The sequence below is a fragment of the Taudactylus pleione genome, unplaced genomic scaffold (genome assembly GCF_031769625.1).
Source record: "Taudactylus pleione unplaced genomic scaffold, aTauple2 ptg001745l, whole genome shotgun sequence".
Lineage (NCBI taxonomy): Eukaryota > Metazoa > Chordata > Amphibia > Anura > Myobatrachidae > Taudactylus > Taudactylus pleione.
The window spans coordinates 90,999-220,000 of record NW_028286142.1 but is presented as its reverse complement, the minus strand read 5'-3'; the positions used below and the strand labels follow the sequence as shown (position 1 = coordinate 220,000).

The 129,002-nt window shown below is 44.1% G+C and overlaps 1 protein-coding gene across 1 annotated transcript; it reads left to right on the top strand.

Annotated features, from left to right (window-relative positions):
* Positions 1–12,013: 12,013 nt before the first annotated feature.
* On the top strand, positions 12,014–125,056 carry ASAH2 (N-acylsphingosine amidohydrolase 2). Its single transcript, XM_088464661.1, has 20 exons — positions 12,014–12,143; positions 24,881–25,038; positions 26,584–26,733; positions 30,549–30,725; positions 31,671–31,798; positions 39,184–39,261; positions 45,255–45,375; positions 50,228–50,353; positions 80,322–80,408; positions 81,663–81,767; positions 87,429–87,510; positions 89,881–89,996; positions 92,144–92,238; positions 96,295–96,334; positions 97,122–97,217; positions 103,304–103,399; positions 117,546–117,698; positions 119,922–119,981; positions 123,700–123,788; positions 124,876–125,056. The coding sequence occupies exons 1-20, from the start codon at positions 12,014–12,016 to the stop codon at positions 125,054–125,056; spliced, it is 2,268 nt and encodes a 755-aa protein (XP_088320787.1).
* Positions 125,057–129,002: the final 3,946 nt, after the last annotated feature.

The window sequence follows — 129,002 nt, the reverse complement described above, 5'->3', positions numbered from 1 at the left end:
ACATCACTCGGAGCGAACGAGCGTCCGCTTATGAGCGGCTCTGAATCAGGCCCTATATCCGATAGAAACATTAAGCAGATGCCCTTCACTCCAGGAAACCCATGAACCAGGGATTTAGGTGTTTATGACCATGCAAGGCGGCACACATTGCAAAAAAGTATAAACAGGAGACAAATTTACCGACGTTTCAATGTTTATAAGAAAACATCTCACGTTTCTACTTTTTTGCAATGAGTGCCGCCTTGCATGGTTTGTATTTATATAAATAAATATACAGTATATATATATATGTGCATATATAGAGCATGTATGATTTTTCATATATGTGTGTGTATATTATAAATATATATCTGTATATTTTAATAAATATAGGCCACAATTCAATTGAAAGCGAAGCTGAATAGCCCTGGAAGGGAGCTCCCGCTTTGTCAGATAAGAATCCTAGGTATTATATTTGTTTATAGCTTTTTGACAGAATAATAAGTCATTGCCTACTTAACCACAACCACATTAGATAAACCACACCTACAGGGTTTTTGCCACACCCATTTTTTATATTGCAATGCGCCAGGGCCACTTACTTGTGTTTGCCCCCCAGACTGAAAGTTGCCAGCCAGCCCCTGCGTGTGGGTGAGGTGGAAATGCGCACTTCTACGTTGGAGGACACAGTGTCCACTCTAAAAGTGAGAGTGAATACATTAGATTCTCAGATGGCTGCGGTGCACAGGAAACTGATATGGAAGGGCATCTTCAGTGCAATAATGTCAGATTTGTAGTCTTACTGGAAAAGCAGGAAGACGCCAACCCTGAGGAATTTCGAGAAAAGTGGCTTCTGGAGGCGTATGGCAGAGAGGCCTTTTCATCTCATTTTGATGTGGAGCGGGCTCATTGTGGTCCCACCAGAGCGTTGCCTACAGGGGCACTGCCACGTACCTTCATAGCTAAGTTTTTGCAGTATATGGAATGTGATGCTGTGCTGCGTCTGGCTCATACTAAAGGTCATCTGGAACGTAATGGCTCCCGGATTTCGGCATTTCCTGACTTCTCCATAGAGGTCCAGAAGAAGAAGGCTCAATTTCTTCCGATAAAGACAAGACTCCGGGAGGTTAATCTCCCCTACGCTATGCTGTTTCCCTCATGGCTGCGAGTTGTTGCGGATGGAGAGATTAAGGGGGTCATTCAGAGTCAGTCGCAAGCGCTGAGCGCTCGTAACCGACTTGATGTTGCCCCACTGGGCATGCGCACGACGGAGCCGGCTCCGTCGCTAGCGACAGACGCTCCGTCGCTAGGGGTCTCAAAGCAGACAGGGTGAGCTGTCGATGGTAGTATTACTGTATGTTTTATGTATATTTCTTGTGCATGCTGTTGCCTTTATCATGCAACATGATTTTATTGTTATTGGTTAATGAGAATGTGATACGGAAATGGGTTGCAAGGTCTCTATATTCTCTGTGGGTTTCCCTTTTTCTCAATTGATAACTCTGTGCCTTTCTTTGTATATACTGTTTTTCTGTTTTGCCCTGGGGGTACATGGTACTGGAGGGCCTCTTGTGTTTAGGGGTCATTGCATACTCCCCCCCCCCGTGTAGGTAGGTAGTTAAATAGAAGGGTGGACACTTTGTGTTATTAATGTAATTTTTTTTTTTTATTTAGTCTGTGGGTTGGTTCGGGTCTAGGTATGCCAAGGTTGGGGTTAGGTATACAGGGTGGAGAGTTTTTTTTTTTGGGGGGGGGTACAGGTGTTATGTGTTCTGGTCTTATTTCACAATTTCTGGAATACATGTGCATTGATGGATGTCAATATATTTCCTTATATTATTATGTAATGGTAACAGCTCAAATTAATATACTTACTTAGAATGTGAGATTTATTAATGATAAAATTAAGTGTCCTTTTGTTCTTAAATCAACAAACAAAAGAAAAAAAGTGTGAGACTTTCAGGGTGCACTCCAGGGTCTTTTAGGTAGTCAATTTCTGCTTGAATAATGATTATAAAACATAACCTTTATTAATAATTTTATTTAAGGTCACATACAAAACAATTAAAATATAGATAGTAAGAATATGTGCTGAAAGACAAGAAATAATTTGTTTTATTTAAAAATAAAATAAATGGATCCGCTGAATCACAGTTATACTGTGAGTATATATATATATATATATATATATATATATATATATATATATTTACTGCTCTTGTATATTCTCTGATGCTCTGTGTCTCTTTATTGCGACAATCTGCAGAATCAGTTAGTATTTTATTTTACATATTCATACATTCACATGGAGTATGTTTGTGTATTATTAATGTAGCTAATTGAGGTGATTATGCCGTTTTGTCTCCTCAGAACATAGCGTCATCTGTTCTCATTCAGTGAAAGAGCATCTGTAACATTGTAAGCTTATTTATTGCTTCAATGTTACTCTAGTCCACAATCAGGGTTATTGTTACTTTTTCCATTCTGGCTGTTTTCTTATGGAAGAGGGGAGCAATATGTTTGTATTATTTCTCTCTATATAAAAATTATATTAAATCATTTCTATTCTCCTGGCTATTCCCTTTAGGGTGTTATTCCCCTATGTAGTCGTTGTTGTTTAGTGGGGTCTCTGCTCTGTATATAGTTACTCCCGTCTCAGTTAGTATTAATAGATGCGGTTATTCGCATATAAAATCCCCTCTCCGTAGCTGTTTCTCTTTCCTATCCTCAAACAGCCATCACAGTGTACATGTGCAGCCTCGTGGACCTATGCTACGGGTCTGACACTGCCTGTTCCTGCCTGTCCGGAGTCCCGTGTGATCAAGACTCACGCGCTGGTACATACAAATACACTGTGCTTGTGGACCACTTATGCTGGGATTCAGCGGTCTGAATTAACTAGATGCCAAAACTCTTTTGTTCTTAGGCAGCTTAAAAAATATGATTTGGATATAACCTGTCTCCTGGAAATGCATTTAGTGGGAGAAAAGTTACTTTTCTCTGGGCTTACCACACGTCATACACGACAGCTTCTAGGGGCCCATTTATTAATGATCGCATTTTGCAATGCGATCAGGGCATGCAGTACCGCCCATGATCGCATTGCAAAATGCTATCCTATCTGCCGGATGTATTATCAGGGACATGCAGGGAGACGGGCTCCGAAATGAGCCCGTCCCTGCGATGTCTCCGGAGGGCAGTCGGGGCTTCTGCGCATGCGCAGTCCCGCGGACTGCACATGAGCGTCGCCCATTGCCAGTGGAGGGATCTGGTAGATCCCTCCGCTGGCTGATATGCGGTGAGTCCACATAGACTACAGCGGCTAACGCTATCTTTAGATAGCGTTAGCTGCTGGGGCCAAATTCAGGAATGCGGCTGCGGCGGCAATGGAGGGATCGCAGCAGGTATCAGAGATAGCTGCTGCGGTCCCTCCTTCATACATCCGGGGGATACTAAGATGGGTATTCAATATGAAACGTTAACTTCACTGCCGAAGTTAACGTTTCATATCAGAGTTTTTTTCTGCGTTAAGTCTGGTGTGCGCTCCGCTTATCCCTGTATTCAATATCAAATTAACGAAAACGGGAAACTCCGAAGTTGGATTTGCGTAAAGTTACGAATTTTTCCTTAAAATAATTATAAGACCCTCCTAAAGTTGTAAAAACATGGGGGAACACTATGGGTACCCCCATTTTAGCCTTTAATTGAAAGTCAGGGATTTAAATAGCCGTAGCAGGTGTTTTTTCCAACATTGAAGAAGTGATGCAGAAGAGCACTTAGGTTATTTTTTTCGTTTTTTTAAGTGGTCCCATCAAATTTGGGGTACATGAAAATGGGTACTAGCATATTTTGGTGTCCCTAAAGTAATTTTTTAAAAATTCTGCATTTGTGCACCTGCCGCTATAATTCTATTCTAGAAAACACCTGCCGCATACTTGCAGAATAGCCCTGAACCTATTTCCCTATTGTTTAACAATTTTTTTCCCCTTTTTTTCTTTTGCACCGCAATTTTTTAATTAATTTTTTGGGGTGTCCCTATTTTTTTTTTTTTACTTTTTTTGATACAGTTCTTTTTTAAACGTCAATCTCAGGGGTGCAGGCTATTTTTTTTAAGCCTGCACCCCTAATCCCCAATTCTGCACTTTTTTTTTCGACACTTATTCAATGGTGAAAAGTTATCACCGTTTTTTATCAAAGACTTTTCAAAACTGCGATAAGTCTTTGAAATTAAATACGGTGTAAAACGAAAACAAGTGATATTAACGCAAAAACGTTAAAAAGTGCGATATTAACGCAAAAAACGATGTTATCGCACCCATATTGAATACCCCTATAAGTATTTGAGGTAAACCCCCGAAAACATGTGTTTTCGGGAAATTTACCTCAAATTCACTTTGATAAATGGGCCCTGATAAATGGGTCTGTTCTGTTTGCCCTAGAGCAGGTACAAAGTGATGCAATAGGAAGATATGTGTTTTTGAAATGTAGGATCAATTCTGTGCCACTTTTATTGTTGGCAGTATATATACCACCTCCTTATTCACACGATGTATTAAAGAAGGTAGCTGAGCCACCTGGGACGTCTGCAATATGTGTTGGGGATTTAAACAATGTCTTAGACTTGGTAATGTATAGGCAGGGCACATCAAGCACTAATACTTAGGCGAGGGGTGGTAGATTCTCAGAATATGTGGCTGAGCTGGGCTTGGTTGATGCCTGGGGGATGAGGTACCCGATTACAAAACAGTTCTCCTGTTTTTCCTATACACATCTCTCGTTCTCTTGGATTGATATGGCGCTGCTTACCTGTGACTTGTTACCTAGAGTCCACTTGGTGCAATATGAAATTAGGGGCATCTCGGATCACTCACCATTAACAATTAGCCTGGATTTTAGTTATCAACGTGGTCAACCATTCTGGAAACTGAACCCATTCTGGTTGACACTTATGAGTGCGGGATCAGATCTGGAAGCGCCATGGGCGGAATACTTTGATATTAATAGCGTTTCTGCTCGAGTTCCGGTAGTCTGGGATGCCTTTAAGACAATTCTTAGGGGACTGTAATTAAGCGTGTTGCAGATTTAAAGGCTTTTTATAAAAAGCAGGAGCTGGAATTAGAGGCATCCTGTAGATCAGGGGTTCCCAACCACGGTCCTCAAGGCACACTAACAGTCCAGGTTTTAAGGATAGCCATACTTGAGCACAGGTGTCCCAATTAGTACCTCAGTTCTTTTGATTTAACCATCTCTGCTTAAGCATGGATATCACAAAAACCTGGACTGTTAGTGTGCCTTGAGGAGCGGGGTTGGGAAATGCTGCTGTAGATCCTTAGAATTTAATTACTTAGCTGATGGGCTGGAGTCCTCCAATACTGTATGGCTATCTGCCTAGAAGGCATGGAAAGATTGTTTGCTGGATAAAACCCACTACAAATTATTGTTTACGGCACATTCTCATTATGCAACAGGTGACAGGCCAGGGAGCTATTTAGTCAGTTTAGCAAGGACAGAGCACACCTCAAAAACAATAGTGGAAATTACAGGGTTGGGTGATGTAACCTACATCCAGACTCCGGACATTGCAATGGAGTTTGTTCGTTATTATCAACAGTTATATAGTTCCCGGTTGATGTATAGTGTACAGGAGACCTTCCCACTTTGTCTTCTGAGGCAAAGAAATATTTAGACTCCCCACTGACTATGGAAGAAATAGATGCAGCTATAAGATCTTTTCCAGGTGGAAAGGCCCCAGGGTTGGATGGGATTCCCCTTGACTAATATAAGAAGCATAATAAATTTATGTACCCCGTTTGCTTGAGCTTTTTAACCAATTGTATGAGTGCAATTCTTTCCTTCATTCCATGTCTGAGGCATTAATAATTGTCTTACCCAAACCAGGTAAAGATCCCAAACAGACAGATTCATATTGACTCATATCTCTCCTTGCTACAGATATTAAAATACTTGCTAAAGTGTTGGCCACTAGGCTAGGGCAGGTGATTACCTACAGTGGCAAACGCAGGATTTTGAAAGGGGGGTTTCCAATACTTGGTTACAAAACCAATGGCAAAAATCTAAACACATACAGGCAGCACTCCTCCTCCTCCTCCTCCTCAATAATCCAAGCTTGTTAATTCATTACTGTGCAACCTTTCAGATGCCGTGACAAAATATGTAATAAATGCATCTGAAAAGTGGCACAGAAATGGATTAATAAGCTTGGATTACTGAGTACCCGAGGAGAGCACTGCCTGTATCTGATTGTATGAGACTGAGCTATGCTTAGAGCTTATTGTATGCATTCAGGATATGCCCACCACGGGCCTAGTGTCCAACATCCCCGGTGGTCTAGGGAGGATTAAATAAGTGGGCGAAGCCGCCTACCATGGCGCTGAGAGAGGCTGCAGTGGGGAGATTCGTTTAGGTCTTTTCCTTTCCACCACTGCAGCACTCTCCGGTCCCCAGCTTCTTGATCCTCAGCTTCTTGCTGTAGGTCCATCCTGGCCACACTTCCCCTCCCCACAGTACTCACCTCTCCTCACACCTCCCCTTCCCATAGCACTCACTTCTCCTCACACCTCCCCTCACCACAGCACTCACCTCTCCTCACATCACCTCCCCACAGCACTCACTTCTCCTTACACCTCCCCTCCCCAGAGCACTCACCTCTCCTCACACCTCCCCTCACCACAGCACTCACCTCTCCTCACACCTCCCCTCCCCACAGCACTCACCTCTCCTCACACCTCCCCTCCACACAGCACTCACCTCTCCTCACACCTCCCCTCACCACAGCACTCACCTCTCCTCACACCTCCCCTCCCCACAGCACTCACCTCTCCTCACACCTCCCCTCCACACAGCACTCACTTCTCCTCACACCTCCCCTCCCCACAGCACTCACCTCTCCTCACACCTCCCCTCCCCACAGCACTCACCTCTCCTCACACCTCCCCTCCACACAGCACTCACTTCTCCTCACACCTCCCCTCCCCATAGCACTCACCTCTCCTCACACCTCCCCTCCCCACAGCACTCACCTCTCCTCACACCTCCCCTCCCCACAGCACTCACCTCTCCTCACACCTCCCCTCCACACAGCACTCACTTCTCCTCACACCTCCCCTCCCCATAGCACTCACCTCTCCTCACACCTCCCCTCCCCACAGCACTCACCTCTCCTCACACCTCCCCTCCCCACAGCACTCACCTCTCCTCACACCTCCCCTCCACACAGCACTCACTTCTCCTCACACCTCCCCTCCCCATAGCACTCACCTCTCCTCACACCTCCCCTCCCCACAGCACTCACCTCTCCTCACACCTCCCCTCCCCACAGCACTCACCTCTCCTCACACCTCCCCTCCACACAGCACTCACCTCTCCTCACACCTCCCCTCACCACAGCACTCACCTCTCCTCACACCTCCCCTCCCCACAGCACTCACCTCTCCTCACACCTACCTTCTCCTCACAGCAGCACACCCCTCCTCACATGACCACTCACCTCTCCTCACCTCACTGCAGCACTCACTTCTCCCCTCACCACTCACCTCACGCCACCCCTCCCCTCAGCAATCGCCACAGCACTCTGTTCCCCTTACCTATACACACAGCCCCTCAACATTTGTACACAGCCCCTCACTATTTGTACACACAGACCCTCACCATCTGCCTACACAGTGCACACAGCCCCTCACTAAATGATCTGCATACACACAGCACCTTACATCTGCTCTGTGTGTATGCAGATCAGATAGTGAGGTTCTGTGTGTACTGTGTATGCAGATGATGAAAAGGCTGTGTGTACAATGTATATGCAGAGCAGATGTAAGGTGCTGTGTGTATGCAGATCAGATAGTGAGGGGCTGTGTATACTGTGTATGCAGATGGTAAAGGGGCTGTGTAATACAGCCCCTACACCATCTGCTTACACAGTACACACAGCCCCTTCATCATCGGCATACACACAGTACACACAGCCACCTCACCGGCATTTCTGCACATAGCCCCGCTCTCTCAGGACTCGCTTCACCGCAGTGGTGTGCACCCTTCCCTTCAGGATCCCCGGTGGCACATTAGAATAGTGCGCCGGCCGCACTGACTGACAGCCAATTAGGAGCGGCTACGTGGCCGCTATTGATTGGTTGCCGGCCGTGTGGACCAACAGCCAATTAGAAGCGGCCACGTGGCCGCTCCTGATTGGCTGCCGGTCCGCGAGCCATGATTGGCTCGCGCGACTGGCGTTAGTGGACAAATTTGCCGCCGGGTCCCTTATTAAGCTGCGTGGCGATGGATCGGCGGGCAGGGGGGGTTTCTAGGTACTCGGAAACCCCCCCTGAATGCGGGCCTGACCCAGCTGATCCACCTGATCAAGCTGGATTTATGCCGGGCAAGTCAACATCCGTTAATCTTAGACGCCTCTTTACACAGTTACAGGTCTCTCATGATGATACTTCCACATCCATTATCGTATCGTTAGATGCTGCTAAGGCATTTGATTCAGTAGAGAGGTTATATTTGTGGGAGACTATGGGCTGTTTTGGGATAGGCTCTGGATTTATCAAATGGGTCAAATTGCTTTACTTGGCGCCTGTCACTAGGGTATCAGTGAATGGATATATCTCCTCTCCATTCCCCCTCTCAGAGAGGTACGCGTCAAGGCTGCCCCCTATCAGCAATTCTCTTCGCCATGGCTATAGAGCCTTTACAACTCGCACTGCAGTTAAAGGATTCCACCTGGGACTTAGACAGGATAAAATAGCACTGTATGCGGACGATATTTTGCTTTTTGTTTCAGACTATGACACCTCTATGCCTAGATCCCTTGACATCATTAACTCTTTTGGGAAATACTCTGTCTTACTGATCAACCGGGATAAATCCTGTGTACTCCCTCTTAGAGGTGCTTCCCCTAATAATCCGCTTATATCGCTCCCGCTGAGATGTGTGGATTCATTTAAATACTTAGGTGTGTGGGTCACTAACGATCCCCCAGCTATGTGACATTACATAGTAAACCACAGATAGACTATTTAAGGTCCAGGGTGACAGTGTGGGGGAAATTTCCATTAATAATTACCGGCAGAGTGAATCTAATTAAAATGGTGCTACAACCTAAACTGTTGTATGTAATTCAGCATTCCCCAATTTATATTCCACAAAAATCATTCAGGCAATTAGATGGCCTAATATCCTCCCTTATTTGGGCTAATCATATAGCCCGCATTCGGCTGGATACTCTTACCAGGTCACGGGACTCCGGTGGGCTTGCGCTACCTCATTTTAAGTTCTATTACTATGCATCACAATTAGCACATTTGTGGTTATGGCTACAGGACTCGGGCGCAGATGCTTTACCTGCCCTTATGGTGATGCAGGTGTCCCGGGCACACCCCTCTTCAAATGCTTTTAAGTGACACTGTCAGGGGAATGGGGACTCCACTAGTTAAACAAGCTGTCCACATTTGGAAGCTGACTTCCCAGATATTTCAGGGACAGGGATGGGATTCTGATACTCCTTTGTATGGTACCCGAGGGCTTACTGAGCTATCCTCGCTCCAAGTTAGAGAGGTCTGGGGAAAATGGGAGGTATTGTCTGTTGTACACTTCTGGGATGTTTAAGTAATTCCATCAGTTGCAACAAGAGTTTGGCATACCCAAAAATTACTTTAATAGATATCTTCAGCGTTGTCATGCCATAAATGCTCAGTTTGTGGATGCCCCCTCAGTGAGCTAGGATTCCCCTGTTAAACAACTACTGCGGTCTGTTGGTCCTCGGCATTTGGTCTCTATATTATATTCAGGTATGTTAAGAGAGCATCAAAATATATATCTGTATAGTGGCTATGCACCTATTATAGATACGTCCCTGGGGAAGAGTGCTGGATTGATCCTCGGCAGGATGGACCTAATTTTTTCTCCGGAGTTCCCCACTTTTCGAGGATTGCCAGCCCTGGACTGACCAGTTTGGGGTTGGAGAATAGGTATGCTGTGTGTCTCACTGCTGTGGCATTAATAACCTGGCTGGTTCAGTCCGGTGCTGGTTATAGGAGGGGGAAGGCCACATAATATTTTCCTGTACCAGAACGGGCTCAGAGTTTTTTTTTTTAAGCAAAAGTGGGAGGTAGACCTGGGCGTACTGTCCGATGAAATATGGGTAGACAGAGAACAGACGTGCTCTGTCTGTGCTGCTGTTGTTCAAGGGTGCAGTGTTGTCGGGCTGGGGCTGCAGTACATAAAGGGGGGCTGCAGTACATAAAGGGGTGCTGCTGTGTTGTCCTGTCCATCAAGAGGCTAGGGCTGCTGTACATAAAGGGGTGCTGTGTCGTCCAGCGGTGCTCTGTCAATCCAGGGGTGCTCTTCCCCAGTGTAAAAACAATAAAAGTTAAATAAAATTATCATTCCACAAAAACAAAAAAAAAAAGATCTGTTTGATTTTTTTTTTGTGTGCTAGTAGCTACGCTATTATTGTTCGGTGACACTGCCGGCCAGACCAGAGTTTATCATCCATGTATTTGTGACTCTGCAGGTGGTCCGTCCGCACTCCACAGGGGTGCTTTGTTGTCCATAAAGGGGTGCTGTGTTGTTCATCAAGGGGCTGCTGCCAGGTTGGGAATTGCTTTTCTAGTGAAGTGGTATCTAGATGGGATTTGGTAGCGGGGACACAGAACCTCAATTAACTGTCCAAAACCCACTGCATTATTGCCAGATATTGGACACACATCTAAAACCAGCATAGATGTTATGGTGTCAGTGATCCGCTGCGCAACTGGGTGACTGCTGTCATACTTGCTCCCCCTTGCAAAGGATTGTTTAACAGTCAATTGTTTTTTAAAGTGCTACTAGTAGTTTTCCTGGTCCCCTTCTGGGATGAAAATCCACTCCCAGCAGCAGCAGGCATAGCGCTCAAGGATTCTTCTGGGGCAAGGACTGATGTGAATGATTTAAATATTGTTTGTAAATATTGTTTGTAAATGCCTCCCTTCCTCCCCTCCCCTCCTCCCTCATAAATTTGCTTTGGAATGAAAAAATGAAATTGAATTTACTACTAATCAAATCTTCCTTTCCCTGCCTTCAACTACATACATACTCCAACTCCCTGAGGCCTCTTGAATAATAAAAACATTTGTCTCCTGATGTGCCATGTTGGAAGTTGAACTGCCTCAGCTGCTGCAATCTTTGACATGCGGTTGCTGAATGCCAAAAATGTCTAGAAATGTTTATAGCCACAGACAGCATCTCCTGCATGCCCCTTTAACTTTAAAAAATATTCTGAACCACCAAGTTGATTTTGTGGGAAAAACATGGGACATATTGTTCACTCATGCTCTCCCCTCTTCCCTCATAAATTTGCTTCGGAATAAAAAAATTTAATTACATTTACTACCAATCAACCCTTCCTGTCCCTGCCTTCAACTACATACATACTCCATCTTCCTCAGGCCTCTTTATTAATGAAAACATATGTTTCCTTATGCCATGTTGGAAGTTGAACTGCCACGTGTTTGTGCCACCCACTGCTGCCACTTAGCTTAGTCAGCCAGCTAGCTTGGTGCAAATTTTGAGCCTAAATCGGATGAAAACAATATTGTGAGCTATGAGGTGGTTAAAATTTACTGGAAACGAGTGTTATTGAGGATAATAATACTGTAGGAACAAAAAACAAGCAAACAAATGATGTGATATTAGCGGTTTTTATCAATTTTTGAAAAAAAAATACAGATCCAAAACCTAAACCAAAAACACAAGGGCAGTTTTGGCAAAACCAAATCTAGATCCAAAACACGAAGGAGATACAGATCCAAAACTAAAACACGGGTGTCGGCGCACATCCTTAAGAAGTACACGTCGACTTTAACGCTTGCTCATAGGTGGTGCTTTCACAATCTCCCTCAAATGCATTTTCAAAAGTAGGCAAGTATGGCACAAATGTGCCCTTCCCCAATTATGGAAAAATGTGCCATTGTCTAATATGCTCTTTGTCTCTTTACTTTGTAGATTTGTACTGACTGACCTGTGACATCAAAAGAAAATGGGAAAAAAGAAAAGTATTTTCAGCCGGCTGGAAGTGGCCTTCATTGTGCTAATTGTGTTACTTATTGGCATTTCAGCAGGGTTTATTGCTATAATATTTGTCCTGGAAAATATGGAGCGTAACCCTAGTAAGTTCAACCATCCTAACACATTGTATTGTGGCTTCGTATGATGCTGGGAAATAATTCCTGGGTGAAAACAATAGGAGACATTTTAAAATATGTCATCATAATTAATGTTGTTGTTTTTTTTGCCACAATTGTGCCGCTTCTTGCAATAATAATCCATATCTGATTTCTATTCTTATTATAGCTAAGCTGTTTTCTTTAAAAAATCTACAGCAATATTCATTCTTGTCTCCCTGGGTTATCAATGATACAGCTTTGCTTTGCTCTGTGCAGTAGATATTATTTTATCCAGGGAGTAGCTTTATTTCATATACCAGTGCATATAAAATCACTGCAGGGTTAGGTGGGATCGAAAAGTTCATAATAACAAATACACATTTCACATGCACGGCAACAAAAATGGCAGACTTTTATCTAACTTACTTTGTGGAGAGAGAATTAGTTCTGCCATTTTGGCCCTAACTGATGACAAGGGCTGCTTGCACACTGAGGGCCTGATTCAGAGCCGGACGCTCTGACCAGAGCGCTCGCTCTGAATCAGGGTCCTCCTCTATGAAAATGGAGCGGCCTCCTGGCCGCTCGTATAGCTGTGGGTGACCACCCACAGCATATGCGAGCGGCCAAAAAGATGGTCGCGATGGTCTTGACCATCGCGACCATCGGACTTGCGACGGAGACCCTGCGGTAGGGTCTCCCTGCCACAAGCCCTGGAGTGATTTTGGCTCTATCAGAGCCAAAATCACCCCCACTGACATCACTAGTGATGTCAGTGGGGCCGGCTTCAGACGGTAGGCGTTCCCATGGTAACGCCTCCGCCTGGCAGGTACGCCCCCGGCACGCCCACCAAAGGGGGCGTGCTGTCAATCAACATCGACAGCACGCCCCTTTGGTGTGAGACCCGGAGCGATGGAAAGCCCGTCACTCCCCGGGTCTCGCGCATGCGCACGACGGAGCTCCCTCCGTCGTGCGTATGCGCAGTGGGGAACATTGACCCGCTTGCGAGCGTACTGCTGCTCGCGAGTGGGTCTGAATGACCCCCTGAGGGTCCAGCCATTTTGGACATACTTCACACTTTTTACTCTAAGCTATATACTCAGGAGCATATTGATATGGCAAATAAACAGGCTTTTTGGGACAAAATTGTCCTTCCACAACTGACAGACGATCATCGATTAATCCTAACCCAACCCATAACTGAATTGGAAGTAACTACAGCCATTAAGGATCTTAAACCATGTAAATCTCAGGGCCCTGATGGCTATTCTGGAGAATTTTACAAAATTCTCCAATCTTCGGTAATCACCCCCTTAACAAATCTCTACAACTCCATTCTCTCTGGCAATCCCCAGCCTGCCTATTTCAAGGATGCTATCATAAAAGTACTACCTAAACCGGATAGAGATCCAACCTTGCCTGCTTCTTATATCGCTATTGAACGTAGACTACAAACTATTTACAAAAATAATAGCAGAACGGTTTAAGTTGCTGGTGCCCTCCTTGGTACATCCAGACCAAACTGGATTCATATGGGGACGTAGTGCAGTCTCCAATATTCGCAAGGTTCTTGCTATATTACAACATTTAGAGGAGATACATGAGGGTGCTCTTCATATCCTTCTCTCACTTGACGCAGAGAAGGCTTTTGACCTCATAGTGTGGGACCACCTGTATGAATCTTTGCACAGATTTGGTTTTCCCTGTCAAATTATAACCCTTATCCAATTATTGAATTCGTCTTCCTCTTCCCGTATCATGGCTAACAATTTCTTATCAGCTCCATTTCTAATCCAAAGAGGTACCAGACAAGGCTGTCCCCTACCTCCGTTACTATTCGCTCTTGTCTTAGAACCCCTGGCTATTGCCCTTAGGACCAACTCGTCATTTCATGGGATACAGGTGGGTAGAATGGAGTTGAAGCTCTCTTTGTATGCTGACGATATGCTCCTGTTTATCTCACAACCTACACTATCTGTACCCGCAATACTGGAAGAAATTTCCTGTTTCAGCTCCTTTGCAGGATATAAAATTAATATTGAAAACTATGAGGTTTTACCACTGACGCGACCCGAACTGTTGCATCCATCAGTGTTCTACTATTTGTACTATCTTTCAGGTTACTAATTCCAGATTAAAATATCTGGGTATCTGTATCACGCCTTCTATAAATCATATATATGCGGCCAGTTTCCTAGGACTACCAGATATTCAGACCTATTCATATGCAGCAGCGTTCAGATACATCTCCGACTGGTTCTTGACCCAATCCCATTTTACTAATCTTCAACTAGAAGAGGCATTGTTCTTTCCCTTTTCTCCAGTGGCCCTTTTGCATATTCCTCGCGCAAAGCTTCCTATAGGAATCACCCACAACATTTTCTTTATGGATACCTATAAAGCCTGGTCTGCAATAAATAAACGTCTGGGCTCACACCCACATCTTACTAAATACATACCTCTCTGGGGTAACCCAGATTTTCCACCGTTCCTTACAATATCCCATTACAAGTCGTGGAACCAAAAAGGGATTGCGGCTATCAGAAACATTTTGACCCTGGAGGCAATCTTTATTCCTGCCAACAAATGAAGGATATTTATGATATTCCTAACTCACAATTTTTTTAATACCTACAAACCAGACATTATATCAACAGCAAAATACCTTCTGGTTCGTATGTATCACTACTAGCTCCAACTATCCCTTCCCCTCTATATTCTGTTTTCACTTTGGTCTCTAGCAACAAGTACAAACTTAAATACTTATACAATAATTTGCTATCTAATAATGTACTGGGTTCATGGAAACGAGTCTGGTCGTCTTGGCATCAGGATTTTCCAGATTTCAACTTTCCAGAACAAGTTATGACTTTATTCCCGTCCACTATGAAATGGCTCAGCCCGGCTAGACTGCAGGAAACTCATATTAAGTTTTTGAATAGAGCGTATATTTCCCAAGCACAGCAAAGTCATATGCTCCCAAGTGAACCGAGCAATTGCCCAAAATGTCATGCAACCTCAGCAAATTTTTGACATAATATTTGGCAGTGTCCTAAAATAAAGAAGTTTTGGTATAAAATACACACTTTTATTACTCAGATTGCTAGAGTTAGATTGCCATGTTCTTGGGAAGCTTTCCTTTTTGCTGATTTCACCTCTTGGTCGCCAACACTTATTTCCCCTTCAATGTTACCCTTTCTCACTGTAATGGTTACTCTAGCAAAGAAACTAATTCTGCAGAAATGGATCTCTAAGGTAGCTCCTTTTTTAGAAATGCTTAAATTGGAATTGCTTAACATAATCTATTATGACAGACGTATGGCGATGTATGATATTGAAAAAGGTGTTATTAGACTCTATAACAAATGGGAAACTTACCTCAACTATCTACCCACTCAGACTTATGAGCAGATTATAAAGGTGTTTGAAGACACCACATGGATATATAAATCCATGAATGCACTATAAATGTGGATGACTCCCCAACCTTCCCTTCTCCTTCTTTTTCTCTCTTTTCCTTTAACCAATTTCTTTAATTGGACTCAGTTACATTGTCTTTAGTTAAACTATATAAATTTTGAATAAAATAAAATTAGAATTTATGAGGAACATGGCAAATATACAATCTTGACTGTATAACCCACTTGTATTGTATTAACCAAGCATAATTCTTGCCGTGAATTTGTAATGTAATACTATATATTATTGTCCTTGTCTTGACCTCTTTGAATTCAATAAAAATTGTTTTTCAAAATAAAAATAAAAAATTGCAGGATGATATAAAAAAACATGACGGAATACAAAGATGAGTACAGCTATAATAATGTCCGGACATTATTAGAGCTGTACTCATCTTTGTATTCCGTCAATGGAAAAAAATAGAGGCCTAGAATATATATTTTTTTGTTGGCTGGATGTTTGCATAAGAGACCCACCAGTATACCCTAGGTGGTTGGATACTTGCATAAAAGACCTGCCAGTATACCCTAGCTGGTTGGATACTTGTATAAGAGACCCACCAGTATACCCTAGCTGGTTGGATACTTGTATAAGAGACCCACCAGTATACCCTAGCTGGTTGGATACTTGTATAAGAGACCCACCAGTATACCCTAGCTGGTTGGATACTTGCATAAGAGACCCGCCAGTATACCCTAGTTGGTTGGATACTTGCATAAGAGACCCGCCAGCATACCTGAGTTGGTTGGATACTTGCATAGAAGACCCACCAGTATTCCTTAGTTGGATTGATATTTGCATAAGAGTCTGCCAGTATACTTTAGTGGGCCAGATACTTGCATAAGAGACCCATCTGTATACTGTAGTTGGTTGGATACTTGCACAAGAGCCCCACCAGTATACAGTATACCTTAGTTGGTTGGATACTTGCATAAGAGACCCCCCAGTATACCTTAATTGGTCAGATACTTGCATAAGAGACCCCCCAGTATACCTTAATTGGTCAGATACTTGCATAAGAGACCCGCCTGTATACTTTAGTTCAGGCATGTCAAACTCAAAATCCCAACCGGTCAAAATATTCAAGGTCTAAGAGTGTGTGGGCCGCAAGAAAAAAAAAGTCATATGCAATTTTGATCTAGGGCGCAATAAGATATAGCAATATATAGTTTGCAGTGTAAGTTCCACAAAACAATTAATATAACATTATAAAAATTGCAGGCAAAGTTAGGTTGCAATGTAAGTGCATATAACTATCACATCACATCACATCACATAATAATATAATAATATGCTCCAGACCCCATCCCCACATGACATAATAATATAATAATATGCTCCAGACCCCATCCCCACGGGACTTAATAATATAATAATATGCTCCAGACCCCATCCCCACATGACATAACAATATAATAATATGCTCCAGACCCCATCCCCACATGCAGAGCCGTAACTAGACTTTTTGGTGCCCTGTAGAGCATTGGCGCCCCCCCATTTTATAAATAGGGACATAAGATAGTGCACCTGAAAAAGAGCCAAGACCTCATGGGGAAGGGCCAGGGAAGAGATAGGAGAGACCAGGAGATGCTGGGGATAAAAGAACAGGAAGCTACAAGTGAGAATGATAATAAACCGGAAAATTGACAGGCCCAAACAGCGCCCCCTGTCCACCATAGTTACGGCCCTGCCCACATGACAGTATAATAATATGCTTCAAACCCCCCTTGTAATAATATGCTCCACAAACACCAGCCCCACAAAATTATATATATGCTCCAGTCGCCCCCCCCCTCATCTCCTCACGCACATGTGCACTGAACAAGACTGTGCCCCCCCCCCATTGGTCCGCCATAATAATATACCACAGTTGCTTTCACACAGAGAATAAAAGATAGACAATACCTGTGCGATACACTGCAATGACTGCATCCATTATCCGGCCACGGCACCCCTATCCTACAACGCATGTGAGGGGAGGGCCCCCGGAGAGAAGTTGGCAGCCAGGCAGCCCAGCAACAGTAGCAAATATGAGTGAGTGACGTGACTGTCATCGCTGGATGCACACTGGCACACTGAGAGTGTAAATAAGTGGGTGGGGATCCCGGCTGGGCCGCATAATATATGTATTTGGGCCCACACTGTCGGGCCGCAGAAAATGTTTGACATGTCTGCCTTAATTGGTCAGATGCTTGCATAAGAGGCTCACCTGTATATCTTAGTTGGTTGAATGCTTGCATAAGAGGCCCGCCAGTATACGTTAGTCGGTCGGATAATTGCATAAGAGACTCGCCAGTATACCTTAGTTAGTCGGATACTTGCATAAGAGACCCGGCTGTATAGCTTAGTTGGTCAGATACTTGTATAAGATACCCGCCTGTATAGCTTAGTTGGTCAGATACCTGTATAAGAGACCCGCCTGTATACCTTGGTCAGATTCTTGCATAAGAGACCCGTCTGTATACCTTAGTTAGTTGGATACTTGCATAAGAGACCCACCTGTATAGCTTAGTTGGTCAGATACTTGTATAAGACACCCGCCTGTATAGCTTAGTTGGTCAGATACTTGTATAAGAGACCCGCCTGTATACCTTGGTCAGATGCTTGCATAAGAGACCCGTCTGTATAGCTTAGTTGGTCAGATACTTGCATATGAGACCCGTCAATATACATTAGTTGGCCTGTATACTTGCACAAGAGACCCATCTGTATACATTAGTTGGCCTGTATACTTGCATAAGAGACCCATCTGTATACATTAGTTGGCCTGTATACTTGCATAAGAGATCCATCTGTATACATTAGCTGGCCTCCCGAAAATCGGGCGCCACTCCAGGCACCCCGCAAGAGTAGGCAAGTCCCCCTCATTGTCCGCCGAACCCCTCGCCCGCACATGAAAGTGGGCAGTTCGGGGACAATGATGCGGTTCGCGCTGAATTGCGTCATCATATCCCCGCCCCCTGCTTTGTAATGCTGGTAATATCAGCATTATAAAGCGGGGGTGGGTCAACGATGATGCGATCATGCGGACACGCCTCCTCTCCACTCACTTCAGATGCCACCCTCCCTGCTGGACCGACCTGGCCGCCCCCTCCCGAAGTATGAAATGGGATCATCAGTGCCATTTCCCTGCATTGGTTATAAGGTACAATGATGGATCAGTGTGTTTTCATCAACAAGTAGATCTTACTGAGCTACAACTGCTGCTTTGGGGCTCGTTTAAATTTAGGCCGGGATGCGGTAAAACTGCGGTAAAACCCCCAAAAATGCAATTTTCCGCAAATGTACTAAGCATCAGATTGCCACATTCAGGTGGTGTTATCAAATAGAAGCCTATGAGCTCTTCTTGGGATGCTCCAGGCTCTGAGGGATCAGATCCCTCCTATCACCCCCCGCGGCCCAGAGTGACTTCTGGGTTTTAAACCCAGAAGTCTCTCTGTCCGGCAACATCACAAAGAACAGCTCTTATTGGGGGGAGCTCTCCTCTGCGATATTCTTGGTACATACTGCGATTATTTATTTATGTTTATTACCAGTTATTTATATAGTGCACACAAATTCCGCAGCGCTTTATAGAGAATATTTGCCCATTCACATCAGTCCCTGCCCCAGTGGAGCTTACAATCTATGGGCCTGATTCAGAGCCGCTTGTAAGCGGCCGCTCGTTCGCTCCGAGCGACGTTCGCACAACTGCGCATGTGCATGGGTCGTAATGCGCATGCGCCAACCAGTCAGTGCGATCGGAAATCGAGCGCTTGCAAAATAGCGAGTGCCTGCTAATTTGAGTGACAGGATGAGGCATTTGTGGGTGGTAACAGGGGAAGGTGCTTGAAAACGGGGAGTGGAGATCCGAACGCAGGTCAAAACGGGCGTTTTAAGGGTGTGCATAATTAACAAAGCAGCGTCATTGACCACGTCACTTGGTTGTCTCTTAGCCTGAACTGTTCGCATGATTGCGGTAGGATAAACCTACCACAAGCACTGCGAGCAGTTCAGATGCCTTTCGATGTACTCGATTAATCTAATAAATAGCGGAGATGACGTAGGATGCGAGCGGCCAGGGGGCGTCTTTACAAAACAGCGAGCGCATGTTTCTATTCGCTCGCTCAGACATAGAGACGTCAACAGAACGCAAAGAGCGAGCGCTCAATTTAAATAGCCGGCCCCTTTTTATGACCGAGCGAGCGCAAATAGCGCCCGGCTCTGAATCAGGCCCTATGTTCCCTACCACATCCACACACATATACACACGAGGGTTAATTTTTGTTGGGAGCCAATTAACCTACCAGTATATTTTTGGAGTGTGGGAGGAAACCGGAGGAAACCCACGCAAGCACAGGGAGAATATACAAACTCCACACAGTTATGGTCATAGTGGGAATCGAACCCGTGACCTATTGGGCAGTAATGCTAACCATTACACCGTCTGTGCTGCCCGTAATGAACCGCGATATGTACCCAAAGTCATGGGGGATGTACTGCTCCACGGATGCGACGCTTAGTACATCCCACCCTTAGATGTAAGTCAGCTTTATGATATGCCTCCCAGGCGGAACAGTACATGTCCATTATAATGCTGTGCTCATAAGTGTTACTTTCACAAACTTCCTTGAATGCTTTTTCAAAAGTAGGCAAGTATGATGCAGGGTGTCCCAGGGGAAATTTACACTGATGTCTGAAAAGGTGTAACCCGGCTTAATGGACATTCTCATGTAGGCAAGGTTCCGTGAGGGGTTGGGTATGGATTGCCGGTGGTCGGGATTCCGCTGGTCAGAATATCGACAGCGGCATCCCGACAGTCAGAATCCGACACCCACAGGTAAGTATGCTAGCACTAACCCTAACCCCTACCCTAATCCTCCCTCCCTGGTGCCTAAGCGTAACTTCCCCCCCTGCACCCACGATACTTACCTTCATGATACCAGCGGTTGGGACTGGTGATGGGATCCCGATGCTGTTGGGATTTTTGTACCGGTAATTAGACCATCAGCATCCTGCACACTAGCTACATCCCTTCCGTGAGGACATGTAAATGGAACTGCATGCTATGCAGTGTTGGAGTTAAGTGTAGACATGCTTGTTTTCAGATGTATCTATTGCACATAGTATAGGGCAGGTGCACACTGACGGTGCTGACTAGTAGGAAACCAATTGTACACATAGGTGGCGGAATACAGCTCTGCATATGGAGAAATAGACGCACAAATTCCCAATTCCCGTACAACTCTGCATCAGGCCACTTGTACCCAACCAAAAGATCTTTCTGATTAATAACATTACAGTCAGATCATATTTAGCAGGATTTAAAACACATTTAAGTGTGGGCGGAAAAAATTGACAATCAAATCAATTTCATTGTGTAGTATAACATGGTCTAAATAAAGGGCATAATTACCAAAGATATTTTGTGGTAAATCCCCCTAAAACAGCTGTTTTCAGAGGATTCCCACTAATGGAGGGACCACATCAGATATCACCGATATTCGCCATTTTCCCTCCATTTCCAACCGCAAAACCAGACCCCATAGAAACATTTTAAAATTTACCAAGCAGCTTGGCCCGGTGGCTAACACTATCCTGAGAAAGCATTAGCCCATAGTAGTCAATGGGCTACTACTCTATGTCATATTTTCCCAGAGACTGACCCTCTGGATCTCTCCATTCAGCTCTCTGTACCGGGCACGCCAACTGTAATAAATGCGAGCAGTCATTTTCATCACTGCTTTGTGAGTTGGGGTGAAATATTGCACCACTGCTGCATTTTAAATACAGTGAAATATTATTATTATTATTATTATTATTATTATTATTATCGTTTATTTATATGGTGCCACAAGTGTTCCGCAGCGCCTTACAAAGTACATAAACAAATGATTGATTTACAGTGACTTACAGTACAGTACAATACATTACATGGATAATATACATTGCTACATTCACGACCATAACACCCAGATAAGCAACAATGCAAAGCAATCAAGTGTTAGATGCCCTGGTAGAGAGTAAGAAGCAGATGAAGGTATAGTAAGGAGATGGACAAGAGGGTGGTGGGCCCTGCTCATAGGAGCTTACATTCTAAGGGGGAGGGACAGACAGACAGGGGTGAAACAGATGGGGTAGGCAGGGAGAGAGGAGTATGTAGCAGCAAGTTAAGATGAGAGCTGGAAGGCTTTGATGAAATAGTGGGTCTTGAGAGCACGTTTGAAGGATTGTAGAGAGGTGGAGAGTCTGATGGGAAGCGGGAGAGAATTCCAAAGGTGGGGAGCAGCGCGGGCAAAATCTTGTAGGCGGGAGTGGGAGGAAGTAATCAATTGGCATGAGAGGCGGCGTGCATTTGTTGAACGAAAAAGGCGGACAGGAGAGTGAAGGGAGATGAGATCAGAGATGTAAATAGAAGAGGAATGGCTGAGGGCTTTGTAAGTGAGTGTGAGAACCTTAAATTGCGTTCTAAAGGGGAAGGGGAGCCAGTGGAGGGCTTGTAGGAGAGGGGAGGCAGATGCAGAGGGTTTTGAGAGGAAGATGAGCCGAGCAGCAGCATTGAGGACAGACTGGAGAGGGGAGAGAAGGGATTTGGGGAGGCCAGATAGGAGAAGGTTACAGTAGTCCAATCTGCAGATGACCAAAGTGTATGAGGGTTTTAGTGGCATCCTGGGTGAGAAAGGGTCTAATCTTGGAAATATTTTTAAGATGAAAGCGACAGGACTGTGAGAGATTCTGGATATGTGGTTTGAAGGAGAGGGAGGAGTCCAGGATAACTCCAAGACAGCGCACTTTGGGGCTAGAGGAGATAGTTGTGCCATCAATAGATAAAGAAATGGTGGGAAGTGTGGTTATGTAGGGGGGAGGGAAGATGATACGCTCAGTCTTAGACATATTAAGTTTAAGAAATCGCTGGGACATCCAGGAAGAAATGGCAGAGAGACAGTTGGAGACACGAGTGAGGAGAGAGGGAGAGAGGTCAGGGGAGGAAAGGTAGATCTGAGTATCATCAGCATAGAGATGATATTGGAGGTCAAAAGAGCTGATTAGTTCACCTACTGAGGATGTATAGAGTGAGAAAAGGAGAGGTCCAAGAACAGAACCTTGGGGAACACCCACTGCAAGAGGCTGTGGGGGAGAAGAGGAGTCATGAGAGGAGACAGAGAAGGATCGGTCAGAGAGGTAGGAGGCTAGCCAGGAGAGGGCAGTGTCACGCAGACCAAGGGAGTGAAGGATTTGCAGAAGGAGAGGGTGGTCCACAGTGTCAAAAGCAGCAGAAAGGTCAAGGAGAATGAGCAGAGAGTAGTGGCCCTTGGATTTAGCAGCAAGGAGGTCATTGCTGACTTTTGTGAGGGCAGTTTCAGTGGAGTGGAGAGAGCGGAAGCCAGAATGAAAAGGGTCAAGGAGGGAATGAGAGGAAAGAAAGGTGGTAAGGCGCTTGAAAACAACACGCTCAAGGAGCTTGGAAGCAAAAGGGAGGAGAGAGATGGGACGGTAGTTGGAGAGAGTGTTAGAATCAAGGGTTGTTTTTTTTAGTATGGGGGAGACAAGGGCATGTTTGAATGCAGACAGGACAGTGCCTGATGATAGGGAGAGATTAAAGAGGTGGGCAAGATGGAGAGAGGTAGCAGAGGAGACGTGAAGGGATAGGGTCAAGGGGGGAGGTGGAAGGGGGGGAGGACTGGATGAGGGACATGACTTCCTCTCCAGATACAGGGGAGAAGAAAGTTAGAGTCGGTAAAATTGAAGGAGAGGGGTGATCTGGGAAGAGAGGCTGAAGTGGATAGCAGGAGGACTGGTAGGATATGATGTCCTGACGTATGGAGTTAATTTTAGATGTAAAGTAGGTAGCAAAATGAAGGGCAGAGAGCGAGGAGGTGGTGGGCGGAGGAGGGAGTCGAAGGTGGTGAAGAGACGTTGGGGATTTGAGGAATGAGAGGAGATGAGATTCTTGAAATATGACTGTTTAGAGAGGGAAAGGGCAGCACTGTATGATGAGAGCATAAATTTGAAATGGAGAAAATCAGCCTTAGAGCGTGATCTTCTCCACAGTCGTTCGGCAGTTCGCGAACACTTTTGCAGTTATCTGGTGCATTTGGAATGCCAGGGTTGAGGTGTAAATCTGCAAGGGTGAATAGTGATCGCCGGAGCAACAGACTCCAGAGCAGAAGTAAGGGAGGTATTGTATAGAGAAATGGCTTTTTCAGGGCAGGAGAGAGAGAGGATAGGGGAGAGAAGTGAGTCAAGCTGGGAAGAAAAAGAAACGGTGTCAATAGCGTCAATGTTACGCTTAGTGATTGTGGCCTTAGGAGGTAGAGGAAGGGAAGGAGAGAGGGATAGGTTAAAAGAGGGAAGGTGATGGTCTGAGAGGGGGAATGGGGAATTGGAGTAATCAGAAATATCACAACGGTGAGTAAAGACCAGGTCAAGCGAATGCCCACTCACATGGGAGGGTGAGGAGGTCCATTGGGAGAGACCAAATGAAGACATGAGGGTGAGGAGTTTGGAGGCAGAGGCTTCTGTGGGGATATCAATAGGAATATTGAAGTCACCTAGGATAATAGAGGGAAGGTCAGAGGAGAGAAAGTGAGGAAGCCAGGAAGCGAAGTTGTCAATGAATTTGGAAGGAGGGCCAGGGGGACGGTAAATGACAGCTACTCTCAGGTGAACTGGTTAGAAGAGGCGTATAGCATGAACCTCAAATGTAGAGAAAGTAAGAGATGGTTCAGAGGTTAGGAGTTGGTAGAAGTAACCTGTTAAAGAGCATTAAAAAGCAAATGGAATACTTTAAAGGGAATATTTACTAACAACTGCATATAAAATGAGGTTGTGGTATTAAAAGTTCACCACAAATCATCATGAAAATGATGGCTTGCATTTAACAAAGTTGGGGTGCCAAGACAGAGCTCCCAAAAAAACCCTCTGTCCCAGTGAATGCCTAGAAGCAAAATGATAAATACTGCTATCACTTTGCTTCCAGGTTCGGCATCAGCATGTGCACTGTGCATGCACGGCGGTGGTCTGCGCATGCGTTAGTGGTGCTGATGGAAGGGTTGAATATTGTGTAAGAGTAGCCCATAGCCTACTATTGGCTAACGCCATCAGATGCCTACTGACAGCATAGTAGCCCCCATTTCACCACAGGTGGCTTCAATCATAAATTAAGAGAGAAATCCAGGAGCAGAGCCTTTTGTACCAGGTGGAAGGGGTCATATTGGAGGGTCTGATATTCTCATATTTTATCATTGACTTGAGACTTTTTGGCATATTTAAAAGTATGTTTTAAATAGTGATTTTTTTTTCAGGTTCAACAACTTCATCACCACAACAAACAACAACAAAAACAACAACAACAACCACCACAACAAAATCATCCCAAACCACATCTGATTCTTACCCTAATGCCTATCTCCTTGGTGCTGGACGAGCAGACTGTACTGGATTATTGGCAGATGTTCCTCTGGTATATGACCCTTTTACATAAAACACGTGTTCTATTATTGTATATGTATTGTAATAGCAATAGCTAGTATTTTTTGTTTGCCATCCTTAGCTTGCAGAAAAGTATTAGTGAGGTTGGTATAGGTGGCAGCACGATAAGATCTTCAATAGCATCTACAGCAGTGGTTCTCAAACTCGGTCCTCAGTACCCCAAACACAGTGCTGTAGCTACCGCTCCCGGCACCCGGGGCAGACCACGCCCCTATTGTATGATGTCATGTAGAGTGGGCGTGGCCTGCACCCGGCTCCGGGATTACAGCAATATGGATGCTCCGGGCTGTTGTTAGGGCAGCATTGTGATCGTCTGTAGCGTCCTAAGGACGCCCCAGGCGTTTACTGCTGCAGAGATTTTGGCAGCAGGGTCTTGTTACAGGTTAGATGCCGTAGCTGTGGAAGATCAGCGGAGCCGCCCACAGAGTGCTGCGCAGTACGGTCGCACCACTCGCACACCCCTAGTTACGGCCCTGCCCAAACAGGTCACGTTTTCCAGGTCACCCAGCACGTGCACAGGTGCAGTCATTACTCACTGACACATTTTAAAAGATTCACAGGTGGAGCTAATTATCTCACTTGTGATTCTCTGCAGAGACCTGGAAAACATGCACTGCTTGGGGTCCTGATGACCAAATTTGAGAATTTGTGCTGTATAGAGGGCCTGATTCAGAGCCGGACGCTCTTGAAGAGTGCTCGCTCTGAATCAGGGCGTTTTTTATTTTTATTTTGTTGCTGCTCGCTAAGCTGTGGGTGACCACCCACAGCTTTTGCGAGCGGCCAGGTGATGGTCGCGATGGCCGCGACCATCGCGGCTTGCGACGAGACCCTTGTGGTAGGGTCTTGTCTGTTGCAAGCCCCAGAGAGCTTCCTGCTCTAACAGAGCAGGAATCTCTCCACTGACATCACTGGTGATGTCAGTGGTGCCTCCCACAAACGGCAGGCGTTCCTTTTGTGTAGTCACCCCCCCTCCCCGCCTACAAAACGAGGCGAGCTGTCGACCAACATCAAGTGAGTCCCGGAGCGAGATAATTTCTCTCTCGCTCCGGGACTAGCACATGCGCGCGCCACCCCACCATCGACCCGCTTGCGAGCGCTATGCGCTCGCGAACGGGTCTGAATCAGGCCCAGAGATGGGTTATTAAAGAGTTTGAGAGGGTCTAATTGGGGGTGCTAGGGAATCCATAAGTGGTCAGCGATGGAGGAGATGTCCTGTAGGCGAGAGGTGTATACCAGATACTAGACAAGTGCTCTTGCCAAAAGTATAGCAAAGCCTGTAAGGAATCATGGTTTGTAATGTTGAAAGGAATTATGTTATACACATTCAAATTAATAGATTAGTATTTACTTTTACCAGTGTTTCTCTATTTTTGTTTTCGTTAGGTATTTCTGTTTTCAGCCTAGTCCCAATAAAATAATGAAACTATTATATGTCACTAGTTTTGTGCATCACCTGTACTCAGGTAATTATCCTGATACTTCATTAATAACTGTTATTTTGCCTGTTGCTTCCCAGATGGGATATGCTAGTAGTGAACAAGTGGCCAAAGGACTTCACACGCGGCAGTACAGTCGAGCGTTTATTGTAGCAGAGCCAGATAATTCCAAACGGGTGGTGTTTGTCAGTGCTGACATCGGGATGGTGTCTCAAAGAGTCAGACTTGAGGTATGTTTAGCTAATTATGTCTCCTTCAGCTGAGATAACCATTACACTTCATTTTTAAAGATTTGATATCTATAACATAATTTATTATGTTTGGCTCATAAGCATAATGTCAAACAAGTCCCACCTGGGCATGTGTAACATGGTGTGAAAGGCTTAATTGAAACTAAACCACTTCATCTGTCTAGAATGATTACAATTTCTCAAGATTATGGGGTACGTGTACTAAAGGTCCCCATACATAAGCAATTGATAGCAGCAATCGTGCAATTTGCAATCGATTGTATATAAAAATCTTTCCCTTTTTCAATCGATTGTGGCAATTCTGCAATCTGCAATCGATTGAAATAGGGAAATATTTTTATACACAATCAATTGCAAATTGCACAATTGTTGCAATCAATTGCTGATGTATGGGGGCCTTAAGCCTTGGAGAGAGATAAAGTACCAACCAATCAGCTCCTAACTGTAACTTTTTCAAACAAATCCTGTAAGATGGCAGCTAGGAGCTGATTGGTTAGTACTTTGGGGCAGATGTACTAAGCTCTGGAAAGTGATAAATTGGGGAGTGATAAACTACCAACCAATCAGATCCTAACTGTCATTTTTCAAACACAGCCTGTTAGTTGGTACTTTATCTCTCCCCACTTTTTCTCTCTCCAAGACTTAATACATTTACCCCATAGTCTCACATTCAATTGAAACACCTAGGGCCCGATTCTAAGTCACATGCTGTGGCATCCATGTCTGTGTCTTTTGCCGGTTGCATGTCTGCGACTTTATGCAAATACAGCTACAAGCCCCTCCCTGGTGTATAGCCGTGCGTCTTTAGACTAAACCATTGGTTGCACCATCGAAAGTTGCACCAGCCCCATGCTAGGTGCAGATTGTCTGTCAGAGTATGGCCTCCAATGTGAACGATTATGTGCGTTTGCAGCTACTTCAGTGATACCCCTTTTACACCTGAAAACCTGGGTTATTGCAGGGTTAACCTGGGCAGCTCCTTGGTGTAAAAGGGGTGAGGTAAATAGCAGGGTTTAACACGGGAGTAACCCGTGAAACCCTGCTGTGTGTACTGCGCACTTCGGGTCTTGATGACCTGCAGTGCGCTGCAAGCCGGCCGATTGGTCCGGCTCCAGTGTCGCTTGGAGATTACGTCATCTCCAAGCGTCCACTTTCACGCCGGAAAAGCCGGATCTATGCAGAACCGACTGCGGTGTGAGCGGTGCCGACTCGGGAATATCCCGAGTTGGCGCTGGCTAAATTCCGGGTCTGATCTGGATAGGAACCCTGTTCCAACTCCAGGTCAGACCCGGAATTTTGGTGGAAAAGGAGTATTACTCTCCCATGAGACGGTACATCTCCATATGTCCACATAGCCACCTCTCTCTCACCTCCCAGTCACTGCCCAGGTATGCCCAATGCATCTTAAAGACATTTCTGAGACCGTGCACCGCTATACACAAAGACTGTGGACGAATGCACAGTGCAACTTAAATGCATGCACAGAAGAAGAAAAATCACTCAACAATTTACATTTATCAGTTACAGTAAGTCAAAGAAATCTCTGTCTAAATGTAGGGTTATATATAACCAAGCCTATCTAACATCTGAATTCTTAAAGAACACAAAGATATTTCTGCAGAAATAATGAGACAATGATCAGCTCCATAAGCTGCTGTGTCAGCCTGGACTGAGATTTCCATAGGTGTAAATATCATTTCCTTACTTGGGCAAACTATGAGCCACTATATCAACTTGCTGCCTTCTGGTTCCCTCCTGCGTCATAGTTCCCCTGTCTGGGGAGATAGGTATCAAACGAATGTAGTCTGGATTTACGGTAATTGTTTTAATTTCACATCAACTAAATATTAGACTTTTTTGCAAGGGCTTGCCAGAGACAGTCACTGTAATTAATTGGAGTGTAAAAAATCTTAGTATCAGAAACTGCTTTCCTCATATAATACCTAATGTTATTTTCCTCCCAGGTGGTTATGCTGCATAGACTTTATAGCGCCAACAGGGTTGTAACTAGCTATGGGAGATCAGGGCATTTACGCAGAGTGCAGAGGCTCTGTGGGCGGCAACAACGCTGCTATGAGAGTGCCTGGAACGGCACCCTGCAGCCAAGATTGCTGCTGCAGCACCCGCGGAGCATCCTGTGGATGCAATTAGACGGGCACCCTGCACAGTATATACAGCCAACTGGTGTCCTGTGGAGGTGAGGTCAATGGCTGGGGAGGCACACATGTATAAAATTAAAAACACAGTTTTTATAACAAAATACTGGAGCATGACAGGGAGTATGATAGGGGAGGCTCTACATGACCCTGGTCAGCCTGACTGCACATCCCTGGTCAGCACTGCGCTTACTAGAGCAGCCGGTCATATCGCCTTCTGTGCAACATAATAATGTAATGTTTGCAACGTCATGACGTTGTTCGCTCAGTGGGCAGGGCTGGTTGCGCCCTGTTATGGCTCTGACCACCATTTTTCCCGATTCATCAAGGAAGCGGCTGTGCAATACCATCCAACAAAAATGCTAATGCAGCAGGAGGGGTCTGTAGGAAATAGACACCTCCTCTATGCATCTGTGATCTGAGTGCAGCGTCCATAGGCGCTGCCTCAGATCACCATCTTGACCATTGGTCGTGACGGGTTCTGCTTTGACCAGGCTGCGTAAGCTAAAGCTTACGCCGCCTGGCCGGCTCCTGGCAGTTTGCAAGGCCATGAAATCTGCGTCCTATCTATGAGGTCTTTTTACTAAGCAGTGTTAGGAGACAGAGTGAAAAGGTGCCAGCCAATCAGCTCCTAACTGTCATCTCACAGGCTGTGTTTGAAAAATGACAGTTGGGAGCTGATTGGCTGGCACCTTATCATTTTCTTATCACTTTTCACTCTGTCTCCTAACACTGCTTAGTAAATAGACCCCTTAGTAAATTGACCCCTATGACTCAGACTCTGGCCTCGGCACTCCCAGGAAATGGGGGCGACACTCACCCTGGCGCAACCCCCTCCCCGCCCCCAAATGACCACAGTCTCTCAATTAGGTTGTGGTTCAGGGGGCTCTGTGACCGTGATCGCAAGACCCTTCTGCACATGTGCAGAATGGGTCCTGTGTATGCACAGATGCCCCACCAGCGAATATGTACTGTATGTAAGCCATCGGGCATACATATCTGAATCAGGCCCCATATACATGCCATTAGGACCGACTGTCCCTAATTTCCATGGACAGTCCTGGGTTTTAAACACTTACCCATACCTCCCAACATGACCCTCTCCAGGAGGGACACAGTGCTCTGGTCCTGGACTTCCCTGGTAAGTTATGATTGGTGGCGGCTCCAGAGGTGGGGCTGCAGCACAGTCCAAAATTCAAATAGGGGAGTCACACCAACTGCTAGTGAGTCCCAGCCAGTGATGTTTGGCAGCGTGTGAAATGACAGTTGGTGTGACTCCCCTATTTGACTTTTGAACTGGGCTGCAGCCCCACCTCTTACCAGGGAAGACCAGAACCAGAGCATTGTGTCCCTCCTGGAGAGGGTCATGTTGGGAGGTATGCTTTCCACTTAAACTTTATTGTCTGTGTAAATGTGGATGTTTTTCATTAGTGACCATCTACATTCTTGACATTTATTATTCTTATTATAAGATCTATAAGGTCAGATTTGTTAGACAGCAGTATCTGATACATATACTTAATAGAGGCTGGATATTGAAAATGAAAGACGCTATGTAAGAGTTCTAAGGGGGCACCGTTTGAGAATCTATGATGTGGAGATTGAATGTTTGTCAGTGTCTTGTATTTTCCTGCTAAGGTGCTGGAGAAACTGAAAGGAAAGTACGGAGATCTCTACAGACAGGACAATGTTCTCCTAAGTGGCACACACACACATTCAGGACCAGCTGGGTATTTCCAGTACACAATCTTCATGCTGACAAGCATGGGATTTCACCGAGACGCTGCTGATGCCATTGTCAATGGTATTGTCAAGGTATGATAGTTAGTGCAGTTATATCATAAGATAAATCACTGTTACTTTGATCTCCTATGTTTTTCAGTGGCTGCTGTATGATAGTCAGACTTATCTGTTGTGTACCATGACGCAGACTTTAACACACATTTGAACTGATAGTTATGTAACCCTTCCCCTCCCTAGCAGTGTGCAGTCATATTATTATTATAGTCTATTTTACCTATTCAGAGTAAGCAGTACACTGTGGGCCTGATTCAGAGCCGGACGCTATTTGCACTCGCTCGTTCAGAAAAAGGGGCCGGATATTTTAATTGAGCGCTCGCTCTTTGCGGTCTGTTGTTGCCTCTATGTCTGTGCGAGCGAACGAAACATGCGCTCGCTATGTTGTAAAGACGCCCCCTGGCCGTTTGCATCATACGTCATCTCCGCTATTTATTAGATTAATCGAGTACATCGAAAGGCGTCTGAACTGCTCGCAGTGCTTGTGGTTGGATTTTACTACCGCAATCATGCGAACAGTTCAGGCTAAGAGACAACCAAGTGACGTTGCCGATGCCGCTGCTTTGTTAATTATGCGCACCCTTAAAACACCCGTTTTGACCGTTTGGCACGCCTGCGTTCGGATCTCCACTCCCCGTTTTCAAGCACCTTCCCCTGTTACCACCCACAAACGCCTCATCCTGTCACTCAAATTAGCAGGCACTCGCTATTTTGCGAACACACGATTTCCGATCTCACTGACTGGTTGGCGCATGCGCATTACCACCCATACGCATGTGCAGATGTGCGAACATCGCTCGGAGCGAACGAGCGGCCGCTTACGAGTGGCTCTGAATCAGGCCCTGTGTCCATTAAATGCAATAGATAGATGTTCCCTTAGTCCATTAAAGACATAAGTGGTTATAATGGTCCATTATAAATGTAATGGCTGCTTGTGATTTTATTGTATCTTTCTGTGTCTAGAGCATTGACATAGCACATAGAACCATGAAAAGAGGAAGGATCTTTGTGAATAAAGGCCCCGTCGATAAGAGTCATATCAACAGAAGCCCTTCCTCGTATCTTCGCAACCCACAGTCTGAGCGAGACAGGTGAGGAGGTCACTGTGATGTTAGATCTATGACCACATAGTTACTGGGGCTGACTCTGAGTCATGCACAAAAGCACACACAGCCAGGGCCGTCTCTTCCATTGGGCCTTTAGGGCAGTTGCCCAAGGGCCCAAAGCTTCAAGGGGCCCTAGGGCAACTCCCCCGCCGGTAAGGTAAGCAGCTGCAGGCAGTATGTGTCTCTGTGACACAGTGACAAACACACAGCCACCTGTGATGGCAGCTGTGTATTTGTTTTAGCAGCTGATGAGAGTCAGACAGAGGGGCCTATTCATCATACCTAAAGTTTCTCTGGAGGTAATTAGGTTTTGAGTTCTACCTAATTACAGGAGGAATTCATCATTCCTCCTCCCCATAACTATCTGTTCCGAAAAGCTGTAATTTTTCCAATGACAGCTTTTCGGGAAATAGATAGTTATCCCTCTCTACACTAACTTACCGCAGCTGGAATCTGTGCTGCGCATGCGCTGTTACATCTGTAAAACCAGCGCATGCGCAGCACTGCCTACAGATGCGGTAATTTTGTGTGTTCCCCTCCGCTCACGCCCCCAGTCCAGCACTTACCTGCCTGCGCAGCAGCCTCTGGCTCCGTCTGCTATGCTGAAATTGTGTTCTCCCAGCAGCACACAGTACTGTTTAGAAAAAAAAAAAGTTTTTTTTTTCTAAACTTTATTATGCTCTGCTGGGGAAAACACATGACAGCATAGCAGACGGAGCCAGAGGAGAGACCAGAGCGCCGGAGAGAGACGCCAGGGGACCTCAACAGCTGGAAGCTGTTAAGTGTTACCTACTATTCGCCACCTCACAGTGGCGAATAGTAACACCATGAAATTCCGAAAATACATAGTTTTCGGAATTTGATGAATAGCCTAATTTCCATATCCTCATACTAATGTATGGGGGAGTGTGGAAATTAACGCAGGGGGACTTAGCAAGGAGATTTCAGTGATATCTCTTGTGCTAAGTGTGTTCATGAATACTAAAATAACCTTAATTAAGGAAAATGTCCTTAAAAACGTTATTTTAGTGTTGATGAATAGGCCCCTGACTCTCATCGGCTGCTGCTCCCACTGCCGGAGCCGGGCATCTTCTGGCTCCCGCAGTGGGTGATGGGAGAGACGTCATGACGCCTCTCCCATAATGCAGAGCGACCCGGCCCGGGAGGACGGACGGAGGAACGGATGGTGGCGGCGGGAATTCAGGTAAGTGTTTATTTTTTATTTGTCTACTAGGGGGGTGGACAGGACCACTACTGGGGGCACTACAAGGGAGGGACCACTACTGAGGGCAATACAAGGGGGGACTACTACTGGGAGCACTACAAGGGGGGGACCACTACTGGGGGCACTACAAGGGGGGGACCACTACTGGGGGCACTACAAGGGGGAGACCACTACTGGGGGCACTACAAGGGGGGGACTACTACTGGGGGCACTACAAGGGGGACCACTACTGGGGGCACTACAAGGGGGGACCACTACTGGGGGAACTACAAGGGGGGGGATATTACTGGGGGCAGTACAAGGGGGGAACTACTACTGGGGGCAGTACAAGGGGGACTACTACTGGGGGCACTACAAGGGGGGGACTACTACTGGAGGCAATACAAGGTGGGGACAACTACTAGGGGAACTACAAGGGGAGGGGACCACTACTAGGGGCACTACAAGGGGGGGACTACCACTGGGGGCACTGCATCGGGGGACCACTACTGGGGGCTCTATATAAAGGGCAATACTGGGGGTACTGTATAGGGGGGGACTGCAACTGGGGCCACTATATAAAGGGCACTGCATAAGGGGTACCGCTATTGGGGACACTGCATGGAGGTCTACTGCTGGAGGCACTATATAAGGGCCATTGCATAGGGAGTACCACTACTGGGGAAACTGCATTGGGGGGACTACTACTGGGGGGCACAATGGGTGGGTAGGGGCCCCAGTGCATTGCTTTGCCCAGGGCCCACACTGCTGTTAAGACAGCCCTGCACGCAGCAGCATCTACAGTATTAGTGGTTGCCCATCTGCAAGTTCATGCACACTCCTTCCCTTGTTTTCATCCATTCAGCTGAATGTGTAAGGACTGAGAGCCTGATTTTAGCACCCGTGCACGCTGTAATACTGATTGGTGCATCCTTATACGCCACCATGGAAACTTGCACCAGCCCTAGGATGGGTACAGTTTCTCTGTCTGACTATGGCCTCCTAAACCTGTGACAGTGTGTCTGGGAACGCACCCGCTTCCACTGACACGCCCATAACACGCCCACTGAACAGATCATTGTTGCGTGTGCTACTACCCAACAACGACAATCACTTTTCTGCCATTTTTTTGATAGTGCCTGTCTCATGCATGGCTCTAAATCAGGCCCACTATGTCACCATACTGTTACGTATTCTAATAAGTGAAACAAGAAAACAGTGGAAACCCTTAGGGACATCATGTTCAAGCATTAACAAGTTACCAACGATTGTACCTGACCACTAATAGAGTAATATATATATATATATATATATATAATATATATATATATATATACTGTATATAATACACACAGTAAAATACCCTTTACTCGCGCTAGATGTCCACAATGCAGCAGCTCTTCACAGTAGTGCCCCTGTTAGTGGGTACCAAATAGCATAACATACAAACAATAAACCAGAAGGTGCTATAACTTCTATCTGCGTTCTTGGGAATACTCTAAATCTTATCACTTGTTTTGTAGAGAATATTTCTTCTTTTTTCCAAAAGGAGATAGTGGAATATTAGATACAGTCTTTTCTTAACCATATATATGGTATTATTGGTCTGAAAAAAAAACGCTCACCAAGGTAAACACCCAACACAAAGGCCAAAAGGCCGCGTATTAGTATAAATAGTAAATACCAATTTATTTTGGTTATTGCTAAAAATACATATCCAGTTTGTACATTGGTCGCTTGGTAATAAATGATTGATTGGATGCAGATCATGCAAACATCGACTTCCTGAGTGAGTCTATGGTCACACAGAATGGCCGCCGTTACTGCATATGGGATCGCAGATGCAGGATGAGACATGCCCCCGAAACACCTGCATTGTTAGCCGACATTCCCCGTTGCCTCCTTCAAATGCTCCCTGATTGTCACTCATAAAGACTTGCAGCGTGCGACTACAGTAATGTACCTTGCCGCCTGTGCAGTGGCAAACAATCGCTCCATTTGTGAAAAGATTGGCATAGTGCACAACTCTGATTCAGGCCCAATATTCCTTCTAAGGTTAGAGAAGTGAAAACCAAAGTAGGTAAATAATTATTAGGTATAGGTAAATGATTATTACTATTATGAGAACTCCACTCTGATGTTATGCATTTATAATCTACTATACAGTGCAACATCGCATAAAGGATATTTTAAATAGCAATGCTTAAATAGTACATGGTGATTTCACATAGGGGAGGTAGCCATCTTGAAAAGCTTTCAATGAGGAAATATGTAGGTGTAATTAAAGTCACAAATTCCCCTAAAAATTAGCATCACCTCATAGGGTGTAATGAACACACTTATCCTCAGGTTTAAAAAGAATCTATTTTATTTATTACATTTTCTGGTGATTGTTATGGGTTTGGATTTCTCCACAGTAGTTATTTTTTGGAGGCTGCCCTTCTAGGCTTACAGTATATGGCCTCTAAGGGGTATATTTACTAAAGTGAGAGCTTTTGGAAATGGTGATGTTGCCCATAGCAACCAATCAGCTTCTACTTAACATTTAACTAGCACCTTCTAGAAGATAATAACGAAATTCTGATTGGTTGCTATGGGCAAAAACTCTCACTTTAGTAAATATACCACTAACAAGAATCTTATTTCGTTGCCTGGCCTTTAGTTGTGGTCATCCCTCAGGATTACGATTTAGTGGTATTATTAATGAAGGCAAACTTTGTACATTTACTCAGTTAAAGTCCACTTTTTCTCTGCCCAGTCATTTAATTTCTATTTTTACAGCGGTTTTAGTGTCTGGTACATTAGAGGATCTATTGATTCTAGATAAGTGAACAAACCCAGTACATTTATTTCACTGTACTATCCTCCTGTGAATCTATACTACATGGTTGTTCATTAATCCTTACCAAGGCCACATATCTTCAGCATGGTGCAACATGTTGTTTAAAAATTGATTCTTTAAGTTACTTTTTCTAAATCAATTTAGATCAACTTGTTAAACTGTTGTGCAACTCCAACACATGCAATGAATAGTAAACACCTATTTAATTATTGGGCTACATTACTGCCTCAGAGTGCTGGGGCCATGTATTCAATTCCAACCAGGCACCTTTATGTGTGGAGTTTTCATGTTCTCCCTATGTACCTTTTTCCTTCCACACTTCAAAGACATGCTGGTAATTTAGGTCCCTATTCAGAGGTGGACGAAATACAGATAGTTGTGCAATTGAGTGATTATTTGCTATTGGTTATGCGTGAGAGTCCTGAAAACCCCTACATCCAAATTTGGATGATTTTCAGAAGGAGACACTGTGCCAGCCATAGGCTGCCGTAGGTGTCAATGGTGCAAGTGATGGTGCGCCGATGGTGGAGTGTTTAAAAACCGCTGGTGGAGTTGTACTGTCCACAAGTATTGAAAGTGGGCATCTCATAGCTTGCACAGTCCGTCATATGCTAGTACACAAGGGGAAGCCTGAAAATAGCATTTTCATATTGCCGCTGCAGCAACTCCGCAAGAAATGTGCAGCCATACTTGCATTAGCATTCACCTCTGAATCAGGCCCTTAGTCATACTTACCTACTCTCCCCAATCGGCCGGGAGACCCCCGGAGAAGCAGACAAGCCCTCCAGCCGGCCACCAACCCCCGGACCCCCCCCATATTTTCCAGACAAACCCCTAGAGCAGTGTGTGCGGGGGGGGAGGGGTGATGACGTGATTTGCGCTGATTCGCATCATCATGGCCCCCCCCTGCTTCGCAATACCGAAAGAAATCTCACCATTGTGTAGTGGGGGCGGGGCCAATATTATGCAATTCCGTTGCTGTGCCCCTGCTCAGCCCCCATTACTGTGTGATATGCCCAGCCATGCCCCCGTATGCAGCGACATGCTCCTATTTGGCTGACCTGGCTTCCCCCTCCCATAGCAACGCTATGAGTGCTTAGAATGTCAGACGGTACATGGCAGCCAGTGGCAGTGCAGTCCCTGCCACTGGCTTGCCTATGACACGCCCACCAACGAAAGCCATCCCCTAGTCACCGCCCAGTAATACCTATCAGAATTGCTTGGATCGCCATGTAATTCTAATCTGCGACCCCTGGTGGTAGCCATGTGGACCCTTACGTTCACCTCTGAATCAGGCCCATTGTCCTCTGTTAGCAGGACCTCCTCCGCTCACCTGGAATATAAATCCCTGCAATAAAGTGACCTATAATACTTAAAATTGTCCAGATGAGTATTTTAAAGTGGACATTTCACTTATGTACTATTAGCTGGAATACCCAGCGTTGCCCGGGTTGAAGACTGGACCCAGAAGTACACCAGCAGCCTTTATTTGTTTAAATTGTCCTTGCTTATAACCCCATTCCATTGATCCTGAAAAGGACCCCACTATATGCTAACATGCATGCAAACAGTGGCATACAGGTGGCAGCAGTGTTGATTTGGTGCCGACCCACCAGCTGATTACAACTGGTGCACTGAGAAGCAGATATGAAGAGACAGCGTCACCGGTCGTGAGTCAATCAGAGCTCACTGACTGGCAGCCAATCAGCAGTGACGGCTCCTGATTAGCTGCCAATCCGTAAACTCCATTTGGCTCGCGGCAAACGCCAGATTCAAATTGCCCCGACGCTGTCTGTACATGTCTGCTGCTGCCTGCCATTGAGCCAGCTGTAATTAGCTGGTGGCCTGGCACCAAGCAGCTGGCTGCTGATGGCACACAGGGGAAGGCGAGAGGCTGCTGGAGGGACACAGGAAGGTGGGTTGCTGAGAGGCATAATGTTATAAAAGGGCATTAATGTGTGGCATCATTTATAAGGGGCACTATTATTGCAATTCACGCCATCACTCAGTAGTTGATGCAGTTTAATTTTCTGATGCACCATAAATTGCATCATAATGCCCCTCATCTGAGAGTGGGCTATATTCCTGTGAGTTCGGGGGAAGTCATCGTAATTCGCAAGTCTCCTGGACACCCAGGAGAGTAGGCAAGTATCATTATGCAACAGGCTTCATCAGTAGTCCTAACCTACAGACAGGCTGAATATTGGTTCAGCCTAAAAGATGCATACAGTGCTTCCACATATATGGGGTAGATTTACTAAAGTAGTGGAGTTGTTGCCCATCGCTACCAATCAGATTCTAGTTATTATCTTCTAGAATGTGCTAGATAAATGATAAGTAGTATCTGATTGGTTGCTATGGGCAACAAGTCCACTTCTAAAAAGCTGTACTTTAGTAATAAGTCTGTTATTTTGATAGGTCCCAGTTAGTAAAAACCCCAATGTATTTGCTAGAAGGATAGTTTTTTATTTTCATCTGTAAATTGTTAAATGTAAGTGTGAATATTGTTGCTCAGTTGTTATTCAGCCTAAAGTCAAAATAAAGATACATATTACCTGGCTGTCTGTGTTGGTATATAATGATGCACAGTTGGAACATTAGTAAAAGTTAAGTTGTTTGCCCATGTGAATATTGATAATCATTAGTTTTGTATTAAACTCAGTAATATTGTGCTGGTTAGGAGATTCTTCTACTAGAAACGGTTAAAACCATTTTTTCTTTATCAGCTCTTCTGAGGCGTACAGTATCTGGGCCTGATTCAGCATTTATCGCTAGTCCAGCAGCAAACATACTGCGCGTGTGTATGCAGCGCAGTGCGCTCGCGTGAGTCAGCTTTGTGTTGGCTTTGCAATCATTCAAGCGGAATGAAAGCCATCGCAGAGTGAGTGACAGGCTGTTAGTGTTTGGGGGTGGTGATGGGGAGTGGTCGGAGAAATGCAGGCGTGCCTGTCTGTTTAAACGCTGTTTCCTGGGCGTGCATAAATTAGCCACTGCGACGGCATTCACAGCTTGAGTACTCACTGCATTCAACAAGATTTCTGCAGCAGGTCAAACCTGCTGTAATTGTGTGTGAGGGGCTGATGTTACTCGATGTTCCCGATGTATATGCAGGAATGCAAGGTATTACGAATGTAAGATAGCGGTAGTGGGCGTCTCTGTGCTGGCTGTGTGATGGCTTTGCGTTTGCATTCATTAGCATATTTTCACAGCAGACCCTCGTGTGTAGTTGCAGCTGCAAACAAAATAGCGATCCTTGCTGAATCAGTCCCTCTGTCTATAGGCTGAAGTGAACAGATTGATTATATATCTGTTTGCTGCACACAGGTACCCAACAAACACAGACCAAGACCTGGTGATAATGAAGATGGTGGATATGAATGGTCAGGATGTAGGGCTTATCAGGTAAGCAGCCTCCATATGTTAGAGCACAGGTGTACAAGGCTGCCATTAGAAATTGTGGGTCCTGGGACTGCCCCACAATATTTGATGGCAGCCCTAAGTGTGGCAACCCTCCATGTTTCTGAAGCTCCATCTCAGCAGTGTCTCTCCAGCTCCAGCCCCCATTCTGTCTCTCCAGCCAGCCCCCTTCCATCTCCCCAACCAGCATCCCCTCTGTCTCTCCAGCCAGCGCAGCTTCTGTCTCTCCAGCCAGAACCCCTTCTGTCTTTCCAGCCAGAACCCCTTCTGTCTTTCCAGCCATCATCCCTTCAGTCTCTCCAGCGAGTACTTTTTCTGTCTATCCAGCCAGGACCTTTTCGGTCTTCCCAGACAGCATCTCTTCTGCCTCTCCAGCCAGCACCCCTTCTGTGTCTCCAGCTAGCATCCCTTTTGACTCCTCATCTAGCATCCATTCTGTCTTTCCAGCCAGCACCCTTTCTGTCTCCCCACCTAGCATCCCTTCTGTTTCTCCAGGCAGTATCCCTTCTTTTTCTCCAGCCAGCATCCCCTTCTGTCTCCCCACCCAGCATCCCCTTCTGTCTCCCCACCCAGCATCCCCTTCTGTCTCCCCATCTAGCATCCCTTCTGTCTCTACAGCCAGCACCACTTCAGGTCTCCCCATCTAGCATCCCTTCTGTCTCTACAGCCAGCACCACTTCAGGTCTCCCCATCTAGCATCCCTTCTGTCTCTCCAGCCAGCACCACTTCAGGTCTCCCCATCTAGCACACCTTCTGTCTCTCCAGCTGGCACACCTTCTGTCTCTCCAGCCAGCATCCCTTCGGTCTCTTCAGCCAGCATCCTTTCTGTCTCTCCAGCCAGCACGCCTTCTGTCTCCCCAGCCAGCACCCCCTCTGTCTCCCCATCTAGCGACACTTCTGTCTCTCCAGCCAGCACCCCTTCTGTCTTTCCAGCCAGCATCCCTTCTGCTTTCAAGCCAGCATCCCTTTTGTCTTCCCAGCCAGCATCCCTTCTGTCTCCCCAACCAGCATCCCTTTTGTCTCCCCAGCCAGCATCCCTTCTGTCTCTCCATCCAGCATCCCTACTGTCTCTCCAGCCAGAACCCCTTCTGTCTCTCCAGCCAGCACCCCTTCTGTCTCTCCAGCCAGCACCCCTTCTGTCTCCCCATCTAGCGACACTTCTGTCTCTCCAGCCAGCACCCCTTCTATATCCCCATATAGCATCCCTTCTGTCTCCCCAGCCAGCATCCTTTGTCTCCCCAGCCAGCATCCTTTGTCTCCAGCCAGCATCCCTTCTGTCTCTCCAGCCAGCATCCCTTCTGTCTCTCCAGCCAGCATCCCTTCGGTCTCTCCAGCCAGCATTCTTTCTGTCTCTCCAGCCAGCATCCCTTCTGTCTCCCCATCTATCGACACATCTGTCTCTCCAGCCAGCACCCCTTCTATCTCCCCATATAGCATCCCTTCTGTCTCCCCAGCCAGCATCCTTTGTCTCCCCAGCCAGCATCCTTTGTCTCTCCAGCCAGCATTCCTTCTGTCTCTCCATCCAGCATCCCTTCTGTCTCTCCATCCAGCATCCCTTTTGTCTCTCCAGCCAGCATCCCTTCTGTCTCTCCATCCAGCATCCCTTCGGTCTCCCCAGCCAACACCACTTCTGTCTCTCCAGCCAACACCCCTTCTGTCTCTCCAGCCAACACCCCTTCTGTCTATCAAACCAGCACCCCTTCTGTCTTTCCAGCCAGCACCCCTTCTGTCACCCCATCTAGCGACACTTCTGTCTCTCCAACCAGCACCCCTTCTATCTCCCCATATAGCATCCCTTCTGTCTCCCCAGTCAGCATCCTTTGTCTCCCCAGCCAGCATCCTTTGTCTCTGCAGCCAGCATTCCTTCTGTCTCTCCATCCAGCATCCCTTCTGTCTCTCCATCCAGCATCCCTTCTGTCTCTCCAGCCAGCATCCATTCTGTCTCTCCATCCAGCACCCCTTCAGTCTCTCCAGCCAGCATTCCTTCTGTCTCTCCAGCCAGCACCCATTCTGTCTCTCCAGCCAGCACCCCTTCTGTCTCTCCAGCCAGCACCCCTTCTGTCTCCCCATCTAGCAACACTTCTGTCTCTCCAGCCAGCACCCCTTCTATCTCCCCATATAGCATCCCTTCTGTCTCCCCAGCCAGCATCCTTTGTCTCCCCAGCCAGCATCCTTTGTCTCTCCAGCCAGCATCCCTTCTGTCTCTCCAGCCAGCATCCCTTCTGTCTATCCAGCCAGCATCCCTTCTGTCTCTCCAGCCAGCATCCCTTCGGTCTCTCCAGCCAGCATTCCTTCTATCTCTCCAGCCAGCATCCCTTCTGTATTTCCAGCCAGCATCCCTTCTGTATTTCCAGCCAGCATCCCTTCTGTCTCCCCAGCCAACACCCGTTCTGTCTTTCCAGCCAGCATCCCTTCTGTCTTCCCATCCAGCATCCCTTCTGTCTTCCCAGCCAGCATCCCTTCTGTCTCCCCAACCAGCATCCCTTCTGTCTCTCGAGCCAGCATCCCTTCTGTCTCTCCATCCAGCATCCCTTCTGTCTCTCCATCCAGCATCCCTTCTGTCTCTCCAGCCAGCATCTCTTCTGTCTCTCCAGCCAGCATTCCTTCTGTCTCTCCAGCCAGCACCCCTTCTGTCTCCCCATCTAGCGACATGTCTGTCTCTCCAGCCAGCACCCCTTCTATCTCCCCATATAGCATCCCTTCTGTCTCCCCTGCCAGCATCCTTTGTCTCTCCAGCCAGCATCCTTTGTCTCTCCAGCCAGCATCCCTTCTGTCTCTCCAGCCAGCATCCCTTCTGTCTCTCCAGCCAGCATCCCTTCGGTCTCTCCAGCCAGCATCCATTCGGTCTCTCCATCCAGCATCCCTTCGGTCTCTCCAGCCAGCATTCCTTCTGTCTCTCCAGCCAGCATCCCTTCTGTATTTCCAGCCAGCACCCCTTCTGTCTCTCCATCTAGCGACACTTCTGTCTCTCCAGCCAGCACCCCTTCTATCTCCCCATATAGCATCCCTTCTGTCTCCCCAGCCAGCATCCTTTGTCTCCCCAGCCAGCATCCTTTATCTCTCCAGCCAGCATTCCTTCTGTCTCTCCAGCCAGCATCCCTTCTGTCTCTCCAGCCAGCATCCCTTCTGTCTCTCCATCCAGCATCCCTTCGGTCTCTCCAGCCAGCATTCCTTCTGTCTCCCCAGCCAACACCCCTTCTGTCTCTCCAGCCAGCACCCCTTCTGTCTCTCCAGCCAGCACCCCTTCTGTCTCTCCAGCCAGCATCCCTTCGGTCTCTCCAGCCAGCATCCCTTCTGTATTTCCAGCCAGCATCCCTTCTGTCTCTCCAGCCAACACCCATTCTGTCTTTCCAGCCAGCATCCCTTCTGTCTTCCCAGCCAGCATCCCTTCTGTCTTCCCAGCCAGCATCCCTTCTGTCTCCCCATCCAGCATCCCTTCTGTCTCTCGAGCCAGCATCCCTTCTGTCTCTCCATCCAGCATCCCTTCTGTCTCTCCATCCAGCATCCCTTCTGTCTCTCCAGCCAGCATCTCTTCTGTCTCTCCAGCCAGCATTCCTTCTGTCTCTCCAGCCAGCACCCCTTCTGTCTCCCCATCTAGCAACATGTCTGTCTCTCCAGCCAGCACCCCTTCTATCTCCCCATATAGCATCCCTTCTGTCTCCCCTGCCAGCATCCTTTGTCTCTCCAGCCAGCATCCTTTGTCTCTCAAGCCAGCATCCCTTCTGTCTCTCCAGCCAGCATCCCTTCTGTCTCTCCAGCCAGCATCCCTTCGGTCTCTCCAGCCAGCATCCATTCGGTCTCTCCATCCAGCATCCCTTCGGTCTCTCCAGCCAGCATTCCTTCTGTCTCTCCAGCCAGCATCCCTTCTGTATTTCCAGCCAGCACCCCTTCTGTCTCTCCATCTAGTGACACTTCTGTCTCTCCAGCCAGCACCCCTTCTATCTCCCCATATAGCATCCCTTCTGTCTCCCCAGCCAGCATCCTTTGTCTCCCCAGCCAGCATCCTTTATCTCTCCAGCCAGCATTCCTTCTGTCTCTCCAGCCAGCATCCCTTCTGTCTCTCCAGCCAGCATCCCTTCTGTCTCTCCATCCAGCATCCCTTCGGTCTCTCCAGCCAGCATTCCTTCTGTCTCCCCAGCCAACACCCCTTCTGTCTCTCCAGCCAGCACCCCTTCTGTCTCTCCAGCCAGCACCCCTTCTGTCTCTCCAGCCAGCATCCCTTCGGTCTCTCCAGCCAGCATCCCTTCTGTATTTCCAGCCAGCATCCCTTCTGTCTCCCCAGCCAACACCCATTCTGTCTTTCCAGCCAGCATCCCTTCTGTCTTCCCAGCCAGCATCCCTTCTGTCTTCCCAGCCAGCATCCCTTCTGTCTCCCCATCCAGCATCCCTTCTGTCTCTCGAGCCAGCATCCCTTCTGTCTCTCCAGCCAGCATCCCTTCTGTCTCTCCAGCCAGCATCCCTTCTGTCTCGCCAGCCAGCACCCCTTCTGTCTCTCCAGCCAGCACCCCTTCGGTCTCTCCAGCCATCATCTCTTCTGCCTCTCTAGCCAGCACCCCTCTGCCTCTCCAGCCAGCACCCTTCTGTCTCTCCAGCCAGTACCCTTCTGCCTCTCCAGCCAGTACCCTTCTGCCTCTCCAGCCAGCACCCTTCTGCCCCCCAGCCAGCACCCTTCTGCCTCTCCAGACAGCATCCCTTCTAGCTCCCCATCTAACATCCTTTCTGTCTCCCCAGCCAGCACCCCTTCTGTCTTGTCTGCCAGCATCCCTTCTGTCTCTCCAGCCAGCAACTCTTCTGTCTCTTCAATCAGCCCCTGCATCCAGCCCCTGCAGCCCATGGACACTTACTTTCTACTGTGAAAGTCCCTCTCTCGCAAAGGACAGCTCTTACTGAGAGAGCTTTCCTTTGCATTTTACTTTATGCTTACCTGCATAATTAACGCCAGCCTGCATGCTATGAGTGACAGGATGCTTTGCATGCAAATTGCGATGTGTCATGCATCCGCCCAAGGTGAGGGATGTGGGGGGTTTATATTTGACATGGGGAACGATGCACGGAAGGGGTGAAATCTAATTAAGCAAAGGTGGGTGGGGTATGATACAAAACAAAAAAAATAGAGGGCGGGGTTGATATGTGATAGGAGTAGGAAGGGTAGGGGGTTAAAATCTGACAAAGCAAAGGAGGGTGGGGTATGATATTTGACAAGACATAGGAGGGTAGGGAGTGATATGCGACAGAGGGGAGGTTGGGTGGGGCACCTGGAGGGATCCAAATTGATCCCTTCCAGGGGAAACTGCAAATAGAAGCCCATAGGCTTCCATTGGGCAATGTCATCTGAAGATGGTGTTGCCTACCGGATCCAAGCCCTGGAATGTATAGCATTTCAAGGCTTAGTGCATATGACAAATGCGGTCAAACTGCATTTCTGACATTGGTGCATCCTGCCCCTTGTCAGATATTATCCAGCACCCTCCAGTTTGGTTGGCCTTATGGATGATTTGGATATGCCCCCACCCTCCCTTCTTTTGTCAGACATCACCAACCCCTCATCCTTTTCTATATCAGATATCACTATCCTCCCTCCCCATGGACAGGATGCATCAAGCATCACATTTTGGATGTGATGCATCCTGCCAGTGAATGCCAATCATCACATGCATACCGGCATTTAGTAACGCTGTATGCATGAATATTTAAGCAAAGGACAGTCTTCTGATAAGAGCTGTCCTTTGCGATGGGGGACTTCAGGGTTTATGACCTGCGAATCCCTCTGTGGGAAGTCCGTAGATGACATTGCCTATCGGGTCCAAGCTCTGGAAAGCAAAACCTACTTATGTGTTGAATCACTATTTTGGTACAGGGGTCATAGACAATTTACAAACAAGACTATTTTCTCTTTCATCATTTTTTATTTATTCTTCTAATAGATAAAAATAAAGTACATAATATTCTTCTTAATGACTATTCTCTGTTATTTACAGTTGGTTCGCAGTGCATGCGGTAAGCATGCCTAACACTAACCATCTGATCAGTAGTGACAACATGGGCTACGCCTCATACTTGTTTGAACAGGATATGAATAAAGGGTCTCTGCCTGGCGAGGTTTGTATTCCATGACAAATGTTCCGTGATAAATTCATGACAGGTAACCAACATCTGAGTTTCAGAAATACAAGTGTATATCTGCATTTTGTAAACAACCGATAATCATAATGTTTTATATTATAATTCTGCCGTTAACATTGAGAGAGAGATATTTCAAACCTTCAAGAGAGATAAGGTGGAGAAGTGAGAAGAACCAATCATCTTCTGTCATTTTATAGACTGTGCTAGATAAATGATAGCTAGAAGCTGATTGGTTGCTATGTGTACTCTACACTTTAACTCTCTTGAATGTTTGAAACATCTCTCCTTTGGTGAGGTGCATCAACGCTAAAAATGCTGTCAAACCTCCAAAAATGCAATTTTGGAGGTTTGACCTCATTTTCCATTTGCAGCAAGCTCTGGAAAGCGAAGCAACGCCATCTATAGAGGGACTCCTGGGTCATAAACCCAGAAGTCCCTGCAAAGGACAGCTCTTATCCGGAGACCTGTTCTTTGCCTACCGAACCCATGCGATGATTGGCGGGATGCATTGCATCCAAATTGCAACGCTTGATGCATCCCGCCCCTTCAGTAATATATATGAAACAATTTAAGGATTTAAAAAAAAAAAAAATGTGAAAAAATATGTTTCAGATATGTGGGTTTATGTAATAGGGTGCAAACTGGTGCCGCTGCGGGAACTCCTGCAAGTCTTCATGTATTTTTAAAGTGTCAATCATTTTAAAGGCAATACTTGGTTTTGCCTTTAAAATGATTGCCACTTTAAAAATACGGAAAGACTCGCAGGAGTTCCCGAAGCGGCAGCAGATCGCACCCTATTACATAAGCCCCATGGTATTTGTATTAGCATACAGTTACACAAGGAGATCTGTGGGATAGAAAATGGAAGGTGTGTAACTAGAACTTTGTGGTCTCCATAGCAACATTTGTGAGGGCCCTTTATGCTTCTATGCTTCTAGATCAGGGTTGGGGAACCTTTTTTCTGCAGAGGGCCATTTCAATATATACAGTGCATCCGGAAAGTATTCACAGCGCTTCACATTTTATGTTACAGCCTTATACCAAAATGGAATAAATTCATTTTTGTCCTCAAAATTCTACACACAATACCCCATAATGACAACATTTAAAAAGTTTTTTGAGATTTTTGCAAATTTAATTTAAAAAAAACCCAAGAAATCACATGTACATACGTATTCACAGCATTTGCTAAATACTTTGTTGATGCACCTTTGGCAGCAATTACAGCCTCAAGTCTTTTTGAATATGATGCCACAAGCTTGGCACACCTATCTTTGGGCAGTTTCGCCCATTCCTCTTTGCAGCACCTCTCAAGCTCCATCAGGTTGGATGGGAAGCGTCGGTGCACAGCAATTTCAGATCAGATGTTCAATCAGATTCAAGTCTGGGATCTGGCTGGGCCACTCAAGGACATTCACAGAGTTGTTCTGAAGCCACTCCTTCGATATCTTGGCTGTATGCTTAGGATCGTTGTATTGCTGAAAGATGAACCGTCACCCCAGTCTGAGGTCAAGAGCGCTGTGGAGCAGGTTTTCATCCAGGATGTCTCTGTACATTGCTGCATTCATCTTTCCCTCTATCCTGACTAGTCTCAAGTTCCTGCCGCTGAAAAACATCCCCACAGCATGATGCTACCACCACCATGCTTCACTGCAGGGATGTATTGGCCTGGTGATGAGCATGCCTGGTTTCCTCCAAACGCCTGGCATTCACACCAAAGAGTTCAATCTTTGTCTCATCAGACCAAAGAATTTTGTTTCTCATGGTCTGAGAGTCCTTCAGGTGCATTTTGGCAAATTCCAGACGGGCTGCCATGTGCTTTTTACTAAGGAGTGGCTTCTGTCTGGCCACTTTACCATACAGATTTGTGGATTGCTGCAGAGATGGTTTTCCTTCTGAAAGGTTCTCCTCTCTCCACAGAGGAATGCTGTAGCTCTGACAGAGTGACCATCGGGTTATTGGTCACCTCCCTGACTAGGGCCCTTCTCCCCCGATCACTCAGTTTAGACAGCCGGCCAACTCTAGAAAGTGTCCTGGTGGTTTTGAACTTCTTCCATTTACGGATGATGGAGGTCACTGTGCTCATTGGAACCTTCAAAGCAGCAGATATTTTTCTGTACCCTTCCCCAGATTTGTGCCTTGAGACAATCCTGTCTCGGAGGTCTACAGACAATTCCTTGGTCTTCATGCTTGGTTTGTGCTCTGACATGCACTGTCGTGCACTGTCGAGTGTGGGACCTTATACAGACTGGTGTATACCTTTCAAAATCATGTCTAATCAACTGAATTTACCACAGGTTGACTCAAATTAAGCTGTAGGGACATCTAAAGGATAATCAGTGGAAACAGGATGCACCTGAGCTAAATTTTGAGCTTCATGGCAAAGGCTGTGAATACTTATGTACATGTGATTTTTTTATTTATTTATTAAATTTGCAAAAATCTCAAAAAAACTTTTTACACGATGTCATTATGGGGTATTGTGTGTAGAATTTTGAGGACAAAAATTAATTTACTCCATTTTGGAATAAGGCTGTAACATAACAAAATGTGGAAAAAGTGAAGCGCTGTGAATACTTTCTAGATGCACTGTATAACATTATTTGCAGGCCTGGTGCAGACCACGCCCCCTCCGTGTGATATTACTTGGGGACGGGGCCACAATTACCAGTGAGTACAGCAATGCCTGGAGCATCCTGAGGATGCTCTGTGGAGCTGTAAGGGCAGTGGTGTTACCGTCTGTAGCATCCTAAGGACGCTCCAGGCGGCACTGCTGCATAGATTCTGGCTGGAGGGTGACATTATAGACACCAGAGCCGTAACTAGACTTTTTGGTGCCCTGTGCCAGAAAGAGCATTGGCGCCCCCCTCATTTTTCAAGGGGACATAATACACCCAAAAAAGGGGAATGGCCTCACTGGGAAGGGCCAGGGAAGAGATAGGGGAGGCCAGGAGATGCTGGGGATGAAATAAGAGGAAGCTTCTAGTGAGAATGATAATAAACAGAAATTTTACAGGTCCAAACAGCGCCCCCTGACCTGTGGTGCCCTGTGCAATGGCATCGGCCGCACTACCCTAGCTACGGCCCTGATAGACACCCTGCTTTCCAGATGAGGCTAGCAGAAAAAAGCTCAGAGGGCCAAACCAAATGATTCGTCAGGCCTAATACGGCCCCCGAGCCTGAGATTCCCCATCCCTGTTCTAGATGAATACCCTTTGCAGCAATTGTTACTTGATACAGCAATTCTTACAAAATACTGCAGCACGGCTACTAGTTTCTCCATCGTATACTTGCTGTAACATGTCATTTCCGCTTTTTCCAAGTTTAACACAAAATCCAATCACACGTCTCTGACGTAATCTCACAGACACGTCTTCCTCATCCACAATGATGAAACATACGAAGAGCAGGCAGCACAGATGGTGTAATGGTTACCATTACTGCCTCACAGCACTGAGTTTGTGGTTCATTTCCCACTACTTCCCTAACCCTAGCGGGTATGTGTGTGAGTATGTTGTAGGGAATATAGATTGTAAGCTCTACTTGGGCAGGGACTGATGTGAATGGCCAAATATTCTCTATAAAGTGCTGTGGAATATGTGTGTGCTATATAAATAACTAGTAATAATAAATCTTCCACTCGCTGTGACCAAACAAAGAAGACTACAGCAGTCCAACCGCAGGTTCAGACACATCAATGCATGAGCTTCACATAAACTAGCATAGCGTTGCCACGTCTACCTACGGGACAGAAAAACAGAGGCAGTCTCATTACTTTTCAATCACTCCTCGTATATTTGTCCCAAAAAAATTATATTTATAATATACACCTAGGGCCAAATGTAATAGGGTGAGAGTTTAGAAAATGTGAGAGTTTAGCAGTAAGCTCTCACACTATTACATTGGTCGAGTTGTATTTTCAAAAAGGGAAAACATCTGAATGAGAGTTTAAATCGTGAGAGTTTTTTGAGTCTGAAAAACATGCGAGTTTGCATGTTCTTGGACTCTTACAATGGGTGAGTTTAAAAAGTGTGAGAGTTTACTTCTAAACTGTCACATTTTCTAAACTCTCACCCTATTACATTTGGCCCTTAGTCATTTTTGACTTGAGGACCCTGCACACTGCAGGCGCCGAAAGTCAAGCGTTTGGATTTTCCATTATTACTCCTCTCTCTGATGTCACATTGAGATAATACATACCTCAGTTTCTTTCTAGCTGACTAAGCTATACGAGTTTGAAAACAAAATCCAAATTCATCCTGTAGTTTTCACGTGATGCTGGAAGGAACAGGCAGAAAAACAAATATTACCCCCAAAAATTTTTTGGGTCTCCATAGTTCATACACAGTCCCAAGGAGTACATTTCTCCAAAAAAATTCTATGTACAGACACAACCATTACAACATTATAAGTATAGATTGTGGTTCTTTAAAAATGCATGTAGTTAATACAACTGTGTTATGTGCCTGGCATACATATTATTTACAGAAAAGATGTGGTCAATATGTCTAATGAGTCTTGACATTATTGAAATATATTTTAAAGAAAATAAACACATTGACATTTTAGAATAATAAATAGACAAAAAATGATTTTCCCAAGAAAAATCCATTTTATTCCATTTAAGCATAATACATAGACAAAGGATGAAAAAAGTACCTAATTATAAAAGTAATTATATCTCTTTGTTGCACTATGATCGTTTCAAAGTAAACTATTTAAAAATAAAGCAAAGTCAAAATGTTGCATATTTCATCTTTTGGTATTTATTTTTAATTTAAATTGCAAAAGAGCTGTTATTTAGCTGTTTTTTTATATTATTTTATAGGGATCATTTGTAGCAGCTTTTGCATCATCAAACCTGGGAGATGTTACACCGAATACCAAAGGTCCTCATTGTATAAATACAGGCCTATCATGTGAAAATCCTACCAGTACCTGTCCAGAAGGGGGGGTGAGTGAGCATTGTATACACTATATATATGAAAGAGTAACTCTGACTTTTCTGATACTGCATAAGTGACAAGCAAATATGTACTCTACTTTATTTAATTTACATCTTTGAGACATGACAGTGTTGGCCAGGGGCGTAACCAGGTATTTGAGAGCCCCATAGCAAAAGTTTGCAAGGGCCCCTATGTACCACCCAATGGCGAAAAATATATATAACACATGTAACTTTGACAAAGAAGATGGGCCCCCCTATGTTCTGGGCCCCATAGCAGCTGCACCCCTTGCACCTATGGTAGTTATGCCCATGGTGTTAGTGATAGCAGATTACAGATGTGTTCTTATACACCAAGCATACGCCATGCGGCATGAAACGGCTGGCGCGGGTGACCTACCCAAGCAGTGTAGCATAGAGGCTTTTTCTGTAACTGGCATCTTTATCGCAACACGGATGCAGCAAAACACCACTCAATCTATACCAGAGACGCCGGGCTGTAGCTTTAACCGCACAGGAATTAGTTTTATATAAGTGCAAAGTAGCAGATGAAGCACAAAAAATTTCATTTGTACAAGGTGGTGTCATCTCCAAATGACACATGAGAAACCGATTACCTCCAACCTCCCAGACCTAGAGACAGTTACCTAGAGTCCAAGGTTTAGGGGACGCATAAAACATTGAAAGGATGAATTAATATTATTTAGAGAGCTCTACTCACAACTGAGTAGAAGACAGCAAATATTAAATTGTCTCTTTGGGGATGGTAATGGTATTCAGTCCAGCTAGTGGTACGGACTACAAAGAGCTCTGGAATAATGGCGTTGGCACCTGCACAGATGATCTCAAAAGCCTGTGCCATTTTCTGTGCAGGTGCCACTTTTCTGGAGGGGGTGACTATGCAAAACACATGCACATGGGTCCCCTCATTTCTTAAAATGGCCCTGGCTAGACTATGATGCGAATCCCAGTGTCACTCCCAGTCTGATAGAGACGTAGAAGATGCAGTGCACCTACTCATCATAATGCAAGAATAGCATGGTCAGGTCAGCATTTTGGGGTGGGGTAAATTCAAGGAAGGAGGTCGCCCATGGAGATTCCACCCATCTCTACATTCATACACCCACAAGGAAGTCTTGGTTATAATCCTGGCTTGATTACACATACTGTAGCTAGTGGTCTTAGGGGCCTATTCATTGCCAGGGGCCGATTGACCCTCGATAATTAAGTATCCAACTCATCGCAAGCTGCACTGGTGAATACTAAAATGCCGGAGCAATTCAATATTGCTGCGGGGTGGGGTTGGCTGCTCCAGAAAGCAGCGGCCCTGCGATCCTTCCACTGCTGAGTCTGCTGCTAATTATTATTATACTGCAAAGATCAACCCAACAATGTTAGTGCGCATGTGTCACCTCATTTCACGCATGCACACTGCCGGAGGGGACGCAGGACCAGAGGGGGTGGATCGATATATCAGATTTTGACAACCCATCCCATCCAATGGGAAGCAGCGGGATTCCGGGAACCAACAACAGATGGCATAAGTTCCCACAGGCAACCTCTGAAAATTACGTTTTCAGAGTGTCACGGTCCTGAGGTCCGACCCTCCAGATATGCCAATCTGAGAATCGCCGCCCGTGACTTTTACAGGTTACCTCAGCACATGTGGTTAAATAAACCTGGTAAACCTGGTAACTGCCACCAGCAGAAGAAAACTGTAATGCTAAAGCATAAAGTGAGCTTCTGCTCTTACCTGCATACACAATTGTCAATACTTAGAAAAACAGGTAACATGGGCCATATGAGGCCTTGGGTCATAGAAACACAGATCCAGAACTAGAATTAATGTTTAATTCAAGAATATCTTCAAAGCTTATGTACAAAAAGAATATAATAATGTTAAAAGGAATCACACTATTTACTTACAATTTCCAACCTAAAACAAAATAATAATTTGGTGAAACAAACCATTTAGTTGGATTGAATGGTTTTGGGATGAGGCCATCCCAATGGAGAATTCTGGAACATCTGTATCTTTCGATAGCCTCACACAGAATGAACAACAAACTAGGGTTGGATCACCTACTTATGCCTGCTTCCAGGCATCCCCCCTCACCCCCCTCTCTCAGTTGATTTTAACCCTTGTCAGCTCAGAGTGGGTTGTCCAGCTGGCTGAAACCTCTGGGTCTCCCGGCCACTTGAGCAGGGGTTCTGTTATTATACCTTCAGCTCCTTATGAAGTTTGGGAACCTGAATTTAGGACAATAAACGTGCTCACTGATTAGGTGAGTGAATACACACATCTGTAGAATGAATGTCTCTCGGTGTAATTACAAACCCATTACTTAGAATATTTTATTTTTTCCGAATACAAAAAATACAATGTATCAAAAACTTCTTTTTATAATCTGACTTCATGGAATCATCTCTAAGGCTACTACATCCTTTACTCTTCCTGCAGCTCACCCTTCTGTACATATTGCTACCTCATTAATCTACTCACCACTTATGAACACACATGAGCTTTTAACTTATCTATACACACTGACAATAACATCCACAACCTGTCGCCATAAAAATCTTTCGGACAAATCCAACAATTATATTTATATATCTCTCCTGCTGCTTCTATTAGCTGGTGACATATCACCAAATCCAGGCCCAACCCACATTCCACACCCACAACGAACTATAAATCCAGCTAACCTCATAAACATTGCATGCCTCCCTTCACCATCCAAGTCACTAAAATGTGCCTTATGGAATGCACGCTCTGTCTGCAATAAGCTAACATCCATCCACGACCTCTTTATTTCAACCAACCTCAACCTTCTGGCAATAACAGAAATATGGCTTACACAATCAGACACTGTCTCCCCTGCTGCACTTTCACATGGTAACCTACACTTCTCACACACCTCCAGGCCTGGTAATTGTAAAGGAGGTGGGGTAGGAATATTACTCTCCCAATCTTTCACATACACAATTCTCCCACAGGTATCTTCACTCACATTTACATAATTTGAAGTACATTCTATCAGGACTTTCACCCCTTTCTCTCTGCGAGTTGCTGTTATCTATCGCCCACCTGGGCCACCTCAACAATTTCTGGAACACTTTTCTGCCTGGCTCCCTCACTTTCTATCCTCAGACATCTCCACCATCATTATGGGTGATTTCAATATCCCCATTGACAGTCCACCATCTCCTCATGCCTCCAAACTACTCTCTTTAACATCCTCTCTTGGCCTCTCCCAATGGACTGACTCCTCTACTCATCAGGATGGCCACTGCCTTGATCTTGTATTCACCAGACTATGCTCAGTTTCTGATTTCACTAATGCTCCCTTCCCTCTCTCAGATCACAACCTTATCACCTGCACACTCTCCTCCATTACATCAACATCATTGAAATCAACCAAACCTAAACCTAAAACCTGTAGAAATATTAATGCCATTAACCTTCAACAACTATCTACCTCTCTGCAACAACAACTTTCACCAATTTCTACATTCACTTCTCCTGAGACTGCTGCATCAGACCTAAACCAGATTCTAGAAAAAGCCCTCGATGAAGTAGCCCCAGCTACCCATCACACACCACGTAGAGTTAGACGTCAACCGTGGCATTCTAGCTTAACAAGGCATCTACAAAAACTCTCGCGTAAAGTTGAACGTCAGTGGCGAAAGTCTCATACTCCAAGTGACTTCCTCACATATAAGACTATCTACAACTCTTATCGTACTGCTCTGGACACTGCCAAACAAACATATTTCCAATCTCTAATCTCTGCTCAAGCTTCTAACCCCAAGCGACTTTTTAATACATTTAAACTGCTTCTTACCCCTACATCACCCAAACCACCTGCTACTATCTGTGCACAAGATCTTGCTTCCTATTTTAGGGACAAGATTGATAAGATCCGAAATGAAATGGTAGACTCTTCCTCAGCTAGTGACCTGCTCAATTCCCTACCTGAACCCTCTGGCACATTCTCTTCATTTGATCTCACAAACGAAGATGAAGTATCTACACTCTTCTCATCCTCCTACTCTATTACCTCTCCTCTAGATCCTATACCCTCACAAATCAGTAAAGCTCTGTCTCCTGTGCTTATCCCAACCCTAACTAAAATCTGTAATCTCTCTCTCTCTACTGGCAACTTTCCATCATTGTTCAAGCACGCAGTGATTACTCCCATTCTGAAAAAACTAAATTCTGATCCTAATACTCTCTCAAATTTCCGTCCTTACTCCCAGCTCCCATGCCCCTCCAAGCTACTTGAGAGACTTGTCTACACACGCCTCACACACTTTCTTAATTCACACAACTTATTGGATCCACTTCAGTCCGGCTTTCATTCCCAATACTTCACAGAGACAGCACTGACTAAGGTAGTAAATGATCTTGTCACTGCCAAGGCTAAAGACCATTACTCACTCCTAATTCTTCTAGATCTTTCTGCTGCTTTTGGCACTGTTGACCACTCTCTTCTCATACAAACACTGCAATCCCTAGGTCTTAAGGACACAGCTCTTTCTTGGTTTTCTTCCTACCTATCTGATCGCTCTTTTACTGTTCGTTTTTCTGATTCTGCCTCCTCTTCGCTACCTCTATCAGTTGGAGTACTGCAAGGCTCTGTCTTAGGTCCTTTACTATTCTCAATCTATATTAAAAGGGTATGGGAAGAGGAACCATTGCACAGGAGTATAAATAATAGGTGTACTAATAACGGAAAAAGGTTTAAGTTAAGCAGGGGGTGCTCCCTGAAGTAATGTATAGTAGAAACAAAAAAAGAGAAGAAAGGACTTCATACATGAGGCACACCCCAGACAAAGAATATGGAAAAAATTGGTGTAGGATTGCTAAATGAGTGAAATAAAATGAATACCTTTATTAAATAATTCTAAAATAGAAAACTACCACTAAACCAAGGCACAAAATATCAATTGACATATAACTACATAGCAAAACGACGAAAACAGTTATGAAAATGATTCAAAATTAGTAACACTGTAAGTCTAATTCCATAGGTGTATGGACAGAGTCTAAGGGTAGGTATTCATGTACATCAAAGCATTGATTTAATGAAAAAAGATATATATATATATATATATATATATATATATATATATATATATTGGAATAATATCTAAATAGTCGAATACCTTTCAGACACCCTCTGTAGTATTAATCGCAGGGACCATATAGCAGTAATTCAATAGACTATTAATGTGCCACACCTGGCAATAAAGCTTACAGAAAATAGGATATACATTTATTTATATATATATATATATATATATATATATATATATATAGTGTTTAGAGAGGATAAATCCTCATCACTGGGCGAAAAATAAGACAAAGACTAAACATACACAACCAGACAAAATGACATATATAACATAGTTAAAAGCTGCACACCACACCCCAAATTGAACCAGAGTTAATTCTGGAGTGTAATAAAGAGGCGTCCCTCTATTCAATATAGGAGAGTGTGTAATAGTCAAACAGGATAAATATCTAAATAGATATGAAAGACAGGATAAGTGCTCTTACTGGCCAGACTCTGCTGTTCCACGTCATGAGATTCAGAGGACGAGGAATGAGTATCACTGTCTCATGGCACTCATAGAAACAGTGCAGCCTGCTTCTACTGTTAGTGCCACAACCAATGTAGTGTCCCTGTTGCTCAAGGCAGTGCAGGGACCCACATGGCGGGCAACTAATGAGAGAGCAGGGAAAAAGATAAGGGTAGTACCTGACACAGACACTCTCCAAGGGGTGTGGGGTGAAGGGGTTCTCAGTGCGCACTGGGATCCCCCAGCTGGTAAGCCGACGCGCGTTTTGCCGGGAGCGGGCTTTCTCAAGGAAGCTGTCTGCGTCACTGCTGGTGGCCGGATGTAAATACTAGCGGCAGTCACATGATTGGACCAGTCATATGATCGACATATAGGCAGGAGCCAATAGGAGTAAGGAAAAACCGGAGGGGGGCAGGTTGAAGTACCGTCCTCTTTGAAGTCATGGCAACTATACACCAAGAGCCGGATGTAAACAAAACCCACAAACAGTTGATTTAAACAAGTCATATATTGTAAATACTTGCGGCGGTCAATAATTGGACCAATCATAAGATTGACATATTAGCAGAAGCCAATAGGAATAAAGCAAAACCGGAGGGGGGCAGGGTAAAGTAACGTCCTTATTGTAGTCATAGCAACTATACACCAAGAGCCAGATGTAAACAATACCTAAAAACGATGGTTAAACAAGTTATATAGTTGATATAGACGTGGGAGCCATACATTCGATCAAGAAGGGGCAGAAAGAAATGTCGTCCTTATGGTAACTACGAAACTGTATCACAATACATAAATAAGTCATGTAATTGACAAGGAAGTAAGAGCCGTACATTAAATCAGAGGAGGCAGAGTAAAATGTCATCCTCATGGTAACCACGGGAGCTATTATATCATGGTACATTGTCTATATAAATATTATAGAGACAGTCAATTTGTCAAATACAAACTATAATATAATATATAGACAATATATAGTCAGGCTGTTTGCTAGTGATATGTCAAATTAACCGTTAAAATAGAGGCAAACAAACATTATCATCTATACAGAAGGACAGTAGCCAATGTCATTACCATGATGTCCACAAAAAACAGGGTCAAATGTATATCGCTATGTAGTGAATATTGAATACAGCTAGGAGTACCAAAATAAAACCATTGATCCATAAAACAATGGTATAAACATAATCTGACAAATGCACCTAAATGTTATGATTCTAGATAGGTAATATATAAATATAGCAACAAAGTCCCAAAATTCATTATTTCGTACAGTTAATGCACAATGTAGCAATACATCAAAAATGCTATATGCATTACTGATCTATAAAAGTATTGAAATGGGCAAAGAACAAAAGATATACAGAGATTAAACATATATAAGGCAAAGGACAAAAGAAAACCGAAAAAAAGCCATTCGAATTGATAACAAAGAATAAATAAGTATTGGCTAAGTGAGATAAAGATATAACTATGAAGTGAATAAAGTAGAATAAGTAAATAATTGAATATAAATAAGTGAAACCATCGCAATTAATTTATATGGCAAATGATAAAAACTCTGCAAAATCCAGCAAGAGAATGTGATGAGTGAAAAATAAAAAATATGTGAGAAATATATAATAACAATAATAGGCATATAGCCATCATTTGTGAAATAAATGAAAGGGGTTGTGTATTACCACTGGATATAGTGTATCCGTAAGGCGTAGTGATCGTCCTAAAAATATCACAATATTAGTGAAGGTGCATAAGAATGAAAAAAACAGAATAAAACATGGTGTAAAAAGAATAATATTATTATTAATGAATGAGGTGAAGGTGAGTAAAAAAAGGGGGAAGGGGGAAAAAAAAGAAAACGGGGAAGAAAACCGTCCACACAGTGATGACCAAAATATGGTAAATAGATAAAATATGACATTACAAACAAATTCATAGAATAAAAAAATATATTAAAATTTTTTTTTAGATATTTTAATGTGGTATATAAAAACAAATATGAATAAAGAGGTATTAGGAGAACAAAATATATTATTAAGTATTGAGAAAAGGACTATAATTGATCATTTCATTCATGCCATGTGGACTAACCGTATCAAGTCTAAAAGTCCACTCACATTCCCTCTTGAAGAGTTCTTTGGTAACATCACCTAGTCTCGGACCAATTGAAATTTTCTCCAAGCCAAAGGCTTTCAGGTCTTTCCAAGCTCCATGGTGGTAAGAGGTAAAATGTATTGCTACTGATGTAATCTTTTTCATCTTTTGTAGATCTTTGGTCACATTCTTAATGTTACCGATGTGTTCCAAGACACGCTGTTTCAAAGGTCTAGTTGTCATACCAACATACATCTTATTACATGGACATGTTAAGCAGTAAATTACTGCAGCTGTATTACAATTGATGTAATGCTGGAGACGATGTTTCCTCCCAAATCTATCTGTAATGTCCCTCTTGTTAATCATATTGGGACAGGCTTTACAATGTCCACATGGAAAAGAACCAGTTAATATTGGTTTCTTTTTGGACTCCATTGAAAAATGGCTGTGAACACATATGTCCCTAAGATTCCTTGCTCTGCGCCAACTTATCTGAACTCTTGGTCCCAAGGCTTGTTGTAAATCAGAGTCCAGCATCAGGATCTTCCAGTGTTTCTGCATGATAGATCGTATAAGTTGCCATTCCTGGCAGAAATTACCTATAAGTCGAATTTTATCAGGCGAATCATTCTTCTTAGATTTAGGAAAAATAAGAGTATCCCTCTCGATTTTGGATACCAGATGATGCGCTTTTTTAATCGACCTATTGCTGTAGCCTCTGTTTCTTAGTCTCAGTGCCAGTTCTTCACTTTGCAGTTTGAAAATATGATTATCAGAGCAATTTCTCCTTAATCTTAAAAATTCCCCTTTTGGCACATTTTGAATAGTCAGAGGGAAATGGCCACTGCTCTGATGTAATAGACTATTGGTGGCAGTCGGTTTGCGGTAAAGATCTGACATTAGATTACCTTGGTTATCCGTGAATAATTTCAGGTCCAAAAAGGTAATGTACTCAGTGCGGGTCTCATAAGTGAATCTAAGGTTGAGATCATTAGTATTCAGTTTGCACATAAATTCATGGAGTCTCAATTCTGGTCCATTCCAGATAACCAGAATATCATCGATATACCTGATCCAAAGTGATATTGATGAATTGAAATCATCATTTTCTTCATTGAAAATGTGGGTGCGCTCCCACCAGCCCAAAAAAAGGTTGGCGTAGGTGGGAGCGCATGCTGACCCCATTGCTGTCCCCCTCGTTTGAAGATAATATTTCTTATTGAACATGAAATAATTCTTATGTAGAATAAATTTAAGTAGTTCAATTAGAATGTTGTTAAATTCTGATGTACCAGTCATCTCAAGAAAAAATCTCACGGCTTGTAAGCCTTTATCATGGTGAATACATGTATAAAGTGACTCGACATCAATACTGACCAGTATCTGATCTTGATCAAGCTTGATATCATTGATTTTCCTGAGAACATCAGGAGTGTCCTTTGCATAGGAGGGTAATGTGGTTACAAACTGTCTGAGATGTGTATCGACGAATATACTGGCTTGCTCAGTAAGCCCCCCTATGCCCGATACAATCGGACGTCCTGGTGGTTCAGGTTGTCCCTTGTGTACCTTTGGTAACAGGTAGAAAGTAGGTATCTTAGGGAACATCACTTTAAAAATTCAAATTCTTGTTTGGTTATTGTACCTTCAGATCTAGCTCGTTCAATGATATTGTTGTAGTTAATTGTGAAATTATCAGTAGGATTGAATAATAGATGAGAATAACAGTCTTGGTCCTCCAGTTGACGATATGCCTCTTTGAGGTACATATCCACCGGCCATATAACAACATTCCCCCCTTTATCTGAGGGTTTAATGACAACATTTTTCCAGGCTTTGATTTCTTTTAAAGCTGCGATTTCATCCTCATCCAGATTATGATTTTTGGATACAGGATTAGTTCTCATGTTTTTAATGAATAACTCATCCATATCCTTGGACACTAAATCCTGAAAGATTTTGATCTCAGGACAGTTGATATTCTGAGGAAAGAAGGAAGACTTCCTTTTGCATATAGGTCTTTTCATTCTTATACTTGGATCCGAACTAGGGATGTTGTTAGATTCCCATAATTCTTCAAGATCAGCAAGTGCCTCCATTTCCTCAACTGTATTGAATATTAGGGGATTGTCAATAGATTCAGCAGAATGTTTTAATGGAATTAACCATTGTTCTAATGTAGATGTTTCTTGAGTTGAAACTACTTGAGTCTGTGATAAATCACCTCTGGGGATAGTCGAGTATTCTTGATTCTCACCTTTATTTGTGGAAAAGAATTTAGCTAGGGAGAGTTTCCTGCAAAAGAGATGTAGGTCCTTCTTCCAGCTGAAACGGTCAAATTTCCCAGTTGGCGAGAATGATAATCCCCTTTGTAAGACCGTTATATGTTTCTCATCTAGTTTGATTTCTGACAGATTAATGATTTGCAATTTATCGCCATCAACTATCGTCATCTGTTGATCCGTTGTGACTGACGCTGTGGCATTGGTGTATCCCATATTCTTTCTTCTCTTTCCCTTCTGACCCCTCCTTGTCTAGATTTGGGAGGAAACATCGTCTCCAGCATTACATCAATTGTAATACAGCTGCAGTAATTTACTGCTTAACATGTCCATGTAATAAGATGTATGTTGGTATGACAACTAGACCTTTGAAACAGCGTGTCTTGGAACACATCGGTAACATTAAGAATGTGACCAAAGATCTACAAAAGATGAAAAAGATTACATCAGTAGCAAGACATTTTACCTCTTACCACCATGGAGCTTGGAAAGACCTGAAAGCCTTTGGCTTGGAGAAAATTTCAATTGGTCCGAGACTAGGTGATGTTACCAAAGAACTCTTGAAGAGGGAATGTGAGTGGACTTTTAGACTTGATACGGTTAGTCCACATGGCATGAATGAAATGATCAATTATAGTCCTTTTCTCAATACTTAATAATATATTTTGTTCTCCTAATACCTCTTTATTCATATTTGTATTTATATACCACATTAAAATATCTAAAAAAATTTTTTATATATTTATTTATTCTATGAATTTGTTTGTAATGTCATATTTTATCTATTTACCATATTTTGGTCATCACTGTGTGGACGGTTTTCTTCCCCGTTTTCTTTTTTTCCCCCCTTCCCCCTTTTTTTACTCACCTTCACCTCATTCATTAATAATAATATTATTCTTTTTACACCATGTTTTATTCTGTTTTTTTTCATTCTTATGCACCTTCACTAATATTGTGATTGCTGGATTTTGCAGAGTTTTTATCATTTGCCATATAAATTAATTGCGATGGTTTCACTTATTTATATTCAATTATTTACTTATTCTACTTTATTCACTTCATAGTTATATCTTTATCTCACTTAGCCAATACTTATTTATTCTTTGTTATCAATTCGAATGGCTTTTTTTCGGTTTTCTTTTGTCCTTTGCCTTATATATGTTTAATCTCTGTATATCTTTTGTTCTTTGCCCATTTCAATACTTTTATAGATCAGTAATGCATATAGCATTTTTGATGTATTGCTACATTGTGCATTAACTGTACGAAATAATGAATTTTGGGACTTTGTTGCTATATTTATATATTACCTATCTAGAATCATAACATTTAGGTGCATTTGTCAGATTATGTTTATACCATTGTTTTATGGATCAATGGTTTTATTTTGGTACTCCTAGCTGTATTCAATATTCACTACATAGCGATATACATTTGACCCTGTTTTTTGTGGACATCATGGTAATGACATTGGCTACTGTCCTTCTGTATAGATGATAATGTTTGTTTGCCTCTATTTTAATGGTTAATTTGACATATCACTAGCAAACAGCCTGACTATATATTGTCTATATATTATATTATAGTTTGTATTTGACAAATTGACTGTCTCTATACTATTTATATAGACAATGTACCATGATATAATAGCTCCCGTGGTTACCATGAGGATGACATTTTACTCTGCCTCCTCTGATTTAATGTATGGCTCTTACTTCCTTGTCAATTACATGACTTATTTATGTATTGTGATACAGTTTCGTAGTTACCATAAGGACGACATTTCTTTCTGCCCCTTCTTGATCTAATGTATGGCTCCCACGTTTATATCAATTATATAACTTGTTTAACCATCGTTTTTAGGTATTGTTTACATCTGGCTCTTGGTGTATAGTTGCTATGACTACAATAAGGACGTTACTTTACCCTGCCCCCCTCCGGTTTTGCTTTATTCCTATTGGCTTCTGCTAATATGTCAATCTTATGATTGGTCCAATTATTGACCGCCGCAAGTATTTACAATATATGACTTGTTTAAATCAACTGTTTGTGGGTTTTGTTTACATCCGGCTCTTGGTGTATAGTTGCCATGACTTCAAAGAGGACGGTACTTCAACCTGCCCCCCTCCGGTTTTTCCTTACTCCTATTGGCTCCTGCCTATATGTCGATCATATGACTGGTCCAATCATGTGACCGCCGCTAGTATTTACATCCGGCCACCAGCAGTGACGCAGACAGCTTCCTTGAGAAAGCCCGCTCCCGGCAAAATGCTCGTCGGCTTACCAGCTGGGGGATCCCGGTGCGCACTGAGGACCCCTTCACCCCACACCCCTTGGAGAGTGTCTGTGTCAGGTACTACCCTTATCTTTTTCCCTGCTCTCTCATTAGTTGCCCGCCATGTGGGTCCCTGCACTGCCTTGAGCAACAGGGACACTACATTGATTGTGGCACTAACAGTAGAAGCAGGCTGCACTGTTTCTATGAGTGCCATGAGACAGTGATACTCATTCCTCGTCCTCTGAATCTCATGACGTGTTACAGCAGAGTCTGGCTAGTAAGAGCACTTATCCTGTCTTTCATATCTATTTAGATATTTATCCTGTTTGACTATTACACACTCTCCTATATTGAATAGAGGGACGCCTCTTTATTACACTCCAGCATTAACTCTGGTTCAATTTGGGGTGTGGTGTGCAGCTTTTTAACTATGTTATATATGTCATTTTGTCTGGTTATGTATGTTTAGTCTTTGTCGTATTTTTCGCCCAGTGATGAGGATTTATCCTCTCTAAACACTATATATATATATATATATATATATATATATATATAAATAAATGTATATCCTATTTTCTGTAAGCTTTATTGCCAGGTGTGGCACATTAATAGTCTATTGACTTACTGCTATATGGTCCCTGCGATTAATACTACAGAGGGTGTCTGAAAGGTATTCGACTATTTAGATATTATTCCAATATATATATATATATATATATATATATATATATATATATATATATCTTTTTTCATTAAATCAATGCTTTGATGTACATGAATACCTACCCTTAGACTCTGTCCATACACCTATGGAATTAGACTTACAGTGTTACTAATTTTGAATCATTTTCATAACTGTTTTCGTCGTTTTGCTATGTAGTTATATGTCAATTGATATTTTGTGCCTTGGTTTAGTGGTAGTTTTCTATTTTAGAATTATTTAATAAAGGTATTCATTTTATTTCACTCATTTAGCAATCCTACACCAATTTTTTCCATATTCTTTGTCTGGGGTGTGTCTCATGTATGAAGTCCTTTCTTCTCTTTTTTTGTTTCTATTCTCAATCTATACCACCTCTCTTGGCAAACTAATCCGCTCTTTTGGATTTCAGTACCATCTGTATGCGGATGATACTCAAATATACCTATCCTCTCCAGATTTATCTCCATCTGTATTGGTCCGTGTCACTGAATGTCTTTCTGCCATTTCATCTTGGATGTCATCTTGCCACCTGAAACTTAATATTTCTAAAACAGAATTAATTATATTTCCACCGGCCAATAACAGTTACCAACCTAATCTCTCTATCACTGTTGATACCTCGACCATCCACCCCGCCCCACAAGCTCGCTGCCTTGGTGTCATCCTTGACTCTGAACTGTCCTTTGTTCCCCATATTCTATCTGTCTCAAAATCATGTTATATACATTTAAAAAACATATCCAAAATTCGACCATATCTCAAACAAGATACTGCAAAAACTCTAATCCATGCACTTATTATTTCCCGCATTGACTATTGCAATAGCCTCCTTACTGGTCTTCCCAAAAACAGGCTATCACCATTACAATCCATTATGAATGCAGCTGCAAGGCTTATCTTCCTTGCGAAACGTTCTTCTTCTGCTGCCCCGCTCTGTCAGTCCCTCCATTGGTTGCCAGTTTTCTACCGTATTCAATACAAAATACTTTCACTTACACATAAGGCTATTAACCAAACTACACCAACATACATCTGTTCACTCATTTAAAAATATCTCCCAACCCGACCTCTCCGCTCAGCACAAGATCTGCGTCTCTCATCCCCATGCATTACTTGGTCCCATTCACGGTTACAGGACTTTCTTCGCGCTGCGCACATTAAGACTTTCCTGTAGTCTCCAATCCTTCAAGCGTTCCCTGAAAACTCACCTCTTCAAGCAAGCTTATCAGATTCCACAACCTCCTACATAACCTTCATAGCTTCCATATCTAATTACATCCCCTTTTACAGTCCACACACAATCTCACACATCGTCTTTCTCTCACATCCTCGTGACATTTGGTCGACATTCCTGTGTGACTGGATCATGCAGCCAACCAAGAAACAGTGCATTCTGGCTGGACCAAAATGCAATATATAGCACCTATCCTTGTGTATCAATGCCTATTTCCCTATAGATTGTAAGCTTGCGAGCAGGGCCTTCCTACCTATATATCTGTCTGTTATTATCCAGTTCTATTAATGCTTACAATTGTAAAGCGCAACGGAATATGCTGCGCTATATAAGAAACTGTTAATAAATAAATAAATAAAAATATAAACAACCATTCTTTTATCTCTGACCCTACATAGAACACAGGGCTCTTAATGACTGTTTATCAAGGGCCTGGCCAGATGTCCTGTAATTTCCACGGACATTTTTCTTATATGCCATATACAATTGGATATATTTATGGCTGATGGAGAAAAACAGAACTTCCTATAATCTCTCTTGCTCATCTTCAAAGGGGAATTAGTCACCTACCCACATACAAAGGATGCTACATACCAATTTACAAGAGAAAGTTACATGTTTATACCAACACAATATCATGTGCAGTTATGCCCATGCTGATGCAAAATCAGCTTTTCCGCTACACTGGGCATTCACATCTGGCCCATAATAATAAATAGGCTTGTTACTTAAAACATGAGGAAAATAGTGATTCTAAGTGTGTAACAGGCGCAAAAGTAATTATGAATAGGCCCCTTATTGTTTGTTTCTTTATTCACTCAGTGTGGGATATTTCTGTCTGAATTCCCCCAGAGCAGTTTGTGTACATAGACTTAGAATGTGAGATAAGGGAAATGCTCATTTCCCCATTATTCATAACGTCTGGTATTCATGTATTATTTATTCAGTACAGGAATGTACGGAATTCTAACCAAGTCCACCAGTTTCCTGTATGTACTGTGATGACCCATACATTCTAAGCAAATATTATAAAACTATTACTTCACCATATTTGTAAATATCTGAACCAGTAACTGAATATAAGAGAATCCTGGACTATGGTAATGAACTATTCATTGGAAAAACTATTTTCAACTTTATCACTAAAAACAATTGGTTAAAAAAAATGAAGACACTGAAATCTAATATAAGCTTAAATGTCCAACTCAGAGCAGTCAGCTGGAAAATGATACTGTGTAAGCACCATAACAATTACATTGCTTATTGTACGCCAATATAACTGTGTTCAGTGCAAAGGTTTTGTTGTTAGATGTTGTGGAAATTAGTATCAAATTAGCAGACCCCATCCAGAGACATAGACATTGCATTATTGCCACCAATATCAGGCAACTGGCCTGATATTACCTCATTTGTGACCAAAATCAGGGAAAAATACTCTATTAATGGAAGATGTGGTTGGAACGTGACCACTATTGGCCAAATTAATAATAACGAAAATCCTGTCTCTTGTGGAGCACTTTTCTTACATTATGCCCATTTTTTTTACATATTACTACAAGAAAATGTCCCAATGACAAATCCAACCCTTTCAAAAGGGTAAGATCCCCTAAGATATTATATGGAATTTATTTATTTTTAAACCATATTATATACTACAGGTTGAGTCTCCCATATCCAAAATGCTTGGGACCAGGGGTATTTTGGATAACAGAATTTTCCGTATTTTGGAATAATTGCATACCATAATGAAATATCTTGGGAATAGGACCCAAATATACACACAGAATGCATTTATGTGTTATATACACCTTATACACACAGCCTGCAGGTAAATCTATACAATATATTCAATAATTTTGTGGCTCAAACAAAGTTTGTGTACAGAAATGAAATTCATTTATGTTTCATATACACCTTATACACACAGCCTGAAGGTAATTTTATACAATATTTTTAATATTTTGTGCCTTAGACAAAGTTTGTGTACATTGAACCATCAAAAATCAAAGGTTTCATTATTTGAGTCATGCCAAAAAAATTCTGTATTTCGGAATATTCCGTATTTCGGAATATTTGGATATGGGAGACTCAACCTGTACTGCTATTTATATACTATTTGATTTTATCTGCTGGCTGTGCGGTTACCAGGCAACTGGAAATTCCCCTGCGTTTGACTTTGAGTGTGTGCACCTAGTGGGCGCCAGTAGTTATAGCTTGACAGTATTAGCACTAAATACTAACGTTACAGTACCCAATGTGTACAGAATGTAATACTTTAACGACGTATCATTCGCATAAGACAGTCTGGGGCAAATTTACTAAAGTGAGAGTTTTTAGAAGTGGATATGTTGCTCATAGCAATCAATCAGATGCTACTTAACATATAACTAGCACCTTCTAAAAGATAATAGCTAGAATCTGATTGGTTGCTATGGGCAACATCTCCACTTCTAAAAACTCTCACTTTAGTAAATTTACCCCTATGTCTATTGAAAGTGTTTTTAATAAATAATAGTTACATTTACCATGTAAAATACACTTCAGTACATATACAAAATAAATGTACCAATTAAGGGCCTGATTCAGCTTCAGACGGAATAGCTAAGCTGCTTGCAAGCATCTTAGCTATTCCGCCTGTGCAGATATGGTAATGCAGCAGGAGGAATTACGTATGCAAGCTGAGTTGTCCAACGCAGCATCGGATACTTTGCGGGACATCGGGTGGCACTGCTGAATAAGGGCGCACTGCTCAATAAGGACCTAATTTCAAATTATTACATCCATCCATTGTTATCCCCTTAAAAACAATCAAGTGAGAATCTTTCTTCTAAGGAATTGTCAGTGAAATAATGCAGCTGGGCCGCAGCAGCGAGACTAATAATTGATATACTGTAGTTTCAGTGTCCAGGTAATCATGAACTACTGCTGATTATCACCATCGGGGTGTATGTTGTATTGTTGGCCGAGAACTTGCAAGCTATACGGTTCCCAACAGGTGCATAAGCATCTCTCATGTGGCCTACATGAGTTGCCTTTGTGTGCACTTACCCCTACTGTATTTGGCCTGTGATTGCACATGTCTCCCTTACCTTATTCTAAAAACATTTCTTTTATTCATCACAGCAATAATGCATTACACATCTTATTTCATAAAACAAATAAATAACAAAAAGCACAAAGACCCATTCAGAGTATAGATCTATAAGTAATACAATGTATTAACAGAAAAAAATTCCATCAAAAGGCAAGAGCAAAAAAAATGGCACATAATATCCAGAGCAGTGTAAACATGGCAAGCACACCCCCCTAAGCAAAAAAAAATGACCAATAAAATAGGGGAAAGGAGACACAAAAAGAAACAGATGCCTCCTCAGCCTGTAACAAGCAAAGAAATGGGCAGATCATCCAGTAAAATCTGGGTTTCATAACAAGAATTACGATACTGGATCAGAACCTCTATACACACCTTCCTATACCTTCTAATGTCCTGCCTATACCTTCTAATGTCCTGCCTATACCTTCTAAGGATGACGCTAATTTGCGTACGCAGTCATACCATAAATAAAGACTTAGACGTGGAATCTGTGGTTCCAAAGCACAAGTGATATTCAGATAAAAGTTCAGACAGTTACACGCAATTGATCAAGACACAATTTAGGCGCAAAAGGAAATTATACAGACCGCAAGTACAGTATACGTACGCAGGCGCTTCCGGACCCAGAGATAGGCATCAGCAAGAGACCCCTCGTCATTCAGCATTCAGCACGAAGACTCAGAACCAGCATTCATGCACTCATATTTATACCCCCCCAGATAAAACAGGACAATAGGGAAGTCTGTTGCTGATATCATTGGTTCTCAGGGGTGAAGCATCTGTTACAGCACATTTAACAGGCTGGTTTAAACAGACTCTCCCTGCCTCTAACAGCTGGGGGTCTTCCTCTTCACGCCTCTCGTAGCATCCTAACAGTTGTTTCTAAAATATACATTTTGTTGCTTGTAGGCTCTGTGATCCATAACTGGGGAATGCGTGATGCGATCTCCCAACCGATAACACCGGAATACTGTAAAAAGGATACGCATCAGTACAACTCCAAACATGACTTGTTTAGCATGTATAATACCTTAGTTATCAAATATCTTTATTTCTCAGCATTTAAACTAACTGAACCAACTTAAGTCATACACTTTAGAGCTTATTGAACCTTATGTGTGGATATGTAATGTGTGGGTATTGAGGGTTTGATATAAGGATGCTAGTTAACTCGGGGCAGTTGCGTGCGCATAAAGCTAATAAAACAGCGGTTTCATACAAAGTCCTATGTATTCGCTAATATGCGACTAGTTAACAGCGCTATTGTATGTATTAATGTGTGTTTGAGAAATGGTGAAAGATGCAAATGCATGGTGCTATTAGTATTATTGCCACATGTACTAAAATGAGAGTTTATCTAAAATGGCGCTTAGGCGGCCATTCGCAAAATGGCGTCTTGCGATCTCATTTTCAAGATGGCATCTTGTGGCCAGTCGCAAGATGGCATCGCCACGATTCAATTTTAACCTGAACTTGTCTTAGCCAATTATTCAGCTTCGACAGTCCACCCTTTGATAGCAAACAACATGCCATCACAATCTTTATTAGAATTTAATTTAGGCTTACATTTACATATTATTTGGTATTATTATGGGATGGCACAAGGTGGTTCTTCATCCATCAATAATGTGTCTCTGGGTGGGGACATAAAACTACTATAATACGCACACCGCGGATCTTGGAAGATCATGTGAAAGATGTGGGAATGCACCAGTCTTATAATAGCAGCTTTGAAGGGGAATTGAGACTTTACATTATCTGAGGTGTTCTATGAATAACATTTCAATAATACATTCTATGCATGTCTAAATATAATACATCAAATGATTGTATTTCCTAGTTCAGGGTTATAATGCAGTTCTATATTTACCTCAGTATACATATTGTCATTACTGACCACCATCATAGTTTCATTCTTTCGTTTCACTCTGTTTTTACATTTTCCACACTTCAACACAATAGGAACACACCGGACGCATATGCCAATTATTATGATGACATTCAGTATAAGGATGTAAGAATTTGCCTATGCTAGCGATCACTTCCTGGACCCATTCCCCTAGACCTGAGAACCATTTCACTGGGTTCAGCCATGACACCCATCCTTATTTTCCCCTACTTCAGCCACTGAAGCGTTATGGTTCTTGCGAAATTCCCACTTTAGCTGCAGAATTTCATCCATCTTCCGATCTATCACCTCCTTAGGGTCGCTGGTATCATTGGTGACATAGGTGCAACATTTTACTCCAAATTAGGTGGCCAATGTTACTCAATACCCTCCAGTAACAGCAGTTAAATAATTCAACACTAGCCTGTGTTGCACCAGTTCTTTCTTGTACTCTTGCAATTCTCTCCCTGTATACCTGAATGTGTCATCTTACATCTCGGTGATATTATCTATTAATTTAGCAAGTTCCTGGATATATCTAAAATGTAATGTACCCTGAGCGATCCTGGTGGGGTCCAATGCGACCAGAACTTGAAAGCCAGTTGTCTCACTGATTAACTGAGTGGCTTTATGTATATCACCAGGTACCATATTTCTTTTGCCTCTGTGTTCATATTGTGTGTGAAGATATGGTGACGGTGTGTTTTTATGTATACCCAGCATTTCAACATGTGTGAGGGTCATAACTTCTGGGACTACTCTTCCCAGGTAACACAAACCTTCGGAACTCGGGGAGAGCCATTTATACACTTTTCTTCCACAGATGAAATATACATTATCAGGGAGAACAAAAGGAATGGTATGCATCATTATCATTAAGCACATTTCCCTTGCAAACAATCCTATTTCTGGTTCTTCCATCTGATACATGCAAGTTTCTGGCTGTATTATTTTAGCACAATAACCATTTGGCACCTTACCAATAATTTATTTGGTGGAACTCAATGTATACCGATACCTAAAATGTTTCCCACCAGACTTAATGGAGCACAATAGATCATGGTTTATGGACTCATTATCAGCTCTTTGTGAGAAGGTCATCGTCTGATTATTCCCCGTCACTTCCCAACTCCCGGGTTTATTGGGGTTGGTTATGTTTAAACACAAAAGTGATCTATCTACTTGGAATTGATAGAGGTGGTTTGGATGAGAGGAATTTTCCATCCAATGTTTTCCCTTTTTGTAATGCTAAAATTTCCGTGATATTCAGCGGAAATGGCACCAACCCTACGTTATGCTGTCCCTGGGGCACATGTGAACACACCCAGCAATCAGTTTGATTTAACACTTTGCCTACCATGCTATGATAATCCTCTAGAGGATACCCACCCCAGTACGGATTATATTTAGGTTGGCACCGTTGGATACAGTTCTCATCAACTAGGGACCCACAAAGCTCACAAATACAGGAATCTTCAGACGCTAACCCTCCACACCTTCCCCGAGTATCCGGAATGACAGCTCTTTTAACAATAACAGTACTAAGATTGGTCAGACACTCCCCTGATTGGCATTGCACTCCTCCTGATTCCACTCCATCAGCACTGCCATCAGCTCCCGTTTCCTCAATCGGTCCCCCATCACAGACACTGGATATCCCCGGACTGACCAGGATGGTGAACACTCTAAAAGAGAATATGAAAATGAACACAGCAGGCCCGTCCATTGTCACAACAAGACCTGCAAATTTCTCTCAGTTCAGGTATCTTACTACGACCTTTTCAATCCTCCCGGAACAAGCTCGTGAGCGACAGATCCACGCTATCAGCTTTGTCTCCGACTTGTTTCTCCACCGGTTGATTGACCTTTTTGCAGTGAGTGGAATGGACCCAGGTATCTCTCTTGGCCACCTTCAAAGATGTAGTACTCGTCAGTAGCACCTGGTACGGACCTTCCCACCGATCAGTCAAACAACCTGAACACAAGAAATTTCTGATCATTACATATTCTCCTGGTTCAACATCATGACAGTTCATTTCAGGCATATCATTAGACAACAATTTCAGTTTCTGCTGCTGTTGCTTTAACTGCTTACTCATTGATATAAGATACTTCACAGTTACCTCGTTGTTACCCTTTAGATCTTCCTGTGGACTTATAATCAAATGAGGTTATCTACCGAACAATATTTCAAATGGGGACAGATTCAGAGGAGGTCTAGGAGTAGTCCTTATGCTATGTAGGACCAAAGGTAGAGCTTCTGGCCATCCTAGTCCAGTCTCTGCCATGATTTTACTTAGCTTATTTTTAATAGTCCCGTTCATCCTCTCTACCTTGGCACTGTCTTGCGGTCGGTAGGGGGTGTAAAGTCGGCTATTAATACCCATCAGTTTACACATATTTTGAAAATCATCACCTGTGAAATGGGTACCCCTATCACTCTCGATGATTCTAGGGATACCATACCTGCATACAAATTCCTGAACTATTTTCTTGGCAGTAAACGCAGCAGTATTAGTGGCCGCTGGGTAGGCCTCAAACCAGTTAGAAAATACGTCTGTGCACACTAATACATACTTAAGGTTCCTGCAGGGTGGTAATTGGATGAAATCAATTTGTATCACCTGGAAAGGTCCATCAGTCGGTGGAATGTGGGATGGTTCGGTAGGGATCGCTTTCACTATGTTCTTTCTCAAGCAGGTCAGACAGGACATTGCTATCTTCTCTGCTTGTGAAGAAAAACCTGGTGCGCACCAGTATGTCCTCACCAACTTGCACATACCCTGTTTACCCAGATGAGTCAGACCGTGTGCTGCCTCAGCAAGACTGGGGTAATGTGCCTTGGGGGCTACTGGCTTACCATGTCCGTCCCTCCAGAGCCCAGAGGACTCTTGCCCACAACCCTTGGACTTCCAAATGGATTTTTCCTGAATTGAACACAAATTTTGCATCTCAATTAATTTCAGCATGTCAATAGTTTGAAATGACATAATAGCTTCAGTTGGAGGAAACATTTTTAACCCTGATGCCCATTTTGCAGCTTCATCAGCTCTGTTGTTGCCCAGTGACACCGGGTCATCCTCACATGTGTGGGCTTTGCATTTAATTACTGCCACTGCTTTGGGCAGTTGGATTGCTTCTAGAAGATGTTTTATGTGTCGGGACAACTGGTGTGCCTGCTGCTGTCATAAAATTTCTCAGACGCCATAGAGCCCCAAAATCGTGCATCACCCCGAATGCGTACCTCGAGTCAGTGTAAATGTTAGCAGATTTGCCTGCTGCCAGTTCACATGCTCTAGTCAGTGCTACTAACTATGCCACTTGGGCTGAGTGTGGAGGACCGAGAGGTTTGGCTTCTATGATGTCTGTGTCATTTACGACAGCATAACCTGTACATAATTCACCTGTGTCTGTTTGTCTATGACAACTCCCATCCGTATAAAAAGTTACATCCACATTCTCTAAAGGTGTGTCATGTATGTCAGGTCTAGCAGTAAAGGTCTGATTCAGATGTGTCATACAATCGTGCGTATCATTATGTCTGCCGAACTCACCTCCCGCCAGCAACTCCTCTCCTTCCACCCTTTGTACATCATGTTGTACATATGGTAGGTATGCAACGTTTAACAGTAATTAACAGTAATATTTGCAGGAGCAATTAGAGCTAGTTCCCATTTGGTGAACCTAGCCGAGGAGACGTGTCTGGTTTGAGCTGAGTTCAACAGAGCAGATACAGCATGGGGAGTGTAGACAATCATATCATGGGCCAATACTACGTCCTCACTTTTACTCACCAATAAAGCGGTAGCTGCTTCACTTCTCAAACAGGTGGGGAGTGATCTTGCTACCGTGTCCAATTGGGCACTGTAGTATGCTACGGGCCTACTGGCATCACCATGTTTTTGTGTAAGGACACCTGCAGCACAACCATCGGCTTCCGTACAATACAAATCAAAAGGTTTTTCATAATCAGGTATTCCCAATGCAGGAGCTCTTGTCAGACTATCCTTAAGATTGAGGAAAGCCTGTTCTGATTCCTCTGTGTGTATGACACGATCGGGCTTTGAGGAAGAGACTAGTTCCTGTAAAGGTAAGGCCAAAATAGAAAAACCTGGTATCCACATTTTACAGTATCCACACATTCCCAAGAAGGTACGAATTTGCTGTTGATTCTGCGGCAGTGTCATGTTTTGTATGGCCTGGATTCTATCTGTTGTAAGGTGTCTTAACCCCTGGGTTAGGCAGTGTCCAAATATTTTACTCTGGATTGGCACGACTGTAGTTTGTCCTTAGCCACCTTGTGTCCTGTTTGTGAGAGATGAAGTAACAAAAGTTTAGTATCATTCAAACATGACATAAACGAGTCAGAACATAGCAATAAATCGTCCACATATTGAATTAGAACAGATCCATTGGCAGGTTGAAAAGATTGTAAACAGTCGTGCAATGCCTGGGAGAAGATACTGGGCTGTCTATGAAACCTTGGGGTAATCGTGTCCATGTGTATTGTAAACCTCTGTATGTAAATGCAAATAGATACTGACAGTCTGGATGGAGAGGCACAGAGAAGAAAGCTGAACAGAGGTCATTGACAGTGAAATGGGTTGCATTTGGTGGGATTTGCATCAAAATGACATCTGGATTCGGCACTACAGGGAATTGGCTCTCTACTACCTTATTGACACCTCTAAGGTCTTGTACCAGTCTATAACCCCTCCCACCACTCTTCTTCACTGGAAAGATGGGACTGTTGGCTACACTAGCTGTACATACTAAAATTCCTTGTTGCAATAATCGCTCAATTATTGGAAAAACCCCTAGTTCTACCTCCTGCTTTAGTGGGTACTGGGGAATTTTTGGAGCTTGCCTTCCGCTTTTTAAATTTACCATTACTGGGCTTACGTTTGCCATTAATCCAGTGTCCTGTCTATATTTAGTCCAAAAGGAATCTGGAATTAAGGACAACATTTCACCTACCTGTGATGGAGTTTCATTTAAAACTGTAGAGTGATACATTATCCTTTGAGGAGTGTCTAACATATCCCGCACCTCGTATACCATTCTCTCTGGGATATCTAAAAATACACCATCAGGGGTGCAATATATAACACATCCCATCTTACATAACAAGTCTCTGCCCAGTAGGTTAGTAGGAGCAGCAGCACCCAGGAGAAAAGAATGCCTGGTATGCAACGGCCCAATAGTAACCTCTGTAGACTTTTTTAAAGGATAATGTTCCACTGTACCTGTTACACCCATTGTTGGTACTGTCTCGTTGGTCACCTGCAAATTAACAGGAGATTTTATCACCGACCTGGTCGCCCCTGTGTCTACAAGAAAAGGATATTCAGTACCAGCTACATCAACCATCTTGACCGGTTCTTCCCTAGTACTTCCCGTTAACCTGACCATCTGTAGACTACAGGTATGACCTGACCCCTAGCGTTGGCTACCATTCTCCAATAAAGCATTTAAGGCTACAATTGGAGCTGGTGCCTGCTGAACATTTGCTGGCCTCTGTGCATATCCCTTATGGGGATATCTAGGTCTTCCCTGATGTGCGATCCCTACTCCTTTTACTGTACAGTTTCTACTTAAGTGTCCTGTTTGTTTACAGTTAAAACAGGTTCGTGTTTCAGGTGAAGACATGTGGTGTTGTGAGGTTTGCGCAGAGGGTAAAGGTGGTGGATATGGGTAAGGATAGGGAGGGTAAGGGTATTGTGGGGGATAAGAAGTTGGTGGATAGCCTGGGACCTGTGGTTGCATCGGGTTAGTGGGATAGAGTTGTGTTTGTTGTTGAGTGGGGTTAGTGAGAGCACATACTTGTTCAGAAGTGAGTGTGTGTGCAAGTGTGTCTGTTGGCTGTGATGTTACCGTCATTCCCTCCAGAGCTTGTATACTGACAGCCATTAGTTTCTCGCTCTGGGCTTCTCTCTTTTTGGAGATGTTCTTATCATGTTCAATAGCGGTTTCTATGCGGGTATCTATTGTAAGTCCCCGCCAGCCAGGCTGTGAGGTCTGAACCCGAGTTTTTGAACTCTCTTTCAGACCATCCACAAGTACCGTAACTATCATCCCCCTGTGGTGAGTGCTATCTTTAATATCCTCTATCCCAGTGTACTGGGTGATAGCCTGCAGAGCCCGATCGCAATAATCTTCTGCAGTCTCACTCTCTTTCTGCTTAATGGTGAAAATTTTGTTCCAGTTAACTACTACTGGAAAATATATACCCAATTGAGTTACAATGCGGGAAATGTTACCTTGGTTTACTTGGTCTGTTAAGGGAACGTCGCCATCCAATACACAATCCGTGATAAATTTTGTCACGTCGGTATTGCGTGGCAGACAGGCCCTTAACACCACACGCCAATCTTTATTAGTGTGCTCATGTGAACTACCCAAATTTCTCAAAAATCTTTGACATTTGGCTAATTCCTTTTTGGGATCGGGGAAATCATTTATGATGGAATTTAGTTCTGCTCTTGTCCAAGGACAATGCATTACTGCTTCCCTCGTGGGCACTATACCGTTTGCGTCTGCATTTCCATTTGGAACAGTTATTGTCCGAATGGGATGCAGACCGGTAGCGCTGCTACCTTTGATCTGATTACCTGCCTGGGGGTTTAGTCTGCTGCTGCTACGTATGGTATGAACAACTTCCTCTACGGGTGCAGAGGGCATTAACACTTCCCTTGCTGTTACCAATGGAGATGGCGGCACCACTCGAGATTGTGGTGATGCAGCATCTATCATCTGCACAGCATGGGAAATGGCAGACATTACAATAGGCTCATCATCCACATCATGAACATTTTCTTTATAATTGCTTAAGAGAGGGTACAAGTTGCTTGTTACATTTTTATGGGTATTTTTGGTAACTGTACTTGCACCTCCATCCACATAAGGTGGGGGAGGTGAGCGTGAACTGCTGGCAATACTCTCCACGACGCTACCTTGTCGCACGTGAACGCCATTTTGCGGCTCGCCCGTATTACAATTCAGCGTCTCGGATGTATTTTCTGGCAATGTGCTCACGATGCTAGTTTGCGTCATTTGCACATTGTTAAGCCACGCAACCCCTTCATGCTGCCACAGTTTTAAACATTCAAAATATTTAACCTTTTTCTCTCGGGAGCGCATCAAACTGATGTGATCCCGGACATTGTCTAACACATTTTTATCAAAACTTCCAATCCTGGGAAACGGTCTAACACTCTTTCTCATCATATTAAACCATAAATCACAATACCTTATTGCATAAGTACCGTACTTGGTATGCATGATACTACGGGCTGATCCGATCGGCACCTCCATTAGCAGCACATCATTGCCTAACATCTCTACTGTTTGCGTGGCTCCCATTCTGAGACAACTCCTACGCTTTCCAATAAAGATTTAAGCCGGTGAAAGACGATCAAGACACTTTCACTTACCTGTGGACGATTTAAGTCGGCGCCCACACACCTGGATAAGATTTTAGTAAGGCAACTTCCACACCTGGATAAGATTTGAAAAAGGCAACTACCACACCCGGATAAGATTTAGTAAGGCAACTTCCACACCTATGAGAGTTTATATGTCGGCTACTCTCACGCACCTCTCTACAACAAAGACAACATGTACACCTGCTACTGTGTATAGAACGGTAAAGCTGCTTACCGAGTGGCTAGGCTAACCCTTGCACCTAGCCCTTAAGGATCATACGATACCCTTAACTTTGTTCAACAAGTATTCACTGTTACACACTTTTTTCCTGCGCAGAAAAATACACGTTAACCCAGGTATTGCTAATAGAAAAAAAATGTAAACCTCAATGGCTTTGTTCAAACACGTGGCAGCACAACCGGAAGTACGTATACGCTATTGTGCGACCAGTCACATACACAATAATGCGACTACCACACAACCGTATAATGGCTTTTTAACTGCGTACACAAAAGTGCGTCTTTTTTTCTATGCGCAAACCTGCGACTTAGTCGCGTACTCAGTACTGCGACACCCCTTTAAACGTAAGGTTCTATCAACAGAGGAAAACAAACTTTTTCCTCTCTTGTCCCTGGATTCTAGTCAGCTCCCTTGATTCACACGGAGATGGATAGCGATCTTTCAGCATAAAGCGGTTGCAGGCAAACCCTGCATGTGGCCACTCCACCCTTTGCTGAAATATCGATGGCCGTATGTACCGTGTGAGCAGGTAAGTGACTTCACTACGAGCCCCCAACTAACGATACTGGATCAGAACCTCTATACACACCTTCCCATACCTTCTAATGTCCTGCCTATACCTTCTAATGTCCTGCCTATACCTTCTAAGGATGACACTAATTTGCATACGCAGTCATACCATAAATAAAGACTTAGACGTGGAATCTGTGGTTCCAAAGCACAAGTGATATTCAGGTAAAAGTTCAGACAGTTATACGCAATTGATCAAGACACAATTTAGGCGCAAAAGGAAATTATACAGACCGCAAGTACAGTATACATACGCAGGCGCTTCCGGACCTAGAGATAGGCATCAGCAAGAGACCCCTCATCATTCAGCATTCAGCACGAAGACTCAGAACCAGCGTTCGTGCACTCATATTTATACCCCCCAGATAAAACAGGACAATAGGGAAGTCTGTTGCTGATATCATTGGTTCTCAGGGGTGAAGCATCTGTTACAGCACATTTAACAGGCTGGTTCAAGCAGACTCTCCCTGCCTCTAACAGCTGGGGGTCTTCCTCTTCACGCCACTCGTAGCATCCTAACAGTTGTTTCTAAAATATACATTTTGTTGCTTGTAGGCTCTGTGATCCATAACTGGGGAATGCGTGATGCGATCTCCCAACCGATAACACCGGAATACTGTAAAAAGGATACGCATCAGTACAACTCCAAACATGACTTGTTTAGCATGTATAATACCTTAGTTATCAAATATCTTTATTTCTCAGCATTTAAACTAACTGAACCAACTTAAGTTATACACTTTAGAGCTTATTGAACCTTATGTGTGGATATGTAATATGTGGGTATTGAGGGTTTGATATAAGGACGCTAGTTAACTCGGGGCAGTTGCGTGCGCATAAAGCTAATAAAACAGCGGTTTCATACAAAGTCCTATGCATTCGCTAATATGTGACTAGTTAACAGCGCTATTGTATGTATTAATGTGTGTTTGAGAAATGGTGAAAGATGCAAATGCATTGTGCTATTAGTATTATTGCCACATGTACTAAAATGTGAGTTTATCTAAAATGGTGCTTAGGCGGCCATTCGCAAAATGGCGTCTTGCGATCTCATTTTCAAGATGGCGTCTTGCGGCCAGTCGCAAGATGGCGTCGCTGCGATTAAATTTTAACCTGAACTTGTCTTAGCCAATTATTCAGCTTCGACAAGAAGTACTACGGAAGTACAAATGTAATTGGCGTTTTAGGGTCAACGTAAAGGAATAAGACCCTGCCACAGCTGGGAAAAAGAAGCCCTTTTAGTCTTCTCATGTGGAGTGGTCTTTAGCCAGTCCATTTGGAAAGCAAATAATAATTTAGCCCAGAATAAAGAAACCGATTAGGGATCTGCATGGGTCCACATCTGTAGTATACAGTACATTTACGGGCCACCGCTGATATAACCAATAATAATTTTTACTATCTCCCTCACCCGATACAGAATGTGGCAGAATTCCCAAAATTGCCCACTCCAATTATCTAGTTAATTAGCGGACGATAACTAACTAGATAGCTAGATGCAAATCTATTGATGGATGACCAAAATCTACGGATTCCCACATACAATGTATAAAGGTTTCATCAGAGGCCCCACACTTAGGGCAAACACTAGTATATGACAATCCCATCAAGAACCTGTGGTGGGGGGAAAGATACCCATTGTGATAAATGTTATAGAACATTTCTCTATACATGCTGGATGAGACCACTGATTGAGAATATAAGAATGAGCGGAACAGGCTTTCCATGGTAATATGGAGGAATACAGAACACCAAGTTGATAACCCTGTTGATATTTTAGAATGGTCTAAGGAAATCTGAAGAATTTTATAATGGAGAGATATTGCCCCCCATCACCCCATAGGCCTAGCTAATAATAGATCCAAAGAGTTGGTCCAATCTTTTGAGGAAAGAGTCCGTATATATGGAATATTTTTAAGTGAATGGGAAAATGAAGTTATTTACCAACAGTTCTCAAAGGTGTGAATCACTGCTTGAAATAAATCAACCAATAAGCATTTAGCTATTATCTGTCTAATGCAGGCTAAACAATGCAAGCACATGTCTTATTGGTAGCTATGGTTTTATTTCAGGTATGCACCACTGAGCAGTGTTGGTAAATGACCCTCACTCATTTTGTGCCTCATGCCTTTATGATGTGACTAGTTCCCTGCATTAGATAGATATTGGATCATTTCACAAATTTCAGTGAGTTTATATAAAGTCAGTGGTGTAAATACAAGATCCAGCAGCCACAAATCATGAAATGTCTAGTTTATTACATTTACACATGGGATTGTAGATAATTTTGGTTAATTAGGTATATGTATTTATTTATACATGTCATATGATCTATTCATTTCACTAATAGTCTTACAAAGCACCTTCTGCAATACCAACAAGGCAAAGTGATGTTACAACACTGTAGTGATTGTGCCACACTAGATAGATAAGCCCCAACATCAGTTTGGTAGTTATACCCTTGGAAATCATATTTCTTTGGTTTTATTCATGGTTTGAAGAAAAACTGAAATTTAAAATTTAAGAAACATTGCAATCAAAGGATTCCAATCAACGTGTTATTTTAATATTTTATTTAAGGTCACAGCATGCATTGCTACCGGCCCAGGAGCGGATATGTTTGAAAGCACAAAAATAATTGGACAACAAATATTCGAGAAGGCCAAGGTAGGCAAAAGTTTACCATATCTTTCTAAGAGTGGGCTATGATTTTAAGCTATGCTGGCAAACTAGAACTGGTTTGGGGTACTTTTTGTGCTATATATATATATATATATATATATATATATATATATATATATATATAGTGAACAAATCTCAACTCTAACGTGGCAGCAGAGTGCTTCACTGTGCAAATAACAACTCTATAGAGAAATATTTTGGAAGTCACACAATCTTGTGTGCCTAGTGAGCTTCTTCCTCTTGTTTTCCATAGTGTGCTTCTTCCTCTTGTGTGCCTAGTGAGCTACTTCCTCTTGTGCGCCTAGTGAGCTTCTTCCTCTTGTGCGCCTAGTGAGCTTCTTCCTCATGTGTGCCTAGTGAGTTTCTTCCTCTTGTGTGCCTAGTGATCTTCTTCCTTTTGTGTGCCTAGCGAGCTTCTTCCTCTTGTGTACCTAGTGAGCTTCTTCCTCTAGTGTGCCTAGTGAGCCTCTTCCTCTTGTGTGCCTAGTGAGTTTCTTTCTCTTGTGTGCCTAGTGAGTTTCTTCCTCTTGTGTGCCTAATGAGCTTCTTTCTCTTGTGTGCCTAGTGAGCTTCTTCCTCTAGTGTGCCTAGTGAGCCTCTTCCTCTTGTGTGCCTAGTGAGTTTCTTTCTCTTGTGTGCCTAGTGAGTTTCTTCCTCTTGTGTGCCTAGTGAGTTTCTTTCTCTTGTGTGCCTAGTGAGCTTCTTCCTCTTGTGTGCCTAGTGAGGTTCTTCCTCTTGTGTGCCTAGTGAGCTTCTTCCTCACCAGGCACTATGTAAGCCGCATGCAGGTGACATGGGGCAACGATTGTGCCGCCCCCAGTGCCTTGCACCCTGTGGATGGCACCGCCCGTACACACTCTTAGTTATGACCCTATATACGTGTCATAAAGGTGGAGATGTATCAAACCTACTAAAGAGTGGACCAGTGGAGCTGTTCCCCTAAGCAACCACTCAGCTTCTACCTATCATATAGAATGTTCTTGATACATGCTAGCTGGAAGCTGATTGGTTGATATGGGCAACTTCTACACTTGTCCACTGTTTCTTGTTTACAAGGTTTGATACATTTCCCTCAAAGTCTCTAAAATATTGGGTAAGACTCCTGACTTATTTTATAACAACTGAATCATCTATTAAGGGCTGAGGCCCAGAGTTACTTTCAGAATCACTGTCACTTATTCACTTGTTTCATTTGCACATATGAACTATTTAATATGATGCTTTGTTTTGAAATAAAAGGATTTCTACAATGCGGCATCCAGGGAAATGTTGAATACTGTGAATTGTGCTCACCAGTGGGTAGACATGAGTAATGTCACAGTGACGCTTAATAACACTCACAATGTAAGTATGACTACACACAAAACATCACAATGTAAGTATGCCTGTACACAAAACATCACAATGTGAGTATACCTGTACACAAAACATCACAATGTAAGTATGACTACACACAAAACATCACAATGTAAGTATGCCTGTACACAAAACATCACAATGTGAGTATACCTGTACACAAAACATCACAATGTAAGTATGCCTACACACAAAACATCACAATGTAAGTATGCCTGTACACAAAACATCACAATGTGAGTATGCCTACACACAAAACATCACAATGTGCAGGGGCTGGCTGGCAACTTTTAGCCTGGGGGGCAAATGCATGCAGGCGGCCCTGGCAGAGGAGTAGCGTGTGTGTCCGAAGAATATGCGTGCTACGGCGCCCCCCCCCCCTCCAGTGTTCCAGGGAGGAGGCGGGTCCATATGGGATTAATGTAAGGTAAAAATAAAGATTAGGGCAGCCCCCTGTCGTAGTGCCCATATGCAGTGCCCCGTGTGCAACAGGAGAGAACACCCTTATGCAGGCCTCCAGTAGTGCCCCCAGTAGTAGTACCCCCCTTGTAGTGCCCCCAGTAGTAGTAGTCCCTCCATTTGTAGTGCCCCCAGTAGTAGTAGTCCCCCCATTTGCAGTGCCCCCAGTAGTAGTAGTCCCCTCCTTTGTAGTGCCCCCATTAGTAGTAGTCCCCACCTTGTAGTGCCCCCAGTAGTAGTAGTCCCCCCCTGTAGTGCCCCCAGTAGTAGTCCCCCCTTGTAGTGTCCCCAGTAGTAGTAGTCCCCAGTAGTAGTAGTCCCCCACTCCCCTTGTAGTGCCCCCAGTAGTAGTAGTAGTCCCCTTATAATGCCCCCAGTAGTAGTAGTCCCCAGTAGTAGTAGTCCCCTCCCCCTTGTAGTGCCCCCAGCAGTAGTCCCCACTTGTAGTGCCCCCAGTAGTAGTAGTCCCCCCCTTGTAGTGCCCCCAGTAGTTGTAGTCCCCCACCCCCCTTGTAATGCCCCCAGTAGTAGTAGTCTCCCCTTTGTAGTGCCCCCAGTAGTGCCAGACACCCCCCCCAGTAGACACACATAATATAAAAAACAAAATAAAAAAACCCACTTACCTGAATCCCCGCTCCCGCCGCCGCCATCTGCTTCTCCGTCTGTCCTCCCGGGCCGGGCCGCTCTGCATTATGGGAGAGACGTCATATGACATCATGACGTCTCTCCCATTGCCCACTGCGGGAGCCGGAAGATGGAGCGGCTCCCGCAGTGGGCGCAGCAGCAGCTAATGAGAGTCTGACAGACTCTCATTGGCTGCTGCTTACAACAAACACACAGCTGCCGGAGCCGGCAGCTGTGTGTTTGTCAGTGTAGCACTGACTGAACTCCATCCGGTCAGTGCTACACACGCGGTGAAGTCTGTGTCACAGTGACACAGACTGCACAGGCCCGCGGCCCGCATGACGCTGCGGCCCGGGGGGCACATGGCACCCTGCCCCCCGGCCCAGCCCGCCACTGACAAAGTGAGTATGCCTACACACAAAACATCACAATGTGAGTATGCCTGCACACAAAACATCACAATGTAAAGGTGCCCACACACATAGCGATCTGCACACGATCAGCCGATGTGTACGTTTTGTGTACGATTTCCTTTGAAACTCTCCCCGGCAGCTCTGCACACGATCTCCACACGATCTGCACATGATTTGGTGTCCAATCTTCATACGATCTCTCCTGCATCCAGACTTTCACAGTGCATCGGCTCCTAGATTGTCAGATCTGCCCTACTGCACAGCAGATCTGACTTTGCGATGTGCGACCAGCAGGGGACGCGCATCGCAACGTGATCGTGAGTGGGGACTCACGATTTACTCAGTATTTGGCCATATTTTACACGATCTTTCGTTCCAATGTGTCGGAATCGGCCAGATCGGGTAAAATATCACTATGTGTGTGGCCAGCTTTAGTATTCTTAGACACAAAGAATCACAATGTAAGTATGCCTACACACAAAGAATCAGAATGTAAGTATGCCCACACACAAAACATCACAATGTAAGTATGCCAATACACAATACATCACAATGTAAGTATGCTTACACACAATACATCACAATGTAAGTATGCCTACACACAAAACATCACAATGTAACTATGCTTACACACAATATATCACAATGTAAGTACAGTATGACTACACAGAAAGCATCACAATGTGAGTATGCCTACACACAAAACATCACAATGTAAGTATGCCTACACACAAAACATCACAATGTAAGTATGCCTATACACAAAACATCACAATGTAAGTATGACTACACACAAAGCATCACAATGTGAGTATGACTACACACAATACATCACAATAATCTAGTCAGGATGCCGGCGTCGAAATTCTGACCGCCGGGATCCCGAATGCCGTCATCACCTACCCAACCCGCATTGACATGCTCACAATGCTCCCATAATACGCCCACTGAACAGACCATTTTTGCATGTGCTACTACACCACCCAGTCTCCGCCCAGGAACACCCATCACTTTTCAGCCACACTGTTCCCATCGCAACAGCACCTCTTTGCGTACAGTCTGTGTAACGTCCGCACCGCAGGGGTTTTCAGAAATGTTCACGCATGCACAGTTGCAAATAATCGCTGCACTACGTGACCATCAGCATTGCGTGTGGTTTGTGTGCGTGCTTAGCATCAGGCCCGTTACCTTTGCTAGTATGTGCCCAAGTTTTTTGGTCAAATAGTCAAAATATTTCTACAACTAACAAAAACAAATACGTATTTTTACCATACTGCAGCAGTGTGTAAAGTGTGTTGTACATACAATCACAAATGATTATTTTTTCTTTACATTTTGTCACTTATTAATATGAAGCTTAAACTGGCTGTCGCTTTTTCAGGAGATCCTTCTTCTGCAAAATCAACCTGTGGGGATTTATTTCTCTGCCAGTGTAACAAATGTGTCTCTCCTTGTGCACACATTCCCAGGCAGGAGTAACCTGATTTCTTTAGCTGGGTACACACCACTCGATATACTGTATCGTATGATATAGCATCCCGACGCGGATCAGAACGATATATTGTACCTATTGTATGTGTACGCCTGATTCGTTGTTCCTGGCCATTGTTCATCGCTTCGTCTCTTCTGCTGTTTTGTCATACGGTGCATGCAATGTATGGTTACATTGTTCACTCATTGCTGGGTTGCGCCGTTGTATGGCGCGTTGTATGGCGTGTACCCAGCTTTAGACTGGGCCTATCAATCACCAAGCTCATTTGTTGTCACATGATGGCAGGGAAAAGGGTTTTATGCTATGAATTTTCTACAGTCTCTCTAGTTACTACATCATATTTCATGTGACACTGGTTGCCATTATGGTCACATGCCACTTGTCAAACTACAAATTATCAATAGTAGCTTCAGTCAAAACCCTAATGAAAATTAGCTCCATGTGACTTCTTACAGGTAACCAGTGAGTTATGTTAAAGAAATACACCACATTTTTGCAGCACATAGTAAATAACACTTTTGAGCAAGGACTTATCCCTAATGGAGCATACACACGGTCAGATTTGTCAGACTTGTCAGATTTGTCAGATGAACGACTGAACGATTGAACGATTTGAACGATTTGAACGATTTTACCAAAGTTTTGAACGAATTGAACGATTGAACGATTTTACCAAAGTTTTGAACGATTTGAACGATTTGAACGATTGAACGATTTTTGACTGCATTAAAATGAATGGAATCGTCCAAGTCTGACTGCAAACCCATCAGATGTCAGATATCGTTATCTGACAAATGGGAACGCGCATCGTTGATCGTCCATCGTTCAGGCATGTCAGATATGAACGATTTTCCTTCAGATATGAACGACTGAACGATTTTTAAATCATTATCTTTCATATCTGAAGGAAAAATCTGATCGTGTGTATGCACCATTACTGTGGAATAAAATATTACCTTGGATTCCTCAGTGTATTACAGTATCCTTAGAATTTGCTCTTATAATTTCTTCTAATTAATTATATTATTGCATTATAATGCTTTCATGTATCCGCATATTAATAGGGCAACCCCTTTTGCTCCCTAACATGAAATCTTCATCTCACTGTGATTAATTTAAACTCCTACTGCACCCAGACTGACAAGAAAAGAGGTAATAGGATCATTGTTTATTTAGTACTAAAGCTAGGTACACACTGGAGCAATGTCATTACGAGTGGGCAGATTTGGATAAATCGTAACGACATATTGTGCATATCGTTCAGTGTGTCTGCACAATGACCCTCATTCAGAGCCGCTCGCAAAAAGCGAGCGCTCGCTCTGAATGAGGGCGGGCACTTTTGTTTTGAAAGCCGGCCTCCTGGCCGCTCGCTAAGCTGTGGGTGACCACCCACAGCTTTAGCGAGTGACCAGGTGATGGTCGCGATGGTCGAGACCATCGCGGCTTGCGAAGAATCCCCTGTGGTAGGGTTTCATCTACCGCAAGCCCCAGGTAGCTTCCTGCTCTAACAGAGCAGGAAGCTCCCTACTGACATCACTGGTGATGTCAGTAGGGCCGCCTATAAACGGCAGGCGTTCCTTCAGGAATGCCTCCATTTGTCCGGCCACCCCCCACCCCGCCTACAAAACGGATCGAGCTGTCGATCAACATCAACAGCTGCCCCGTTTGTAGTGAGCCCCGGAGCGAGTGAATTTGTCGCTCCGGGGCTTGCACATGCGCACTGCGAGCGATGCGCATGCGCAGGCCTTCACCATCGACCTGATTGCGAGTGCATAGCGCTTGCGAGCGGGTCTGAATGAGGGCCAATATGCGCGCTCCCGCAGTCACTTGCAACGTCGTCAGGTTTGATGTGCTGCACTTCAAACCTGACGATATCGCAAGCGGCCCCATTCATGTTAATGAAGGACATAACGAGTGGTTGTTCTGTCGTTCAGAATCATAACATCACTCTAATATGTACCCGCGGTATGATATGTTGGCCCGGCGGGCCGACATATGGATATGGCTCCAGTACACATCGTCCAGTGTGTACTTAGCTTAATATAGGTATCCTGGTTTCTAATATAAAAATTATGCAAACTCTTATTGTCCCATAACATAGCAATGATTACTATTACATGGGTACCTTCAGTTACACTCACATGATGGTGATCTCCTGCACATTATGTAGGGTATAATTTATACTGTACTGCAACTTATGAGGATATTAGAAGCCACAGAGGTGTAGGAGAGGTAATACTTTATACAGTCACAGATTTAGGTACATTTATTTTCCCAAAGATAAAGGACAGGATGCACAGAGCTGTGTCATTGATGATTCCTCTTGTCATCCTCCATCATGATAGCCCATGTTATTTTCAGAAATAGGTACAGTGTACACTTTCATAAATGATTGTATATATTGCAAGGAAGGTCTTTATGCACTATTTTAATTAATATATCTTATTACATTTTTTTGAAGACATCTGTAATTTCTGGCTTTCGATATATGAAATCCATTGCATGGGAAAATGCCTGGGCAACCAGATGACTATTAGACGTAGTCTTAAATAATAATATAAATATCGCACTAAGACTAAGTATGTTTGGAAGAAGGCTATAGGGAAAGCGTAGTATGCACATAACTGTCAGTCATTTCTTGTCACTTTTATTTCTCCTAAGGCAACAACCTGCAAACCTGCCCTTGGCTACAGCTTTGCTGCAGGAACAATTGATGGCCCTGGACTAATCAATTTCACCCATGGTGAGTGTTTCCATTAGGCTCTTTTACAATATCGGTCCATCTGTCCTACCCTTATTTTGTAGACATAAAAAAGTTTAACTCAAAAAATTATGACATATGCTGAAAAGACATGTGCAGCTTTTATGTATGTTATTAATTTTAATTGGTAACATTGTAATCCTTATCACCGCAAGTTAGCCAAAATAAAGCACCACTCTATTCTGTAAATAGCAGCTCGCCCGGTGCTCAGACTCGTGAGGTAGATACAGTATGCTGTATAGATATGCTTGGCACTCTGGGACCAAATTGTAATTGAAGAAAGAACTCAATGCTCACAACAGGCTTCGACGTTTTGGGGTGCCAACCCCTTTATCAAGACCTTTATCGATAGAAAAACCTGTTGTGAGCATTGAGCTTCTTTCTTCTATTACATTTGGCCCCGGTGTGTGTGTGTGTGTGTGTATATATATATATATATATATATATATATACTGTATATATATATATATTACACATTTGAAAGTTCATTTATTTGAATCAAATGGAAATAGTGGTGCTTTTAATGGGGAACTATGTTTTCTTAAAAGGTCATTGTAGGGACAGAGGGCCTGATTCAGACCCGGTCGCAAGCGCTGTGCACTCGCAACCGGGTCGATGGTGGGCCCCGTCGGCTCCATGCGCGAGACCCGGATACCGACGGGCACTCCGTTGCTCCGGGTCTCGCAACAAAGGGGACGAGCTGTCGATGTTGAGTGACAGCTCGCCCCCTTTGATGGGCGGGCCGGAGGAGTGGCTGCCCAAACGGAGGTGTTCCCATGTGAACGCCTCCGTTTGGGGGCGGCCCCACTGACATCACGAGTGATGTCAGTGGGAGAGATTTCGGCTCTGTTAGAGCCGAAATCTATCTGGGGCTTGCGGCAACGAGACCCTACCACAAGGGTCTCGTCGCAAGCCCGATGGTCACGATGGTCTTGACCATCGCGACCATCTTCCTGGCCGCTCGCTATAGCTGTGGGTGGTCACCCACAGCTATGCGAGCGGCCAGGAGGCTGTTCTAAAAAAAAAAAAAAGACCGGCCCTGATTCAGAGTGAGCGCTCTGTCAGAGCGTCCGGCTCTGAATCAGGGCCAGAGATCCAATACATTTCAACTAATACCAAATATTTTGGTATGTTATAGGGTAGAGGTGCATCATGCATGGCCTGTGATTCATGACTCCAGAACTGGTCCTTTAATTGATTATTTGAGTCACTCAGATATGCCATCTGTTTTATTGGGGATCACCTCTTTATGGGTCCTAGATCCGTAGTTAACTGACACTTGGTGTTCAGAGAAATAGTACATTGGCATTCTAAAACGATGGCACTGCTATACAGCATGGTGAAATAATATTGTCTTATCCTTCCTCAACGTATGTGCCCACAAAGTAATTCAGAATAAAATATTCTTTCTTCATATTACATGTATAAACAAATTCCTTTCTCATGGATCTTAAAACATGGTGTTTTATTTGTTTTCTGTGTAGCCCCAAAGTAGGAACTTGCAGGTAATCAGTAGATGAGATGAGGTGCAAAAACACCCACATTTTTTGTATTGGTTCTAAATCATTGTCACCCTCAAGTGTTTAGGATCAATTTTTGTTTTGTTTATTTCTTTAAAAATGTATAAAAACAGCTAAGATTTGGTAACTTGGACCTGGTTTTATTATTAACATCAATAACGGTTATTTCCAGTTAATTTTGACCACCTCACAACTTCCGAAATCATAAGGGAATATGCGAGATCCGTTTTTTTAGATCCGAGTTCCGAACTTGGCGAGAAAGCCTGAGACAGGACTCTGTTCTACTCTGAAGCCCAAAGTTTGGGTGTGTTCGCTTTTCAGCAAAACTGAACTGCTCATCTCTAGTAATTAGGTCTACTTAGGATATCTAGTTTTGGGTTACTTCTGTCTTTTAAGTATTCGATGCGCTTAAAATAATTAAAGTTGTAGCTGAAACTAAGTAAGAAATACTTTCCAAATCTCAGTAATAAATCATCTGCAGATTATAATTATAATAAGAAGTAGTAGTAGTAGTTATAATAATTATGAATATAATAATCTGCAAAAAGCCATCTAAAAAATACAGTTGCTGCTTTGTAAATCCCAAAGCATGATCCATTAATCTGATATGGTTATATTTGAATTATAAGGAGTTTCAATTTGATGGGTAACAACTCAGCCATAGACAAATAGTTTTCACAGTGGTTAGAGAACTAAAGGGCGATTTTTGATATTTCCTAGAGTTCAAAGAACATGTTAACAACTCAAACTGCAGTGTCTGAAAGTAAAAACTGTGCTACTAAATACTGTAGAGTAGAAGTTAGCATTCCACAATTTTCCCTTTTGTTCACAGGAATGACTGAGGGAGATCCAGTCTGGGATGCCATTCGAGATGCCCTTCTCGGAGTTCCATCAAATGAAACCATGGAATGTCATGAACCTAAACCCATCCTGCTGAACACAGGCGAGGTATGTACATACCTTCCTTTTTATATTCCAATAACACTGGTACCCCTGGTGATTATACCTCACCTGCTTTATATAGCTTTGTACGTCAATGTGTTTGGGGCTCTTTAGGTACAGTCTTTTGATTAGTTCTGTTGAGATGTTCTACCTGAATGTTTAAGGAAGCTACTGAAAGATCATTGTATCAGTTGCTGAGTTGTTGGGTTAAAGATGGGAATAGTAACGCTTTTTAGACAACTTTAAAAACTTTTTGAGAGTACCTAGGCTTTGTAACAGCAGGGTGCCCCATTAGAAGTACGATTTTCCTTGCAGGATGCCTTGATAGCTAAATGGATGGGCAAGTCTTCCCCAACTTGTTAGCTTCAGATTTGAGATTGGCTGAGGTATTCCCTCTACTTTTGATTCCATATACTGCCCTTTCTTCAAACCCTAATAGCTGTAAATGTCAGTTCCTCCCCATCAGCTCCTGGGCCAGATACTATGGGGAAAATGTACTAAAGGTAGATTTTAATACATTTTTAAATCAATCTAAAGGTGCATACACACAGTCATGCGGGGTCGTTAGTAGTTTGGTGTTTGGTGCATGTGCTGGATGTTCGATATCGAACATCCAGCACATGCAGGACGATCAGACAATGATATCTGATCATTGTCTGATCGTCCCGTGTGTACTCTCCATAAGTCTATCTAAATCAATGTTGTGTTTCTGGGGCTAAATCACACATTTACTAATACTAATTTAGCCCCAGAATTTGCCAGGCCTTATGACATAAAAGTTATCCTTACTACTTACTTACGACCTTACTAAAGCGGTAGAGAGTTCCAAAGGTGGGGAGCAGCACGGGCAAAATCTTGGAGGCGGGAGTGGGAGGAAGTAATCAGCTGGCATGAAAGGCGGCGTGCATTTGCTGAACGAAGAGGGCGGACATCAATAGCCATTAGAATAAACATCATAACAGAAGAAGTGCTCCATGTATTCTATGTATGATACAATTTGCCAGGCCTTATGACATAAAAGTTATCCTTACTACTTACTGACGACCTTACTAAAGGTCGATTGTAATCGATTTTGATCAATTTTAAATTTATCTAAATCAATGTTGTGTTTCTGGTAGGGATGTGCTGGCTCGGATTAGTTTGGATTTTCCCGCCAAGTTCAGATTTTTTCAGCCAAAAATCGGGTCTCAGAAAGAGGCAAAACATCAACTTTCATGGACAAACATCATCTTTCATGGACTTTTGTCCAGGAATGATGATGTTTGTCCATGAAAGATGACGTTTTGCCTCTTTCTAAGAACCGATTTTTGGCAGGTAAAATACGAATTTGGCAGGAAAATCCAAACTAATCCGGACCTGCTCAACCCTACCAGAAACACAACATTGATTTAGATAAATTTAAAATTGATCAAAATCGATTACAATCGACCTTTAGTAAGGTCGTCAGTAAGTAGTAAGGATAACTTTTATGTCATAAGGCCTGGCAAATTGTATCATACATAGAATACATGGAGCACTTCTTCTGTTATGATGTTTATTCTAATGGCTATTGATGTCCGCCCTCTTCGTTCAGCAAATGCACGCCGCCTTTCATGCCAGCTGATTACTTCCTCCCACTCCCGCCTCCAAGATTTTGCCCGTGCTGCTCCCCACCTTTGGAACTCTCTACCGCTTCCCATCAGACTCTCCACCTCTCTACAATCCTTCAAACGGGCTCTCAAGACCCACTACTTCATCAAAGCCTTCCAGCTCTCATCTTAACTTGCTGCTACATACTCCTTCCTCCCTGCCTACCCCATCTGTGTCATCCCTGTTTGTCTGTCCCTCCCCCTTAGAATGTAAGCTCCTATGAGCAGGGCCCTCTACCCTCTTGTGCATCTCCTTACTATACCTTCATCTACTTCTTACTCTCTACCAGGGCACCGAACACTTGATTGCTTTGCATTGTTGCTTATCTGGGTGTTATGGTCGTGAATGTAGCAATGTACATTATCCATGTCCTGTAATGTATTGTATTGTACTGTACTGTAAGTCACTGTATGTATATCAATCTATTTGTTTATGTACTTTGTAAGGCGCTGCGGAAAACTTGTGGCGCCATATAAATAAATGATAATAATAATAATTTCTTAATATATTTTTGTTTCTTACAGATGACTAGACCTTTACCGTGGCACCCAACAATAATTGATATTCAGATGATCACCATTGGATCCTTGGCGATACTCGCTGCTCCAGGAGAGTTTACGTTAGTATAAACAGTAGACATTACTATTTTCTGAACTGCAGAGAAGGTCAATACACAAAAGTAGTCCTTTCTCAGTATACATGTGAGTTATTGTTTCAGCTGATCTGCATGAAAAGTAGACCAGTATAAAATGGTCATTATAGACAATTTTGATCTAACTGTATTTTGGTAGAAAAATCCCTCGCATTTGCTGTATGTTTTGTACTTCTAATAACGCACCTTCTATTTGGTTTGTTTGTCACTGTTTGCTGTAAAAAAGCAAAAAGCAATACAAAAGCAAAGCATAGTTTAAGAAACACTTAAAAACAAGCATCGAATTAGGACTTAAAGCCAAAGCATAGAGGAAGATGTTTGGTCGATCCAATAGCTCTCTGTATTGTGTGAACTTAGTGGCATATAACCTTCAGCCTGTCCACCTGGGAACACCAATGCTAGCTACAGATGCTGGGACAGAGCTCTGGGCCTGATTCAGACCCGCTCGCGAGTGCTATGCGCTCGCAAGCGGGTCGATGGTGGCCCAGTGCACATGCACACGATGGAGCCGGCTCCGTCATGCGCATGCGCAAGGCCCAGATAGCGACGGGCAAACCGTCGCTCCGGGTCTCGTATCAAAGGGGCCTGCTGTCGATGTTGAGTGACAGCACGCCCCCTTTGGTGGGCGGGCCGTGGCCGTGGCTGCCCAGACGGAGGCGTTCCATGTGAACGCCTACCGTCTGGGGCCGGCCCCACTGACATCACAAGTGATGTCAGTGGGAGTGCTTTCGGCTCTGTTTGAGCCGAAAGCACTCTTGGGCTTGCAGCAACGAGATCCTACCACAAGGGTCTCGTCGCAAGCCCGATGGTCGCGATGATCTTGACCATCGCGACCATCTTCCTGGCCACTCGCTATAGCTGTGGGTGGTTACCCACAGCTATGCGAGCGGCCAGGAGGCCGCTCTAAAAAAACAGAGGGCCGGCCCTGATTCAGAGCGAGCGCTCTGTCAGAGCGTCTGGCTCTGAATCAGGCCCTCTGTACCTTGATGCAGTATCCATTGGATGTGCTAGATTCCCCATTGTTCCTTTTTGAGATGTGCTAGGAAGACATACTAGGTAGTATTGCCAAAAAAGACTTTCGTGGAAATGGTAAATCAAACATAGAAATGAAATAACAATATTGCCTTAAGCCATGAATTATAAAAATAAACACATGTACAGAAATATGTATTAAAACATACTGCTTATTCAGTATTTTGATATACAGACCCACAGAATTAACAATGTATGTTTCTCAAATACTTTAAATTAATAAACAAGCATAACAAAGTCAATATTAAATAATATCAACACAGCAAACCATGGGGGGGTCAATCCAATTAGGTGCGAATTGCGAGTAGCGAGTTTGTTTCATGAAACTCGCAGACTTTGCACGAATGCACACATCCGAGAATTCTCCAATCCAAATAAAAATGCCTAGTCCTGGTACTCGCAACGGAGGTTTGTGAATTGACTGCCAAATGCGATGTGAGAGAAGAGCATAAAAAAGTGGGGAGACCATCCTGATCCCCCCCAAAATTGATTATTTCGTTAGCAGGACTGTATAGAAGGCTGTTTGTGGGCATTAGTAGAGTACTGACGGTTTTTAAATGGTGTTGAATGGCTGATTAGGTTTTTTTTTTTTAAATAAAAAAATGGAAAAAAAAGCAAAATTCTCTTATTTAGGGCCGTATTCAATTAGTTTCGAACCCGCGATACTTTTTCGCATGCATCACATATTTGCCGACTTTGCGTACTTTAGCAGCGGAAATTTATAGGGCGCGCCCCCGTTATTCACCATATTCAATTCCAAAGGAAACTGAAACGAGTCCCGGCGAAACTCATACAGGCGAAAAGTGCTGTCAGAAATGGGGAAATCAGCCTGACACCTCCCAAAAGATGCACTAACATTGGGGATCAGTGTAGATGTTCCCGATTAGCCCCCCTGGAGCTATTTAGGGTCTTTAAATGCTCTCATTAGGTGCTAATTAGTGTCTTTGCACTAGTGGTAAAGAATAGCATTTAGGAGGTTTTTTTGGTGAAAATAACTAGTTCCAGCAAATTTGGGGTACATGAAATTGGGTGGAAGCATGGCTAAAAATCGCAAAAGTGAGGTTTTAAAAAAACGTGAAAAACACACCTTAGCAAACACTTGCAATAAAAAAAAACAACCCCGATACTTGTAGACACCCCCAAAGTCTATTTCGCTAGTTTTTAAGTTTGTACCCAAACTTTGAACTTTTTCGCCCATTTTTTCAAAGTCATTTTTTGGGGTGTTCTTTAATTTTATTTAGGATTTTTTTTTACGTAGTTTACCTTTGGGGACCTGTCATAAGGGTGCAGGGTGGTTTCCCCACCTTTGCACCCAAAAACCGCAATTCTGCACTTTTTTCCGACTGTTATTCACAGGCCAAACTTTTTCGCCGCGTTCATTGCATTGAGTTTCTGCACCGGCGAGAAGTTACAACAATTGAATACGGAGATAAGTTTTCACCTGGCAAATTGACGTCACCAGCTAAACTTTTTCGCCGAAAATGGCTTTTCACACCTAATTGAATATGGCCCTTAATCTCAAAAAAATTAAACGTAAAATGCAAAAAAAAAGTAGGACAAAAGGTGATTTTGAGGTTCTTTGAGGGCACTTTGAAAAATGTTTAAAAAAAAAACGATCAAAAAAACAATTATTTTTCAATAAAAAAAAAATATTGCAATTAAATTTGCGGTGCCTAAACTAACCAAAAAGTTGATTTTAGGATAATTTGAGGCCAATTTTTTTTTTTTACACCAAAAAATTACATTGTACTTATTAGACTAACTAAACTAATTGGAATCTTCCAATTGCCTAATTAGTCATTAGGGGGTGTCTATGGGGTTCAGCACAGTGGGCCTGATTCAGAGATGGCATCTAATGCAATTTTCACGCAGGTTGAGAGATTGTTTGCCATTGCACATATGTATGCACTGCACTGCGCGTGCGTTGCTATCGCATTGCAATCACGCACACACAGAGGAATCCATCGCTCAGTGAGTGGCAGACTGCCATCATTTGGGGGTGGCAATGGGGAGTGGTCAGAAAAATGCAGGCGTGCCTATTCATTGAAACGCCGTTACATGGGCATGCATCTCTGACCCTCAAGGAGGTGCGAATGTAAAAATACGAATTCAGTCTGACTGGTTCATTCTGAGTTGCTAATTGGATTGCAAAATGAATTCGCTATGCGAATTCGAAGAGGAAATAGAAACTCATACCTCACAACTCGCGCCTAATTGGATTGACCCCCATGTTTTTACAATGCATGAGTATCTACTCTAAGCCAAAACAAGTTGCCGTAAACAGTTACATTAAAGTGGTCAATGTTGTTAATGCTGACCTCAGGGGAGAAATGTCCATTCTGTAACCCATTGTGTAAGCACTGGTGCAGTAGCCCAAGGAACTCGCCCCACAATTCTACAATAACAAGTAATCAGAAGAAGTCATAAGAAGTCAATAATGAGCCATCTGCCCTGTTCTCATTGGACAATCATTACTAGGATTATTTCCTCTCCTGCTTGTCTTGTGGGAAAATGTGCTGTAACAACTGGTATGCAAAAGTGACCAAGTAAACTACACATCGATTGTGAACTGATTGCACTAATTGCATTTCTGAACAGATCTTTCTTTTCTCAGAACCAGTTCCTGTCACCCATGTAAGTGTAGGACTTTACAATAGCAGTAGTTCCAGTCAGAGCGTAACCACAGGGCACAACCACTGGCTACTTTCTTTTTGTTGTGGCTCCCTTGGGGATCACTGCACTTGCTGGCTATGTCCTGTGACTGTCAGGTAAAGAGGAAATTAGTTGCTTTGTTGCATAACTGGTCCCAAAGAAAATCATCAACTTGAGAAAGAGGAGCTGAGGAGAATATTGCCAGCTCGTACTGTGTGCTCATGTGTTACAGAGTCACCAGCACTACTGCAATGGGGGCTGGTCATAAAACAGGACATGGGGTAACCGCCAGTCCAAAATATGTCTGATTCCATTGATTTGTGCTTCATGTTTTATCAGGACCATGTCTGGAAGGAGGTTAAGAGAAGCAGTCAGAAAGGTAGATTACTTTTTCTTCTCCTTCAAAAACCAATGTCTAACCAACAGCGACCCAGCAGTGATAGCATTATGTTTAGCCCAACTAATTATAGATTGAATGAGACATGACCATCCATTACATTACATATGTTAATTGTGACTAGTCACTCATGCATGGATGTCCTGTCCAAATACTCAGAGAAGCTGAGGAAGATCAAGACTCACTATTATTTAAAAGGACAGACTAGATGGGCCAAGTGGTTCTTATATCTGCCGTCAAATTCTATGTTTCTATGTTTTCATTTATTCAAGGTCATCTCAAGTTTATCAATAATATGGTTGGCTGTACACAAGTAGGGTTGAAGTGATGACAACACCGAGCCTGATGGTTTACATACAAGTCCAATGATGGGAGGACTGTGCATGACCAGTTCTGCACATGTGCAGAACGGGTCGTGCGAGATCACTGCGACTGTTTGGGGGCGGCGACCGTTTTGTTGACGTGCCGAGCTGAGTAGATCCAACGGTAAGTCTGAGAAAGCAGAGGCTTTCTCAGATAGCCGATGGCTATGACCATGGTCGCGATGGTGATTGATGCTGTGTCAGAAGCAGCACTCAGATCTGCAATGCTGGCAGAAGGCGTCTTTAGCCCTCAGGTGCCTCCTTCTGCATTAGCATACTTTAGCATTGCTGCTGTGTGCAAAGACTCATCAACGGTGCTATTAGTGTCCATCTATGCATCACCTCCTCTCTCTCTGAGGTTAGTTATAAATAAATCTGCTCATCTGTCGTCTGCCTTGTTTTCTTAGGAACTGGATCCGCCTGTTACCAAGAATATTGAGGTTGTTCTTTCTGGGCTGAGTAACGTGTATACACATTACGTTGCTACTTTCGAAGAATATCAGGTAAAACAAACATTGCAGTCTGGAAGAAGAATGAACTTGGACATTAAATATACATGTTGTACTTTGTGTAACCTTTTAATAATATGAGCATAGGATGGGCATGAACGTGATAATACAGTGCACTAGAATAATTCACATCTTGAAGAAGAAAGTCTAACATTGGTGCAGTAATAACAAGTGCAATTAATCTGCAGAGCTGGTAAACTGTCCATAAATCTGTTTAGACCAAGCTGGCTCCAAAGTGTTGGTCGATGATGATAATCTGCTAATATGTAAGGTCTACTGATAACCAGATCCGAATGCCTGGGCAAAGTGGATAGAGATCTATGCCCTCAGGATGGTCAGACACAAACCAGTGCACTGTGAAACGTTTGCCAGCCATAACTTTTAAGACATATGGGTCTGATGAGTTGAATGCAAATCAGACCTCAGGGGCAAACGCAGGATAATTAAAGGGGGGTTTCCAAGTCTCCAATCTCAGAAAAAAACATATTTTGATAAACATTATATATAAATATATATATATATAAATAATACACACACACATACTGTACATACTGAATATATATATATATATATACACATACACATATATACATATATAATACACACACACATACAGAACATACTATATATATATATATATATATAGATATACATATATATATATATATATATATATAATACACACACACATACTGTACATATATATATATATATATATATATATTATATATATACAATTACATGTATATAGCTAGCACTGGTAAAAATAAAAAAAATACTACAATGAATATAAAAAATACAAACTTCCTTTATTTGTAATAATGCCAGGGCTACTGATGTATTGGAAGAGCATCCATGTAGAAGTACTATTCACAAGCAATTACTCTAGAAAACATCAAGGTTTTCAAAGAGTTAACTCACCATTGTGACTGTCCGGGTTGTGGAGAGAGCTCCGTGCAGCAGCCAGCGTGTGTAGAGGGGGAGGGTTCAGAAACCTGAGTGCAGAGAGAAGGTTCCCTGTTCTGCCTCAGCAATAGCTACAGTTAACAGAGGTGCTAGGTTTTTTGACAGCCCATGCGGAGGCAGGCTCGGGCTGTCTGTATGTGCACAGGGGGGGTTTCTAGGTACTCAGAAACCCCCCCTGCGTGCGCTACTGGACCTAGACACTTCTATTTTGTGTGCATAGAAGTAAGTGCATATATTCGTACAGATGTGGAGTTGTACTCATCTTGGAGGTTTGTCTGCTGCTTAAACCCCTTCAGAACTGGCTGAGAACCAGATATATATTGTTTATATATCATCCATTTTTTAGCCCCTTCCAACCCCCAAATGACGGACGATGCACAGGCACGGATGGTCGATAATGATAACGACCATCACCCGTGCATGCAGTCGTACCTGGTCGATATCGACCAGGTTACTATAGGGACCCGCGATCGTTGATCGTGGGTCGTTTAGTCATTTGGGGGTTGGTGGTGTGCTGGATGTTCGATAACGATCATCCAGCACATGCAGGACGATCAGACAACGATATCTTTATTGTTGTCTGATCTGACCGTGTGTATGCACCATAAGTTTTGAAATAATGTTTCAGACTTCCAGCCTAGGTTTGGATTATGTCTATTGTAAATTGCTTAAGCTCTAAATCATAGTTGCCTACTTTCATATTTTCCTCTCCGTGAGAAACCCGAAGAGGAAATGCAGGCGGGCGGGGCCAGAATAGCAGCATTATTAGGCTCCACCACTCACTATAAAATTCCACTAATCCCACATATTTAAATAGGGGGCAGGACCAAATGACATGATTCTCATAGAATTGAGTTATTAGGCCCTGCCCCCTACTCGAGGACCGCCAATCCCCAGGAAAATTCTTCCTATTCTGCCCTCTTCACTAGGAGAAGTGCCTATTTTACTGTGGGGGGGAGGAGAAGGGTGCGTGGGTCCAGGGCTGCTGGGCGAAACTTGAAAAATCGGGAGCCTCTCGCAGGTTCCATGAGAGTAGGCACGTATGCTCTGAATAGTGATTAAATATTAAGACAGTATACTAAAAAAGGCTAACTGAGTGCAGTTATCTTGGCATATTTTAAAGGCAAGTTTCATAGTAACCCAAAAATATGTGGTGAGCGATAGTTTGGAGTTCAACATATAAGTATTCATCAAGGCATACAGTAATTTATAATTATGCTTTTTCTGTGCACATTTAAAACTGCCGCATATTGTCTGTGTATTGTGCCCTCCAAACCACCAAATTTAATGGATGGTTAAACGTCAGTATATCTAAATATATTGCACACGTACTGCACATGTGTAGCAGATATGGGACCTACAGAGATTTGTACACAAGCCTCTCTCCTGTCTTAAAACACCTTTGCTCCTCTCTGCTGTTTTCCCTTCCATAGTTACAGTATGATACACCTATATTCATTTAGGTTTTATCTTTGGTAATTGCATCTTACAAATAATGGGCCTGATTCACTTTGGATCGCAATTGCATCTGTGAATTCTGACAGAATGCAGCTGCTAATATATGCAGATGCAGCCACAACCTTTTCCGTGCATAGAGAAATGCCCACTGCTGCCTTCTCTTCTGTGAGTGCACACGCAAACCAGCGTGCACATCGGGAACATCGGCCATCATCGACCCCTTGCGGCTGTCTCTAATTCTGCGAGTCCTTGCAAACGCAGAGAGCTCTTGCACTGCGGAGATGATCGCACTGGCTAAATTATGGATGCCCAAATGGCGTCCAAATGGTAAGACAAACCTGTGTTTTTAAGACCACCCCCCCGTCACCTCCCCCAAATGTTTGCTATCTGTCAATCATTTCTGCGTGTTTGCTAGATGCGAGTGCCATCGCACTGTGATCGCAGTGCAATCGCATGCATGCTCTATGCTGCATACGTGCATGCGCGCAGGATAAAAATAGCTTGGCTGCGTTGATGTTTGCAATGGCGATCTAAGCTGAATCAGGCTCAATATCATCTATGACCAATTCCAGGGATCTAGCAAAACTTATCTCCTGCTGGCAAAAAACAAGAGCGCTCTATAATGACTGCCCTTGATCTCAGCTGTCTGCATTCCACACTGTTAATGACTGAATATTAATAAAGCTTTAAATCAGCTTTGCAGTTTGTGCAATACCAACTGATCTGCACAGTAAAATTTTGACTGTTCCATCACAAATGGCTTCCACAGGAATACATTGTGCTAAATCCGTACCATTTACACATGAACTTCCATTGTGTTCAGTTTTTCTGAGGTGGTGGCGTAAATCTGTCCATTTTGCATAAGTAGAAAGTTCTGTGGACTCAGCAGATTTAGGGATCTAGTTACTAAGCAGTGTTAGGAGACAGAGGGCCTGATTCAGAGCCGCTCGTAAGCGGCCGCTCGTTCGTTCCAAGCGATGTTTGCCCAACTGCGCATGCGTACGGATTTTAATACGCATGCGCGAACCAGTCAGTGCGGCCGAAAATCGTTTGTTCGCTAAATAGCGAATGCCTGCTATTTTGAGTGACAGGAGGAGGCGTATGTGGGTGGTAACAGGGGAAGGTGCTTGAAAACGGGGAGTGGAGATCAGAATGCAGGCGTGCTTAAAGGTCAAAACGGGCGTTTTATGGGTGTGCATAATTAATACAGCAGCGTCATTGACCACGTCACTGGGTTATTTTATAGTCAGAACTGCTCGCAAGATTGTGGTAGGAAAAACCAACCACAAGAATAGCGAGCAGTTCATACGCTGGTCGATGTACTCGATTAATCTAATAAATAGCGGACATGACGTAGCATGCGAGCGGCCAGGGGGCGTAGTTATCCAAAAAACGACCGCAAGTTTTGTTCGCTCGTTCAGACATGGAGGCGTCAACAGACCGCAAAGAGCGAAGGGTTCATTTGAATAGCCACCCCCTTTTCCTGAACGACCGTCTGCAAATAGCGTCCGTCTCTGAATCAGGCCCATAGTGAAAAGTGATAAGTCTGTGATAAGGATCCAGCCAATCAGCTTCCAACTGTCATTTTTCTTTTTTCTTTTTTTTAAACATAGCCTGTGAGATGGCAGTTGGGAGCTGATTGGCTGGCACCTTATCACAGGCTTATCACTTTTCACTCTGTCTCCTAACACTGCTTAGTAACTAGACCCCTTAGAGATTTATTTTGTGGATGGATTTTGCCAATTGTAGCAACTGCACATGCGTAGCAGCCAGGTACACGCCCCTTTTCAGTAATGCCCATCTCACCTGCAGCGGAATGGGCGTTACTGGACGGAACCAGAGGGTGTGCATCATACTTACCGACAATCTGGCTGCCTCTTCCGGGAGGAGGCAGCTAGCTCGGCACAGCAGTGGGGGAAAAGGGGGCGTGACCCATTTTTTGGGGTGGAACAGGGGGCGTGGCCATGCCATCGTGTCATCGCGGCCCCGCCCCCACTACACAACGCATATATTATCGCCGTTATGTAGCCGGGGGCGGGGCCAGGATGACGCGATTCAGCGCGAATCGCATCATCAGCCTCCCTGACCCCGTCCCCACTACACAACGCATATATTATCACCATTGTGTAGCCGGGGGCGGGGCCAGGATGACGCGATTCAGCGCGAATCGCGTCATCAGCCTTCCTGACCCAGCCACCTTGACCAGGTAAATGGTGACGCCGGCGGGGGGGCGGACGCAAGTGGGGTGTGCGGGTGGGCTTCGCCGGCCAAGAGACTTGCCTCCTCCTCCGGGGGGTCGGGAGTGACACACGATTTTCGGGAGGCTCCCGACCATTTCGGGAGGGTAGGCAAGTATGGTGTGCATTCAGGATAAGTTTAGTGATGGCATGTCATGGGCTAGTAGCCGGAGTTGCGGCCTATGCAGAATTGTGCGTACGGCCATACGCTGAGATCTTGCGACCGACATGCGCACAAATCTGTTCACCCCTAAAGTCTTTTTCCTATTACTGTGCATAGCCAAGCTCGTTATATAGGATGTCCCTTATTTCATAGGGTATAACATGACACACCCATGTCCATCTGGGTCCGACACTCATCTTGGGCAAACAACTGATCATCCCACAATCAGAACAAATGTGCAGCTCTAATTCATTCATGAATTTACATAAATATTCTCATATACCTAATAAAATAGGCCATAAGTGTCTCTAACACTGCCTCATCAAATAGCAAACTCAGGGGCCCATTTATTAATGATCGCATTTTGCAATGCGATCAGAGCATCCAGTACCGCCCATGATCACATTGCAAAATGCGATCCTATCGGCTGAATGTATGTACTGGTACATGCAGGGAGACGGGCTCCAAAAGGAGCCCGTCCCTGCGATGTGGCCGGAGTGCATGCGGGGCTGCTGCGCATGCGCAGTCCCGCAGACTGCACATGAGCGGCGCCCATTGCCGGCGGAGGGATCTGGGAGATCCCTCCGCTGGCTGACATGCGGTAAGTCCCCATAGACTACAGCGGCTAACGCTATCTTCAGATGACGTTAGCTGCTGGGGCCAATATCGGGAATGCTTCGCATTCCCGATATTGATACATTTGGCAGCATCACACCCCCCATAGAAACCTATGGGGGAGGCGGCTGCTTGCGGTAATGGAGGGATCACAGCAGGTATTGGAGATATCTACTGTGGTCCCTCCTTCATACATCCGGGGGATGCTTAGTATTTGAGGTAAACCCCCGAAAGCAGGTGTTTTCGGAGAATTTACCTCAAATAACCTTTGATAAATGGGCCCCTCACTGTCTTCTGAGAACTATAATTAGTATAAAAAACATTGAAAGTTACATGTCGCTCACTCTTCTAAAGATATGAGGTGTTTTCCTGTATTTATATAACTTGCACAATGTTCTGCCTGTGTACAAAGAAACATTATTTTATCTCTCTTTTATCATGTGCATGTAATGTTACGCTGTAATCCAATGTCTGCAAAATAAACTTTGTTCTAGAACTGTGAATAGAGAGATTAGTTCTTGAATCTTAATGTGTGAATAATTTATCAGTAACTGGTAATCTCTGGAATTATAATGACTGGGTCCACCCAACTCTTAATAGCTAGTGAAAGAGCTAATATACTTTTTTTTTTATCATTACAGGCTCAGCGATATGAAGCAGCATCTACTATATTTGGGCCCCACACATTGTCTGCTTACCTGCAGCAGTTTAAGGTCCTGGCCAAAGCTATCGCAGAGGTACCTGAGGCTATGTGTTGTGTCCTGACTATTGTAAAGCTGCAATGTATATTCATTGTGTGTTATCAGTAGAGATGTGCGCCGCCCTCGTGTTTTGGTTTTGGATTTGGATCTCCCCTGGTTTTGGATCTGGATTGGTTTTGCCAAAACCTCACCTCCGTGTTTTGTTTTTCGGTTTTGGATCTGGATTTTTCTTTAAAAAATCATAAAAACAGCTAAAATCACATAAAATGGGCCTGTTTTTCTTCCTACAGTATTATTAACCTCAATAACATTTATTTCCACTCATTTCCAGTCAATTTTGACCAGCTCACTATATTGTTTTCATCCAGTTTAGGCTCAAAAAGCTATGCGTCAGCAGTGGGCGGCACAAAAACGTGGCAATTCAACCACCAACATGGCACATCAGGAAACAAATGTTTTTATTATTCAAGAGAGACCTGAGGGAGTTGGAGTATGTATGTAGTTGAAGGCAGGGACAGGAAGGCTTTGGTAGTAAATGTAATGAAATTTTTTTATTCCAAAGTAAATTTATGAGGGAGTCCTTGCCCCAGAAGAATCCTTGAGCACCATGCCTGCTGCTGGGAGTGGTTTTTTTATCCCAGAAGGGGACCAGGAAGACTTCTAGTAGTGCTCTCGAGGACCGAGGTTAACTACCCCTGATTTAAGGCCTTACGTTGTGTCTTTCTTCTGAATTCTTGAGCACCACGCCTGCTGCTGGGAGTGGATTTTCATCCCATAAGGGATGAAGACATTGTTTTTTTCTTCCCAACAAACACAGATCTGAAGAGAAAGAGATACATGTAAATAACTACTGGAAGGAAAAATAGGCAATTTGGAGGCCCTTACACAAACTGCCTTTGCTTTACGTGAGCTGCCCACCTTCCAGTGTGTACTCAGAAAGAGTTTTCAGCACAGCCGGGAACCTTGTCAGTGATCGGCCTGAGACTACTTCCCCAAAATGTGGAAAAGATGATGTCCATCAAAATGAACTACAAATTCTACAAGAAAGACTTTTACCATCAATTACGTGCAAAAATTACAGAGGCACCTGTAATGGTGGATTCCAGCGTGGACAAATTAATATTGTGTGAAGAGGATTATGTATACATCACCCCAGATTATACCATCACCCAAGCCTATATTATCATCCCATCCTGTGTTGTGTATAAATTACAGCTGCTCTCCCTTTTAGATTGGGGATTCATTGTCCACTTTCGTGGATGTGAGCTCCATTTTAGTCCATATCATCACCACACCCCCTACACATCTTCTGACCTGGGATACAGGAGGAGCAGCTGCACTCTGGAATACGGTTGCATGGAGTTGCCCCTCTGCTTCGCTGAAATTCAGGTAGAGAGGCCATGGGTAGGGACTGGGAGTAGGGATACTATTATCAGAGAACGCAGTTTTAGCTGCTTTATTCCATTTTTTAAACCATATCCTCTATTTTCACCTATGAAAATGTTTATGCATTTTTTGGGGGCACTTGGGAGGTAGAGCACCAGAATGAGGCAGCAGCCTCTTGATAAACAACACAGGCATCACCCCTGCACAGCTACATTGCTGGTGATAAGTGTGGCTAACGCGTACACACACACACACACACAAAAAACACAATTGCTTGATTGATATTAATTAATTGAATTAATTTTGGGGGGGCACTTGGGAGGGAGAGCACCCAAACAAGGTAGCAGCCTCTTGATAAACAATACAGGCAGCACCACTGCGCAGCTACTTTGCTGATAAATGTGACTAATGTGCACACACACACACACTCACAATTTTTTTACATTTTTTATTCACACTGGGGGGAAGCACCCGTGAACAAGGCAGCAGCCCCTTGATAAATGAGAACACAGGCAGCACAGCACCCCTGTGCACCTACATTGCTGATAAGTGTGGCTAACATGCACACACACATTTTTTTTAAAATTTTGTTCACACTGGGGTTGTGGCTAACACGGACACACAAAAATTGTTTTTATTTTTTTCGCACTGGGGGTAAAGAGCACCCCTGAAAGAGGCAGCAGTCCCTTGATAAATGACAGAGACAGCACAGCACCCCTGCGCACCTACGTTGCTGATAAGTGTGACTACCGCGCACACACACACACAGAATTTTTTATTTTTTTTTGCACTGGGGGTGAAGAGCACCCCTGATGGACAGAGCATCCCCTGGACAACACAGCAGCACAGCCAGCCAGCCCCTATATATGGATAACAGCCAGCCTTGCCCCCAATGGACATAAGCAGTCAGCCCTTGAGTGACAATTACAACAGTAGCCAGCCCCTAGGCACGGCGTCAGTAACAGCACATTCACAGCCCCCTCTCTCTTCACTCTCCACAGCCGGAATGAAAAATCGCTGGACTTTTTCGGGTGGGTTCGGATCTCTGGAATCCGAACCCGCTCATCTCTAGTTATCAGTGCGCTTAGTGACATGAAAGGGTCAATGGCTTTTACGACTATCTTTAATTGTGCTAAGGAACAGAACTCCTGGCCTGTTTCCCACCTGCCGGTTTTGACTGGCCGACAAAAAAACGGACAGTTTTTTGGTGGGTGTTAAATTTAATTAATCATGGAAGTGGGTGGCTCCTTCCAGATGGCCCGGGCACGGCGCGGTCGCCGTGTTACAGCCGGGAATATCAACTGAGCCGTCCCTGCAAGCCAGTGGTGTATGGGAAACAATGTTTCCTTTCACACACACCTGCAGCTGCTGAGCATGCTCACTATAAGAAGGGGGGAAAAACCCCATTAAAAACGGCTCAAAAGTCATTCCATGTGAAAGGCCAGAAAAAAACGTCCAGCTTCTGCCTGTTTTTTTTCCGGCTGACCAAAACCGGCAAGTGTGAAACATCCCTTAGGGGGAGATTTACTAAGCCTTGGAGAGAGATAAAGTGGATGGAGATAAAATACCAGTCAAACAGCTCCTAACTGTCACTTTACAGGCTATGGGCTCTATTTATTAACATTATTTTTACTAATATAAAGTGAAAAAGGGTGTTTTCACACCCTTTTCACATTATTTTAGTATCACCTATAGTTATTACAGGGCAATTGGAGTAGAATTCCTAAAATTCTACTCCAAGCCGTAAGTATCACTTATTTTAATAAGCAGATCGCATTTCTCATAATTGTAATGGGAAATGTGATCCGACCAAAGTTACTAAAAATAAATTGTAAAAAAATACCGGGGAAAGCCCTGTGATAATAACGCCACCTGGAGGTGGCGTTATCCAGGGTCTTCCCCGGTTACCGGATTCCTACTCCGCTCTAAAAGGCAGAGCAGAGCCCGGAGCCGGTCCTAGTGATCAGCTGTGTGATCTAAACAGACCGCAAGCTGATCTCTGCTAAAATAAATAAATAAATAAATAGTAAAAAAAAAAATTTACTTACCTGACTCCATGGACCGGTGGTCGGGGCTCCGGTGATGTTCTCCCTCCGGTCAGCTGGTCTCCCATGGTGCACTGCGGCTCGGTCATCAGATGATCGAGTCCCAGTGCAGTATGGGATATCAGCTGACCGGAGGCATGGAAGACATCACCGGAGCACCGATGACTGCAGACAAGTGCTATTAAGGGAGGGGGGGTCGCAGCGCCCGGGGGGGGGTAGCAGTGGCGGCCGGTCGGCGCATTCGCGGGTACTTTGTCATGGTATTTTTTGCGAAAATACTGTGACTAGTGTGCGGAGGGAATTCGCAGGGACAGAGCCTTCTCGCAAGCTCTGTCCCTGCAAGGGATTTGTAGTAAATCCCTGTGATATTGCCTGAATTCGCAATGCACTCTACAATCTGCATTCAATATGCGGATTGTAGTAAATAGAGCCCTATGTCTGAAAAATGCCAGCTAGGAGCTGATTGGTTGGTTGGTACTTTATTTCTCTCCACTTTATCTCTCTCCAAGGCTTGATACATCTCCCCCTTACAGACTGATATTTATTAGATACTTTTAAGCGTATTATGTTGCAAGTCTTTGTGGTGATGAGTTGCTATCTTTAGATTATTCTAAGCCATGTTTCTTCATGATAAATACAAGTAAAATGGCTATAAAACGTGGCACTCCAGTGCCATATAATTTGACCCCAATATAAAATAAGTCTACTTAATTGTCTCATTCCCTATGTGACCTTGGAAGCATCTGTGTGACCACCACAGTTCTAGGAGGTTCAGGTTCACTGTGTAATGATATCTCTGTACAGCACATATATGCTAATTCCCTACACTAAAGTCTCATAATATCTATATAATAGAAACAGGGCCGCAAAGACATCTATCGGTCCCCAGCACTAGGGGGTGTGGCCAATAATCCTGTTGTGAATACAGGTGCCCCCTGCAGAAGATGTGCCGCACCCCCCAAAGAGATATGGCCATGCCTCTTTGTCAATGTAACCTCCCACTGCCATTTGTGCTAATGTCAGCAGTGAGGGGAGTAGCTATGGGGTAATTTGAAGGAAGTTTCCATGGCAACCCAAGTGGAGCTATAAATAGCACTGAGGTAAGGAGAGAGTGACAGAGGGGGGGGGGTGATTAAATTGTTTGCGCCCACGGCTATTTCTTTTGGGCACTCGACAGAGCAATTCAATTGTTGCTCTTTTCAGGGAGGAATAACCGCAGGGGCACACATTTCTGTTCGCCGCCTTCTGAGGTGGCGGCGATAATAGGCCATCTGTTGCACCAGGGGAGGGACTGATATTACTGTGGGTAAGAAATTGCAGTGTTTCACAAGTATCTATAGGGAGAGATAGTCCAGTACTGACACTCAGGAAGTTATGTGAGGTGTGGAGGACCAAGAGTGACCTATCCGTAAATTGTATTACCATTATATGTTCCTAGCACTCTCAGTAAGGTATCTGACTAACGTGTGGTTTCTGGGCCTGATTCAGACCCGGTCGCTAAGCTGCAAACGCTCGCTAGTGGCAATTATCGCACATCTACGCATGCGCGAACCAGTCACTGTGGCCGAGAATCGTGCGCTCGTAGTACACAGACTGGACGCTACTTCGAGTGACAGACAGGGAAAGGTGCTTGTGAACGGGAGAGTGGATGTGCGAACGCAGGCGTGTCTGAGCATCAAAATGGAGTTTAATGGGTGTGCATAATTAGCAAAGTAGCGTCATTGAACACGTCACTTGGTTGTATTTTAGCTTGAACTGATCGCAGTGCTTGCGGTGGGGTAGGGACTCAAGTGCTGCGTGCAGCCCAGATGGGTCTCGATGTTACCGATTAATCACACACTTCCTGGAGATGACGTGTGCTAAGAGAGAAAGGTGGACAGCTTTATACTCCTGCGTATACTCATTGCCGTCGCCCTCTATTAGAGCAGGAAGTCCACTCGGGCTTGCGGCAGCTAGACCCTACCCCAGGGTCTTGTCGCAAGCCAGATGGTCGCGATTATCGCGACGGTCTCCTGGCCGCTCGCACAAGCTGTGGGTGGTCTCCCACAGCTTAGTGAGCGGCCGGAGAAAGAAAAAAAAGCGCCCACATTCAGAGCGAGGGCCCGTCCGCAAGCAGCGAGCCGTTCTGAATCAGGCACTAAGTCCACTACACATATATATTATAGTATAAAGTTGGGTACACACTTAATGATGTGTACTCAGCACAATGCTGTCCACGGTGGGTCCTGGTGGGGGTGCTGTCATTGGCAAGTGCATACACTTGCCGATGCCAGCAGCGATGGAGAGACAGTGGGGGCCATGCTGCATTAGGTAGCATGGCCCCCGCAGACGATAACGCCTGTCGAACCTGCATGTGGGAGCACGCATCATCAGCGAAATAGCGGGTACACACTGGCCTATGTGGACGATGACATATCGTCTAGTGTGTACCAGGCTTAAGGGTTTTATCAACCCGGCCTGTGGACGCTCCAGATGTGCATCCTGCACAGTATATGTAGCCAATCAGGCGTCCCGAGGATGCCCAGTTAGATCTGCACTTACCAGAGCACCCAGTCACGCACCCTTATGCACAACGTAATGACATCATGAGCGCGACGTCAGGACGTGGCTTGGTCAGTGGGTGGGATCAGCGCAGGGAGCAATCATGCCCTGTTACAGCTCTGAACACCACATGTGTCCTTTGACTGGATTTACTAAATGTCCCTCCATGGTTATGCTATGTTTATTCCCAAAGAACCAGCTTAGCCACCTTTAGTCTGACATACCCCTTCAAGACGTTTCTATGACCACCGCCTTCTTAAATAGAACTGCAACAGCAGCTGGAAGAAACAGTGACCCACAGAGTGTGGGCTGAGCCTTTCATATGTCTTATTATATATTATTGAACACATTCACTGAAACATTCCTTTGTCCTATGCTTTGGAAGCTAGGCAATAACAGAGTTAAGCAATATTTATTTGCAGACAACATATAAAATACACTTTGAGAAGAGTTATTCAAATAACACAGATGCAGACTGGGTAATCAGTCTATGTACCCAATAGACTCCAGAGCAGGTCAAACAGTAAGTACTTTTCTACTTCAGGGTCCATTGGGTATCCACAGGATACCTTGGGTATAGGTGAGGACGTCAGGCATCGGGCAACACAGAGTTAAGTTTTTCATCCTCCCAGGATGCACTGGGGTCCCTCTCCTATACCCCGCCCCCGAGCCTCAGGCACTCAGGGCCTGATTCAGAGCCGCTCGTAAGCGGCTGCTCGTTCGCTCTGAGCGATGTTCGCACATCTGCGCATGCGTATGGGTCATAATGCGCATGCGCCAACCAGTCAGTGCGGTCGGAAAACGTGTGTTCGCAAAAGGGGAAGGTGCTTGAGATCCGAACGCAGGCGTGCCAAAAGGCCAAAACGGGCGTTTTAAAGGTGTGCATAATTAACAAAGCAGCGTCATCGACCACGTCACTTGGTTGTTTCTTAGCCTGAACTGTTCGCATGATTGCGGTAGGAAAATCCAACCACAAGCACTGCGAGCAGTTCAGACGCTTTTCGATGTATTCGATTAATCAAATAAATAGCGGAGATGACGTAACGATGCGAGCGGCCAGGGGGCGTCTTTACAAAATAGCGAGTGCATGTTTCGTTCGCTTGCTCAGACATAGAGGTGTCAACAGACTGCAAAGAGCGAGCACTCAATTTAAATAGCCGGCCCCTTTTTCTGAACGAACGAGCGCAAATAGCTTCCGGCTCTGAATCAGGCCCTTAGTTTTCGTCCGTGCCCGGCTCGGAGTCGGAGCACCTGTAACAGAGGGGGGCTGTTTTGGCCCCTGAAGTTGTTTTTGGCAGCTGTGGCTGCACATCTGAGTGTACAGCATGGACAGTCAGTACTGACGTCCATGTTGTCACTCCTTCACCCCGCTGGTACCAGAATGCCGGTACCGATCCAGGGATGCTGGTGGGTAATTGGGGTCACAGCTAGCGGTGACCCCGGTTACTTGGACTGTGGACAGATGTACGGGGAGCAGGTAAGCGGCGGGGTCCTACGGGGGGTACCCGGCGGGAGAGACCTAAGTCCTCAGGCAGGGGGCTCCATGGGGACTGGCTGCAGCATAGAGACAGGTACTAACCTGCGCTTCTACTACCCACCTGGGACAGCGGGTCGCGGCAGTGCGGACACATCCGGCGTCCTGGGGGTTAAATGCAGGCCAGGGGAGCGGGCCTTCCCTGCACAGCAGCCGGCACCTCCCCCGCTGCGCAACGGCCTCTCCACAGCGGTCTGTGCCTGTGTGTAGCCGCTCCTCCCCCGGGCCCGCCTCCTTCTGCTCCTCAGCGGCCATCTTCTCAAGCTTGGCAAGCGCAGCTTTCATTCTGAAACGGTGGCATCGTGGTCCGGGTCCCCTGCATACCTCTCCTCCGGTGCAAGGTCAGAGTATGCAGCGCTGTTTCCTACCAGACTTTGTGTCTGAGTAGTAGAGCTCAGCACTGATAGTGCAGGGTTTACTTCTGCATTGTATGTGACTTCATGCTAGCGCTGCTGCTTGTACTTTCACTTCCCTATTCTTCATCTGCTTAAGCCCTTGCGGTGCGGTGTTGCAGGGTGTTTATTACCTCACAGAGAACATTATTGTTTTTCTGTGTGGGGAGTCACATACACTCTGTCACTCATCATGTCTGAGAGTGACTTTCCTCTCCTGCTAAAGTGTACTAAATGTAATCTACCATTTTCGGAGGGAGATGGGAATGCTGAGGGAATGTATAGGGCCTGTTATGTGATATCACGCCCTATCTCTGTAACTATGCCTGTGCCTGGGCTTGCCTGGGCTTGTTTTGCTAAGGCACTTACAACCCTTGTGGGCCAGTTAACTCCTCCCCCTGCGTTCCCCCAGATGGGGTTAACGCAGCAGTCGGTGGGTTCATCCCAACTTCAGGGGTTTCCACGGCAGTTAACGATACCCCAGTGTCTCCCACTGTCAGCCCCCCAGGTCTTTCAGCAGCCTGCGTGGGTTAATTCATTGTCCAATATGGTACAGCACCTGACGGACGTATTGCAAGGGGAATCCTCCTTACGGCCACCTAAGCGGTCATTGGTGTCTCAGATGCCTCAGTATGATTAGGATGATGTGTCAATTGATGACAGGGAGATTTTTGACTATTCGGACCAAGAGCCCCCTCGTACAAAGGAGGCGGAGTCCAAATCGAAGGTATATATACCTGGCCTTATATGGGAAGTCCGTACGGTATTGAAGTTGAGGATCCCCCTGTGACTAAATCCAGATACGCCTTCTTTAAGGATGTTAAGGGTGATGCCACTATATTTCCTCTATCTAGTCAGTTAGTGGATCATTTAGAGGAGGCGTGGAAAAATCCGGGTAAGCGGTACCAGCCTCAAAAAAAAAGCGTTGGCTTTTGCATACCCCTTTGCAGATGATTATTTCTCAAAATGGGAAACACCTCCACAGGTTGATTCGCATGTCACACGCTTGGTGAAGAGTGCTACATTGCCCATGCCCTCCATGTCCTTCTTGAAGGATGCTACGGTTCGCAAGGTTGAAATATGCCTGAAATCCATTTATTCCGTTGCTGGGTGGGCTCCAGACCGGCTATGGCCATGTGCTGGATGGAAAGAGCCATGGAGCGCTGGGCTGATAGCTTGGAGGCGTCTGTGGACACTGACTCGTCACCTGAGCAGGTGGAGTTAGTGGGTAATCTCAGAGACTCAGCCACCTACATTAATGAGGCAGCCTTGGATATAGGTCTCCTCACTTCCAGAATCTCTTCGGCAGCAGTGGCGGCTCGCCGCACCTTATGGTTGTGCTCTTGGAAAGCAGACGCAGATTCCAAGAAGGGTTTGGAATGCTTGCCTTTTAATGGACATGTCCTCTTTGGTCCTGATCTGGACAAAATTGTGGCTACTTTGGCAGCAGCTAAGTCTGCGTGCCTGCCATCAGCTATGGTCCCATCAGGGTTGGGTTCATCGTCCTTTCGACCTTACAGAACCCAGGGTAAATCCAGGGTACAGTCCTTTCCGAGACAGGCAGGAGCCAAGAAATCTGCGAAGCCCAAGAAGCAGGCTTGGACTACTAGACGTCCTGCTCCCAAGGCGGACGACAAGCCTTCAGCCTGATGGGACGGGCCTCTCTTTGGGGGACCCCAAAGTGGGAGGCTGACTTCTTCAATTCGCCCAGTGTTGGCGTCTGACCACCTCAGACACTTGGGTAAGAGAAGTAGTCTCTCAGGGGTACGCCCTCTGCTTCTGGCGGAGGCCTCCCAGCCGGTTTTTCACCACAAGTCTTCAGTCCAATCAGGACAAGGCCCTGGAGTTCCGGAAGGTATTACACTCTATGATCCAAGCTGGGGTCATAGTGCCGGTTCCTTTGTCTCAGAGCGGATTGGGGTATTACTCTTTTTCTTTTACGGAAACCCAGTGGGTCCTACCGGCCAATCCTCAACCTCAAATCCCTCAACAAATATTTGAGGGTTCCTCGGTTCAGGATGTAGACCCTGCGTACCATCATTTTGGCGATGGAACCTGGGGATTTCATGGTGTCACTAGATATTCAGGATTCTTACCTGCATATCCTTATTGTCTCAGCGCACCAGCGGTTCCTCAGGTTTGCAGTGGTCAACGACCACTTCCAGTTTTAGGCACTGCCTTTTGGTCTGGCCACAGTGCCTCGAGTGTTTACCAAAGTTATGGCAGTTATGGTAGCTCACCTGCGGATGCATGGGGTTCGCTTGTTACCCTATCTGGACGACCTTCTATTGTTGGCAGAGTCTCCAGAGAAACTTCAGCGCCATCTGCAACTGACAGTCTCTGTGTTGCAGAATCACGGCTGGCTGATAAATTGGAAGAAGTCCTCCCTGGTTCCTTCACAGAGGATTATCCATCTCGGAGCCCTGTTGGACTCCCAACATTAGAGGATCTTTGTGACAGAGTAAAAGATCTCTGCATTGCAGGCAAAAGTACACAATTGCCTGCGGAGTCGCCGGGTGTGTATTCACTTGGCGATGAGGTTACTGGATTCCATGGTGTCAATGTTCGACATGGTGGAGTATGCCCAGTTTCACTCCAGACCTCTGCAGAAGTTGATCTTCTCCAGATGGAATGGGTTTCCCCATCGGATAAAGACACAGACAATGGTGCTTTCCCCAGAGGTTCATCTGTCTCTGGCCTGGTGGCTGCAGACTGCTCACCTATACAAGGGGCACCCATTTTGGATTGTGGACTGGGTCCTTCTAACAACGGACACCAGTCTCCAGGGCTGGGGAGCAGTGTCAGGTCTACACTTCTACCAAGGACGGTGGACGCCAGCAGAATCTGCTCTTCCAATAAACATCTTGGAACTTTGGGCAGTATTCAAAGCTCTCCAGCAAGCAAGACATGTCCTGCATGGAAAACCCGTGCAGGTACAGTCAGACAATGCCACCACGGTGGCCTACATAAACCACCAAGGAGGGACCCACAGCCAGGCGGCTCTGATCGAGGTGTCCCGCATTCTAGCTTGGGCAGAAGGCAATCTCCCTGCAATATCAGCAGTGTTCATACCAGGAGTCCTCAACTGGGAAGTAGATTTTCTCAGCTGTCAAGACGTGCATCCAGGAGAGTAGTCTCTTCACCAGGAAGTGTTTCATCTACTGGAGAACAGGTGGGGCTTTCCAGAGATAGACCTTATGGCCTCCCGACACTACAACAAGCTACCTGTGTACAAGTCAAGAACAAGAGACGCAGGGGCGTGGCCAGGAAAGGCATGGTGTAGAAGGTTAACTCCATAGCTCTCCGGCCCTTATATCTGTAGTCTAACATCCTGAGACTCCCACTAGTGAGTTGACAGTGGTATCTGCTGGGTTACTTACCCCTCCATGTCCTGAAGCTATTCTGAAGTCCCTGAGGCTGACTACTGCTGAGTACTGGGAGCTGTTTGTTCTGCTCTATCAGAACTCCAGTGATGGCCGCCATCTTGGATTTCGATCCTGGCTAATCCTGGCTCCACCACAGACTCTACAGTGTCTCCTGGTTCCAATCATGCTTATATAAGGTGGTGGGAGTCACTGCTGTGGACTGCTGCAATTCTGCTGGCTTGCTATTACTATTAGACACTGGATCATATAGAATCAATGTAATCGACATTGATTAGTTCTGTCTGGTGCTTATATCTGGTGCTTATATCTGCAAGCACCTAATATTCCTGTCCTGAGAATCTCCATGATTACAAAGATCTAATTGGCCGGACTGCAACTGAAAATAGGGAGAATCACCCAGGATCCGCGCTGTCTAATCTGGTTGTCCTTTGGATTTCTGGTCCTGTACAAGGGAAGTTATATGTGTGTCTGAAGATCCTTCTGCCTGCTCTGTCTGTTTTCCTGAGGTGGATGCATTTATGATATTCTTGCTGATATAACTTTCCTGCGATTTCTGACTTTCTCTGCCTTGCTAATATTAGTTGCTGGGCTGTGTAGTAGTTTTGTGCAGTTTTGTGCAGTGGGACATATAAAGCTCACAGTGATATACCGTATCTATATATACACTGCACTGCATATCCTGGTTCATATCTCCTGAAGTCCTGTACTACCATCTGTATATTATGGATCATATCCTCAAAGCTATTACTGATTCTGGAGCAAGGCTGGCGGCTCAAGTGATGAGATTGCAAGAAGATTTATCTTTATGTTATAGTTTGTCCCAAGATGTGGCTCAATGAAATGGAGACTCATGTTCTCATTTTAGAAGGAGGTGATACACCTGTTACTGATTGGCCGATCTCCTTTAAGTCTCAGAAAGTGGCATATTGGATACCCTCTGCTGCACTTGATGGCTGCTCCGATGATGTTGCGTCTCCTCCTTCATTTTCCAATTCTGTAAATCTAAATACACCTGTTCAAATCCGATTTTTGGACTTCTTCACTCCCTGTGCATATATTCAAGTTTGAGGAATCCTCAGTTGTTGGGTACTCTGAATCTACACCAATTCTTGCTAAAATCTGTTCTCCTTTCCTATCTACTTTGATGAAGATTGGGGACTTATTATCAGAGACTTTTCTATTCTATATTTATTCACAAAAGGTTGAGACCTGGCCTGATTAATACTTTAGAATCTACAGTATTGTTTTGTTTCACTATTGAAACTTTATATGTCTGTTTCTCGGCTTGGAGGGAGAGGAGGGGGGAGAAGAAAGGAAATATTTTTCTATTAATGTATAATTAAAGTGGTTGAATTTATATGCCTATATGCCTATTTATATTTATATGCCTGTATAAATCCTGACTTTTTGCTACTTTATATTCTGTGTGGGGTTTATGTTTTAATATTTTCTAATGTGTGGGAGTAACCATATATTGTCTAGGCCAGAGAGCTGGGCCATGCCTATGGTCATTAGTTTTTTGCCTTGGTTTAAAATGTGGCCTTAATATTTTATTTTTATTTTTGTTGCTCATTTTTCGCCCTTAATATTTATGTAAATTTACCATCCAATATTCAAGATTAGGGGGGTTGGGTCTTGTAAGTAGATTAGCATAGTTTAGTGTGGGGGGGTGTTAGGGGATCCAAGTATAAATAGGTTGGGCTAGGCTATACAAGGTGGGGGGTTATTGGGAGGTTTGTTTTGGGTGTATTTGTTTTGTTTCAATACTTTGGCTGTTTTTTGTTTGTGTGAGGGGGTGAGGGGGGTATTTAGTGGTAGGAACCATTGCTAGGGGGGAGGATACTATGGGATCCAGGTATACCTGAGTTGGGGTTAGGTTATACAGGGTGGGGGGTTATAAGAGAGGTTTTGCTTTGGGTGTAATTGTTTAGTTTAGTTTTAGGTATTAGTATTTGAACAGATGTGTATATTTTATTATAATGATCTCTTTGATATTCTGGTATGTGATTTTTATACCTGAGCTGCCTACGGTGAGATATATGTATCATTTAAGGGTGTATTGTATTTCTTTTATCTCCGTATTCATGTGCTCGAATGGCGCCTTTGCGTTCTTTCTGCTATAAAAACTTGCATCAGGAAGTACTTAATATATACTGTTATATATATCTATATACCATATTGTAGTCTTTTGTATTATACTATGTTTATGGTCAACATTTGATATGTTTGTTTTTCATAACTGTCCTATATTCGATGAGTATATTCTTGTATTTTATTTTATTTACTTTTCCTTATTTGTTGTTTATGTATGTCTAAAAATATCAATAAAAACTATTGAATTAAAAAAAAAAAGAACAAGAGACGCAGAGGCACTTCTGGTGGACGCACTGTCGGTCAGGTGGACCTTCCAATTTGCATACCTCTTCCCTCCATTCTCCCTTCTTCCTCGAGTGATACGCAAGTTCAAGCAAGAAGGCGGCACGCTCCTGCTGGTAGCTCCACCGTGGCCCAGACGGTAATGGTACTCAGACCTTTGGAGTCTCTCCGTAGTCACTCCAATGCTATTGCTCACCGTCCGGACCTGTTGTCTCAGGGTCCTTGCCATCACCCGGACCTGGGTCGTCTGTCTTTGACGGCGTGGCTGTTGAGACTGCCCTCTTAAGGTCTAGGGGTTTTTCCAGCTCTGTGGTTAACACCATGTTAGTGGAAGCCTTCGTCTGCAAGAATTTACCATCGAGTATGGCATTCTTTCTTTCAGTGGTATTGCCCTAGAGGCTATGCTCCTCGGGTGTTCCGTATTTCCAGAGTGTTGGCAAAGTAAGGCTGAACAGATGCAATGATAGTAATACCTAACACAGTATAGGGGATTTATAATACTAATAAAGCATTTCTTTTTAGGATACCGTGGATAAACTTCCCAGAGGACCACAGCCCCCATTTTTTAATGAAACACAGCTTTTTACCTTCTTGGGTCCAGTTTTGCCAGATAGGGCTCCTGACAACAAAACCTTTGGAGATGTATTGGTTCAGGTTATGCCACAATACCGAAGGGTAAGTAAGGAAAGAAGGTTTATTACTTACTCGATATTAAAAAAATATTGTGTGCAGCTTGCAGTAGTTAAAAGAAAAGAAAAGAAATAGTGACGCAAATAAACCCCCATTTTCTTTGTCCAACCATATACAGACCTTTTTGCTTAAATCTTGTTCATTTGGGGTCCAAAAATTAGGCCTTAAATCAATATGGGACTTCGCACACACACACACACACACTATTATTTGTCTGAACTGTAAGATACAGTACCAATAATTTCCTAAAATCAACCCTGCCACAGTTGCAGTGGCGGACCCATCTGTAAAAAATATACTTTGGTCTCCCCTCCTCTATCCCATAGGAAAAGGCAGTGGGTGCCTGGGAGGCTGTGGGTGACAGTGGGAGAGGCAGTGGCAGAAGAGGTCATAGGGTGGCAGGGAGAGGCAGTGGATGACATCGGGATAGGCAGTGGGTGACAGCAAAAGGCAGTGGCAATGGTTGGCAGGGAGAGACTATGGGTGCCTGGGGAGGCAGACGGCGACAGAGAGGTAGTGGGTGCCAGAGAAAGGAAGTGGGTGTCGGGTAGAGGCAGTGGGTGGCAGATTGTGACAGGGAGAGGCTATGGGTGACAGAGAGAGGCAGTGGGTGACAGCTGGTGAAGTCTGGTTTGCTTACACACAACTGAACTCTATTTCAGTGGAAATTGACCTGCATCTCTCCATAAAGGGTTGGGTACGATGCCGGCTTTCAGGATCCCAGTGGTCAGATTCCAGACGCTGGCAAACCGACACGGTTAAAATACTGACACTTTGTCGGTCCGTATGCTAACCTTACTCCTCTCCCTCTTACTCCTCTAACCTCCCCCCTAGTGCCTAACTCTAACCTCTCCCATCCCGTACCCTAAACCTAACCCTCCCTCTTAGTGCCTAATCCTAACCCTCCCCCTAGTGCCTAACCCTAACCCTCCCCCTAGCCCCGGTACTTGCATTCGGGATAATGGCGGTCAAAATGTCGGCGCTGGCATTCTGACTAGTGTCGGGATTCTAGCTTCGCCATTCTTACTGCCAGGATCCCCACCATAAAGCCTGAGGCCAACTAGGGCACTTAGTCCTTTCCCTGGCAGGACCCCTGTAACAGTCACAACCAATGTACCTACTACCACGGGTTGCACTCCCTTCCCCCGGACAGTCACAAGCACACACAACCCCCTTGTCACATCCACAACTGCGCCTGGCACTTACGGAGAGTAGGAGCTGCCTCTTCCTCAGCACCAGAGTAGTGTGTGGTAATCCTCTTGATAGCCGGCAGCAGTGTAACCCCCTCCCAGCAGCAGCGTTGCCCCCCTGATCTGATGTTCACATGGATGGTGTAATGTGGGGAGAGACACAGGCGCAGTCCCCACACCTGGGTGCAGCACACACTGTTACTCCCGTGCAGGGCTGGGGAAATCCTCTAAATGGTTGAGCCCAGTGGAAAACTCATGGCTGGTCTAGGAAGCCGACAGCAGTGGGCCACTTAGTCCCCAGGGGCTCCCAGTGCACCGCACCGGCTGCCAGGTATGTGCAGTCAGGGTAGGCAGTGGAGGTCATACTCCTGAGATTTGATATATAAAAATTATTTGAATAATACAAAGAGGATATTATTTACTTATAAACATCTTCTTTGTTTATTGTACTCATTTTTATAGTTAACACTCACCAGCTTTGTGGAGCTCCCTGGGACTGTAGAAAGACGAGAGATGAGGCAGCAACAGCTCAGCCTCACTTCTGTATAGTCAGACACTGACAGAGCTGGGGGCGGGGCCACACCACAGCAGTAAGCTGCACAAGAAGAGAGCTAATAGATGCATGCCTCTGAGTATGGGAGGCGTGTTATGAGCACTGATGGACACCTTGGATGTGTCATGTGACCAGGAAGTGCACTGCAGTGTTTAGAGATCAGAGCTCAGTCAGCAGCAGCATGAGCAGACACATTGATGCAGTTAGGAGGATCAATAGACACTGAAACTTAGTGTAGTGAGGGGTGAGAGGCTCCCAGCACTCAGATCCATCTCAATGTGTGCCTCCCCAGCCAATGATCTAACCGCACATCATTGCCGGCTACACATCTGGTAGTTCCACCCCTGACACTCTGTGCTATTGTGCAATTGTGCAACATTGATTTCACTTGTCTCCTCATTGTAACTCACAGGCACAATAACTACATTCCACAAATTAACTATTTTTATATGATAATATTCAAAGGGCGAAGTAGCTTCAGTAACCTTTGTTGCTGGGAACCCCAGAAGTTCTGTGAAATACATGGTGAGTACAGCATCTAAGTTCCTCCTTTTGTATCTGTGATATGGGGGAATATGTGTCAAACTTTCTATAGAGTGGAAAAGTGACAAATGAAGAAGTTCCACATGGCAACAAATCAGCTGCTAGGTAATACTCATCAAGTATATTCTATAAAATGATAGGTAGAAGCTGATTGGTTGCTATGAGCAACTTCTCCACTTGTTCACTTATGCACTCTTTACAAAGTTTGAAGTATTTTCCCCATGGTTTTTATGGACAAAAGTAATTTGCTCATATTTTTGTGTGACTGCACCACACCTTTTATGATGGCATCTCCGAGGAGGCAACATTTTGCATGTTCTGATGAGCAGTACTAAGCAGGCCAGGCTGTTCATAACAGGGGTATAAATACAGGAGACAATGGAAAGCGGTTTCCTCTGGGCGCTAGCCCTATAAAGGGCACACTGACCTCCTCCATTGTTCCAGGTTTTGCTTTAAGTGACCCTGAGCAGGAATAAGCAGGGAGCTCCCTGCTTATTCCTGGAGTCCAGTCGCTAAGGATGGATATCCAGCCAGGAAACCACACCAATACAGAAAAGGGGCAGGGCAGGGCAGAGCCTGAAGTGCATGCCTCCCCTCCTCTTTTGCTGGTTTTTCATACACCTGGGACCTGCTTCCTCTGCTGTTGCTGTGGGAGCAGCAAATAGCATGAACGGAAGACCTTGATCAGCAACAGGTGGTGTTTGTGTGCTTTTGTGAGGGCAGTTAATTGTGGTTGAGCGTGAATCTGGGTGCTGCTTCTGAGGTGTTGGCACGTCAGTGAATACATGGAGAGAGAGTGTGGCAGTGAAGGCAGGGGGAGGAGAGTGTGTGGCCTGGTTGTTGGAAGTGAATGTGGAGGGGGGACTGTGTGTGTCTGGGTGCTGCTGGTAGTGAAAACAGGTTAGAGAGTGTGAGTGTAGGTGCTGTTGGGGAATTCGTAGTGAATATATAGGGGAGGATGTGCCTGGGTGTTACTGGGGTGTTGACCGTGAATGCAGGGGGAGGAGAGTGTGTGTCTGGGTGCTGCTGGCTTGTTGGAAGTGAATGCAGAGGTGGGAAAGTGTGATTCTGGGTGCTGCTCAGGTGTTGGAAGTGAAAACAGGGGAGAGGATGAGTCTGGGTGCTGCTGGGGTGTTAGTAGTGAATGCAGGGTGGAGGAAGTGTGTCTGGTTGGTACTGAGATGTTGGCAGTTAATGCATTGGGAGGAGAATGTGTGTCTGGGTGCTGCCAGTGAATGTAGGGGATGAGGGTGTGTGTTTGGATGATGCTGGGGTGTTGGAAGTGATTGTGGAGGAGGGAGGGGGTGAGAGTTTGTGTCTGGGTGCTGCTGGGGTTTTGGCAGTGAAAGCAGGGGAGTAAGTGTGAGTCAGGGTGCTGCTGAGTTATTGGAAGTGAATGTGGAGGGGGAGGGTATGCACCTGAGCGCTTCTGGGGTATTGGCAGTGAATACAGGGGGAGGAGAGTGTGTCTGGGTGCTGCTGGGGTGTCGGCAGTGAATGCAGGGGGAGGAGAGTGTGTCACTGGGTGCTGCTGTGGTGTTGGCAGTTAATGCAGAGGTGGAGAGTGTATGTGTGTGTGTGTTTGTCTGGGTGCTGCTAGGGTGTTGGCAGTGAATGCAGGGGGGAGAGTGTGTCTGGGTGCTTCTAGGTGGTCAGTGAATGCCAGGGGGATTGTGTATGCCTGGGTTCTGCAAGGGAGTAAGAAGTGAATGCAGGAGGGGGTGAGAGTGTGTCTGGGATGCTGCTGGGGTGTTTGAAGTGAATGCAGAGGGAGGAGAGTGTGTGACTGGGTGCTACTGGGTTGTTGTTAGTGAATGTGGTTTAGCGAGAGTGTGTGTGTGAGTTCTGCTGGGACTGGGCTTTTGGCAGCGAATGCAAGTGTGTACATGTGTGTCGGGGGGAGGGGGAAGGGGGGGCACCAACAACTAACTCACCTCCAGAACTTACAACCCTGGTTCAAAACGTTATGGGAGGTGGGAGTGCTTTTTGTGATGTTAACTGTAAAATGTGTTGTGCTGATGCATATTCTCTGTATTATAAATGAACTGCAATGACTACACTTTATAAATGATTTGAGCTTCTGCTACCTGTTATCCATTTTAGTCTTATTTAGTAGCATGTTCTCATAAGAGAGAAGTATAATATTGTTTGCACAGGATTGTAATATTATTTGATATGGTATGGAACATCTAACGGAAACTGAGAATAAACCCTTAGCAATGGGTAAATATTAACCCCAATGATGGTGCTCACTTTGCACAATAGGTATTTTAGAGGCAACAAAGAATAGTACAATAGTATGAGACACAAACATGTGGTGCACACTGATGTCCCAATAGTATCATGTCCGTTGGTATTTAATTTACCTGATGGAGATGAACTTGTTTTGTGTACTTTGTTTCTTTCAATGCGAGTTTCATGCCCGTCCCCTTTTCTCTCTCTCTCTTCCCATGGTTTTGCTGTTTATTACTAATATTTGCATGTGATTACATTTCTTTTTGTCTGATATTCTGCTAAAAGGCTGTTGTTGCACTGTGGATTCCACCTATATGACTGTTATTTGGACTTTTAAAATGTTTTCTACAAAATAAAATGATAATTAATTCACCTCTGTTTTCATAATCCTAGTATATTTATACATTGATTTGATTAATGTTACTTCAATATTACTAAACAGTTTAAGACAGAGAATGATGAAAGTACAGTATGATTGCAAAAAAAACCAATATTCTGCTTATGATCTCATCATAAACAAAGTCTACTTTTTATTGTATTGTCCTGAGTTACTGTTTTTCTTGTCAATAGTTAGGATCCAGGTTGTAAGTGGTGCTGTTTGTATCTATGGGACAGAAACAATAAGTCAGTGGGATATCCTTACTGACCAGTGGGCTATTACAGCTGCTGATGATCAGCGCTTTGACCAATAACTAAGGCCCTCATTCAGAGCCGTACGCTCTGAGCAGAGCGCACGCTCTGAATGAGGGCCGCCCTCCATAAAAATGGAGCGTCCTCCTGGACGCTCGTATAGCTGTGGGTCACCACCCACAGCCTATACGAGCGTGCAGTTTGATGGCCGCGATGGTCGTGACCATCGCGACCATCGAAACTGCGAGCCGGAGCCTGCGGTTGAGGTTTTCAACCGCAAGCTCCGGAGTGATTTTGACTCTATCAGAGCCAAAATCACTCCCACTGACATCACTAGTGATGTCAGTGGGGCCGGTTTCTGACGGGAGGCGTTCCCTTAGGGCACGCCCACCAAAGGGGGCGTGCTGTCAATCAACATCGACAGCACGCCCCCTTTGATCAGACACAACGAGCGAAGGAAAGTCCTTCGCTCGTTGCGTCTGGTGCATGCGCACGACGGAGCTCCCTCCGTCTAGCGCATGCTCAGTGCAGAACATCGACCCACTTGCGAGCAGACAGCCGCTCGCGAGTGGGTCTGAATCAGGGCCTAAGTGTTAAAACAGTCCTGCTTAGCTTATATCTATTGCCATTTTATATCCATCGGTCCAAACTGATGATTGGCGGCTTTCCCCTGGTTAGTATATATACCCCATAGTCCTATAAGCTATGATTCAGGAGGTATTACACCTTAATTTAAAGTGAAAAAAACGTCACCATCGATTTTAAGAGACAAAAAGAGATTTATATACTTACTTAAATATCATTCCAAACCTAATTTTTGGAATTTATGTTTCAGGCTAATGAGACTTACTTAAAAGTAGAAAAGCATGACAATGTAACGGGGACATGGCACACGGTACATAACGATGCCTCCTGGGAGACGAGGTGAGTAGTATAAATGTTATATGTAAGTGGATCTCATGTAAAATGGAAATCTATAGAAGGTGTAGTCAGATTTCCTGCACTTTGCAGTTATGTTTTTGCATTCCACGCCGCACCTGCAGGCCAGCTACGTATCTGTGGATACACGCTCTTAGCTGAAGCAAGTCACTGTTGCCATATTTCTCTCTGATCCGTGTATGTACCCTGTGCTGGCAGCTGAACTCACCGGAAAGGGTATTTAAGGTGTGCTGGTAACACCTGGGTCGGGAATTGGTGGCTGTGTTCAGCCCATGTGCAGTCAGCAATCACTTTCTGTGGTGCATGCGCAGTTTACAGAACACTCTAAGGGCCTGATTCAGACCCGGTCGCAAGCGCTGAGCGCTCGCAACCGGGTCGATGGTGGCCCACAGCGTATGCGCACGACGGAGCTGGCTCCGTCGTGCGCATGCGCGAGATCCGGCTAGCGTCGGGCAATCCGTCGCTCCAGGTCTCGCACCAAAGGGGGTGAGCTGTCGATGTTGAGAGACAGCTCGCCCCCTTTGGTGGGTGGGCCGGGGGCGTGCCCTGCAAAAATGGAGGCGTTCCCATGTGAACGCCTTCCGTTTGGGGGCGGCCCCACTGACATCACGAGTGATGTCAGTGGAGAGATTCCGGCTCTGTTAGAGCCGAAATCTCTCTGGGGCTTGCTGCCACGAGACCCTACCACAAGGGTCTCGTCGCAAGCCCGATGGTCGCGATGGTCTTGATCATCATCATGGCCGCTCGCTATAGCTGTGGGTGGTCACCCACAGCTATGCGAGCGGCCAGGAAGCCGCACAAAACAAAGAAAAAACGCCCTGATTCAGAGCGAGCGCTCTTTCAGAGCGTCCGGCTCTGAATCAGGGTCACAGACCCATACGCATTTCCACTTGAGCCTGTCTCTGAATCAGGCCTTGTATGTCTGTTTGATTATGGCAGATGGACCTCCTCTGAAATTAAATCCTCATTCACAGTCTGAGAACTACGACAGGGAGGATTCATTCTGCTATTTATGATCTAAAATCCTGCCACTTATTTTTTATAAATTTAAATTGATCTTATTGTTCTTTAGATATTACTGGCATAAGGGCACAGGATCTCAAAGCAATGCCACAATTGAGTGGCACATACCCGAGTCAGCTGAATCTGGAACCTACAGGATCGGTCACTTTGGACACCGTAAGCAGTCCCTCATCCCTGCCATAATAGTGCCCTATGAAGGGATTTCAAATCCGTTTCAGATCACTAACTGATCAAACAACTCTATGCTTACAAAATAGTTGCATTAAGTGAATGATTCAGAAGACATGAATAGTCCTGTGACAAACATTTGCCATTGACTACGTGAATTTACAACTGTCTCTTATGAATCTGTAAAATAAATATTATTGTATGTCTTTTACTAATTATTTCTTTATGAATGTAACATTCTGATATTGTCATTAAAATAATCAAAACATTGCCTTGTGTTATTTATTTATTAACAGTTACTTATATAGCAAAACATATTCCGTTGCGCTTCACTATTGGAAACATTAAAAGAACAAAACTGGGCAATAACAGTTGACATAGAGGTAAGAAGGCTCAGCTCGCAGGCTTACAATCTATTATAGTGTTATGTATAATCCCGATACTATCAGATATTTGTTTCTACAGGTTGAGTCTCCCATATCCAAAATTCTTGGGACCAGGTGTATTTTGGATATGGGAATATTCCGTATTTTAGAATATTTGCATATCATAATGAGATATCTTGGGAATGGGACCCAAATCTAAACACATAATGCATTTATGTTCTATATACACCTTATACACACAGCCTGCAGGTCATTTTATACAATATTTTTAATAATTTTGTGCATCAAAAAGTTTGTGTACATACATGAAATTTATTTATGTTTCACAAACACCTTATACACACAGCCTGAAGGTTATTTTATACTGTATTTTAATAATTTTGTGCTTTAAACAAAGTTTGTGTACATTGCACCATCAGAAGCAAAGGTTTCACTTTCTCAGTCATGCTAAAAATATTCCGTATTTCAGAATATTTGGATATGGGAGACTCAACCTGTATATTGTCATATTGACAAAGAGACATAAACTCAGGGCAGATATCTTGTGACGTTCTAACTTGTCTACAGCGCTGAACACACAACTCGTTGTTGCCCGATACCCTATTGTTTTCCAGCAATGTTGGAAGAAGTAATTGAGAAATCTATACAAGGGCTGCCTGTTGAGACTGATGAAAAGCTACAATTAAAGATAGACAAAATGTAAAGATAAATGAATGTACAATATTTTGTATTCAAGAACTTTACACCATCTGTGGGAATTGTGTGTGTGTGTCACAAATAGTGCATTACATGAGATAAACAAAAGAACTTGTGACATATGCATATGCGCGTATCCAAAAGGCAAAATATTTTGTGATCTTCATAGAAAATCTTGCTTCTATTATTTGATTAATGGGATATGTAGAAGAAATTCATTTAAAAGCATTATAAATGTAGTCTTTGATGTCCCATTTTTATTCACCATGATGGAACCTCATCTGTTTCTTTAGAATCTTTATGTTGTTTGATTTAACTTGAACCGAGTTTTATCAGTACATTTATAAAATTCTATTCAATATATATTTGTTTTGCTAGTGACCTAGTTTCTGGCTCATCTGTCATGTACATAAGTTGAATTATGTGTTCAGGTAAATAAATAAAACCATGTGTGTGTCTTGGTTTTATTAAGTGGTTTACCGCTGGTAGAGATACTTGCATTTTTTAATATACTAAATTACTATATTTGAAAGTCAACTCACCAATAAGTGCCGACGCTTTTCAGGAGATTTGACCTTCAAATTTAAAGCTGCACTAGTACTAAGTGCAAAACATGTAAAGTTACTGCTTGGTAACACTACACTCAGCAGAGCATCTGCACAGAATACATACAGATCCATTCATTAGCAGACAGTTGGACGGATGGTATTCTATGAAAAACTGACTAAAATGGAAACAGCCTTAAACATGTTTTTCATGGAAAGTGTTATGCTATATTCTCATAAAATGACATACATATGTATACAACTATTATGTTATAAGAATCTGCTCCCATTATTTGAGTATTTGAATAACATTTTTAGACAATACATACACCACAAAAATGCAGACCTGCACTGCCTCTTTATTTGTGCAAGAACACAAATGTTTCCACCAGGCACACTTTTTTGATCATTGGAATTGCCCCTGGAAAATTAACTTATAGTTATATCTGAAGGTCCCCATTTCTTAGTCTAATGGGCTGGCAGAAGGCCTCCATTTGATTGGGCTGGCAGAATGCCTCCATCTGATTGGGCTGGAAGAAAGCCTCCATCTGATTGAGCTGGCAGAAGGCCCCCACTTCTTAGTCTGATGGGCTGGCAGAAGGCCTCCATCTGAATGGGCTGATAGAAGGCCTCCATCTGATTGGGCTGGCAGAAGGCCTCCATCTGATTGGGCTAGCAGAAGGCCCCCATTTCTTAGTCTGATAGACTGGCAAAAGGTCGACATGGGTTTAGGTCGACAGGTACAAAAGGCTGGCAGGTACAACATGTTAACAATGGAATGGTCGACACAAAAATAGTTGTCGCTTTTTTGTTGTTGATTAGGGCTAGGCACTTACCGGAGAGTTAGGGTTAGGCACTAGGAGGGATGGTTAGGGTTAGGCACTTACCCCAATGGTTAGGGTTACGCCCTAGGAGGGAAGGTCAGGGTTAGGCACCACAGAAAAAAAAATATGTCGACCACACCCACATCGACCTTCTGAACCTGTCTACCTTTTGTACCTGTTGACCTTTTATGTGTCAATCTTTTATGTGTCGACCTATTGAACCTCTCAGGCCTTTGTCCCTGTCGACCTATTGACTATTGACTGTTGACCATCTGGTGTTGACCTATACATTGTTGACCTTTTTATTGTCGATCTAATGAACCACACCCACTTGCACCAAGCCTATACTTGGTGCAAGAAATCTGTTTGAAATCAGATGGATCTCTGTGTATGAACAACTCTACACACTCCTGACATACCCTCACAGATCTTAGGGCCTGATTCAGAGATGGACGGTATTGTACAGCCGCCCACAAGCAGCTGTGTAATAATATCCATCTAAAATGCTAATGCTGCAGAAAAGAGACGGCTCCTGTCAGCATCCATGATCCCAGCCTGGGATCACTGTTGAGATGTTCCCCAGCATCGGCCAGTGCTTAGGCAGGCTGGTCAGCTCCTGGCTGCTTGTGAGGCCAGGAAGTCTGCTTCTCAGCACTCCAAGAAAACAGCTGCGACACGCCCCGTTTCCAGGAACGCAGGCCATCCCCGCACCCCCCCCCCCCAATGCTTCTGCCTGTCAATCAGGCAGAGGCTTGGGGGAACTGTGAGTATGTGCAGAAAGAGTCCTGCGATCTTGCACAGACTTCCAAACATCGAAGATGTGCGCTAACCATCGGGTTAGTGTACATCTCTGAATCAGGCCCTTAGCCAGTTGCGTCCGGTAATCTGCAAGTGGATGTGTGACTGAGACGCAGGCAACTTATAATCACCCATAGGTGTTAGATCACAAGATCCGTCTACAATTACAGTGTGCAATGAGCCATTAGCTACAATGAGTAAACCACTATTGTTATTGCTGTAATGTGTTTCTCATTAGTGGGGATCTCTCTAATGTACACAATCATATTTGTTCACTTTCAGAAATTCTTTTAAGTCACAGTTGCCAAAAAAACATATTTCTTGATCAACATGGAACATAAATGAGACTCCCATTTCTGGGCTGTGACCTTGGGAATCTTCTGTAGAATCATTTACAAATTTAAAAAAAAGGGAAGATGTTATCTTTGGCTGAGAGGATGATATAAAATTGTGTCATCTGCTCTGATTTATATAGTTGCTTTAATAAATAGGAGTCAGAGCACTAACTAAATTCTCCCAAATCCTGGGAAAAGGAATTAGCTTATTATTAAATAGCATTATATGAATACTGTGTATTGTAATACAGTATTATTGCATACCAGAATACTCCTATTAGTTCAGCCATGTCATAGATAATATCATCTTGTAGAAGCAGTCTTGATGCTTTTAAATAGAACCCACTTTTTCCATAAGTTTTAGTGCTGTAAGTATCCTATATCATGCTGCTATACTTCTGTGTAAATCACCACTACTGAATTT

Bases quoted from the DNA above. Each gene is read 5' to 3' on its own strand.
- ASAH2 (XM_088464661.1), top strand. From the start codon at position 12,014: ATGGGAAAAAAGAAAAGTATTTTCAGCCGGCTGGAAGTGGCCTTCATT. The intron at 87,511-89,880 runs GTGAGTGTTTCC...TTTTGTTCACAG, and splicing joins ACTAATCAATTTCACCCATG to GAATGACTGAGGGAGATCCA. The intron at 96,335-97,121 runs GTAGATTACTTT...TTGTTTTCTTAG, and splicing joins TAAGAGAAGCAGTCAGAAAG to GAACTGGATCCGCCTGTTAC.